The sequence below is a fragment of the Boleophthalmus pectinirostris genome, unplaced genomic scaffold (assembly GCF_026225935.1).
Source record: "Boleophthalmus pectinirostris isolate CB_2022bp ecotype Guang Dong unplaced genomic scaffold, ASM2622593v1 HiC_scaffold_3, whole genome shotgun sequence".
Classification (NCBI taxonomy): Eukaryota; Metazoa; Chordata; class Actinopteri; order Gobiiformes; family Gobiidae; genus Boleophthalmus; species Boleophthalmus pectinirostris.
In genome coordinates, this window is record NW_026571299.1 from 34,122,457 (window position 1) to 34,260,412 (window position 137,956).

At 38.7% G+C, this 137,956-nt stretch overlaps 15 protein-coding genes across 27 annotated transcripts in view; 8 read left to right on the forward strand and 7 right to left on the reverse strand.

Annotated features, from left to right (window-relative positions):
- The window catches only part of LOC110168590 (uncharacterized), a 32,527-nt gene extending 13,707 nt beyond the window's left edge, over window positions 1-18,820 (forward strand). For 3 of the 7 annotated variants that reach the window (XM_055160207.1, XM_020934039.2, XM_055160209.1), the window contains 14 exons: window positions 428-516; window positions 722-1,532; window positions 1,602-1,723; window positions 2,228-2,332; window positions 2,454-2,511; window positions 2,775-2,936; window positions 3,032-3,160; window positions 3,236-3,301; window positions 3,379-3,518; window positions 3,587-3,709; window positions 4,418-4,475; window positions 4,546-4,620; window positions 5,186-5,242; window positions 16,625-18,820. In XM_055160207.1, coding sequence (XP_055016182.1) covers window positions 428-516; window positions 722-1,532; window positions 1,602-1,723; window positions 2,228-2,332; window positions 2,454-2,511; window positions 2,775-2,936; window positions 3,032-3,160; window positions 3,236-3,301; window positions 3,379-3,518; window positions 3,587-3,709; window positions 4,418-4,475; window positions 4,546-4,620; window positions 5,186-5,242; window positions 16,625-18,666 — 4,037 coding nt within the window. In that variant the 3' untranslated portion in view covers window positions 18,667-18,820. Of the gene's footprint in view, window positions 1-427; window positions 517-721; window positions 1,533-1,601; window positions 1,724-2,227; window positions 2,333-2,453; window positions 2,512-2,774; window positions 2,937-3,031; window positions 3,161-3,235; window positions 3,302-3,378; window positions 3,519-3,586; window positions 3,710-4,417; window positions 4,476-4,545; window positions 4,621-5,180; window positions 5,243-5,395; window positions 5,857-16,624 lie in introns of those variants that run through there. The other 4 variants (XM_055160211.1, XM_055160210.1, XM_055160212.1 and 1 more) reach the window with 4 other exon arrangements.
- Window positions 18,821-23,937: 5,117 nt separating this feature from the next.
- Window positions 23,938-24,909, forward strand: LOC110168609 (ubiquinol-cytochrome-c reductase complex assembly factor 2). The gene is made up of 4 exons (XM_020934070.2): window positions 23,938-24,136; window positions 24,404-24,478; window positions 24,563-24,629; window positions 24,748-24,909. Exons 1-4 carry the CDS (start codon window positions 23,999-24,001, stop codon window positions 24,855-24,857), a joined length of 390 nt encoding a protein of 129 aa, XP_020789729.1. The 5' UTR covers window positions 23,938-23,998; the 3' UTR covers window positions 24,858-24,909.
- On the reverse strand, window positions 24,659-29,076 carry LOC110168608 (translocator protein-like). Of its 3 annotated transcripts, none has more exons than XM_020934067.2 (4): window positions 28,892-29,076; window positions 25,539-25,720; window positions 25,320-25,458; window positions 24,659-25,228 (listed from the first exon to the last, which is right to left on the reverse strand). In XM_020934067.2, the coding sequence occupies exons 2-4, from the start codon at window positions 25,715-25,717 to the stop codon at window positions 25,049-25,051; spliced, it is 498 nt and encodes a 165-aa protein (XP_020789726.2). In that variant the 5' UTR covers window positions 25,718-25,720; window positions 28,892-29,076; the 3' UTR covers window positions 24,659-25,048. The 3 variants fall into 3 exon arrangements, with proteins under 3 accessions (XP_020789726.2, XP_020789725.2, XP_020789727.2); XM_020934066.2 differs by lacking the exon at window positions 28,892-29,076 and adding an exon at window positions 27,924-28,107; XM_020934068.2 differs by lacking the exon at window positions 28,892-29,076 and adding an exon at window positions 26,754-26,866.
- Window positions 29,077-29,134: 58 nt separating this feature from the next.
- On the forward strand, window positions 29,135-35,424 carry frs3 (fibroblast growth factor receptor substrate 3). The gene is made up of 7 exons (XM_020934052.2): window positions 29,135-29,265; window positions 30,075-30,195; window positions 30,766-30,854; window positions 30,925-31,111; window positions 31,639-31,800; window positions 32,165-32,283; window positions 32,360-35,424. Exons 3-7 carry the CDS (start codon window positions 30,789-30,791, stop codon window positions 33,620-33,622), a joined length of 1,797 nt encoding a protein of 598 aa, XP_020789711.1. The 5' UTR covers window positions 29,135-29,265; window positions 30,075-30,195; window positions 30,766-30,788; the 3' UTR covers window positions 33,623-35,424.
- Window positions 35,425-40,324: 4,900 nt separating this feature from the next.
- On the forward strand, window positions 40,325-53,232 carry slc6a11a (solute carrier family 6 member 11a). The gene is made up of 15 exons (XM_055160213.1): window positions 40,325-40,630; window positions 40,846-41,024; window positions 41,894-42,028; window positions 43,642-43,782; window positions 44,136-44,223; window positions 44,823-44,955; window positions 45,894-46,028; window positions 46,258-46,361; window positions 46,445-46,569; window positions 47,318-47,430; window positions 47,500-47,641; window positions 48,143-48,241; window positions 50,584-50,684; window positions 50,834-51,004; window positions 52,400-53,232. Exons 1-15 carry the CDS (start codon window positions 40,623-40,625, stop codon window positions 52,538-52,540), a joined length of 1,815 nt encoding a protein of 604 aa, XP_055016188.1. The 5' UTR covers window positions 40,325-40,622; the 3' UTR covers window positions 52,541-53,232.
- Window positions 53,233-60,143: 6,911 nt separating this feature from the next.
- On the reverse strand, window positions 60,144-66,097 carry ppil1 (peptidylprolyl isomerase (cyclophilin)-like 1). Of its 3 annotated transcripts, none has more exons than XM_055160214.1 (6): window positions 65,878-66,097; window positions 65,561-65,715; window positions 65,412-65,480; window positions 65,116-65,324; window positions 60,679-60,716; window positions 60,144-60,248 (listed from the first exon to the last, which is right to left on the reverse strand). In XM_055160214.1, the coding sequence occupies exons 1-6, from the start codon at window positions 65,931-65,933 to the stop codon at window positions 60,212-60,214; spliced, it is 564 nt and encodes a 187-aa protein (XP_055016189.1). In that variant the 5' UTR covers window positions 65,934-66,097; the 3' UTR covers window positions 60,144-60,211. The 3 variants fall into 3 exon arrangements, with proteins under 3 accessions (XP_055016189.1, XP_020789775.2, XP_055016190.1); XM_055160215.1 differs by lacking the exon at window positions 60,144-60,248 and adding an exon at window positions 60,343-60,380; XM_020934116.2 differs by lacking the exons at window positions 60,144-60,248; window positions 60,679-60,716 and adding an exon at window positions 60,336-60,380.
- On the forward strand, window positions 66,061-72,316 carry eno1b (enolase 1b, (alpha)). The gene is made up of 14 exons (XM_020934088.2): window positions 66,061-66,182; window positions 67,873-67,940; window positions 68,068-68,224; window positions 68,356-68,449; window positions 68,565-68,660; window positions 68,963-69,021; window positions 69,109-69,178; window positions 69,364-69,497; window positions 69,576-69,798; window positions 70,253-70,450; window positions 70,676-70,877; window positions 71,803-71,911; window positions 72,017-72,075; window positions 72,163-72,316. Exons 4-14 carry the CDS (start codon window positions 68,365-68,367, stop codon window positions 72,227-72,229), a joined length of 1,302 nt encoding a protein of 433 aa, XP_020789747.1. The 5' UTR covers window positions 66,061-66,182; window positions 67,873-67,940; window positions 68,068-68,224; window positions 68,356-68,364; the 3' UTR covers window positions 72,230-72,316.
- Window positions 72,317-73,224: 908 nt separating this feature from the next.
- On the forward strand, window positions 73,225-80,229 carry rereb (arginine-glutamic acid dipeptide (RE) repeats b). Of its 2 annotated transcripts, none has more exons than XM_055160542.1 (17): window positions 73,225-73,424; window positions 74,293-74,341; window positions 74,465-74,589; window positions 74,708-74,807; window positions 74,914-75,012; window positions 75,084-75,164; window positions 75,253-75,406; window positions 75,498-75,584; window positions 75,664-75,857; window positions 75,996-76,130; window positions 76,303-76,413; window positions 76,527-77,599; window positions 77,741-77,939; window positions 78,016-78,706; window positions 78,792-78,932; window positions 79,012-79,186; window positions 79,266-80,229. In XM_055160542.1, the coding sequence occupies exons 1-17, from the start codon at window positions 73,399-73,401 to the stop codon at window positions 79,297-79,299; spliced, it is 3,474 nt and encodes a 1,157-aa protein (XP_055016517.1). In that variant the 5' UTR covers window positions 73,225-73,398; the 3' UTR covers window positions 79,300-80,229. The 2 variants fall into 2 exon arrangements, with proteins under 2 accessions (XP_055016517.1, XP_020789733.1); XM_020934074.2 differs by having other exon boundaries at window positions 73,227-73,424; window positions 75,993-76,130.
- A 139-nt stretch (window positions 80,230-80,368) lies between these two features.
- perm1 (PPARGC1 and ESRR induced regulator, muscle 1) lies at window positions 80,369-85,187 on the reverse strand. Of its 2 annotated transcripts, XM_020934169.2 has the most exons (5): window positions 85,102-85,187; window positions 81,626-84,268; window positions 81,305-81,514; window positions 80,863-80,979; window positions 80,369-80,783 (listed from the first exon to the last, which is right to left on the reverse strand). In XM_020934169.2, the coding sequence occupies exons 2-5, from the start codon at window positions 84,237-84,239 to the stop codon at window positions 80,698-80,700; spliced, it is 3,027 nt and encodes a 1,008-aa protein (XP_020789828.2). In that variant the 5' UTR covers window positions 84,240-84,268; window positions 85,102-85,187; the 3' UTR covers window positions 80,369-80,697. The 2 variants fall into 2 exon arrangements, with proteins under 2 accessions (XP_020789828.2, XP_020789827.2); XM_020934168.2 differs by having other exon boundaries at window positions 81,305-84,268.
- A 308-nt stretch (window positions 85,188-85,495) lies between these two features.
- Window positions 85,496-89,115, reverse strand: cunh1orf159 (chromosome unknown C1orf159 homolog). The gene is made up of 9 exons (XM_020934159.2): window positions 88,930-89,115; window positions 88,254-88,334; window positions 88,089-88,176; window positions 87,846-87,941; window positions 87,721-87,777; window positions 87,485-87,619; window positions 87,352-87,377; window positions 87,236-87,260; window positions 85,496-86,981 (listed from the first exon to the last, which is right to left on the reverse strand). The coding sequence occupies exons 2-9, from the start codon at window positions 88,323-88,325 to the stop codon at window positions 86,887-86,889; spliced, it is 594 nt and encodes a 197-aa protein (XP_020789818.1). The 5' UTR covers window positions 88,326-88,334; window positions 88,930-89,115; the 3' UTR covers window positions 85,496-86,886.
- Window positions 89,116-92,029: 2,914 nt separating this feature from the next.
- Window positions 92,030-94,835, reverse strand: kbtbd12 (kelch repeat and BTB (POZ) domain containing 12). The gene is given in 7 exon segments (XM_020934174.2): window positions 92,030-92,647; window positions 92,716-92,913; window positions 92,993-93,143; window positions 93,209-93,479; window positions 93,543-94,303; window positions 94,305-94,656; window positions 94,761-94,835. Coding segments are annotated over 6 exon segments (1,863 nt in total). The 5' UTR covers window positions 94,617-94,656; window positions 94,761-94,835; the 3' UTR covers window positions 92,030-92,477.
- A 1,672-nt stretch (window positions 94,836-96,507) lies between these two features.
- Window positions 96,508-100,845, forward strand: slc26a6l (solute carrier family 26 member 6, like). The gene is made up of 19 exons (XM_020934255.2): window positions 96,508-96,659; window positions 96,731-96,870; window positions 97,018-97,128; window positions 97,294-97,469; window positions 97,531-97,695; window positions 97,780-97,932; window positions 98,183-98,265; window positions 98,365-98,512; window positions 98,603-98,716; window positions 98,810-98,887; window positions 98,963-99,058; window positions 99,131-99,237; window positions 99,326-99,395; window positions 99,471-99,563; window positions 99,631-99,741; window positions 99,933-100,370; window positions 100,449-100,503; window positions 100,580-100,725; window positions 100,809-100,845. Exons 1-19 carry the CDS (start codon window positions 96,508-96,510, stop codon window positions 100,833-100,835), a joined length of 2,463 nt encoding a protein of 820 aa, XP_020789914.2. The 3' UTR covers window positions 100,836-100,845.
- A 571-nt stretch (window positions 100,846-101,416) lies between these two features.
- Window positions 101,417-104,052, reverse strand: p4htmb (prolyl 4-hydroxylase, transmembrane b). Its single transcript, XM_020934256.1, has 9 exons — window positions 103,723-104,052; window positions 103,529-103,610; window positions 102,964-103,154; window positions 102,782-102,878; window positions 102,514-102,676; window positions 102,255-102,440; window positions 102,005-102,095; window positions 101,713-101,836; window positions 101,417-101,634 (listed from the first exon to the last, which is right to left on the reverse strand). Exons 1-9 carry the CDS (start codon window positions 104,050-104,052, stop codon window positions 101,417-101,419), a joined length of 1,482 nt encoding a protein of 493 aa, XP_020789915.1.
- A 5,555-nt stretch (window positions 104,053-109,607) lies between these two features.
- LOC110168659 (myosin heavy chain, fast skeletal muscle-like) lies at window positions 109,608-118,898 on the reverse strand. The gene is made up of 40 exons (XM_020934132.2): window positions 118,823-118,898; window positions 118,502-118,717; window positions 118,261-118,404; window positions 118,026-118,182; window positions 117,917-117,944; window positions 117,723-117,834; window positions 117,550-117,642; window positions 117,405-117,468; window positions 117,226-117,324; window positions 117,045-117,148; window positions 116,825-116,963; window positions 116,637-116,755; window positions 116,390-116,539; window positions 116,136-116,306; window positions 115,747-116,053; window positions 115,576-115,643; window positions 115,410-115,497; window positions 115,218-115,335; window positions 115,006-115,129; window positions 114,796-114,932; window positions 114,439-114,694; window positions 114,092-114,334; window positions 113,831-114,007; window positions 113,598-113,743; window positions 113,408-113,498; window positions 112,946-113,335; window positions 112,711-112,837; window positions 112,496-112,614; window positions 112,227-112,423; window positions 111,969-112,152; window positions 111,733-111,898; window positions 111,506-111,630; window positions 111,117-111,425; window positions 110,842-111,045; window positions 110,646-110,771; window positions 110,407-110,577; window positions 110,221-110,325; window positions 110,029-110,124; window positions 109,815-109,946; window positions 109,608-109,728 (listed from the first exon to the last, which is right to left on the reverse strand). The coding sequence occupies exons 2-40, from the start codon at window positions 118,703-118,705 to the stop codon at window positions 109,708-109,710; spliced, it is 5,811 nt and encodes a 1,936-aa protein (XP_020789791.2). The 5' UTR covers window positions 118,706-118,717; window positions 118,823-118,898; the 3' UTR covers window positions 109,608-109,707.
- A 3,754-nt stretch (window positions 118,899-122,652) lies between these two features.
- Window positions 122,653-134,526, forward strand: LOC110168581 (myosin heavy chain, fast skeletal muscle-like). Its single transcript, XM_055160168.1, has 41 exons — window positions 122,653-122,672; window positions 122,798-122,831; window positions 122,933-123,159; window positions 123,231-123,374; window positions 123,453-123,609; window positions 123,692-123,719; window positions 123,802-123,913; window positions 123,994-124,086; window positions 124,168-124,231; window positions 124,312-124,410; window positions 124,487-124,590; window positions 124,665-124,803; window positions 124,883-125,001; window positions 125,094-125,243; window positions 125,327-125,497; window positions 125,573-125,879; window positions 126,008-126,078; window positions 126,150-126,237; window positions 126,312-126,429; window positions 126,508-126,631; window positions 126,724-126,860; window positions 126,949-127,204; window positions 128,005-128,247; window positions 128,359-128,535; window positions 128,621-128,766; window positions 128,866-128,956; window positions 129,029-129,418; window positions 129,496-129,622; window positions 129,696-129,814; window positions 129,891-130,087; window positions 130,162-130,345; window positions 130,416-130,581; window positions 130,682-130,806; window positions 130,885-131,193; window positions 131,265-131,468; window positions 132,772-132,897; window positions 132,982-133,152; window positions 133,238-133,342; window positions 134,070-134,165; window positions 134,243-134,374; window positions 134,469-134,526. The coding sequence occupies exons 3-41, from the start codon at window positions 122,956-122,958 to the stop codon at window positions 134,487-134,489; spliced, it is 5,814 nt and encodes a 1,937-aa protein (XP_055016143.1). The 5' UTR covers window positions 122,653-122,672; window positions 122,798-122,831; window positions 122,933-122,955; the 3' UTR covers window positions 134,490-134,526.
- The last annotated feature ends 3,430 nt before the right edge of the window (window positions 134,527-137,956 follow it).

Here is a 137,956-nt window from a genome sequence, read left to right on the forward strand (position 1 = left end):
TACAGTATTGAGAAGATGTCAGATTATGTATGTGAAATTAAGACTCCCAGTTTCTAGCATAACTCTTGTCAAAATGGCTGAATGGAAGGACAGGTTTTTAAGATGACTCTAAAAATGTTATGTTGTGCTGAGTGTCTTTGGAAGAGTGCATTTCAAGGCAATTTGCTGGCTGGATTTTCTTTGAAAAGCCTTGATGCTGTTTTCAGCATTCCACACTCAAATTAGCACTTGTTTCTATTCAGCATGATGTTGCATAGACACAAGTGCTAATTTGAGTATGGAATGCTGAAATCAGTACCAATTTAATAAATGGGAAATTAAGTTTTAAATTATTATTATTAATTAATATTCATTATTTTTTAGGCAAACACTGAGTAATCTTTTTGCTGCCTTATCTACACTTAAACATGGTACTCTTATTTTGTAGCCGTAAGGAATCTGGCTATGCAAGAAAATAAAAAGAACATCACTTTTGTTGACACTACTACTGCAAATTCTCAAGCGCCACCCCAGCTGGTGAGTAAAGCTTAAAAGTCTAAAATGACAAAACTGACACAAAGAAGAACAATCACTGATATAGTAAACTTCTTTAGCCACTGTTCAGTCCTGTTATAGACATGATTTAGTGTTTTCACCTGGCATGGTCTTATATTAGATGTGACAGTTAAAAAAAGCAGTAAAGAAGCTTTTTTTTTTCATATATAATGTACCCTCTTTATAGGATGGAAAGATTGAAATCCTCCCGGAGTCTACTCCCTCAAACACCAGCCTCTCATCTAAAACTGAAACTAACACCACATTTAAAAAAGACAAGTCTGCAAGTGCTACTGCCACAGTGTGCCAGTGTTTGACCAGTACAGCAACTACTCCGTCTCCAACCATTTCCTCTAGTCTTTTAACAACCAGATGTGTAATTCCCATAGTTGAATGTAAAAGTGTGACTTCTGGTAAAGACAACAGTGATAAACTTGAATCAGTCATGTCTGCCAGTCCCACAACTAGTGATACATCCAAACCAAACTCCAAATCTATTTGTAAATTCATCACCAGCATATCTGTCAACCGAAACATGTCGACACCAGCAATGACCCACCTGAAACCATATGACACTGATGATGTGAGCCCAAATACTCAAACCGTTACCTCATCGATAGTAGAGGACTCCACAAAAGTAACATATTGTCTGCCTATTTCTGATGCTGCAAAAGAAGCTCAAGAGCTACAAGTTGAATCGATTCCATCCGACGCCGTGCACAAATGTGAAGCAGACTCTATGGCCAGTGAACCAGTCTTTCAAGTTGCTCTATCAGACAACAATCTTTTATCAACAGCTTATAAATCCACACCCAAAATATTGGAAGGCCACACCAAATCTACAGTAAACCAATTAAAGTTGAATACAAATGCAATGAGTATTCAAAACAATGGTCCATTACAAAAAATTAACTCGTTCACACCTACTACACCCAACTGTGACCTACAGACAACAGAGGCATCTGAAAAAAAAACTACAGCAGATTGTCCTAAAGTTGGTAAGTGTTCTGTTTTATGAATACAAAAATAGTTGTTTACTGGTTGTCTCACATGTTAATCTTTTCCAGGGTTGGACCTCATGCTTAAAGTGATATGTAATGAGAGCATGCACACCTATTGTTTTGCATGTTCAGTGATTCTGGAAAAATCTGACCATCTGACCAGTTTGACCCATCAAAAAAATTATGTGGTTAGTATTAATTATTTCTGTCCATAGCCAGGATAAGCTTTGGATAAATATTAGCAGTTAGTTGGTTCTAGAAATTGGTAAGATCAGTATGAGAGTAATTTGCACAACAAAACAGTCAAATATGAATTAGACAATAAAAATACTTTTTTTGTTTTTATTATTATTATTAATTTCCTTTTAAACACAAACTGCATGAGGTAAAAAAAGTTCCAAATGTGCTATGTAACTAATAAATAGCTTTGTAAAAATACAAGTTTAATATTCTGAGAGGTTTTTGGCCAATATTGCCAAGCAAATTTTATTACACCAATTTATAAACCAAAATGGGACATCATCTGACTCGTCAATATCTGATCTGAACTTTCAATATCAGCAAAAATACCCAATACCAGTATCGTATCGGTGTATCCCTAAATAAAAATAAAGATATCTGCGGAGTTATTTAACAGTGACATTGTAGTGTAGTTATTGGAGAAATTGACTAGCTTTTTTATACTATTTTAGAAAGCAAAGTATCCATCGTGGAGTGGCAAGCCAAATGAGGCCAAGCTCAGTGATATGGTAGCACAACTTGCTGATTATGAGAAAGTTCAAAAAATCAGTTGCAAGGTAAGATTTGCTTTAATGTTTGTTTACTTATTGTGCTCATTCTAGTACGTATATTGTTTTCAACTGTTTTAAGTGGTTTACCACACAGACGGTAATCAAATAATGTTGTTTTTCATTTCAGGAAATTCACGTGTCTCTGGATGTGTACAAAGAGCTCAAGAGTCTTCCAGATGTCAAAGGTAAAATAATCTTATCTGGAGAATGGGGAGGGCAAAGAAACATAGTCTTAAAATAATATAAAGAGGTTCTTAAGCCAGTCTTTGTAAATTCATTCCCCGTTTACTTTGTAGAGAACAATCTTACAGTTCATATTTGTGTGACAAGCATTCCACAAATGATTTAATCTGTTTTGGTGTTGCTTTATTATTAATTAAAACTTTGGATCCTTCAGTACTTCTGTCTATTTTTAGCAGGTGACTATAGTCTTCTATTCTCCTTACAGCAATAGAGAAAGTAAAAGGTTTGATCAGAAAGAAAAGGCCAAAGAAATCAGTTCAACAACTACTATCTGCTGCAACAAGTGATGTGTCTTCCAGTCCATATGACATTCACTTGAGTCCCAATGTTTCAATCAGCCCATGTGATGTCATGAGCCCTGACCTTGGTAAATTTGTTTTGTAGTATCACTTGTATTTCAGAATGACAATGAAGTTCATCTAAAGAGGTAATGTTAATTGTATACAAATGCACTCTCAACAGGAAAGGAAGATAGTCAAACCAAACAGCAGGCAAAGAGTATTGCTGAGCCCATTAAAAAATTACCTATGTCATCTCCAAGCCCCACAGTCCAGAAACCAATGTCTAAAGTAGCTCCAAGGATTATAAAAGGTTAGCAACAAATATACATAACATTTTCAAATGTTACATAAATGTTGTTCTGTTGTTAATGTAAATATTGTATAGGCTCAACAACAGATGACCTTAGCACCTTGTCCCATATTCTAAAGGTAATAAACAGGACAGTTATTGGTGAGTAACCATATTACCTTTCAAATGTTTTTATTTTTGAAGTAGCACAGAAGAGTTAATATTATTTTCACTGTCAGGTCTTAGTTTTGTGTGGGAATGCAGAGTTGTACCACCCAAGCTTCCAACTTTTTACCTTTGTGAAAGCTGCCATCTGACCATCTCTGTCAATGAGATTTGTGAGCACATGATAAGCGCTGAGCACAAATTGAAGTACTTGGTGAGTAGAAGTAAATGCACTTTTTATTACTGTTTCAAGACGTATTAAAGCATTTTTGTTTTCATCAGATGAGACAGTATCCAAGGTTTCTGTACTGGATAAAGGAGGAGCTCCTTCCAGAGATGATAGATGAGCTAATAAATGACATTGCAGGCTGGGTTTGGTGCCGGGAAGAATTCATGGATGCCCAGGTTCATGTTTGTTTTATTTTATTATTAAAAAGTAATAATACATGTAGGGGTGGGATGAGATAGAATTTTCACAAGACAAGACAAGACACAAGGTAGGGTCCACGAGATCGAGTCGAGATGAGCTTTTGAACCAATTTACAATAATACAATAATTGGATCAACTCACAATTTTGGTCTCATGATTTTAATTGGTTTGATTTCTTTATATATTGTGAATTGGTTTTATGTGTTGATAGTTATAAAAAAAAAAAAAAAAAAAACTAAATTAAGTCACTTTCATCATATGCTTGTTGCATGCCCCCCCCACGGCTCTATGTACACATGGTGCAGGGGGACACAGAATAGACAGACAGAGGAGGAGCACTTTTCTCTCTTCTTTCTCATTTTAAACTAAGTGATTATAGATGAAGAAGGCCTAAATATCTTTTTGTGGAGTGTTAAAAACACTGCATGTCCCATGCTGCGAATTAGGCGTGCATATATTTGATTATATTAGACAGAGTTTCTCTGTTTGAATATTCGAGCTACATGTCTCTATGTGGAGGAATCTTTTAGCTACAGCTGCTCAAAGATACGCAACTATCCAGAGCTTAAAGGAGGTGCGTAACCTTTCATGCCCATGCCAAATATAGACTTTTCATCTCGCGAGCTCCCGTCCCATCCCCAAATACTTGTGTAATTAATGTGTCTTTTTGTTTTGACTGATAGATTGTACTTTTGAGTGAAGAGTGCTCTGAGTGGGTACGAACAGCACCAATTGCTGAAGGTAGATGTAATGTACTACTTTTTCAACAGGTGAAGACTGAAATTGACTATGTTTTTGCATTTTTATCCAGCATTGAATGTGGTGCACAGGATAAAGCAAGAAAAGAAAACAACCACTCTTCCACTCATTGCGACATCACAACACAGTGAGTCCCTCTGATTTGTCTAGCTTTATGCCATTTTTTGATTATTGCTGTATTTGTATTAATTAGTTTCTGCAATCGGAAATGTGCATATGAACAGTTGAATCAAGAGAGCATCATAGGACTGTGACGCAGGTTGACTGTGTGCGGGTTGGGGTTCAGTGGGTAAGGTTTAAAAAAATACAAAGACATGAAGTGGTGGTCCACAGTTTACTTTTTTGGTTCAATTATTACAAAACATGCAAGAGCAAACAAGTGCAGGCTGCAAAATGGAGGCAGGCAGCAGTTTCCTCTCCAGCAACAGAACACAGAATGATGTATGGAGGTGCCTTTTATCTTGTCTGACTAATTGGGCAAAACTACATTGGCTAAAACAGTGACAAAATTAACATTTAAAATACTGACCAAACACTCCATAAAACTGACCCAATACCAAATAACTATTAAAACCCCAACTATACACATAAAAACCCTAAAACCATACACCAATTAAACTTTAAAACCCATAAACAAATAAAACACCTAACCTACTACTCCTGTACAATATATTACACTTGATCCAGCCCAGAAGTGGGAGCTCGTTTCCAGAGGGACTCTTTTAGGACCTGGACAGAAGAAAAATTAGGTAAGTTGAAAGCAAACCACACCATCCACTAAAACACAATAAAATACACTGACGCATCAACAGTTAAAAAAAAAATTCAAATATATTACATTGCAACATATATATTGCACAAATTAAAAGGTAATTGCTTAATTATGTCTCCATTTCCTCCAGAGACCAGCAGCTGTCAATTAAAGTGCCACTGTGCCTCAGAATTAAAAGCAGTAGAAGGAAAGACAATAAATACATTTTATAACCAGTTGTGTGCAATGTATTTTGTAATATGTGCAAATGTGTTTAAAGTGCTGTGTGCTATCAAAAGTGCAGTGTTTTAGTGTCTTAGTGAAGAGTGAAGGTGCTGAGTGTTCTTATAGGTAACAAACCAGCCTGTTACAAGGACACAACAAACGTTGGATACATCATATAATCTTTAAACAAGTTAATTATCATACCTGTATATCACTCTGATCTACAATCCATGGTGGTGGTTATGAAAAAAAAATATGATCAGTAACTACATAAGAGAAAGTCGATGAGGTGTTCATATAATTAAAGTTCATTTTGCAATCATGTCCCTTCACAAAATAGCAGAAAAGAAATATGTGCTGCTTAATTGCTCCAAAAGATATATTTAAACAAATTAGATGGAAAAAAAAGGGTAACACTTTATAATAAGGTGCCATAATAAACGACAAACTAATTATTAACTAACCCTTTGTTAGATATTTTAGTAACAATTAATAAATATTATTTGGCACAAATTAATATTTTTTTCATCATTAACTAAACATTAGTTGTTTGCATAAAATCTGTGTATTAATGTTTTAACAAATATAAAACAATCTAATTAATATATTACTATATGTTATCTAAATGTCTTTTCTGCACTAATTAATAGTTATTTTTACATCATTTAAATGTTAAATGTTTATTTACAAACTACATATTAATATAATAATAATAAAATGATTGTCGGCAATATTCGGCACGTTTTCGCTGAAAAAACTCAAGCGGCTTATCAGAGTGATTGGGGTGTAATGTATTTAAGTGACGCCTTAATTTATTGGGCTTCATGCTGTCCGCTGCCAACATTTTTAGACACAGTAAGCACACGGGTCTTTCCTCGTCTCCCACCGTAGTCACAGTGAAGCCAAGCGCTACATACGCTTTGTCATATTTCCTCGTCTTAGCTTTCGGGAGATTTTCGTTTGTCTCTTTATCTCCGTCTCTCTCCGTCTGTCTTCTCATCCCTGTTAAATATTTTTCATGGTGTCACTTGAGGGTCTGCTACACTTCGTGTCTACACTTCATACTCAAACTCTGTGCTGTGTGCAAAGCGCGCATGCTCAGTGCAAACAAAACTCCTTCACCACCGAGCGAATGCTCCCTGCGCACACTCTGCCAATGAGAGCGCCACTGCCCCCTAATGTAGTGGAAGTGCAATTGCACTTTATTCTAGGACAGTAAAAAAAAATCAAAATAAAATAAAAAAGCATGTTCCCCGAGGTCAAACGCGCCCCCCTTGACGGAGCCTCGCGCCCCCCCAGGGGGGCCCGCCCCACTATTTGAGAAGCACTGTATTAAACTGTGCTCCTACCTATCTCAATATGAACCACTCCTCATAGGATCCTTACAATAAAGGAAAAAAGGCTGAGCTTAATTAATATAGTAGTATTATATAGCTATGTGGGGCACCTTATAATAGTTGGAACAGTAATTATTAACTATTTACCAATATTTCTTATAACACTTGTTAACGATAGCTAATATTTTACAGTGGGTCTCTCACACTGGAAATGAATGATCTTAGCACACACTGTTGGAAAGGAGGATGACAATACATTATTTATAAAGTTAAAGGACTCGAGAACACTGATGGTTAACCTCATCATAAAAGATGATCAAACTAGGACACAACAGAATGTATAAAATTGCATAGCAAATAAAAAAAAAAAAGTATACCAAGTATTTTTAAAGTGTCAGTATTAGACTCAATGAAGACCAGTACTTGTTTGAGTCTACATAACTAACAGAGCACACCATTTCCAATGTCTTTCTCCTATGAAAGACAAGGTATACTTAAATTTTGATCCCCTCAGAACCCCACTGTGCTTAAGTTATATATGTGCAGAAAACTGTAAACATACAGTCAAGCCCAAAATTATTCATACCACTGACAAATTTACTTTTATTTTTCCTGATTGGAAATGACACAGGCATCTCCCAGAAGATTATAAGACAATGTACAAGAGGCATCATTGTGGAAAAAAATATTTCTCAGCTTTTATTTACATTTGAACGAAAAGTGGCATGTCCAATTATTCATACCATGCTATTGATTATTCTTGATAATCAATAGAAAAGCCTTTATTGGCTATTACAGCAATCAAACGCTTCCTATAATTGCTGACCAGTTTTTGCATGTCTCCACTGATATTTTTGCCCAGTTATCTTTAGCGGTGAGCTCCAATGCTTTCAGATTGGAGGGACTCCTTGCCATCACCCTGATCTTTAGCTCCCTCCACAGATTCTTGATCTATTGTACTTTGTTCATGGTGCTGTTTACTGTGATTAGACTCCCTGGCCCATTGGCTGAAAAAAGCATTAGGTTCACACCACCATGTTTGACAGTGGGGATGGTGTTTTTAGGGTTGAAGGCTTTTTTTTTTTTACGCCAAATCATCTATACATCATTGTGGCCAAACAATTCAATTTTGGTTTCGTCTGACCATAAAACAAAAGACCAAAAGTTTTCTTCTACGTCCGTGGAACCCAGCAGTATGTAGTGTCTGTTGGATTGTCTGGCTTGAGATGTTGTCACCAGCAGAGTCCAGATTCACCTGGATGGCCTTGGTGGTGATCTGTGGATTCTTTTACACCTCTCTCTCTATCTTCCTGGACAGCAAAGGTGTCACATCTTGTGAGATTTTCCACACTGTGGAACGTCTTGTATTTTTTAATAATTCTTTGCACTATCGCCACTGGAACTTAAACATTTAGATATGGCCTTATAGCCCATTCCTGACTTGTGAGCGGCCACAATACGCAGCCATAGATCCTCAGAGAGCTCCTTTGTCTTAGCCACGACTGTTCACACACCAGCTGCAAAGACCTGCTGTTTTTCACCTGTTCAGTTGCTTAAAACAGCTCTTCCCAATGAATCAAGGTAATCAGGAAGTTTTAGAACAGCTTGTGCTGTTTGGAATGGTATAGAACTTCAGATTTTTCCATAGACTCTGACAGTTTACAAAGAGTATGAATAATTTTGGACATGCTGCTTTTTGTTCAAATGTAAATAAAAGCTGAGAAATATTTTTTCCACAATGATGCCTCTTGTAGTATGTTAGATAGATAAGGTAGATAGGTAGATTGGTAGATAGATATGGTAGATAGATAGCTAGATAGATAGGTAGGTGGATGGGTAGATGGATAGATATGGATTGATGGATTGATAGATTGATAGATGGATATGATAGGTAGATATTGTAGATATGGTACATAGATATATTATATATATAGTTACCCCTCTGGCACTGAAAGAAAAATCGACAGTCATCACTAATATAACTTGAAACTGATAGAAGCAATAATAAATAAAAATTTACTGAAAATTGTCCAATGAAAATCAAATATTGCTTTTCACCTGTGGTTAAACAGAATCATTAAAAAAACGAAATAATGAAACTGGCCTGTACAAAAATGATGGTACCCTTAACGTACTGTCTAACCTGATTCATCAGCCGGTTTCACTTCGCGGAAACCGTCTGACCTCACAGCATTAGAATTTGTTCGGTCGACAGTAGGTGGGTACTACTTTTTTATTTAACCAATCGCTGCTACTTGGTCGTGATGTATGAAATGCACCGCTGACGGCTAACTGGTATATTAAGCTTTTCCCAAATCCCATAGGAAGAAGGGCAATAACGTCATTCCCCTTGATAAATTCACCAAACATTCTCTTTGTTTTGGCTTTAAATCCTCAATCTCGGGAATCGTTGCCAACACATGTATGGCTCTTCGCTGATTGTCTGGTGCCCGGACTCGCATTTCTGGGGTTCTTGCAAACTGTCAAGTGTTATTTTGATTCCTGACCTAGTTGCTGGAGAGAAATTTAGTGGAGGCATTAGGTGGCGCAAGCCTGGCTAGGCACCACCCTCCCTAGTGGTTGAAATGTGTCTGTAATATGGTCAATACAAATGTTATCCCTTAAAAAAATGTATTAATATTTTAAATATGTCAATAAAACAAAAGGATTGTATGAAATAAATATGAATCCTAGTCTGAACCAAGTCTAAACCAGGACTGAACCAGGAATAAACCAGGTCTAAAACAGGATTGAACCAGGACTGAACCTGGACTAATCTAATCTAATGGACTTGAGAGAGAGAGGGAGAACCCTGAGCCCGGGGAACAGGGTGTCTGCAAAACACGATTGAGTGATGGCAGCACTTTAGCCACGTGAAGTGCAGAACTCTGCACTCTGGTCCTTTCTCCTGCGGTCACCAAAACGTCTACACGGGTGCACGTCTGGTCCCATCCAGACACTCAGTCCTGGTTCAGTTGTGATTTAGTCCTGTTTTAATCTTATTAGTTCAGTCTCGTTTTAGTCCTAGTTCAGTACTGGTTTAGACCTGGTTTAGTCCTGTTTTAATTTAAGGACACATGTTATTACACATTGGTAAGTTACTAGTTTGTTTTTTTTTTTGTTTGTGTGTATTTTTCTGAACATACCGGTATGCTAGGTCATATCTGTGTTCGAACGTACCTTCCTTCAGTTTAGAAACATGGGAGTCATCACCGCTATCAAGGTTGGTGTCAGATGTTTGAGCGGAGGGTAGCGTTTTGTCCTTCGCTGCTGTATTGATCCTTCTTAGAATATTTCCAGAACTGTTGCCTGCTAACATTTTGAGGAGGTTGCCAGTGTTAATGTTAAACAGTTAGCCTATTATTTATGAACTGATAGGTCTTATTCGTATTCGAACTTACTGTTTTTAGAGATGTTGGGGGTGTGTCTGGAGCACAGTCTATGGTCTGGAGTCATCACTGCTATCAAGGTTGATGGCAGATGTTTGAGCAGAGGCAGAGGGGAGCATTGTCATCCTTCGCTGCTGTTTTGTTCTTTCCAGATCTGTTGCCTGCCGACATATTTTACGTATGCTTTGAAATAAACTCATAATAATCAAGACCGGATCAATCTGAACTTCAGCCAGGTGTCTGCTTGTTGAGTAGCTGTGAAGTGACTTCCAAGAGGAAGTGTCCGATGTATGCAGACCACTGTGATTGTCGCTGTTATTTAATCTGCACACTGTTGTTTCTGTATGTCTGCGAGAACCTCAGTAAAGGACAAGGAACGTTACTCCCGCATTTGAGTATTATTTTATTAGGAAGTTTGCAGGGATATAGCAAGTGGCGACGAGGTTGATTTATAAGTACTAACTTATCTCACGCTTGCACTTGGACTGAGTTTTGAATGTAACGGTTGAGGTTTTTTTTAAAAGGGGAGAGGATGTCAAGCTATGTCTAATCTGGAAGAGGAACTGATTAAACAACCGACACCAACCATGGCTGGAATTATAGGCAATATTGGCTCTTTTGATGAGAATGTTGTACAAAGGAGCTCATACGCGGAACGTTTTGACTACTTTATCCAAGCAAACAGCATTGTTGATGGCAAAATAGTACCCACTTTCCTGTGATGGGACCTAAAACTTTCAACCTGTTACGTGATTTGCTACAACCCACAATGCGTGGGGAAAAGACTTACACTGAGAAAATCAGCGTTTTGTCACAGCATTACTCACGGAAGCCATTATTAATCGCAGAGAGGTTCTGATTCCATAAATGTGATCAAGAAGAAGGAGAGTCGGTCCTTTTGTTTGTTGCCGCGCTAAGAAAATTGGCAGAACACTGCGAATTCGGGACCATTCTATATGACACGCTAAGAGACAGGCCAGTGTGCAGTCTTAAAGATGAAGCAGCACAGAGGAAATTACTTTAAAGGAAATCCAGTAAATATGCAGATTGATACTGGATCCAAAGCTTTCAGCCTCTCGGAAAAAGGTGTATGAGAACCACCTACGACACTTACCCCTGAAACCCTCAGACACCAGATTTAGCACTTACCTCAGAGAACCAGTGCCCATGGCTGGCATGACTGATGTAACTGTTGAAAGCAACAATCAAGTGAGAACACTTCCCATCTATGTGGCTAAAGGAAATTGTCCTGCTCTCCTTGGCCAAGTCTGGTTAGAGAATTTGAAACTAAATTGGCAGACTGTGAAGATGCTCTCACCCACCTCCATAGAGTTAACAGCTGTTTTGCAAAAACATTGCAACATTTTCACAAATGTACTAGGCCTTATGAAAGATATCATTGCCAGGCTAAGCCTTAAACCAGATGCAAGGCCAAAGTTCTTGAAAGCTAGACCTGTGCCATACGCCATACTCTCAAAAGTGGATGCAGAACTGGACTCTCAGGTCACAAGTGGCGTGCTTGAACCTGTAGCTATTAGTGAGTGGGCAACGCCTATTGTTCCCATGTAAAAGAAAAATGGAAGCATTCAAATCTGTGGACATTTCAAGGTGATGCTGAATCCTGTACTAGCCCCTGAACAATATCCTCTTCCTCACATTGATTTTGTTTGCAGGACTCAGTCATGGACAAAAGTTTAGCAAAACATATCTGAATCAGGCCTACTTACAGATGGGTGTTGAGGAAGAGTCAAGAGAGCCCCTCACCATAACAACACAAAAGGGTCTGTTCAGATACTGTCGACTTCCTTTGGAATCACTTCAACCCCTGCCCATTTTCAGCGAGCCATGGATCAGATCCTCAGTGGTCTCCCTGGACATCCTGTGCACTGGAGCGACCGATGAGGAACATCTGCGTAATCTGGATGCAGTCCTTCAAAGACTACAAGACTATGGGCTTAGCGCGAGTTTTTCAAGCCATCTGTTGAATATCTGGGATATGTCATCAACGCAAATGGATTGCATATTGTCCCCTCCAAGAGTCGTGCCATTGCAGACGCTCCACCACCACACAGGGTGAGTCAATTGCGTTCTTTTCTTGGCTTACTCAACTACTATGGCCGGTTTATACCCAATTTAGTATCTATACTGACACCATTACACAGTCTGCTCTGTAACGGAAAAGCCTGGAACTGGAATGAAGCCTGTCAAGAGGCTTTTCAACAGGCTAAAGACACTCTGTTGAAGTCTGGAGTGCTGACACACTAAGACCCCTATATTCCCATACAACTAGTGTGTGATGCTTCTCCCTATGGAGTGGGAGTTGTTATTTCCCACATATTGCTAAGCAGGGAAGAAAAGCCTATAGCATTTGCATGGCGAACACTGAATAAAGCAGAGTCCAATTATGCACAGATAGAGTGGGAAGCACTGAGCATTGTATTTGGAGTTCGTTGTTTTCACCAGTATGGACGGTGGTTCACCCTTCTTACTGATCATAGACCTCTCACCACACTCAAGCATACCGTCACTGGCAGTGAGCCACATGCAGAGGTGGGCTGTGCTGTTACCAGCCCATTCATATGACATCAAATATCGCAAGGCAGACCATCAAAATGCAGACAGTTTGTCATGGCTTCCTCTGCCCGTTACCAAAACAGACAAGCAGCGCAGACATTTTCTACTTCAGCCAAGTAGAGGGCGTGCCTGTCACAGCAGCCCAGGTGAAGAGGGCAACTCATTCTGATTCTGTGCTGGCAGGAGTCATGGATATGGTGATGAAGGGCCATTTCATAAGCAGTGCCCCGAGTTTTCAACCTTACATGTCAAGGAGAATGGAATTGTTAATACAGTCAGGGTGTTTGCTGTGGGGGAGGAGGGTAGTCATCCCACCAACGTTGCGCAAGTCTGTTCTGCAACAACTCCATGTGAGCCATAGTGGAACTGTGCACATGAAAGAATTGGCAAGGAGTTATTTTTGGTAGCCGGGAGTGGACCGAGAGATTTAGAATGTGACCAAGTGCTGCCACACGTGTCAGAGGGTTCAGAACATTCCCCAGCTTGCTCCCCTAACCCCTTGGGAGTTCCCAGAAGAACCATGGCAATGAGTTCATGTAGATTTCACAGGACCAATAGAAGGGCAGATGCTACTGGTGGTTGTGGATGCCCACACCAAATGGTCTGAGGTGGCAATTGAAATCCACCACTACAATCAAAACTATCGAAAAAATAGGGGAAAGTTCAGCTGTTTCGGGTGTCCCACACAATTAGTCTCCGACAATGGTCCTCAGCTGGTGTCAGAAGGAATGACCACTTTCTTGCAAGTGAACGGTGTACAGCACATCAAATCAGCACCTTTCCACCCAGCTACTAACGGGTTAGCCAAAAGGATTGTCCAAACCCTGAAACATGCACTGAACAACTCTCAAGGTCACAGAACGTTTCATCAGCGGTTGCACAGATTTTTGTTAACTTATAGTAATACTCCCCATGTTACCACCAAGGTCTCTCCAGCATCCCTGATGTTCAAGAGAGACCTGTTAAAACCCACCGCAGTGAAAGACACCATCCATCATCAGAAAGAAAAACTGATTCAGCAACATAAACAACATGCCAAAGGAAGGAACTTCTCTCCTGGTGACCACGTGTTGGCTAGGAATTACAGTGCTGGCCCACAGTGGGTGCAGGCGACCATCATGGCACAGACTGACCCTGTCTTGTATACAATTCAGACGGCCGATGGTCGCACATGGAGGAGACATGTCAACCGTCCTGCCTTCTGGGGACAGCAGTGGGGATTTACTGGAAGACTACACCAGTGACACCATTGCAGCACCTGGAGGTAATCCTGTTCATGAGGTACTTGTTCCTGATCCTCCGCCAGAGATGATTGTGTTTGTCCCATCCCCTGCAGCACTGTCAGCGTTCCCCAAAGACAGTTTGGCAGGCCCTTTCAGCGAGCGTCCATACCCAGAAAGGGAGCAGCGGCCCCCAAAACGTATGGACTTATGAATGCATTAATATAGACTAAAGGCTGTATCAAGTGGTGGAGTTTCTTGAGCGCATCACATGTGCATATTAAATACTGAAATTATATATTTGTTTGAATATTACACAATGAGTTAATGTTTAACCACTGAAATCTTATATATGTTTAAAGGTTCTACTGTGTGAAACATATGCTTTTAAGGTACTCTCTTTGCAGAGATGAAGGTTGTGTACCTTTTAAGGAAATTCTTTGCAGAGCAGCTGCAGTGGAGTCATCTTGGCTGGCGCCAAGCCAAAATAGACTTGGCTGTAATTTAAACATGGCTGTCATCTCCTCACAGTGAAGGAATGTGGAGATGATTCAGGGAGGATCCAAGGTGTGAACCTGCTCAACATATTATTTGCATAGTCATACTGTTGTTTTATGTGTCTGGGTTGAGGGAAACACAGGCGTTCAGATCACCTAATGTAAGTCCTGTGTAGATGTAGGCTATCAGGGGCAGCGATTTGGCCCAGAGCTCTGTATTAGAATTGTATTGGAAGGGGAATAAATTCAATGTGATTTTAATTGATTCCAGTCATTATTTGTGATAGAACACGCCTAACACACTCAAGCAACTGGGGAAGAATAAACCCCATGGGTGTTGTCATGGGATGGGGTAGTTTACCCTTATCTTATAGGTTCATCTGTGTTTTGTTCAGTGTTTTTTTTTTTTTTTTTTTTAAAAGGCTCCTGTTTGTGGATGGGAATTGTTTACATACCTGCATATACTGCCCCAGTTACAATTGAATGTATAGTTTTGTTTAATATGCCATTTGAATTATGGGGGCAAGTGTTGTAAGGGGGTAGGAGATGTTGTTTGTCCCTCCTGCTTACCATAGATGATGATCTGTGCATGATGGGTAATCTGCACACTGTTGTTTATGTCTGCGAGAACCTCAGTAAAGGACATGTTTGAACGTTACTTCTGCATTTGAGTATTGTTTTATTAGGAAGTGTTATGTCCCCTATACCCAACAGGGGGCACAACGATTATAAAACATCATTGAGGCAAAGTAGGTTTGGCAATTTTTTAATTTTCGAGCCAAACATTCACCAGTATGTATACAGACAAACAAACAAAAGGTTGGAGGGAGGAGGCATGTGCCAGTTGTGCCAAATAAACAAGCCAAAAAATATAATAAAACAGGCCCTAACTGAAAACAAAATTTAAGAAATCAAAAAGCCTAGCCTATCTGATCTAAAAAAAAAAAAAAAAGGAAAAAAAAAAGAGAGACTTGGTTACCTCAAAACAATAAAGGTGGCAACAACTGATAAACTAGTGAAAACTATGTGGTGCAAGGTGTATAGGTATCCCCAACTTACCTTACCAACCTCCCAACCAAACAATACCTGGCTAGCAGAGGTAGAAGTATTACACGCACACAGAGAGAGAACAGCAGCACACAGCTCCTTTTAAATGGTCTCCAACCTGATTGGCTGCTAGCTGGCCAATCAGCTCTAGCCAGGTCCTGCCCACAGCACCTGAACAGACAGGGCAGAGGAGACAGCAGTACACACACACACACACAAATGCTTGCATGTAACAGGAAGTTACAGGATATAACACACACACACAAAAAAACATTCCTGCATAAATATTGGTTGTTTATAGTTCAAACATTTTAAGAATTACATAATGCCTAGTTAAAAATAATCAAATATTTATTCCGCCTGTGTTAATTAAAAAATAAAATAAAATAATATATATATATATATTTATTTATTTATTTATTTATTTTTAAATCTAGGTCTCAACCTATAACCCAAAGGAAGAATTGGTGGGTTAGAGTCATTACGTAATGTCACTGGGTCCATAACAGCGCTCTCAGTCAAGCATACAGCAGGGTCTGAAGACAGGCTGTGTACACATTGACGGGCTTAGCTAGGAAATTTAGTATGCTTACTAAGGGATGCCGATCAACTAAAAACGATTTACTTTGAACCCCCTCTGTCTTTCAGTTTATTTAGTATACCATTTTATACATCCTGTTGTATTCTAGTTTGATCATTTTTTTATCAGTTTAACCAGCATACTTCTTTGACTTTATAAATAAAATATTTTCATCTATTTACATACATTTAGTTAATTATTAATAAATAGTAATATGATATTAGTTAGCTATATAGAGATTTTCTATTTGTTAAAACATTAATACACAGATTTCATGCAAACAACTAGAGTTTAGTTAATGATGAAAAAGCTATTAACTTGTGCCAAATAGTTATTTTGGTAACCATGAATAAATATTAACAAAGGGTTAGGTAATGATTAGTTTGCTGTTTATTATGGCACCTTATTATAAAGTGTTACCAAAAATGTTTTTAGAATCATCAGACAGGTGTTCAAATGTGTATGGTCATTACAGTGTTATTTTTTAAATTTTGTTTTACTGTTTTTGTAGATCTGGAAAATCAAATGGAAATGTCTTTATCAGACGAAGATGGTAGAACAACAGACTCGGATTACACATCACATTATATAGATGAAAACCTCAGTGTAAAGTGTCCCAGTCCTGCAGAGTCCAGCACCATGCCTTCTCCATCTATTACTGAGCTGCTCTTTTCTCCAGTTCAAAATCCTGCATCAGTGTGCCGAAATGTTTTTAACCAAAAACTGTCAGCATCACCAAAAGATGAGTACCAAGAGCTTTTTGAACCTGCAAGTGGAACTAGTTCAAATAATCCCACAGCTTTAAGTCAAGTCATCACAGAAACCTTAATCAAAATCAGTAATTTGTTAGTCTCTCAACCTCCTTCAATAAATCCCCCAGAACAACCAGAATGTATCACCTCGTCATCCTGTTCTGTCAATCAAAATATGTCCACATCAAAAAAGAAGAACGAAGAGCATTGTGAGCCAGAAAATAAATATATGTCTAGTCCATTAAGTCATGATTCAGCAGTTGGGTCTCCTATTGGCACAGGGACAGCGTCTTTAAAAAAACCCAAAAATGTTAAACATGAAACTGACATGCAAGAACATATGGCAAAGGAAAGTGCACCTCAGTATAGCAGTGATTCAACAGGAGAGCCCACTTCTTTTGTAGCAGCTTTTGCGACCAACGGAAGTAACACAAAAAGCCCAGAACTTGATTCTAACATCCAAAATGAAGTAGACATGTTTCAGATGTTAATAAATTTAATCAAACAAAATAAACCCGTAGCAAATCTAGAGATGTCAGCAGAGTCATTAGAAAGCAATGTTAAAAAGTGCGAAGCACCACGATCCACAAGATGGGATGTAGGGCCTCCATCTGATACTGGTACTGACATGGTTTCTAAAGAGGACACTATATTGAATGAAGGCATTGCAGGTACATTTAAACTTCCATTACATGGGGTCAGTTTAGCAAATGGGAGAGAAGCATCAAAACAGGATACAGAAAAACCTGCCATGTCATGGGATCTATGCAAAGAAGTTCTTAAAATGACAAGCAGCTTTGAAATGACAGTTGTACAGAAATCACAAGGGCATGTTCAAACACAAGATAAACTAGAGGAGAGACAGGTGAAAACAGAAGACACTGAGATGCATGAAGTCAAGAAGACTGAGGCGTCAGACCATCAAATTTCACTAAACAAGGATAAACAGCCAAAGGATTTCAACACTGGTGCTGAACACTCAAAAATCCAGAAGAGTCAAGTTCAGACCTCACAGCTGCCCCAGGATCAGGTTCAAAATGAGCCATCAAACACTAAGGTGGTTCAAATCCAACAGACCCATGTTCAGGTTCAACAAAGCCAAGTGTTGCATCTTCAGAGACCAACAGAAGTGGACTCATCGGAACATACCACAGAGCAGAGCCAAGACCAGAGTCAGCAGCTGCCCATTTACTCCGTTGTCTCTCGCAGACCACAAAACACTATGTATGCTCCAAGAGAGAATGATTACAGGCAAACTAGAAGTGTTATGAATGCAAACGTTCAAGTCAGTCAAGGGCCCTTAAATGCAGCAGCAGCAGACACAGTCAGCTCATGTCCTAGTAACACTATGCTGGCCACAGGAGGGTACGGCCATTTTGTCCAGACAGGTTACCCAGCTAATATGTACAACCATTCAGACATTCCTATGCAGAATTTTTATTATTCATCCAGGTTTGCCCATCCAAATCAAGTTTACCATCTGCTGCAAACACAATATTACACATCTATGCAGCCATTTACTCAAAATGTTCAAAGTCCAGGGAATTGGAGCTGGTTCAATCCTAATACACTGTCTCAGCCTGGGGCACAGACCTATGCTGCATGGTCTAATGGAGAGGTGGCAGGGCCAAGTAATGTGGCATATTCAAATGCAGTTCTGTTCAACACAGCCTATCATCAAAGTTATATAAATAACTATAACAATGTGCCGGAGTACAACAGAGAGTTGCAAAATCACATTCATACACAATCATCTTTTTCTGGTTCAGAGACCTCTCACTTCTTCCCCCAGAGGAAGTAGACGTTGGTGGAATTTGAAATGTACATTTTCTATGTAATTATCTTATGTGGTTTATTTACTTTTTGTGTAAATGTGTTTAACTGTATAATCACGAAGGCATTGCCATTTTATGACATATTGTGTTTTATTGTATTAAATTTTTTTGAGTATGTGACTGTAGTGAAATTCATGCACTTATAAACTTCTTGACATCTTACTTTAAATAGCAACAGTAAGGCCTATGCCCGAACTCCAACCACAGCAATTAGGATCTCTACCTAGGTGTACATCTAAGCAGTCTCTAGCCTGAATATGTATGTATAATATTTAAAAGGAGCTTTATCTCGGTGTACTTGCCTAGCACACAACCAACCAAATCTTTAATATTTTATAAATATTTTTTATCCTATGCCTTTTTTCAATTCAACCTTTACTTCTGTATCTCTCAATGCTAGGGGTTTGAGAGACTATTAAAAGGAAACCTACATTCTTATTCTTTAAAAAAAAAAAAACTGAAAAAGCACAGTGTTATTTAATTGAAGAAATACAGAGAAATAATACTGATGAAAATATCTGATGAACTTTCCACCACAGTGAAATAATTATTTCCTATAGATATCCTAATGAGATTACACTATTGTAATGGATGAATGTCTTGATACTGTGATGTATTAATTAGGGATGGGCATGATTAATCGATAATTGATCATTAAGAATTTCATCGATTACGTTAATTTTAATCGACAAACCGAATGTAGGTTGCTGTGCGTAGCGTGACCAAACGGGTCTGTACATGTGTCTCTCTGCACTCAGAAGGAGCGAGACACAAACAGTCGGTCAGTCTGCAGCGTACCGAAGCACAAATGTGTATTTAACAATGACTTGTACAAGAAATTCCACGCTTTCCGTTGTGTTCGGGACAAGTGTGAGTCCATGTGCACACTGTACAAAGCAGCACATATGTGGTCTGCGGTGTCCAGTGGGAAAAAGCTTTACCAGGTGAGAGTCGCGCAATGTCGATGACGAGTCCCCACCTCCCTCCCCCCCGTACGGTGTCCTGGTTTTGACAAACGCAAATATGGTCACACTAACCTGTATTCCACTGAATCATGTCTTTTAATCCGACAGAAATTGACCGCATCAGCGACACAAGAGCTGTAGTTTTATCTTCGCTGAGTTTATGCAAATTAGCGATGTGGTTTTAAGTTTCGTTTCTGTGAAAGTTGAGCAAAACTGAATTAAACACATTATAATGTCAAACGGGCTGATGTGGCTCTAGAGCAGTTACGGTTTATATGTCGTAAAGTTGAATTTATTTATGCAGATTAGTAGTGCAGATAGTAATAACGATGATCATTTTAATATAAAAACGTTAATGATTAATCGATAATCGATCGTTAATTCTTCCGACGATCGATTAAGAAAATTTCATCGAATGCCCATCCCTAGTATTAATGTTACGGCATCCGTAGCAACGACGTCACTTCATATGTACGTAAGGTGAACGGGAGTTGTTGTACCTGGTTCCTGACATGTTACTGATTAAGAGACTGGCACTGAAGCTTGTTATAAAATGATCGGTGGTCAAGCCTCCTGAATGAATATAACGTTGTGTCAGAAGATAACATGAAAAAAGAAAATGCTGCTAGATCCATGTGCTAGATCCAAATCAAGGATTTTGGCAGCTCAAACTTGAAGAAGAAATTTCCAAGCTCTGTACTTTCAATATCGGTTCTTGCATTTACCCCATTAGCATCAGATGTGTTCCAAAGAGCCATAGCACAAATGACTGAGGATTTGGATGGTGTTTTCAACATGACCGATGACTTGTTGGTGTGGGGCTACTCCAAAAAAGAGCATGATCATACACTGTGAAAACTGCTGGACAGAGCAAGAGAATATAACTTGAAACTCAACAAAAACAAGTGTTTACTAAGGACAAATGAGATCAAGTACAATGGACAAACACTCAGATAATGGCTTGAAACCAGATGAAGAAAAAGTGAGAGCGTGACACAGCTACCTCCAGGACAAACAAGAAGTGTCAAGATTCATGGGTATGAGTCAGTTTTGCCAAGTTTATATCAAACCTGTCACACATCAGTGCACCTCTGAGAAAGCTCCTTGAAGGAAATGTAGAGTGGCACTGGAAGTAACAACAGCAAAAAGGTTTTGAACTATTTGAAGAGCTTGTCACCATCGCACCACTACTCAAATACTATGATATCAATATACCAGTCACTCAGTGGATGCGAGTTCAGAGGTAATAGGAGCAGTCCTTCTGAAGGGTGGACAACCTGTAACATACAGGTCAAGAGCACTCGCGGACTATCAGCAAACGTACAAATTGAAAAAGAGCTCCTTGCCATTGTTTACGGCCCTGAAAATTTCATAAATATAACAGATAGGTGTTTTTCAAGATTTCAAAATCACCCAATCAACCCTATTCTGAATGAATTTTGTAATGTATTCAAATTGAATGACATATATCACACTCTAAACCCAGATACCCAAGTCTTTACTTGGTTCAAACCAGATGGTACAAATAGTCTAAATCTTGATTAGATCTTTGGTTGTTATCGGAATTTATAACCAATTTGGAAATTAATTCTACGATCTCCACAGCACCACTCATTCATCATTGTACGTGATGTATACTCCCTTTAGAGGAGCCTCACCATCAATTAAAATTGAGGGAGTAGAAAAAGCCTTACGCTGTAGATAAAATCCTACAGGCACTTTTGGGATGATTTAAAAGATGTAATTTTCAATATTTATTTATTTATTTATTGTCTTTTTTTAAAGCATTCGATATAATTAAACGAATGTATGTTTTAATTTAGAAAGATATTAATAGTACAGTTCTACTACCACAAGGTATTTTCGCCAGATTTTCAGTACAAAAAGGAATTAAAAAGGACTGCCCCTTATCACCGCTTTGATTCATTGCTAAAGCAGAGATGCTGTCTATTCTTACCTGATTTTGAAAAACTATAAATTTTAGGGAAACAATGAACTATTAGATAACTGGCTGATGACAGCCATATTTATGAAAAATAATGAACAACTCTCTAAAATTCACAATATGGTAGATTTTGTTCTTCAAAATGTCTGCGCTAAATCTCAATAAGTGCAAACTATTTCCAATTTGTGACTCAAACCTGTCAGCCATTCATAACATTCCTACTCCCATTCATCAAGTGTAAAGTATCTAGATGTGCACATAACTAAGAATGTGGACCAACTCACTAAACTTAACATTGAAGATAACCTTGAGAAATCTAAAACAGTCCTTAATTCATTTCTTTCATGGTTTGCACATTCCTTACAAAAACATAGTGCATTTCCTAGTTTATTTAGCCATCACTATCAATATCTAATAGTTCTAAAGTTATAAACCAAAAAAAAATTGATTACATTTGGAAAGGAAAATCACATTACATTACAAAAAGTATGATGATACAGAAATGTAGACTTTGAATGCATTAATGGCACAATAAAAACTCATTGTTTGAAGCAAAACAGTCAAAGGATTTCTGGTTTTATATTCCCAATGAAATCTTTACAAAACTATGTGGCATTGAATTTCTGCTGTGAATATGACCTAAAAAAAAAAAAATGTCTTCCTTTCACCAACCTATTATATTGGAGAATTATTTACAAACACAGTTTAAGTCCCCACAAAGCCCCAATTTGGAACTGCTGATATGTATTACATAAACACAAATCTATACATTTACAAAACTGGCTAGAAAGGGGTGCATGGTCTGTAATACACTTGTTAGATCATACTGGAATCTTTTTGAGAACTTTAGCTCCAAATTCAAGATAACTGAAGAAAATCAATGCAATATGGTGATTAAAGCTGTGATAGTAGAGGCTTCTAACTTGAGTTAAAATGACGTGCATCGTACTCTCTCATCACTTCTGGTGAATAGTGAAAATCTACTTAACTCTAAAATTAACAATCGTACTATTTGTTAACTATTTAACCAAGAACAATTTCCATTTGTATATTCTCCGAAACTCTACAACAACTCTACATTTTTTCTCCAAAAAGATGCTGAAAAATAAAACTTCCCATTGCACCAAAAGCAAAAGAGCTTAATTATACAGTTCTTAACAGTTAAGTATATCTCTCTGCTGATTTTCTGTGTAAACTTTTGGCATTTAAGACCAGCAACTGTTCCTTTTGTAATGAGTATGCTGAATGTATGTATAATAATGCCTTTTGGGATGATTTACATCACTGATTGTACCAGTTCCAGATTTAGGATTACAAAATGTCTTATATGGTATGAATGTAAGTAATTGTATATATGATATGTCTATTAACTCTGTTTTAATAGTAGGAAAGTTTTTTTATACACTAAAATAGATATTTAAAAAGTAAACCAAATTTCCATAAAGAACTTGAAGAAAAGTACTGCAATTTTATTTTTTTTTTATGTTTGAAGAACTAAATGGAAAACCTCTAGCTGTGCTCATCACAAAGCTGAAACTCTACTCCTGTCTGCTTTTAATTAATTATTAATAATATTTGACTATTTGTTTAATCATTTTATTGACTCTTTTCCTGTATAATATTTACAATATTACTCATGATTTAATCTATTTAGAAAGCTTCTGTAGGGGTAGACCTATACATTATTTTGACCAGTGCTTCTCTTATTTTATTGCCCATGCAATATTTTTGACACAGTGTAAAGGTTAAATTCCAGTTTATTTGGTCGAAATCCACATTCCATCTGTATTTAGCAACAATGAGGGCTTTGTTTTGGGAGATTTTTCTTGTGTATTTGTTATCAAAATTTTTATTCCTCCAATTCACTTCCTCAATCAAAAGGCGAAGGTCAAGGACACTGCTGTTGGAAAAACTAGGTAATGAGGTAAGTAAGCAAGAGGGTATGGCTTGACAGATAGTAATATATACTTTCTCTGTTATTTCAGTAATACTATATTTTTGTAAAATAAATAAATAAAATAAAACTCTGGGTAGATCAGCAGATTTTGTTGTTATACTATTTCCAACTGTTCTGTAAGAATAAGCTTTTACGTTTTAGTTTTATTGGTTATTCCAAAGAAGACACTTATGTGGAGAAAAAATATATTTTGACATCAAGCCATGATAACAATAACAGGATAGAAGTAAATATGGAATGTGAAAGTCGCAATTTAGCAGAAATTAGATTTTTTTTTTTCAAATATAACTGTCCCCTTTTTAATACAGTTTAGGATACTGACTGAGGTCTCAAGGAAAAAAATATGAGAGGGGAACGATTTAAAGGTTGCACAGGTACGGTGGTCAGCAGGGCTCATAATTAAATTGTTTTGCTTCTCACCCGTGTCGAAAATGTCAGCGACGCGATATCGTCGTTTTCTTAAATTATGTGAAGAATGGCCAAGAGATGAGAGCAAAAAGGCACGGGATCTGGGAACGTTTTTAAGACAGAGAGTAGCGGCGACTTTTCGAGAGGGGGAGAATACGCAGGTAGTGGATTTAAGATGAAAACGTAGTGAAAAACAAACCGGGCTAAGCTAATTCTCAGTGTGCCCTTGCTGGCTTTGTAGAAAATGTCTCGTTTATTAATTTCATAATGCTTCTTTTTAAATTAATATAATTCAATTTCTTTTTATGAGCTACATTTTGGTCATAAAAAGAAAGAAGCAGTCATATCTGTCAAATTAATTACAGAAATAAATATATGTATTTTCCTTGTAATTTCTTTCTGTTCTTCTTATTTTTATTTTTTTCTAGATTTCCGACCCAGAAAAATGTGACCAAATGTATGAAAGTTTGGCACGGATAAACGGCAATGTGTACAGACAAAGAGTGAGTTGTACACCATTATTGATTGCAGGGTATATATTGAAATAGAATAAAAATTTACATAATTTATTACGTCTTTCTTTTCAGTTCCCACGAGTAAGAGACACAAGTTTTACAGGTGTAACAGTGGAAGAATGTAGAGTTCTTCTTTCTGGTATGTACAGGAGGTAGCCACAATACAGATGTCTTGTAGGCACTTTATTATAGATTTAGACAAACTTTATGTTCCACAAAGGAAATTGTTTAATTATGAAGTATGTTTTCATTTACAGGAAGCATGCAACAGATGGATGAAGAAAAAAAGGGTTTGTGGAAGACATTAATGCAGAGATTTTCATCTAAACCACCAGAAGACATCCAAGAAAAAAAACAAGAAAAATAAATTGTTCAGTTATAATTACTATATGGAAATAAATCTGCTATATGGAATCTGATATGGATACCTTGTATAGTAAGGTCTGCACATAAATGCACATTTTAATCAATTTACATAACACATATTTCCTTACAAAATTCTATATTGTACAAAACAAAAATAATTTACATTAGCAAAATCAATAGAAAAAACATTCTTTATTCTTCCTTTTTTCCTTCCTCGGGATTGTCTCTCCAGATACAGTAGTTGAGGGAGGTGGCGAGACACAGCCAGGACAGATAGGGAGCCAGGAGCAGAGTGGCAGTTTTACTTATAGGATACCATGACCACATAGTGGCTGCCACAGTGCCAGTGAGCAGCACAATCTCCACTAAGGCCTAAACGGTGAAATGTAATTACAGTATTATCAAAATGCAAATATAGCTCTTCACAATTGTCATATCTTGTTAAAATTGTTGGTAAATGTACCCATTTAAGCTTGTGAGCACCAAAAAAGATACAAGGCCATGCCACGTTCAGTGTCAGTTGAAGGCCATACAGTCCCAGTGGAACCAGCGCTTCTTCAGTAAATCCATCAAGTTCTTTCCAAATTAGGTAGGAGCCATACCTGCAACATTTGCAAAAAGAACAAGTACATTAATGCAGGATAAAACTTAACATTGCATACTCAAAGCTCCTGGGACATACCCCATGCCAGTGTACAAACAGGTCCATACTATTGGAAATGCAGCATTTGGTGGCCTCCATGAGGGTTTTTTCAATGTTGGATACCAGTTGTTCACCTCTTTGCGTGTAATAAAGCGTGCAGTGAGTCCTCCCAGGATTGGGAAAGTGGTCATTCCGATCACAGGTTTCCACATAGCCATGGCCTGAGATAACAGAAAGACAAATTAAATGGTTTTCAGTAGAGCCCAACCGATATGGATTTTGCTGTGGCCGATATGAAACCAATATAATGGAAGTTGGAGCTGCCGATAGCCGATATAATCACCGATATATTTAGTGATGTAAAAATTCACTGTAAATGTTGAATTGTTTAAAAAACTTAGGTTTGGCTCTGGTGGATTTTAAATTGGGTTTATTTGGGCAACATTTATTGTTATTCTGCCTCTTTACATCATATTTATAGACAGTAGGTTGACTTAATGGCATTTTTGCATCACATTCTAGACACTCGTGATGGGTATTCCAGTTCTTTTTAGAGAACCGGCTCTTTTGGCTCGGCTCACTAAAAGCTGCTGGTTCTTTTGGCTCCCAAGCGGCTCTTCAGATTGTTTTGTTGCAAGCAGGACTAAAGCACGTCTAAAGCAGGACTGAATCAGGATTGAACCAGGTCTAAACCAGGACTGAAAAAGGACTAAATCGGGACTTATTTATTTTATGCTAAACTACAGTCAAATATGCTCGGTTTTTTTTTTTTTTTTTTTGTTTGTTTGTTTTTTAATCCTACATACACGAAAATTTCTCAAAGTTTCGTTTTTAGCCGCTGCCGCTGTCAAACCACGAATCTGCACGCGGCGTGAAGAGAAAAAAAGTGAGAGAAAGAGAAAACACGGCTCCCAATAAGGATCAGGCTCCCGTCGTTCCCTTTAAAGAGCCGGTTCTAAGAGTCATTTCGTTCGCGACGGACCCATAACTAGTAAAGAAAGTAGCTCTATTAGCCTTTAGCCGTAAATACGTGCGCGCCGCGGTAATTAATTATATGCGCAAATGTCACAATTCACACGTCTATTCACAGCTCATTTACATATCAGTGCAGGTCCAGTAGCAAATATACGGCCAATATAGTCACTTTAGAACAGACCAATAGAAAACAGTCTGTTTATGTGCGGGAGCTACAGCAGCTAACCCATAACAAATGACAAAAACTAGCTTCAGAGTCGACATATTTCCAACACTCACCGCTCATACAGGCTCCTCCTCACATCACAAATCTGCACTAATAAATGTCCTTTTAATCCAGACTCAAACCGATTGTCCGTAAAAAGAATATAATCTCAGTGTTTGGATCTGTGTCTGCGGGTGTAAACAAACACACGTGAGTGACGCGACTCTGTGGTGTGTTCAGGGACAGTATGGACACACACACACAGACAAATGACTCCGTAGATAAATACTGATGTGGAGCCACATATTAGGACATTTATCCGTCTGTAAATTGGATTAAATGAACAGAATGTAGAGAGTCTAAGCTTTATAACGAGGTATAACATGCCCACGTGAAATATCGGCCCCTATCAGCAATCATATCGGCCGATAGCCGATATGCCCAAAGTTGCCCATATCAGCCGATAATATCGGCCAACCGATATATCGGTCGGGCTCTAGTTTTCAGTAGCAGTAGTCAAATTAAAAAAATAGTTATTATTCTTTTCATTAATAATTAACTTGCAATGTAAACATTAATACTGAACTAAATACTACAATTACATATTTACAAAAATGCATATTAATAGTTTTTATGTTTTTCAAATTATTACTTAATTTGGTGGGATAATACCTACTGAAACATCAAATATACAGTAATTTGAGTTCTAAAATGGAATAGCTATGTCATCAACATGGAAAATACCATATAAAATGCAGGGGCAATTTAGGCACAAGCAAGGCACTTTTCTGACTGTTTAAACTTTCATATACATTTATCATTTATTTGTGTAATCATAACTATTGCACAATTTAGACATGTTTTATTTAGTGTTTACAGTATGGTAACAGCATGGAATTATGTCAGCTCCTGTTCAAATAGGAATTAAAACATCACCAAAATAAAATGATAATAATAAAGACTAGGCACAATTTCAGTATAATCTTAAATATAATTATATTAATTTTGTTTTAGTGAAATTTGTTGCCTAACGTCATATGCACTTTAAATCATGCACTACATGGTGGGCATATAAAGGGCATAAAAAGATAATAATAATAAAAAAATCTTGCACTCAAGCTAAAATATCTTCTGAATATCTTCATAGTTGTTTCCAATTTTAAGAATTAAGTAAACAAAACAGGATTTTGGGTGTGGGCTACCATTCGTGGGTTATTTAAGGTAGCCCAGCCCTAACTACTTACCCTAGCTTCTCAGTAGCTTTTCAATAAACTTGATGATTGAGCTCCGTGGCGCACTGATTAGAACAGCCCTCTCATGCTCTCATAAGGTATAACGTGACACTAAGCTCTTCTCGTAGACTCAAATACATTTGACAGACAACTGAACTCAATTCCGCTGCATGTAAGAGCCCAATTTATGCAAGAGGGTCAGCCCAACCCCATCCATGCTATGATCCATGCCCAACCCATAGATCCAAACACGCTGCGTTACACACAACTACGCGCTGTGATTGGTCGACATATTGTCGACGTCACGTTTTTGTATTAACTAGTGTTCATTACGTTTATTTATAAGTGTATTTACGCACAACTTGTTTTTGAGGCAAGTTGGTACAAAGACCCCTCGCAGTTTTCTTCATACTAATGCCACTGTTTCTTTTTTCTTTTTTTGTTACAACATACAGCTGTGAACGTGACCCGAACGTCATGACAGCTCAGATCAGAAATCTTATCAGAAAGAGACTTCAACACACACCACTTTGAGTATACACGACGTGAAATCCTTTTTAACGTTGCGTATGTGTTTACTTCAGTATATAAAAAAATAAATATATAATGTAAATATGTATTAGGCGATAACATTTGGTGAGCAATCTATTTCTGAAATTTAATGAGGGATTTCTTTCAGCCTAATACTTGCCTGCCTTGAATCAATCCCACCATTTCATTCCTTTTAATTAACCTTTAAAGGTAATAACAAATTACAGATGGATGGCCACTGCCTTCGTTTTTAAATTAACTAAAATGAGAGGGAAATCAATTAAGATAATTCTCCTTTTTGGAGTAAACTAGAAACAAGAATCTGTTTACAAAATAAAACTATTCCAGTAGAAACATTTCTGCTACCTATTTTGTTAATAGACAGTTGTGATAAGCCCCAAAAAACACTACATCTGACTAAAAATGAGTTTATCTGTTCATCCACTCACAAAAATGGACTGTCCAGATGTGTTATACCAGTGTTGTGCCACTGTATTATTAGAGTCTGCGGCTACTCCTCCCTCTGGACAGCACCTTTCTGGTCCTCCAGTCTGTACCTTCTTGTCGTTCCCCTCAGCTCGTTGTCTACTGTGAACTTTCACCCCAGCTGCATAGGAAATGTCATACAGACAGAGGCCCGTGCTGCAGCAGGGGGCGTAATAGCAGGAAAAATAACAACATTTTACTGCTCTCGCTGCATCTTTTTTCCTTCTGTCTGTCGCTCAAGTGCCACATCCCACTACCAGCAGCAGCTGCCGCCGAATCCTGGTCGCTGTGTCAATGCTCCTTTCGCATTAGGGCCAATAAAAGCCGTGCCTGACATGTGAGTAGCGAACCATCGCTGTCGTTATCCACTTGTTCGTTCACAGTTATGTGCTCACGCTATTGTATCCACACCGCGCCGAGCAGAGCCCTTTTTGAGGCTGTGGTTAGACGCTAGAGAGCGCCTCCGATGCGCTCTGAACTATGGGGAAGTGTGCGCGGGCATGGAGCAAACAAACCCTTGCTCACGGTGCAGCGTCGGCTTGGCTAATTGAGCAAAAGGCTGTGATTTTTTTTGCTGTTAAAAGCTAAATTGACGTACTGTCTCTCACTGAAATAGCAGGGCTTTAAAATGTTAGCTAACGCTGTAGCCGCACACATTTTTGACCTGAAGTAGCGGAGTGCTGGTGCTGAGTGCTGCTGGCATCAGTCAGGCCCGGGTCGAGCGCTCACATTGCGGCGGCTTCATCTGTTTACAAGCGGGCGAAGCGGCCAGCAACGCCAAATGTATCCATTGGCCCTCAAGAGCCAAGATCAGTGTATCAAATGGATACCATGTTACAGATGTGCAACAGCCTTATTCATGTAAGGCCTTCTGTCGAAACTGAATTAAAGTTTAGAGAGAACAAGTTAGAGAATGTACTAATAATCATCATAATCATGCATTTATGTATTTATTTAAAAAATAATAATGAACATGTTTGTTAGGCTATAGTTTAATAAGCATTAGGGCTATTAATTGCTGTTTCAATCATACATTTTCTTTAGATCTTTTGTGTGTGTACCTACTGTGTGTGCAAATTTCTAATTGTGGTTCATCATCAAATGTAAATGTGCTGTATCTGAGACATTTGTCTTTTTTCTTTTGAGGGGGAGGACTGTTTGGTCTTCCTCAAAGATGGCAGTCACTGAGATGTACCGTGGGACCACAGTGCCCAGTCAAAGATCCAGGGTTTGAACCAAAAACATTTTTACTGATGGCCTAGACTGAGTAAGTTTTTTTGTTTTTGCATTTCTAGGTTATTTCATGTCTTAGAACAAAACATTTACAAAACATTATTATTCAGTATATAGGATGGTATTTGAAATAGTGGTACTATTACATAGCCTATAATATATAGGCTATGTAATATTTGGTAAATTGTTTAATTATCACTATTAGAAATTCCAGGTGCCAGAGTGGGGCACCAGTGGCAGAATTTGGCTGTGTGTCCTTAGGGAAGACACGTCACCCACATTGCTTAGTATGAATGTGGTATGTATTTGAGTGTGGTAGTTGGAGGGGCTGATGGCCCAGATTTGCAGCCTCACTTATGTCAGTCTGCCCCAGTAGTGGCTACAATAGTAGCTTACCACCACTGAGTATGGAGTGGGTGAATAATGCGGGAAATTGTAAAGCAACTTGGAGCATCTGGAAAATTGCTATTTAATAATGCATCCTTATTATTATTACAATTTTAATTGTATTCATCATGAAGGGCATAGACCACTGTTCTTGATTTTAAATCTGTTTCAAAATGAGACTTATCAGAAATAATCATTGCATCTTTACTGTGTTTAGGTTTCAGCTGGCCTGCTGTAGCTATGGGGAGCTGCTGGAGCTGTCTGTACAGGGACCCCATCCGAGACAACCATCTCACCAAATTCAAGGCAGGACAATTTTGTTATCAGACCATTTGTCCTCTGGTTTTATTTTAACTCATTCAGATCTGTTTTTTAGGTTACCAATGTTGATGATGAGGGGAATGAGTTGGGCTCTGGGATCATGGAGCTCACCCAGACTGAGCTCATCCTTCACACTCGCAAACGTGATGCCATTCGGTGGCCATATCTGTGCCTGCGCCGCTACGGCTACGACTCCAACCTGTTCTCCTTTGAGAGTGGGCGGCGCTGTCAGACTGGACAGGGTAGCCCAAGAACTCTCTTTTATTCATCATTATTATTATAATAAGCAAGGAATTGTTATAATTATGACAACACTAAATACATGCTAGGGAATTTTGGTATTCTGTATGTATGTATGATGAAAATCAATTTGTATACAAAGATCTATTTAACAAGACTGCATTTTGGGAATCACCAAAAAATATAGAAATAATAAAACAGCTCTGCAGCTGTAATCTATTGTGGTATTGAAATCTTACTGAATGTTTTCCTTAGTATTGTAGTAATTTATTAATCTAAAGTCTGACATTTTAGTATCATGGCAACAGTAACCTACATAAACCATGATGCTTTATGCAATTCTGAAAAAAGGCTCCTTGATAGAAGCTGAAACTTCTTAATCTGAAAACCTAGTTACTAATGTTACTAACTATATGTATATCATTATAATATAATTTACTTATTATACTCAAAACACAGTGTACCATAGTGTCATAATTAGATATTTTTACATATCTGATATTAACTTGTATCTTTTTTCTTTGGTTAGGAATATTTGCTTTCAAGTGTTCTCGTGCTGAAGAGATCTTCAACCTGCTGCAGGAGCTGATGCAGTGTAACAGCATCAATGTGGTGGAGGAGTCCATGATAATGGGCCGCGGTGGTCACACTCCAGAGATGGAAATGTCTCGCACCCCACAGACACCTAACAGTGAGTCAGGCACCCATGGGCCCAAAACAGTCCTGCTCGACAACTCTCCATTTGGTATTAACAGTAGATCAGGAATTCAACAAAACAGCATCTAATCTGTGGATTATTTTAAGACTCAGGTTAAGTGAGAGGCACAGAGGTGACAAAACACCCGCAAATTTTGCAGACACATTAATCATGAGGCGGGTTTCTATAATTAGTCTTATTACCTCTAAAGCAGGTTAGTGCAAATTTTAAAAAGACGGTCCCCCTGTCATTATTTGCTACCTAAATTAATATGGAAGTCATTGAGTTATATTTGACAAAGTCTAAACATTTTTTGTCATTTAACTTCTCTAATCACTTATTCAAATGTGTTCTGCAGCTCCAGGATTTCCTGGCCAGGTATTTCCAAATGGTTACCCAGGTTACCCTCTCAGAGGCGACTCCCAACCTTCTATTACAGAGGAGCACGGTCACAGCCTGATGGGTTTGGAGGATCAGGTCAGCTGTTTCTCTGAGTATTAATAATCAAGCTAGCTAAGTTTCTCATATTCTGATGTGTTTTTCTACCTTGCAGAGTCACACCTATGTAAATACTGTTACTATGGAAGGGGATATCTCTATGCGTCACTGTGTGCACTCCCTACCTGAAGTTCGCCCCAGCACGTTTTCTGAAACAGCTCGAGGAGGCCAGGGCTCTGCTCAGTCCAACCTGCGCTGCTGCTCCATAGAGGAGCATAAAGACCCTCAGGTATTCATACAGCCATCTTCGCAGGAGGTGAAGTTCAGGCTGGGCCCTACTCCGGCACAACGCCATCTAATGGAGAGGGAGAGAGAAAGAGAACGGCTCAACCCTCACAGTCTGCAGCCAGTAGAGGGTGCCACAGGGTCAGAGACAGAAGGAGACGAGCCCTCTATGCACTTGTGCAACTCTCACTCTTACCATCATTTCCATCACCATGCGCTTCGCCACCAAACTCATGAGCTCTCGGACAGCAGCGAGCTGACCTACGAAAACATCAATGGGCTGCGCCGTAAGCAGCGTCTCAGCCCCAGCAGCGTATCCCAGTCTGTGGGCTCGAGCAGCAGCAGCAGCACCACTGGGGACAGTCATTCTCACTCTCTGCTGCATTCTCACGGGCCAGCCTCCTTGCCTGTTCAGGGCTACCCTTGTGACCGGGGCATGAGCCACCGCAGGACTGCTCTGCTCAACTATGAGAACCTGCCCTCACTGCCCCCTGTGTGGGAGTATAGCGCCCTGCAGCGAGATGAAGAGCAGGAAGATGAGGAGGATGAGCAAGATGAGGATGAGTATGATGAAGAGGAGGAGGACTTTGACGAATATGAGTTCTCTGAAGGGCCCGGGACACCTAACGGGTACCACCAAGACAGCAGGGGCATCCACAGAGATGCTCTGCAGAACTATGTGAACACTGAGCAAGTGCAGCCGCCACGGCTACGACATCCCTGCCCCCCTCCGCCACGCTCCTGTCAGCCCGACAGAGGCAGCAGAATATTTAACTTTGATTTCCGTAGAAGGTCAAGGTCCGGAGCAGGGGGCTGCGAGCATGGCCACATGCCCACACGGCAGCTGAACTATATTCAGGTGGACCTGGAGGGAGAGCCCTGCCCCACAGCACTCAGTGGGGGGGCCCAGCCTCAGCACCAGCGCCTACCATCCAAAAAGTGTGGCTCGCAGCAGGCACCAAGACGGAGTGAGTGCTATGCTGTTATAGATCTGAAGAAAACCGCAGCCATGTCCAACCTACAGAAAGCGCTGCCCCGGGATGACGGCACTTCCAGAAAGACTCGCCACAACAGCACAGATCTGCCTCTGTAGACAGTGTATAGACTCAGTGGAGAGTGAAGACAGCTGAAGGCTTATCCTTATTTAGCACACTGGACCCTTCACTGTCATCCACCATTGTACCAACGGGCTGACAATACTCTGCAGGTACTACTGAAAAACTCCAACTGGGCACACAAAAGGAATATGGGAAATTTGCCATTAGAACGATGCATTATTTACAAATGTGGTGTGGAATAAGTCAACATCTTCACTCACTACACCACTTCCTCACTCCTCTGTTTGCAGCACTGATTACATGCATTTTTCTTTTACTTCACCAGCATCCAGGAGTTTTAACACATGACCCTCAGTCAACGGTCATAATTATTGGTTTTAAAAAAGGCAAATTGCCCCTCTGAAATATTGGCCAATGTTCATACCTCATCAAAAGCACCTAAAATCTATTGGCCAGCAAACAGGAGGCTATTGTGTTACTGTATACTTGTGGAGCATTTTGCACACTAAACAATAAGACTTTATTTTATCACATAGATGATACACAGATTTTATCTAGTAATTAATTGCAGACATTTTACTAAAACTACAGGAAAAGTAGCACATGTGGAAGAAACATCCACTCACAGCAAACAGAAACGTAGTGTACTGTAACTTTTCAGATACTATATAGGTAGGAGATCCTCCTGGTTTACATTTGTCACAGTTGCACTTTTGACCACTGAAAAACTCAACTCCCATTCCACTTAAGCCACAGGTAGGACTGTGTTTTACCAATAACAGGGGCCAAATCTTAGCTCAGCATTATATTGTATACTGAACGTAATTGAGGACACCTCAAAATGGTGGAATTCAGCTATTCTCTTATTATACCAGTTATTAAATATTGAGGCCTTCAAGTTATTTATTTTATTTATTTATTTATTTAATAAGTTATTTATTCATTCATAATTGTTTGTCATGTTTTCCATTTTATGACCATAATTTGTTTTGGAAATCCAGTCGATAATATGGAGACCAAAGTTCCACCTCAAATTATGACTGGAAATTGTACTTTTACTTTAAAACTGTGCTTAATTTTTTTGAAAAAAGAAAAGACTGTATTTATATTTTAAGTGCCAAAATTTAATTGCAAACTGTAATGAGTAAAAGCTATTGTGCCAGTAGGATTTATAAGAAAAAAAAAGTTTTAAAAAAGAAAAAAAAAAAATGGATAAAAAGGCAACACCAACTTTTGATGGAAACTTAAGCATCTTTTTAATGCACATTCCACCTCATTTACTTGGACAATTGTTCAGAAGCGAGTGTGTGAAAAGATTGTGGGGGTTTTATTGCTGCTAGGTGTAAATACAGACCCGTATACTCCAGCTACGTGTCAAAAATGAAATCTTAAGTGTTTAAAAGCTATGCGATGTCAGACCTTTCACCACGCTCTTAGCTGTTAGCTAATAGAAGTAGCATAGTTGTGTTCTCTGAGCAGTGCAAACGAGTGAGACGTTTGGATAGTATTTTGTCAGCTTTTTCAGCTGTTTTTTTTTTTATATAGGTTATGTGTAATTGTTGGGATTGGGACACAGATTATCAAATACCAATGGGAAAAATGTGCACTGTGTGTAATACAACATGTTGACTGGAATGTTATCTTAAAATCTGTGGTATTAAGGTATATGCCTATGGGATGAAACTATACACTAATAAGCTCCTATTTATGGTACCTTCTCTAGACACCTATACCATGCTGTAAGTATTGTTAACATGGCGGCGGCATAGTAAAGATTTCAAGTTACACATCAGTGACTACGTATTAAAATGCATGACAGATGTTTTATACAGACAAATTGAGTTGGGAGATTTTTGTCTTTAAATTATTTTGGATTTTGTTCTGTATTGGTCGCATACTTGCAAACTTGTGTTTCCACAGCTGTGAGGGAGATAAATTATCAATCATATCTTCCTTTGCCTAGGCAGTATAAGTGCACATATAAAAACTGATTTTGTTAAGACATCAAGCAAGTGTAAAACCTCAAAAGTTTAGAATACTGATGTTTGCCATGTTGTACAGACACGAAATGCAGTCAACAAGTTGTATATGTCCCACTTTTACACAAAACCTACAAAAAACATTACTCAGACACTGTGTTTGCAAGGATTTTTGCCATGTCATAAATATCTAAAGGGATGTTTACATTTTTTTGCAATAATAATTTAGTTTTGTCCACAGAAGTCATGCAGTGTTAAATAATTGTATTCTAGTCTTTTGAGCTGTTGGTTTCTGTCTTCAACCTCTTATGTTAAAGGTACAGTGTTTAATTTTGTTCTCTTAAAGTAGCATTTTAGCTCTTACAAATTGAGACTGGCTGCTTTTATGTGATTTTGCTCAGATTCATTACCAGTGCCATTTTGTATTTACTTTTCATTACATTGGCCATTTTTTCTTACAGACATAAGAGTAATGTTCAGTGTAATACTTTTAAATACAGAAATGTGTTCAGTGTTATAACGAGATCTAATAAGGTATAATACTATTATATTTTAATCCAATTTTTTTCTTCATCTCATGTACAAGTGTCATAAGAGCAGATCAGGCATAACTTTATGACCATAGGTGAAAATCATGTAAATGTTAATAAATTCTAATGACACTCTACAGGGTTTTGCACAAACAATTCGGCCCTGGGACAAACCATGTTGGCAGGCCTGCACTACATATATTACTCTTTATATGAAAAATGCACATTACACTTAATTAAGTAAAGAAAAAAGAAGGTACAATTATACAGTAGTATAAGATGAACTAAAATATAGTAAATATGAAATATATCTAAGCCATATGTAAGAGGTGGTAAGGTTAAAGAACTTTTATTACAGTGTTTTCTGATCTGTTATGTTTCCTCATCAAAAATATACTTGTTCTGTTTCGTTCACACACATTTACCTCACAAATCCTGCATATTTCTTCATAGTTCTTCTCGTATGATGCCATATCAGGCATAATACAGGAAAAACTCCACTTTGTTTTTGAGCTCCATACACCTTCACTAGAATCATAAGGATGATTTCAGCCCTGGAATTGCTGATCTCTACTGACTTAAAGGTAAAAGGAGCTGCTAACTTGAAAACTACAGCTTCATGACATTCTGAGGTTTGGAGATGTAAACAGACTAATAAACTAGCATTTTGCAAACTTGTGAATGAAACAAAGTACAAACTCAGGGTATGTTTTTGATGAGGTGACAACATGAAAACATGTCTTAAAGCTCACAGGAATCCATTCTGTGTAATATAGGACCTTTAAGATAAGCAGGACAATGTTGAAATTGTGATTTCACTTGACATGTAGTATGGTAGGAATGGGGTTCACTGTGGGAGCAACATTCAAGTATCAAGGATTTTAAGGAAACTGGACCTCACAACAAAAATGAGAAGGGACATACTCAAGGTACTTCACGTAATAAATTCAAATTCTAATTTTGAAAATGGCCAATAACTGATTACGCTAGCTCTGATGAAAGTGTATGTTGTGTGTTACACAGTCTTAGTAAGGTTGTATATAAAGCAGGTGATGGTCATAATGATATGCCTGATAGGGTTGTGTTGAGTTTAGCCCAAGTGCAGCTCTTCCGTGTAGCCTTGGTTTGCACATATTGTTGTCGTGTTGTTAATCAGCAGCGACTTCAGGCGACAAGTCCAGATAACACCGCCTGTCTATCGGGTTCCTCAAACTGGATTTATTGTCATGGAAAAGGTTGTGCAATGAAATAAGGGCTTGCTATGTCATTTCTGCACAAATGCTTATATACATATATATATGTATATGTATATATATATATATATATATATATATTTTTTTTTTGTTTTGTTCATTTCTCACTGTGCCTTTCATATGCAAGTAGGGACATCCTCACTCAAGATAAGTATTTTGTTAAGCTTTTGCTGTCACACTAGAGCTCATATACTTGAAGTGGAAAAAGTGCCAACTCCTGATTGGTCGTGATGTCTGAATCAATTAAAACAAATTGATTGTGTGGTGTGGTACAGCTTAGAGCTGTGCCGCTCTGGCCCACGGCCCAAAAACGCCGAACAGGCCGGTTATTTGTTATTTAAATAATTTCCCTTGTGGATCAATAACATTTGTCTAAGTCTAAGGATAATGATAATAATAATCATGTTAAAAATAATAATATGTCAATAATTTATGAGGCTAAATTATGTGTAGGTTTGTTTTGTAGCAATGTGAAAGCTGAGCATTTCTCTCATTGTGAATGTGCAAATAATAAAATCTCTTTCTGGATTTTATGATTTTATTTAAACGACATGGTTCACCGCCATCCTCATCACACCATCAATCATATTTAATTGTAAAAGTTCCTGTTAATAATGAGAAACTGTATCTATTCTGTGTATTTTTTTATTGTTTTTGTCTTGTACAAGGAGGTCGTCACTCAAGGAAGTGGCGAATGTGTACACGGGTTTGAGCTGTACAATTTTGTGACAGAATTGTGTATTATTGACATAATACAGTTTGCATTAGCATAACTTTGTGATTTAATATTTTAACAATGAATGAAAGGCTTTGAATTTACTACTTTAAAAAATGAATGAAAGACATGAGTGCCAAATCTGCTCGAGCATGACAAAATACTGGGACATTGAGGACTCACTCTGTAGCTTGAATGCATAGGCCAGTGTTGTTGGGAAACCCACGCTAAATATTTTTTCTGAAAGACAAATTTCCTTTATGTTTATCTAATTTAAACTTTCTTTGAATATTTGTTGTATGTTTCTGTGTTATCACTTGCAGCGCAGTGGTAGTGTTTCATACTGCCATTATAGAAAAATGAACAGTTAAAAGAAGCATTATTTTGAGGTTCTTCTTTAAGCCATTTGACGCGGAGTAGAACATTTTTTGTGCTCCTCCTTCATGTTGAAATCAGAAATGAGCCTGACATTCAGTGACTTTTAACAGAAGTTTTATCAAATATAGAGTGTCAATTTGTCCCAAATGTAAAAGTAAATGTAAGTCAAATATTAAAATTAATCTATGAAATATGCTATTGTCTTGGTATTATTATTTTTTGTTATTATTTTTCAAAAACAATTTTATGTGTTCTATCAAAGACCACTCTAGCACACAAATGTGGGGGTTTCTAACAGTATAGTTAGAATCAACACATAGTAGACTATATGTTTGCCATTCCTGTTTTGCAATTATAATAGTTGTCATTCAGTGGGTCACGTAGCTTTTAAGGTTTAGACTTAGAGAGGTATACGCACTGTCTACTCATGACTTATTCTGGTTTCACTCCAAGTGTCTTTCTGTTTTGGACCCTGTTTGTTCTTTGGTCCAGCCCTAAAGGTGTTTAACTAGAAAAATGCATATTATATGACAGGGCATAAAAAAAGAACCATTGATTTTTCTAATTTTGTTCAGGGCTATATGTGTGCAGCTTTTTTTGGTGTGAGCCAGTTACTTTTGAAGTAATGTAAACATTTGAACGGATAACATATGCTCTCCTTACTCTCTGCTCTGGCTTCTTGAAGGTATAGTAAAGTCACTGGACACCGGTGCAGAGGAGGGGTCTCTGTAAACTCCTGAAATGTGACACTGTGGCAACTGTGTGGTGGACAAATGCTCTGTCAAAGGTGGAACATTATTCATACACAGGTAGCAAGGTAGTCTGTTTAAATTATTTATATTTAGCTGTTTGAGTGTAAGGTTTAGGCTACTTCAATGATGTAATTTCCTCAATTAAACAGGACTGAGCGCCATCAGGCTTTCAGTGGGCTGATATACATTTTGTGAACACCCTATGCAAACACCCTTGTCTGACTCAGGCTGAGCGCTTTGAATAAAATTACACTGTAAAATCAGTGCAGTCAGGGCATGTAAAAAGAGGTAGATTTTAGATGCCATTTTCTTTTAGATTTTAGATGCTCTTTTTATTTTCTTTTTTAAATAAGTAAATAATTAATTTTGTGTAACTGGTGATGCCACTGGTCTGTAAGCCCACTGTAAGTGTCACTTGAGTGCTTGGTTTCAGTCCACCACAAATGTACTGTTGGCTGAAACATGATAATGTGGATTTTCTAGTTTCTTTTGAAGACCAAAAAACTACTACTAAAACTGTTATATAATTTTTGGTGATATTTGATCCAGAGAGAGACAGAGAGAGAGAAGAGAGAGAGATGGATATTTGTATCACACATACCACACACAACTATTGGTCATTCAAAACCCGTTATATTAAGGAACCATTCAGCATTTTCACACACATTCAATAGATATTTGTGGCAAAGTGGGTCAAAGTCTGACCTGCGGGTCAATGGGAATGCTCAACTAACAAAGGTCAGCTCTAAGGAATTTCAATCCAAGGACATTTGGTGATAAGTGAAAGGTTCACAGCTTCACCCATTAAATAAAATCTTTACAATGGCTTTTATCTGCCTTTGTGCCACTGTTACATTTAATGACCAGAGAAAGTTAATTTTTTGCCAAAGATTAAACATTCATTGCTGGGAATATTGCAAATTATACATTGTGTATTATTCATACTATTTCCAAAGTTATACATAGAAATAAGGAAGTAACCAAAGCGATAATACAAGTCTACCAATATGACTGAAAGACACTGTGACCAATAGACAGCCATTACAGTCATTTACCATGATTTATGAGCCAAGGGGGTCAATTCCCAACTGACTGTTAGCTGTTTACAGTGTTAGACAGAGCAGAGACGGCTCAGCTGATTTGGTTTAGTTGTTAGCAACATGTGCTAAGCCCAATGACTGGGGCTGCTCCTGTGTCAGTGGAAAAGTACAGCAGGGGAAGTGGTGGTGGCCGGGTGGTGGTGTATCCTAGGTTCACTGTCAAATAGGCACCACTCTGACATGAGGCAACAGGGAGCACATGCAACTGATAGTAATGAGGTCCTAGACAAAAAAGGCAAACTGGGGATACAGTTTGTAGGGTCTCCTGAGGGGAATACTAAGCAGTTTGCTGTTGCTCTTGGCAACTCTTGGGGGCGGGAGCATCAGGATGGAGGGGTAAGTTTTGCATGTGTTTTTCTATCTTTGATTTATACTGAGAGTCAGCCTATATTTCCATTGTCTTTGACTGAATTCATATGGAAAATTTCTTATTGAGACCATCTTTTACTCAAACATGTTTACAACATATTTTCCATTTTCTGGTCCAGTGAACTATTTTTCTTGTTAGTATGTGAAGAACTTTCTCTCTCACGTTTTATGACAATGTGCAGGAGAGGAAGCAGCCCTGGTCGAGCTAGCCAGGACAAGAGTCTGGTGAAGAAAACACAGGAACTGCTTGACCGTGGGCAGTGGGCGAACAAGATTGAATTCCTTTTGGCTGTGGCAGGAACACTAGTAGGACTTGGAAATCTGTGGAGGTTCCCCTATTTGTGCTACAAGAATGGGGGAGGTAAGGGATACTATAAGGGCTTCGTGTTAAATGTAAAGTTGTTTAAAGAGAACAGTGCATGTTTTTCAAAAGTGCAATGCATTTGTTGTTTCAAGGCCAATTATTGTTAGCTAAGACTATTTTGGCTAATCCAGATTTATTCAGGAAAGGCCATTAACTAGCCATGGACAAAATTATACATTTTGGAGAATATAACCAAATTACTGCTGATATCAGGGAGTGCTTCAAAGGAGTAAACATCAACAATATATTCCAATGTGTGAAATATAAGAATGAATCATTTATATTAGTTGGTCTATTTTTATTTGTGTAATAGAGCTATATAGTAGCTTTTTAGATTTTGTTATATGACCAGCATACCTTTATTCCATCTTTCTCATCAGTTGCTTATGCATTGTTTTTGTTATGCATTTAAGAAGATTTCTTTTTTAACCAATTAATTTTTAATGTCATTTATACGTGCAATGTAATAAGTCAGGTCTGTGTGTCGTCTGCACTGTACAATGTTTTGACTCAAGGTGTCAGGTTGTTGGACCAGTTCCTCTGATCTGTTACACCCAGATATATTATTAAAGTCCATGTGGGTTTCTGGACACTGTTATTTACACCACCAACAAAAACTATAATTTTATACTTTTTTAGATTTGTGCACACTAAATCGGCCATGATTTACTTCAGGCTAAAGTGTATACAATATTTCCCATTCTGATTTAGCACAAAGTTAGCCTTGGTCTGGTGCTGTTGGTCCATGGAAATCAATTATTCTATGATGTGATACTTAGTTTGAAAAATTTAGAAACCACCAAATCAATATGATTCATTATATTTGTCAGTAAATTTATCCTTTTTATACTTCATGTGTGTCCTAGGTGCATTCTTGGTGCCTTATGTTCTATTCCTGCTGTCATGTGGGATCCCACAGTTTCTCATGGAGACCGCTATGGGTCAGTACACATCACAGGGGTGCATCACCTGCTGGAGACACTTCTGCCCCCTGTTTGAAGGTAGGCCATTTAAAGATACACTATGTAATTTTTCTGGTGGGGAATTTGTCATCTGCTTGTCTCAAGATGTTTGGTGTTCAGGTTGACATCAGTGCACATTAAGAAAACACATAATCATACATTTACTCAGAGTTTGAATGTAATAAGTGCATTAAAATATAAAAACAGAAGAAAAAAGTGCATGATGTGTTTATAAGGATAGCTGCTGAAGGAACAAAGCTGTTCCTATAATGCTTTGTACTGCAGCTTTGCTCTCAGTGTCACTGTGTTATCCCCATTTACATAGAGATATTTAATTCCACATTGTGAACCAAGACAAAGCATTAACATCTCTGTGGGGGTAAGCAGGTAGCAGACCCTCCACCAGAAAAGTTACAGAGTGCACCTTTAAGTTCTACACACATATTTACTTACTTACTGTGCCTCTGTTGGCACATAAGGCAAAGAGTCTCCTTCTCCAGTGGATCCTGTCCTTGACACTGGTCTGGTACAGCTGTTCCATTGTCATCCCTCAGGAAAAAACCTCATTAGCCAAATAAATATTTATGTTTTGGTCCGTCTTCTTTTGCGCTGATAGTTTTGCACTGTTTTTTTCTGTCCAGTATTAAATATTTTGTATTTATATTCAGTCAGTGTCTATTTCTATTTAACGCCTTATGGTTTGCATGCATTTATTTTATCATAGTTTATGTTATAACTTATTATTCACGGTTTCATGTTGCTCTGTAATAGTTTGTAAATTTTGTTCACTGACAATGGCATGAAACTTACTTTGATTTTCTTTGTGACATATTGGATCATGTGAACCCTATAATAAGATCAAGTTTAGCCACTTTTTAATAGACAAGACAAGCCTTTTTTATCTATTGAGAAAATAGTTCATGGCAATTAAATTAACATCGGACGCATCACCGTTGCATGTGAAGGTCTCACACTGATTCAAAGAGATCTTGCTCTCTTAATCCACACCTGTCAAAACAACACAAACCAATGGGCCACAAGTGAACTGCCCAAAGGCTCAGAACCCATGACCAACTCAATGGGCCTTTTCAAATGAAAACAAGTCTCACTGTGAAAGGATCTCTGTAAATAATACCACTAGTGTTGTTAGCTGGATCTTGCTTTTCTAGTTTCACCACACAACAATGTCCAGCCAAGAAAAAATTTGAGTAGTGAATATGAATATGGGCAATGCAGTGACAAAGAGATTAACTCCAAGATCAGGCAGATTTACCAATCTCTGCTGTTAGTTCTTTCTTCGCTCTTGTTTGTTCCACTGTCCAAAGAGATGTCCATGTAAGATGGATTGGTGACTCTAAATTGCCCCCTGGGAATGAATGGAAAGTAATGATTATTTTTCTAGATATGCCCTTCTCATGGGTTTTTGCTTCCAGTTAAATGCAACATTTTGACTTCCAATTCAAAAGATATAATACAATGTCCTTAATTTTTCATAATCCTGAAACCAAAAGATAGTGTACGCCCTGAAACTGACAATTAAAAATGTTTCCCAAACAATTCAGCCATATAGTTCTAGCCACTTCCAGCCTATATAACAAATGCACTGTCTTAATATTATTTTTTGACCTAACAATCATTACACTGTTTTGCAGGAATTGGTTATGCAACTCAAGTGGTGATAGCCTATGCTGCGGTCTCATACATTGTGATCCAGGCATGGGCCTTCTTCTACCTCTTCCACTCCTTCAGCGCAGAGGTGCCCTGGGCCAGCTGCAGAAATGAATGGAACACAGGTAAGCAGCAAAATTTACATATTAGGCTCCAACAGGAGATCATGTTAATTCTGAGAAACAGACCTACAGGAAGTCTAAAAAAACCCCACATTGTGAATAATTTAAATACAGTGAAATTAAATTTAAATTTAAAACCCAAATGATGTCCTGATTTTAAAATGTACAATTTACAACTGAACTAGATTAGAAAACTATGACCTAATTTTACAAAATCAGTGCAGAATTTATATTGTATCATTTCATGCCAACACTGATAAAACCTTCTTTCAAGATTCACCTTGGCCAATCATAAAATAGTACTAAATGTACTACAACATTTTATTATCATTCATTGATACTATCACTTTCAACAGAAAACTGTGTAGAATTTGACAAGACTAATTCCTCTTCCAACTGGACAGCTTCCCCAAATGCAACAACACCAGCGACTGAGTTTTGGGAGTGAGTAATCTGTGAAACCTATATGACCACACATGACACTTCACCTTTGACCTTTGTATTTATAGACAGAAAGACTCACAAAAGCTTGGCTCAGTTTCAGTATTAGCATTACTACATTAATACTACATTATCTTTCTTTCTGTCTTATTGATATGTCTAACAATCAAACAGGTACAGTTGTGAACCTAGATAATTATAAGCTTAGTAGTCTGATATTAAGTTACTACGATTTACAGTGTACGATTTCATCCAGCCATTTCTCAAGTGCTAACATCTGTTAAAATGTCATCACCACCCTCTCTTGCATTGGCCCTTATAATATGGCATTCTTATTAACACCTAAGAAGAGAAAGAGAATTTATTTTGCACTATTTTAATTAAGTTTAAAATTATAATAGTAATATACAATGTTTTATGGTAATGCCTAAGTGGTAAACACTTGTAGTATAAGGCATATTTCCCAGTATTGTGCGAACATGTGCAAATGGTACGCACTAATGTATGTAGAATTTTCAAAAAGGTCTATAATGTTTTTAGAAGATTTGCAAGTTCACAAAATATCAACAAATCCAACTAGTTCCTGCTGCATACTGTTTCAGACGGCGAGTGCTGGGGATTTCTGACAGCATTGAGCACATTGGGAGCCTGCGATGGGAGCTCGCCCTGTGTCTTTTACTGGCCTGGATCATTTGTTACTTCTGTGTTTGGAAAGGAGTCAGATCCACAGGAAAGGTAAAACAACTGTGTTCTAAAAATCATAAACATTTTTTTTTTACTAATTGATCTGTTAATGTGACACTTCTTGATTGGTCTATTCATCCATATTCAATATTCAATTAGAATTAGCATTTTTGACCATCAAACTTACAAGGGACTGTGCAAATACAGACATGTCATAAGAGCTGATCATTTAAGGGGAAAATGTTATAACCAACATCAAATATTAATTAGTCAACTATGTAAGAGCCATATAACAACTACTGAAACATAGGGATAAATATAGTTCAGAGTTCGGAGTAGAGTCTTTCACTGGTGTCAGTACAAAATAATCTCAACAGCAATGCCAAAAAATATTCTTGACACATTTTTGATGATTAATTTTATCTCATGGGGGCTATTTCTGTCTCTAAGCGACGGCGTTGCGTTGAATACTGCAACCTACCCTCCACCAAAGTCTTATATTTCTTGTTATCTAAGATAATGCATTTTACTTGGTATTTATTATTATTCATGTACTGTGAATGCCCAGATTCACCTATTAGTACACAATAGCTTTTGCAGCCTTTTAGTTTTTAATCATAATAGACTGTATTTTATTTTACTATTTTTTTTTTGTTTAAATGTAGATTTTTTTAAATATTAGATCTATTTTCATTTGAATCTAGATTTTTTTATATACTTCTTGGCATTTTCTGTTGAAATACTGCTATTGTGAAACAAATAATGGTTCTCTTGTTTTATCAAGAATAAAGGCATTAGTAGACGATTTTATGTGATTTTATGAAAATATATTTTAAGTTTTATTCTAAATAATATAAAATTATAGAATAAAATGATAATCTGCTATTTTCAACATCAGGGTCTACTGTTAGTTGTAGCCAAAACATAAGTAAAAAAATAAACAAATAAATAACCCCCAATTCATAAAATGCACTCTACTGTGATGACAGGTGGTTTACTTCACTGCCACTTTCCCATACGTCATGCTGGTGGTCCTCTTGGTCCGTGGGCTCACTTTACCTGGAGCTATGAATGGTTTAGCTTTCTACTTGTATCCTGATCCCTCACGATTGGCTGACCCTCAAGTAAGTAAAAAAAAACTGAGATGAAAATTTATACATTATTATTTGAGTAAAATATTTCTTAATTTAGCTCACATTTAGTTCAAGTCTGACAGGGGTAAAAGGGTGGGTGAGATTATATTTTTTAAGTGATTTTTTCACATATCAAATCGTAACAAAATAAAACTTTATAAATATTTAACAAACTAAAAGAAAAATGGCTCTGTCAGCAATCATACTTTTATTATTTTAGGTGTGGATGGATGCAGGTGCGCAAGTTCTGTTTTCTTTTGGGATTTGTCAAGGAACACTGACAGCCCTAGGCAGCTACAACCAATATAACAATAATGTCTACAAGTAAGTTGGTAATTAAAGTTAATTATTAATTAATTTGAAAAAATAAATACAAGTCTGACATTTGTTTGTTTTTTTTCTGTCAGGGACACATTTGTTCTATGTTTGGTAAATGGAGGGTCAAGTTTCGTAGCAGGATTTGCTATCTTTTCTGTTTTGGGTTTTATGTCTTATGAGCAAGGCCTTCCCATATCTCAAGTGGCTGCATCAGGTAAAAATATCACTATTTTATGTATATAGTTTGAGCTGCAAACCAAACTCATAACCATCAAACATAAACAAAGTTTGTTTTGTATTCATTGCTCTTGTTCGGCAATATGAATTCACACTGATATCTGCATAAAAGCAATGTACCTTTTTTCCTACTTGTGACTTGCAACCTGTCAATGATTTCTATTACATGCATCTAGGCCTATTCTCTCTAGTAAAGTTAAAGGTGTACTTTGTAACTTTTCTGTGGTGCGTACGCCTCCAGCTTGTTCCTATGGAGATTTTATTGCTTTGCCTGGAATGTGACCCAAATCTGACCACTTGGCCTGGTGGTGCCACCTGTTGTCTCCATGGTGACAAGCAGGTGGTGCAGTACCCTCCACCAAGTTACGCAGTGCTTCTTTTACTAAAACACATTTAATAGTGTGTGCAATATAGACAAAAATGTATATGGAATTTATTGGGGGCATCTGGATAACAATAATCAGATCATTTTTTTTGCAACCTGAAATCTGCTAAACTGTGCCTGTCACTGTTTTGGCTTTCGGGTTCTGAGTATTGCACAAAAGGGACAAAGAATCCTTTAACTTTACAATGCCTTTTTTATACATTGGAAGTGTATCTCATTTTTATCAGCTCTTGTTCAGCTTTGTGACTCTATTCTAATTTTGATACAAGTACATTATTATCTCATTTAAAAACATATCACTCATCCAGTTACCTCCATAAACCTGAACAAACCTTTGCAGGCCCTGGTTTGGCGTTCATTGCTTACCCACGGGCTGTGGCCATGATGCCCCTGCCTCAGCTATGGGCCATATGCTTCTTCATCATGGTGATCCTCCTTGGAGCGGACACACAGGTAAGACAGCAGCATTAACTGTGTGTAGGTGTTGCTGTTTTTGTGGTTGTGCTCACCAGACCCTGTCAGTTTGTGAGTCTAGAGTGTCTGATGACTTCAGTGACAGACATGTTCCCCACTGTTTTTCGAAGAGCGTACAGACGAGAGCTACTGCTGCTGTGCCTCTGCACTGTCTGCTTCTTCCTGGGACTTCTCCTGGTCACAGAGGCAAGTACATTCAAGTAAACATATGAACATTTTTATTAACAATATTGCATGATTTGAATACACAAAAGTTCTCAAAACGTGGCTCAAAAACAGGAAGTAGAATAGCATACAAGTGTTATTTCTAATAAAGCTGGGCAATATGGCAAAAGGATTTTTCCTTCTATTTTGATCACAATTTTAGAAACTATTTATTTTTTCTCATTAAAAACATAACATTAAGATTAAATTACTTTTAATCTTAATTTTACGAACATAAAGAAGACTTTTTGTCTGTGCCAAAACAGAAGAAACAGTCAAATGTATTCCTTTGTATTCCCTAAACTCTATTTGTTTTAACTGACATGGGATTAGATGTTGGCCTCTCAGTTTAAATAACATAAATCAGATAATTTTCAAATTAAAATAACTGGGTTTTGATTAAAATGTGATTTATTGCCCAGTCCTACTTCATATAGTGGGTAAACATTTCCATTAATTGTCACTCCTTCTGCCTATTTCCAGGGAGGGTTGTATTTTCTTCAACTGTTTGACCATTATGTCTGTAGTGGGAACAACTTACTTCTTTTATCAGTTTGCCAGACGATTGCAATTGGATGGATTTACGGTAAGCATCATGGATTGCCATGTCACATGCAACCACTACATAGTTCAGGAACATACAACAGATTTTTGGGGGATTTATTTATTTGCTTATTTGCTATGGATACAACAGTGATTATCTTTATGTTTCACTGTGTATTTATTTTATCCATGACCTCAAATAGCTTTTAGTGTTGCCTTGTCTCTATACAATAGAAGATACTTGTTCAAATGTTAGTTTCAGTGTTAGTTTTAATATCATTTAGTATCTGGGTAGAAATACATATATACATACAAGAAATATGGAAATTAATATATACACTCTATGTGCACATTAAATACAGTGATATATCAGTGAACCTAAAAAAACATAATATTTGTATTTTTATTTATACGTTAACAGACGCCAATATTCCTCAACCAATTCCTCCCAACAGACCAGATAAAGATAACTATAGCCTCCTTGCTCATGGAGACATGCATTTGGACCCTCCACTAAAGTTACATAGTGTACCTTTAAATTATTTGTTTTTTGAGAAGAGATACTGTGCTCATATGGAAAGAATTATGTCAGTCAGTTGTTTTCCCCTTATAGAACTGAATAACATTACAGTTTAGGCCAGACAATATTTTCTAACAAATTGGCTACTTTGTATCAGAACAATTCTTTATAATGCTACCAATTCAGAACATGTGATAGACAAAAAAAAAATCATAATTTAGATTATTCAAACCTCTCTGTCAAAGCCTGATCTCATCAGATCTCAGAAACAAAGCAAAGCTAGACCGGGTTAGTATTTGGATGCTGGCAAAATCAGGTGTCACAGTGGGGTGCCAGTGGCAAGGCACTTCACCTTAAGCAAGGCACTTCACCCACATTGCCTAGTATGAAATTAGTGTGTGTGTGAGGTGGTGGAGGGACTAATGGCGCAGATTGGGAGCCTCACTTCTGTCAGTCTGTCTCAGGGCACCTATGGCTACAATAGCATCTTACCGCCACTGATGGATGGAGTGAATGAATAATGCACCAAATTGTAAAGTGACTTTGAGCATCTGGAAAAAGCTATATATAAGACTAATTAATGCATTATTATAGTTTACTCTCCAAAATGAAATCCACATCTCTTTTTAAATACTATTTGCATGCCAATTGTAGGAAAACAGACAGGGAAGAAATGTTCCCGTTCATGTCATTATCCATAATTGGTCAGACATAAAAGTGTTTAACTTTTGACTAAAGTACATTGGTTTGTTCCATAACATGCTTAGATGTCTTTTTCAAAGGGAATATTGAGACAGCATGTCAAAGACAAGTCCCTGCAATATCCATGTTTATGTAAAATTCTGGCCTGAGGAATGTAGCTGGAAAAAGTGTGACTCATCTAAGCATGTTTTTTTCCCTAATCTTTTATTATCCAATTTTGGGTCTGCACAGGAAAACTACAGTCATGTTTATAGCACCAGTAAAACCCCCGAGACATAGTTGAGGGAAACAATCTCATGTGAAGACTTTCTGTTACAATCACATTCTGCCTGGCAAAAAACAAAAGTTTATATAAATTATAAATCAAACAAAGATTGATCTGCCAGTTCTATGATCATTTTATGGTGCCCCCTTTAACAGAACAATGTCTAGCAATATCAATGTTTGACAAAGTTTACTTTGTTTTGTCTGAATACAACAACAAAAAAATCTTTAAAAAATTAACAGACCTGAGAAACTAATGGAAAAGTAGAGCTTTTTTTCTTAATTTTTAATTTCAAGGAATCTCAGACTAAAATTTGGCATCAACATAGACATGCTGTGTGCACAGTCACTTAAATCTCATACTTGGCTTGAGATCTAGAATAATTAATTCAAAACATGTCTGCTTGTCTAAATGCTTTTTGTAATATACTTTTGTAAGCATGAGTGTTGCACATATCTCAGATGAAAACATAACATGAATTGACATGTTGGCTTCCATAAAATGACTTTAATAGCTTAATTTTAATAGCCCACTCTAAACGTTTTATTTTCATCTAAAAGTGGGGCTTTAAGGGAAAAAGCTCTTCACTTTGAGAGTAGTCAGTGTCAGTCAAGATTAACATAGAAGTGCAGCTGGGAACAGTGGCCCAAGTGGAAGGATATAGGAGCCCTCTGGCCATGTGACTTTTTGGTTGCTCATAGCTTAATCATGTGAATTGGATGCAAACAACTTTGAAGGTGACAGGTGGAAATGCTTTAAACCCCTTGGCAGATTTTTTACATGTTCTGAGTAGCAGCTGTGGGGTCTTAACAAACAGGCATCTAAGAGGATTGGGAACAATGTTTGTGTATCCTACAGTGTGTAACAGTTACATTTTTTTTTTGCCTTGTTTTTCTAGGGGGTGATCGCTTGTATGATAACATTGAAGACATGATTGGTTTTCGTCCTGGACCACTAATGAAGATCTGCTGGCGTTATGTCACTCCAATTGTTTGTTTTGTAAGTGGTACCTATAGTTGTCAGTTGGTTTACCTGAATATATCACATTAGAATGTTTCCCACAGTAAGGCAGCTAGTGATTGCATTTACATGTGACAAAATAGCAAATTCAATGTTTTTAACAGTTTAAAATGTGTTTTTATTTGTAGGGAACATTTCTTTTCTCCATTGTGCGATACCAGCCACTAAAGTTCAACAAAACGTATGTGTACCCAACCTGGGCCTACGTTCTGGGCTGGTCTCTGGGCCTCTTCTGTGTCCTCTTGGTGCCTCTGTGGATTATCTACAAGCTAACTCAGATGAAGGGGACGGTTTCGCAGGTACATCTTTTTTGAGCAAAACATGCACAATAGGTAAAATCCTTCAACTACGGTAGTCCTGACCAAACATAGCACTGTTCCTGACAGGTTGCTTTAAAATATGTGTCAAATGCAGAGGACAAATTTCCCTGCAGGGACAGTAAGTGTAGCTCAGTGGCATAAACAAATTCTAGCATAACCAGATTCCAACATGACAGGCTGTAAATTAGTATTTAAGAGGTGAAAAAGACTGACACTAATAAGACCTAAAAATGCAACATGTCTCCATGACAGGTCCTCTACTGATCATGACAGTAGCTCTCAAAATTAGTAATTAGTTAGTTTTTATTTAATGAGACAGGGACAGTGCACAATATACATTAATCTTAACAGGAGAGATGCATTGTACTAGGTTGTAGCACCCATGCTAATTTCCACCTGTAATCCCTGAGCAGGTTAACTGATTGTATATTTAATTGACCCTAGCTATCAGCTGTTCTTCCTGGAGACCTATATTTTCAATTTAATCTATGTTTCTCATACAATTAATTTAGGTTTGCCATACACTTAAGCATGTACGTGACAAATAAACTCATGCTTGTTTTGGTCCACACCCAAAAATAAGATCACAAAAAATAATAATTAACATTTTTCCTTGCATTACTCCAATAAAAACAAATAAGAAAATGTAATTGCTATTAAATACAGTTAACTTTAGAAAGTGAAAATCTTGTGGTTAATCCATTAATAACCATTTGTATACTGCCAATTTTTATTTTGATCATATGCTTGCTGTCACAATACTAAAATTTTAAAGAGAAAGGCTTGATATTTAATACTGATCTTGATACCACAAAACACTTTAAGATAAAACATTATTCAAAAAATAATTGTGTAATATAATATAAATAATATAAACAAAGTTTTCAGTGGATAATCTCAAACAGAGGTGGGTAGTACAAATGGGTGGGTAAATCAAATTGTGCATTTCTGAGTAGTTTTCAAAGACTACACACATACTCCGCTAATATACTACAGTGTAACAGTTTAGGTTACGTTTCCCTCTGTGAAATTACGAGAGACAGAAGCTTTATGTTGACAATAGCATTATTTTTTACATCTGTGTTTCCTGCTCCTCTCTTTTAGATTTAATTTCCTTTTATCATTATTTATATATTTCCAAAAAATATAAATCATCCATTATGTCCGGACAGTTACTCTTACAATTACTGTTATTTGAGTAGTTTGCCCTCATAGTTTTTACTCTAACTTGAGTGAACTTATTCTGAATCAACTGTTCTCTCACTCGAGTCAATTTTTTGGTTACTCTACCCTCCTGTGATCACAGATATAAGAAGACATGAAGTTTTGCCTTCTATTTTCTATTGGTTTATTTATTTAAAACTATTCTCCCAGAATCTGAGGCAGCTTTGTCGACCTGAAGTGAAGACCCGGGGCAAGAATGGTCCTGAGCAGTGTCCTCTGAACCCAGACTCGAAAGCGCCCCCTGTGGATGTCAAGGGCAATGGCACAGTGGAGATGGAGCACCAAGTCTGATACTCTGCATCACGAGAACTATTTTTCTATTTTATAGTTTTCATTTGTTTGTGGTCATTTTGGAACTTTTGAATGTGACATTTATACTGTACTTTTTATTCATGTAAAGTAAAATATAGTTTTTTGGGGGACATGCCAACTTTTATGAAGTGACCACACAAACTATTTTAGAGCTATTTGGAACTTTTGAATAATGGCTTGAATAGGTGGATAATAATATAGCATTTGTATTTTGAAGGGTGTTGCAAACTGTAGATGTGAAGTTTCTTTTAGTAATATGAAGGTGATATCATGATTATATGAAGATATGTTTCTAGATGTTGTTAATGCTTATATATATATATATATATATATGTATTTATTTAATCAACATTTCTAGTGGACAACCATATTTTTCCAAAGTCTTCCTCTGTACAATGCCTTTATAAATGGTTTCTTGGCTCATGCTGCCAAATTCTAAAGAATAACCGATGATAGTTGCACTTTAAATATGTTGAAGTTCAGCATTCATGTTAACAAAACCACTAATAATGGTCTTCTTGCATCATTCCCATATCATTATGTAGCTTTGTAAACAGATGAGACAAAGCAATCAACCTTAACTCAATCATAACATTTTATGCAACTTGTTGATTTGGCACTTATTTAAACTTTAATGTAATTATTTCAATAAAATACTTTTGCTCTTGCAACACTGGTAAGTACTGATTAATGTAAATTCTACTTCAAATTGTATCTACTCTGTTCTATGTAGCTTTTATGGTGGGGTCCAGTACCAGCTTGTCTCTGTGGAGATGTCACATTTTGCCTGAAATGTTCATGAATCAAGAATACACACTTCAATAATTTATGGAGAGGGGAGTTCGGTGACTGGTGAATCGCCCAGAGTTTAGATAGACATGATTGACAGGTGGATCAGCTAATCAGGGACTGGTCCCTCTAGCAACACAAACATGGCTGCTTACATGGAAAATGGAAAGAAAAAAATACCACAAGGGACTGAAAAAATTGTGGATTTCTGCAGAAACAATGAGCAAAGCTCTAAACTTGAAACTCAAAATTTTATTTTGTTTGTGAATGGTTTTATTTGGTTTTGGCTTGAGATGCGGCTGAGGGTGTGGTGACCAGACTGATATCATATCCCACTGTATAAAAATATTGTTGTGGAAATGATTATTATTTTTATTGCAATAATCCATTTCTGAAGCCTTGTGAGTTATGAAATAGAAGCAGGTTTATTCTTTGTTGCAACAGACAGGGCCTGGGCAGCCCTGACCAGAGACCGTTAGTCTCCCCCTGGGTCCCAAGCAAGTCTTTCTGAGATGTGCCCTCTCTTCCTCCAGTGCCCCCAGAGCCTCTGAGTATGACAAAATGAATGACAAAATGACAGAATGACAAAACATCATTGCAAAGTGAATGGGTGTACCACATGGTGAGGTGTGACTAGGCAGCCCCTGATGACAATCATGAACTGGCTTGTCCTCAAGATTAACACGTGGACTTAAAACAATACAAGGTGTGGTACGTTTTAAGAAAGAGAAATCTGAAAGACAGCTGTTTGGTCTGAAAGTATCTATCTGTAAATGCTAATTGACATACCTGAAGAGATTAACAAACAAGATGAACAAAAGGGTGTTACATGAAAGGTTTTCTAGAAAGTCTACAAACCAAAATTATTCTTAAGATAAAATAAAACACAATATTTTATTTTCCATTTCATTATCATTCTGCTTGATCTGGTAGTATCATCTGCATGTCCCCAGGGAAATGTTAATACCATACAGTGGAACAATCCAGACTAAGCAAAAAAAAAAAAAAACAGGTGGTGGAGTCTAAATGACAATTAATGCCATTATAATGGATGTAGTTAGAAAATAGCAAATTGGGTTTTTCAGTACCATAATTTCCCCCTCAAACTATTCTATCTTTGTTCTTAACCCTGTAGTTTTGACCACTACAAGCATGTCCTGAAATGTGATTCTTATATTTTCTTGTCAAAACAAAAGCAACTGCAATACTTCAGTGTCACAATTAGATATGTTTCCCATTTTCAAACACTACTACATTTGCCACCTACTACTATCTCAACAGCTACTACTGCTACTGATAATATATATTTACAAAGGAACAGTAAAACTTATTCAGTTGATCACTGCATTTTCTTGAGCATAAACAATACACTCAATTACCAATAGGTGGCAATGACTTCCCACTCTAGAGCCACAAAACTACTAAAACATTATCACCCTTTAAGTAAGTAAACAAAGTTAACTGACAAGGTTCAGAGTTGCTTTTGCCTTGACTGACCTTTCCTGCTTGAATAGAGGTGGACAAACTGCGCCATGGGTTAACATAACAATAAGGTCCATTTCCCAGTGGAGCCAGACAGCAACAGGAGTGTGGAAAAACACCAGTATCACACCATTCACCCTACACACTGGTGCTACTGTGCAGGCTACTATTTGTAGCACCGGGAGCACTCAAGACAGGTACTTTCTGATGATACAGTAGGCTTACATTATAGTTGTTCTCACATTTAAATATGGCAAAATAAAAATAAAAATCAAGGTAAGTTTTTGAAATGGCAGTAGAAATAATTGAAGACCTTAAGAGAGAATAGTAGCAGCAGTAGTTGTGTAGTGGTCGTAAAGTGCAGTTAAAATATTTCCAGTGCTTTGATACTCGTAATGTACCCATAATTGTTCTGCAGATATTTAACACATAAGGTTATATGTAGTACAGAGGAAAATTATTGCACATTTTCTGTCTACAAAAGTGTCTTGTTTGTTGCCAAATACTTCTTGATTGTGGCAGTAGTGTGATCTCAGTAATTAAATAGCCACCTCATCAGATTAGGTGTTTCTTTTCTTTGAGTCTTTGGGTGTCTTTTTAAATAAAGTCTCAGTGGCCAGATTCGTAACAGCAGGTTGTGCAATCTGTTATGCAGCCGTTGTGAAACAAAATTAAATTTGACTTTTGCTTTAGGTGCTTTATGGCGACCTACCGTTCAACCTGTCACTTTGACACCTTCTTGGTGTTCATAAAGACTAATTATAGAGCATAATGAAAAACGTACATTCCTGTCTTGGTCGCTGTTAAAAGATTTGTATATATTTCAAAGACACCACTCCTATTACTCATTCATCCTTTGAATTCACTACTCTTATTAGCAATTATTACTCACAAAGAAATTAAAGTTGTTTGCCTTATTATTTCCTGAGTAAAAGTCCAGTAAAAACTGCTTTTACCAAACCTTCTATTACAACTAATAAGGTTGCAGTGAAAGCAGACAGATATTTAGTAACTGTATGTAGTAGTATACTTCAAATGCTATGTAATAGGTCATTAGTCCTGAAACTAACAACACACCAAGACCACTGCCAGTATATGTATGAGTGCAACTATTAGTAACACTACAAAAACCTACTACACACATCGCACCAGTTATCACATTGCTACAAATATACTAAAGTTTTGATTCTAAAATGCATTGAAGGCAGTTAAGTTAAGTTAAGGCAGTTAAGTTAAGTTGACTTCAAGATATCTGGTTACTTCACACCTTTACACTTTGTGGTGTCAAATCACTTCTGATTAAAGTTTAATATCTTCTACAATTTCAAAAACAGCTGAAATAGTGAAATAAAACAGACTTACTTACTTACGTACACTGTGTTCTGTGACACATTTCGTTACACCAGTATTTTAGTGACTGACATGTTCAAAGGTGTGAAGACAGTTTTTCCTCTGGTCATAGTCATTAAAGCACTAAAAGAAACGTTTAAATTAAAATTTGTTTTACTGGATCATTCTCCCCCCTTTGCTCATGAGGGACCATAACTCCATCTTCTCTAGGTCCCCCTTGTGGACAAAATACCTCGCCTGACAAGTTTGGTAAGCCCTATATAAAACACGCCAGTGGATGCCCCTCCTTACTCTTTAGTTGTAAAACTCCACAAGCATCAATGCAAGTTTGGCACTGCTGCATAGAACTCACATCAATACCATGGCAAGTAACCTACTACCTACAAAGCAGTCCCCAGAGGAGCGAGGCAAGTGGGCCAACAAGACTGAGTTTATCCTGTCTGTGGCTGGAGCTGTGATCGGACTGGGAAATGTGTGGAGGTTCCCCTATCTCTGCTACAAGAATGGAGGAGGTGAGAGTCTATACAAGTTACAATAGGAACTCGGTGTGTGTCAAGTGTTATGGTTGAGATGAAAATTGCAGAGATGGCCTGAACAAAATGCAGGATAAAGGTTTTGCTGTCTCTATTATTTTGAACTTGTGAAGGAGATAAACGCTAACTAAGATGAACTGTTAACTTCCATAAAAAATAAGTTAAGAAAACATAAAATACAAAGGTAGTTAAGTAATTAATTGCCTTTTTTAACATTATTTAAACAGTTAATTAAATATTTAAATATTAACTATTTCTTCTTCATTTTGTTTATGTAAAAGAGATAATTAAATGTGTATAACATAATTTGTCTTATCCACATATCTCCATGAATATACGTCAAAGTGATGTAGTAAACAAAGTAAACATGTTTAACTGTGTGTAGTCCTGAGAGCTGATGTGGATGGCTCTAACAGGAATCCATCAGATATCCAAATAATCTACTTTGTCCCTTTGTCCAAAAAGCCCCTCCACATTCTTCTCTAAATCCTTAAAGTTTCTGTTGATAGAGCACTTTGTGAAAGTTAACTCAGCATGGGACAATACAGAGTTGTTAGGTAAAAATACTTACATATAATAACCCCTGACTTTGGAGTTTTGTAAGCTTCCAGTTAGATGTTACACAAAGAGGGGGGCGGGGACAAGGTTTAATAAAAGACTTTTTTTGATGCACATTTTTACCTTGCACGTGCGTAATCCAACACCAAAATTTCAAGCAGTACGTTCCCTGTCTAGTTAAATTTAATCGGATAAACCACTTATTTCAAATATATAAAACTCATTAGGTAATTGAGTCAAGTTTGTGCAGGAAGTACATATCATAACATTTTACTGGAAAGATTTGGCAATTTGATTTTAAACTGGAATAAACATTTCCTTTTGCGGCACTGGTTGTTTGGGCATTTCCCCAATATGTTTAGAAAAGTGTTCTTGTTTAGATTTATGCAGTTTTCTACATGCCACTGTCAGTCTGACATTTGTCTGATGCATGTGCAGTATCTTTTTGTTTTATGTATGTGCAGCAAAGGTCCTTGTACTCACTGAGAAATCACAATACAATCAATCCACATATTTCTTTCCTTCCACCACATGGTGAACACAAGAATAAAATGCAGTGTACTTATATTTAATGTTATATCAAATTCCATATCTGAATATACTCACTGTATTGTGGCTTTCTCACAATCAAAAAGTGATACATGTATTCAGCTGGTAAACTGATCATTCAGATCACACAAATGAAAATAATGATAGTGAAAGGCTGTCTGTCAGCATATGTCATTGATTAAACCCTGAAATTACGGGTTAATGCTGCCTTGAGATTAAAACAGCAGGGACAGGCTCTGGCCACCCAAAACTTAATGGGATGGTGGCAAAGGATTATGTATTCCGTAATTTAATAGTAAGAATTGTAATTTTGAAGGTGTGTACTTCTGTGATTTTCCTATTAGCATTAGAGCCCGACCGATATATCGGTTGGCCGATATTATCGGCTGATATGGGCACCTGGAGGCTGATAGGGGCCGATATTTCACGTGGGCATGTGATACATCGTTAAAAATCTTAGACTCTCTACATTCTGTTCATTTAATCCAATTTACAGACAGATAAATGTCCTAATATGTGGCTCCGCATCAGTATTTATCTACGGAGTCATTTGTCTGTGTGTGTCCATACTGTCCCTGAACACACCACAGAGTCACGTCATTCACGTGCGTTTGTTTACACCCGCAGTGCGCAACACTGACATTATATTCTTTTTACGGACAATCGGTTTGAGTCTGGATTAAAAGGACATTTATTAGTGCATACTTGTGATGTGAGGAGGAGCCTGTATGAGCGGTGAGTGTTGGAAATATGTCGACTTTGAAGCTAGTTTTGGTCATTTGTTATGGGTTAGCTGCTGTAGCTTTGGCACATAAACAGGCTGTTTTCTATTGGCATATTGTAAAGTGACTGTATTGGCCATATATTTGTTACTGGACCTGCATTGACATGTAAATGAGCTGTGAATAGACGTGTGAATTATGACATTTGCGCATATAATTAATTACCGCGGCGCGCACGTATTTACGGCAAAAGGCTAATAGCGCTACTTTCTTTACTAGTTATGGGTCCGTCGCGAACGAAATGACTCTTAGAACCGGCTCTTTAAAGGGAACGACGGGAGCCTGATCCTTATTGGGAGCCGTGTTTTCTCTTTCTCTCACTTTTTTTCTCTTCACGCCGCGTGCAGATTCGTGGTTTGACAGCGGCAGCGGCTAAAAACGAAACTTTGAGAAATTTGCGTGTACGTAGGATTGAAAAAAAGGAGCATATTTGGCTGTAGTTAAGCATAAAATAAATAAGTCCCGGTTTAGTCCTTTTTCAGTCCTGGTTTAGACCTGGTTCAGTCCTGATTCAGTCCTGCTTTAGACGTGCTTTAGTCCTGCTTGCAACAAAACAATCTGAAGAGCCGCTTGGGAGCCAAAAGAACCAGCAGCTTTTAGTGAGCCGAGCCAAAAGAGCCGGTTCTCTAAAAAGAACTGGAATACCCATCACGAGTGTCTAGAATGTGATGCAAAAATGCCATTAAACCAACCTACTGTCTGTAAATATGATGTAAAGAGGCAGAATAACAATAAATGTTGCCTAAATAAATACAATTTAAAATCCACCAGAGCCAAACCTAAGTTTTTTAAACAATTCAACATTTACAGTGAATTTTTACATCACTAAATATATCGGCGATTATATCGGCTATCGGCAGCTCCAACTCCCATTATATTGGTTTCATATCGGCCACAGCAAAATCCATATCGGTCGGGCTCTAATTAGCGTGCATCACTTTACTGTAACTTCTCTCTCATTTGGAGTGTGTTTTTTGATTCAATGTTCAGAAATGGCATAAATTGCTGAAAAAAAGAAAAAGAAAAAAAGAAGACCAAATGGTTTCAATTTCAGTGTGAGGATTTACAAAGCAATATCAAACTTAATAATGTCTTGCCTCACAGAGAGGATGACTTTAATCTCAGGGTGAACCGCCAACAGTTCTCCCTGGGATGTGTGTTTGTGATCCGTTGGCTTTTCTTTTCTGAGTCCCTCAGCATTCTTACCCCATGCAAGGTGAATTTAGAGATTCAATTTGTTCATAGTGATGACAATCACTGGATTTAATTTACACTTTTCTGTTTCTGTCCGTTCTTTTAAAAAATGAATTTAATTTTATAAGGATTTTATAAGGATTGTTTATGTTTTTATTCACTTATTTTGTTTGTAATGTGATTTTAATATGTCTATCTTGTTCTGTAAAGCATGTTGAATTACTTTGTGTATGAATTGTAATCTACATATAACATTTTTGGATAGGTCCAGCCCCCATCTGAATACTTAACTGTATTTACTAAGCAACAACTTTGTATATTACAGGTGCGTTCTTTATTCCATACCTTCTATTCCTGGTTACGTGTGGTATTCCTCTGTTCGTCCTAGAGACTGCACTGGGTCAGTACACAAGTCAGGGAGGCATCATGTGCTGGAGAAAGATCTGCCCCCTATTCGAAGGTAACAGAAAAAAATACTGTGTGAAAGAAGGTAAATTATACCAATTTGAGTGTCTATCATGGCTCCTGTCAATGGGTGGGTTACATTAGGCATCAAGAGACCATTTTGTCCTCAAATCTGATCTGTTAAACACAGGAAAAAACATAATTTAGGGTCATAACATATTTTCTAAAAAAAAGTATTTGAATTGAATGCATAATAGATAGAGTAAATAGTGTAACCCGAATCTAAATATCTGCTTTGGATGAACTTATAATAAGAAAATGGGAATTATACCATCATAAAATTATGATTTCAAGCAGACTCCCTCAATATTAATTACATGTCTTTTTTGTCACAGGTATGGGATATGCAAGCACAATGATCATATTCTATGGATGCATCAGCTACATAGTCATCTTGGCCTGGGCCTTTTTGTACCTTTTCTCCTCCTTTTCGAGAGAGCTGCCATGGGCCGTCTGCAACAACACGTGGAATACAAGTAAATACTTTTGAACCCAATTACATATCATCACTGTGCAGACTGTTGTCCTATTGTATACATGTTTTTGTGGATGTTTCAGATGCCTGTGTAGTGTTAAATGACTACAATAGCACAGGCAACAGAACCTCCTCATCCTCTGTCATAGAGTTTTGGCAGTAAGTCAGATTCTTACTTTTCTGTTGTTATTTACGGGTTTTGGGGATAGAGCAGACAGAGGGGAAACAGAGGAGGGAAATATATAAAGCTGACAGCCTTGACTCAGATCTGAACCTAAGTCAAATGCTATCAGGGAGTCTCTACTCCACATTGCACAATTCGTCATGGAAGGTTAATATGCACATACATTGCATACCTAGACCTAAAAGAGATCTTCCTTCATGATTTAATGACATGATTCTCAAAATGTTTATCTGATGCAAGACATGTCAGTGGTTCACATAAATCACCTGGTGACATCTTGTGGTATGGTAACTTACACTGGGGATAGCAATGCATTTTTCACATATAAAAAATGTCAGCACTTCTTCTGGTGTTACTGTACTGCTGTAATGGATATCTGGATACCATCACTAATGATATAATGTAGCCTTTAGCCTTTCAGGATAAAGGGTCTAATTTTTGAAGTAGTAATATTGGTGTCCATTTCACACAATGGCTGTTGTAGAAGGCGTGTGCTTAATATTTCATCTGGGATTGAGGACATGGGGAACATCCAGTGGGAGCTCTGCCTTTGTCTTCTGCTGGCCTGGACAATCTGCTACTTCTGCGTGTGGAAAGGAGTGCGCTCCACTGGAAAGGTATGAACAACTCAACAATTGTCTGTGCATACTCCAAGATATAATTACTGGGCAATTTATAAAAGACAAAATGTGAATCACTGCCAGTACGAAAAGGACTATGTGTGAGTGAATAGTGAACCAGCCTGTTTGCAAAAGGATGTGTTCTCTTGAAGCCTCAAGCAGGCATTCAGTCTGGGTCAAATTTGTCCTTGTTCACTTTCCGGAGCTGTATTAGTTTTAAAATTTCAGCAGTGACTGTGAGGTGAACCATTAATGTCGCTGTGGCCCACGTGAGGTGAACCATCACCTGTCACATCTGCATATAATAATATAGAATATTGAGATTACCCTGACACTAGTCTGGTTGTAAAGGTCTATCTAAATCATACGATGCAACATTACTCTGGGTGGCTGACACTTGTTGTCCAGTTTTTTTACTACTTATTACAATTGGCCTATGCATGACTTGTAAATCTTGCCAAATGTACTATACAATTGTTGTTGTTGTACATGCATGTTTTAAATTTTCTCATTTCAAAATGGAAATCGAGACTCAGATATTAACTTCTACAGGCAGGCAGGTAGTCGCTCCTGTGCCTGGGGCACTTAAGGGCATGTGTGATTCTTTTTTCATTAGTGCAAAACATGGCCACATGCCAAGACAGTCCTGCATGCTTGAGCAGGATCTGTGAGTGTGAACTCAAGTAGAGTTACTATATAAAATGTGTTTTTGTTTAGGCCACCTACTTCACAGCCACCTTTCCTTTCGTCATGTTGTTTGTGCTGTTCATCAGAGGCATGACCCTTCCTGGAGCTCTGCATGGGATCAAGTACTACCTGTATCCTAATCCCACCCGGCTCGCTGACCCACAGGTCTGAATTAATTTGATAAATAAGAATTATTATAAGAACTACCATAGGATCTATTGCTTGTGCTGAGCAGGTTTGGATGGACGCTGGGACCCAAATCTTTTATTCCTATGCCATCTCTCTGGGAATACTTACCACACTAGGGAGTTATAACAAGTACAACAACAACTGCTACAGGTGAGGACTTTGCTGACAGAAAAAAGGACTTAACCAAGTGAAGAAAGGGTTGGGGAGGTTTTAGATCCCTCTCTGTTCAAGAGGATTATATAGATGTGTGAATACTTTAATTAAAATTTTAAGTAATTTTGTACAAAGCTTTTTAAAATAATCACTTTGTACATATGCATATAAATATGTCTTAGAGAGTACTTCTTTTTTATATTTAAACTATATTGCAAAAAAAAATCACGAGGGCTTTAATTTATTTTATTCTAGTGTGTGTGTGTGTGTATATATATATATATATATATAATTTTTTATAATAAAGCTTTTCTTGTGCGCTGCATGTGTCTGTAACAAATCAGAATTTCCTCTTGTAATATAGTAATAATACTATAATAATAGTAAAGCATTCTCATCTCTGATTATAATTTCTTCCTAATTTCCAGAGATTCCTTTTACCTTTGTCTACTAAATAGTGGAACCAGCTTTGTTTCTGGATTTGCCATCTTCTCTGTCCTGGGATATATGTCACAGAAACAGGGAATTGATATTGCATCAGTGGCAGAGTCAGGTATGGATAATACATATAATAATATATATATATATATATATATATATATATATATATATATATATATATATATATATATATATATATATATATATATACATATATATATATATATATATATATACATACATACATATATATACATATATACACATATATATATATATATATATATATACATACACACACACACACATATACATACTATTGTGTAGCTTGTGATATTACGTGATTAATACTGGTGCCTGTGTGCAGGCCCTGGTCTTGTGTTTATTGTCTATCCCCAAGCGGTGACTCTCCTACCTTTGCCTCAGGTCTGGGCTGTCTGCTTCTTCACAATGATTATCTTATTAGGCATCGATGGACAGGTACAATTTAAAACTCTTAACTGTTTTTATTTGTATTGTTTGTGTGATCATATTGTCTTTTTACAGTTTGTTGGAATGGAAAGTATTGTGACATCTTTAACGGATGTATTCCCATCCCAGATCAGAAAGGGCTATCGCAGGGAGCTTCTACTGTTTCTGATTTGTGTTTTTTCTTTTCTTATTGACTTGCCACTAGTCTCGCGGGTAAGCTCTTCACTAAACTCACCACTGAATAACCAGTCACACAAATCAATGGCTGATCTAGATGTAACTATCACTACTTTCAGGGAGGAGCATACCTTTTGCAGATCTTTGATCACTATGTGTGCAGTGGGCCAACGTTACTTTTGATGGCAATCTTACAATCAATTGTTATTGGTTGGATTTATGGTAAGCTACATCTAATAAAGTCTATATTGCAGAAGGATGTGTTATAATTAAATTCAAGCCTTCCTGGCATTATCTGTACTTCTTATTACTTTTAACCTTTTTACTCTTGTTGTAGGAGCTCAACGTTTCTCAGATAATATTGCAGACATGATAGGATACAAACCCTTATCCCTGATTAAGTACTGCTGGTTGTATGCAACACCTGCCATATGCAGTGTATGTATTTATAAAACTATATATACTATATATTTTACTGTGTGTTTACTTTCAGTATGTTGTTTCAGGGGACTTTCATCTTTTTGTTGTTGAGATACAGCCCCTTGAGGTTCAATAATTCTTATGTGTATCCCGGGTGGGCTTATGGCATTGGTTGGTTTCTTGCTACCTCCTCTCTGGCTATGATCCCAATAATCATGGTTTGCAAACTTTCCAATGGAAAAGGGACTCTCTGGCAGGTCAGTAAAAGTACATCATTATACTTGTCTGCACACAGAACTCTATACACTACCATGACAGTACAACTACATTGCATCTCATTACACTGTACTCGTCAACAGCCACAGGGTTTTTTTGTAAAGTATTAATCAGGCAATAACCATAAATTTTATCTTATTTGTATTTTCCCTTCTAGCGGATCAAAAATATCTCACAGCCAGCAAATGACCTTCCAATGACGGCAAAAGAAATGATACGTCTCAATCCATGTGAGAAACATGATACTGCATTTTAATATTTGTAAAATACAGTATTTGTATTTTGTAGAAGAGAAATTAACTAAAAACTTGAATTTTATATTTGAGCAAAAGAATTCTAAGGCTGTTATAAGCATAAAGTTTACTATGGAAAAGTTTAGAAAATCGCTTAATAAGCAAAACTTACCATTTAACAGAATGTATTTTATACATTGCTTGCAATTGTCTTTTTTTTTTTTAGTTCTGTGGTGAGACATATTTATATCTTTTTTATTAATTCATTACACCAGCTAACAGTCAAATTGGTGTATGTTTTCTATTTGACCTTTTATTAGTTTTTAAGCTGTAACTTGTATCTAAATATAAAAGTTCATTTATCGTGTAAAAGAAGAACATTTTGTACCAAGAGACTGTTCCTTGCTTTGATATGTCAATAAAAATTGTAACCTATACATTTTCATCTATGGTTCACACAAAAGCAATGAAATACTAAATTCATTTATTTATAAAAAATATAAAAAGAACAGGTTTAAGAGGATACATTAGCTCTAAGTATTTGGATGTCATCCACCGGTCTGTCTTGACTGTTGGTCTCCACCATCCCCACGCGGTTCAAGACTCCGATCCCTTGACATATTCGACCAAAAATTGTGTGCTTCCCATCAAGCCACTGAGTTGGGGCCAAAGTGAGAAAAAACTGACTACCATTAGTGTGTGGTCCTGCATTAGCCATGGCCAGGATACCAGCACCTACAGAACATAACCACAAATTATTAGATTACACTTAACATTTGGTTTAGTGTTTATTATTGTAATTAAGAATAAAACATCACTTGCCAGTAAATTTGAGCTCTGGATGCAATTCATCTTCAAACTGTTTACCAAATATAGAAGCACCTCCTCGACCTAAAAGCACATCAGTTACTTGCATTCATGGTACATGAAGGTATTAACAGCAAAAAAATGAACTATATAACAAATTTTACCTGTTCCCGTTGGGTCTCCGCCTTGCACCATGAAGTCTTTGATTATTCTGTGAAATTTGGTGCCATTATAGTAGCCTCTCCTGGCCAGTTCAGCAAAGTTCTTGCAGGTGTTCGGGGCATGATCCCAATACAACTCCACTGTCAGGGTTCCCATACTGAAAAAGATTTTGTTGTTGCATGAAGCTAAAACTGCCTACCACAAACCTATTCAAAATCATGGTATAATTGTGTTGTGATTGTAAACAATATCGATTGTTGTCATGATCTGTGTATGCTAAAAACTGATGCTAGCTAGGGGTGAAACACGTTGTACTTACGTGGTCTCCAAAGCCACAGTTGCCGGCTGCCAAGAATCTGGAGGAATACCCGACATGATTTCCAATTTGATTAAGTCTTAAGTAAATTGATTTTGACAAAAATGCGCAAATTGTTTCAATATAACGAGAGTATTTTCATGTATCTGTGTATTTCAAAAACATGAACGAACTACTTCTTCCATGAGTCAGGCTACTACTTCCGTTGGACAGATGCTACACTGCCCCTAGCGGACAAACCAGACTCAAAGCACAAAAACATTGATTTCCAACCCAAGTCAAAGGCCTCATCAAATAGAAGAGTTTTAGTGAGTATCTGTAATCAGTTAGGTGATATTGTTTATTGCATTTACGCCCTACAATGGCGAGGAAAAAATTCAGTTTGTCGACTGGACAAAAGTTAGTTAGGTTGAAGACGTTTCGCAGCGCATCCAATCTGCTTCTTCAGTTCTGGTCAGAATGCTGGTGGATACTTCCTTATATCTGTAGGGTGGAGCTAACTACACTGAAACTAACACACCTACTTGTTTACAGTTTCTGTTTGTTAGTTAGGCCTATTGACCTGTACAGGGTGTGGGGTATAATTAGCATAACAATTCAGGGCCATAATGGGGCTTCCACACCTCTGGATCTGACCTGGCTAGACCTATTGTTCTCTTGTTTGTTTTGATTTAGATTTGAGGATGGAGTTGTAAACAGGAGACAGATTGTGTCTGAGGCCTGCATTTCTGTTTAGAGAAGGATTCTGATTCTTAACAAAAATGGCTTCTTTCACTCCCCTCTCAAACCAATTCTTTTCTCTGGCTAAAATCTGTACCTCGCTGTCCTCAAATGAGTGGCCCGTGGCTTTCAAGTGGAGAGGTACAGCAGACTGAGGTCCACTGTTGCTCTCTCGTCTGTGTTCTCTTGTGAAGTGTTAGTTTCAGTGTATTTAGCTCCACCCTACAGATATAAGGAAGTGTCCACCAGCATTCTGACCAGAACTGAAGAAGCAGCTTGGATGAGCTGCGGAACTTCTTCAACCTAACTAACTTTTGTCCAGTCGACAAACTGAATTTTCTCCTCGCCATGGATTCTACCTGGACGACTGAGGGATTCTTCACACACGCCCTACAATGTTCAGATGTATTCTTTTAAAAACTTTCATTTTCAGCGTTTCATTTTTTCCAGTTCATTCATTCATTATTTATTTTATATACCACATTCATTACTGTGCGCTTGTTTGTTTGTTTGTTTGTTTGAAAAGGACAGATAGAGATAGGGTGACCAGACATCCCAATTTACCCAGGACAGTCACAATTTTGAGCCCTGTGTCCCCTGTCCCCGCAGATTTTTCCCAAACCACTGATTTGTCCCAATTTTATACAAGAAATGTCCCAGGTGTCCCTATTTTTTTATTTTTATTTTTTTAATTTATTTTCTATTACCAATTTGATACCTGCCAACAGTAAAAAGAGGCATTTGTTTGGGTAAAATTCAGAAAAGCGGCTTAAAAATGACCAAAGCACAAAGAAAATGTGACTGTATTGACTCATATGTTAGTCATGAATGTGTCGAGTACTCGTTTCACAACCTCAAACCGGGGGTGTCCCAGTTTTTGATTTTGAAATCTTTAGACTTTTTGATTCTGATCATCTTAATTACACAGTAAATATAGCACAACCAGAGATAGCTACAGGCTTTCATTTGTAGTCCATGGGCAGCCCAAAGTAAAAGCAGGTTATTGTGCACATGCTTTATAAACTGGCCCATGCAACGTTTAAAATACAGCTAAAAACAAACAAACGACAACAACAACCGATCACCAGCAGAGGGAGCACCTTATCAGCCGTCCAAATACATACATTGAAAAATTGAAGTATTTACCTTTTACATGATTCCTAGATGTTTCTAGATCATTAATGACACAACGTTCAATGTCGAAATTAAATCAAACGAACAGAGCACAGCTGTTTTCATTCGGTTTTACAATAATTTTGTTTTTGCTATATCCTACAGGGGGCGTCAACGTGCATTTCAGACAATAATTTTGCATGCTAGCTGATAAAACTTTCACCCAGAAACTGGTAAGTCTATTTATAAATTCTTCATCGTTTTAGTAGCATTATCATGAAAACAACGCACACAAATGTTTTAAATAGTTTTACCCCTGCTAGTGAATTTGTCTCTGCAAATTTAACCCTGCTTTGACAGATGCAACAATTTCTACTTCCTCTGGCCTTGAGATTAATCAGATGAGGAGGCCTAATCCAATTGAGCTGCAGCAAGTCTGTTAACAGCACTCTAAGCTTGCAGCTAGGTCAGGATATTTTTGTGTTAAAGCTTTCACGGAGGAAGAGCATTGAGCCAGGTAAGATGTCATGTTAGCAATATGAATAAAAGGTTGTATTTGTATGTTAAATTATGTTGTGGGAGTGGTCAATTTAAGTTTGTGGGAATGGTCATTTTCAGTATAATAATAAATGCATTTTTTTTTTCAAGGTCAAAACCATGTCCATTCTAGGGATTCATGCCCGGGAGATCTTTGATTCTCGAGGAAATCCCACCGTTGAGGTTGATCTTTACACTGAAAGAGGTATGTCTTAAGTAGAAATGTAGATGATCTGTGCCTCATGCATTATGGCAGGGAACATTTTGTATTTCAATAATATAATCTTTTAATTAACATGCTGGGTAAATGTTGTTTCCAGGCCTGTATAGGGCTGCTGTACCAAGTGGTGCTTCAACAGGTATTTACGAAGCTTTGGAGCTCAGGGATAATGACAAGTCTCGCTATCTTGGAAAAGGTTTGTCTAACTTTCATAATAACATGATTATAGTGGAGTTCTCTTTCTCAGAGTTTTTGCAGATTTCATGGCATTTTAAATTATGAAAATGAACTTCCACCAGCACTATGAAACTTTATGTAACAAAGAAATTGTATTAATGGAGCATCACATGTCTTGCTGTTGGTATTTTGATTTGGTCACGTTAAACTACACATGCTTTTTTCAGTAACACTAATCAGTTTGCACTTGTAGGGATGAAACGTGTAACATAAAGCATGGCATTTTCTAACCCTAATATCTTTTAAACCTTTTAAAAACAGGAGTCTCCCAAGCTGTACATAACATCAATTCAATAATTGCACCCCATCTTGTGGGTCAAGTAAGAAGCTCTTGTATATTTACACATTTATATTTAGTTTAATTTTACATGTGATCCCAATGTTTAAAGTTTAATCTTTGTATTTAGAATGTTTCTGTGGTAGATCAAGAGACTATTGACCAGATGATGATTGCCTTGGATGGCACTGAGAACAAAGGTAAACAATCTCAACTAGTACATTTATTATTACTACTTTAAATACTTTAAGTTCTGTTTGTTAAGTACTCCTACATTACTCACAAGTACATTACTCCTGCTTCTATTACCACCCCTGCTAATATTGCTACTACTACTTCTACTACTTCACCTGTGACCATTTAAATCTTCCTTTTTGGAATACAGCCAAGTTGGGTGCCAATGCAATTCTAGGCGTATCATTAGCTGTCTGCAAGGCTGGTGCTGCAGAGAAAGGTGTCCCTCTCTATCGCCACATCGCTGACCTGGCAAGAAACCCACAAGTTATTTTGCCTGTGCCTGTATGTTATATTTAAAACATAACCATATCTTAATTTACAATTTTCTACCTTATACTATACATTTCATATATTATCCAGGCTTTCAATGTGATCAATGGTGGATCACATGCAGGCAACAAATTAGCTATGCAGGAATTTATGATTCTGCCAATCGGAGCGACAACATTCAAAGACGCTATGCGCATTGGAGCTGAAGTCTACCATAATCTCAAAAATGTCATCAAGAAAAAGTATGGTCAGGATGCTACCAATGTGGGGGATGAAGGTGGCTTTGCTCCGAACATTCTGGAAAACAAAGAAGGTACAGAATATGTAACTGTTTTCATTTAATACAGAGTAATGTGCAAAGTCAACATTATTAATTGTGAATATGCAACAGATTAAGTTTTAAATAAAGTTGTGTTTTTATTACTTTGGAACTAAGGTACTAGGATTGTGTTAATTGAAACACGTGGCATAGAGAGGCGTTTAGAGGAGGTTGTTTTTGGTCTCAAATAAAGAAAAATGTAAGCAGTGAATATAATTACACTTCATGGACATTCATTTTAGTTATTTTCAATAACTACTTAGGTACTAACTTCATGCTTCCAAGACGTTTTGTAATTTAGTATTTTATCCTTCATAAATATACTGTACAATGTCTTCCTTTTTAAGGATTGTGATCACAGTATAATCTTTCTTTAAAAGCATTATTCTGCTGGTAAGTTGTTTAATTGGAGCTTTATTAACTTTCTATTCACATGTTGGACTTATAGCTTTGGAGTTGCTGAAGGAAGCGATTGCCAAGGCAGGATACACAAACGAGGTGGTGATCGGCATGGATGTGGCTGCCTCTGAGTTTTACAGGAACGGAAAATACGACCTAGACTTTAAATCTCCGGATGATCCAAGCCGCTATATCACTCCTGATGAGCTCTCTGACCTCTACAAGAGCTTTGTGAAAGATTACCCAGGCACGTTTGCTATAGTTTAATTATTACTATGCATTAAGATAATTAATTATAATTAATTACACAACCTTCTATTTTTAAGTAATAATAGCCATCCTTCCTAAATTTTTGGCTATCTACTTATAAGCATAAGGAAAACTAATATCAAAATATAGGTGCCACAATGTACATGTTCTACATAAAGATAACCTTGTCATTGTTGTAACTGTCTTTTATTGCTGTTTTTAGTGGTTTCCATTGAGGATCCCTTTGATCAAGATGACTGGCCTGCATGGTCTTACTTCACTGAGAGCACTGACATACAGGTGGTGGGGGATGACCTCACTGTGACAAACCCCTCTCGCATCTGTAAGGCAGTCGAGGAGAGGGCCTGCAACTGTCTCCTGCTAAAAGTCAACCAAATCGGCACTGTCACTGAGTCTATGAGGGCGTAAGTCAATAGTACACAACGCACACTTTTAGGAAAAAAAGTTTTGTTATCAGCCTAGTGTTCTCAAAATCGTGTACCAATTGTTAGTGAGTTTTTATTTTATTTTTATTTTTTATTATTTAATAGGGACAGTGCATATTAATGAACATCTACAACATTGCAGTGTAAATATGCCAGATTATAGCAAGACTGCTAATTTCCATCTGTAGTCCCTAGGCAGGTAACACCACAAATTTAAACAAAGCAAAAACAAGTAACAAATCTATACTAAAAGTGTCCACAAGACTTTCTTATCTTATCTTTTAGACTTTCTTATCTTATATTCTTTCTTATTTTACTTGCATGTGTTGTAGTGGTGGGAGAGTTTTGGAAATATACAAAATTTTAATATTAATCAATAATCAGTAGGGGCTATGTTATAGAATAAATTGTAGTAGCTCAAGAGTTGAAGAGACATGGTGTTGGAGTTCTAATGCAGGAGAAGTTTATTTACCATCATAATGGGGCCTAGGACCCAGAGACAAGAATCCTCAGTAATTTATGATAGTGTTGTCCATTCCAGTTTAGTATAGTCCAGTCTGGCTATACTTTTGTTGGGGGGGTATTATACTTCTGATGAAGCAGGCTAGAATTTCTCTAACAGGCTAATTAAAAATGCAGTGTTATCAGTGTTAACATGATATTTTTATAGGTTTGTGATTTTACAGTCCATCCTGGCCTATTTGTGCAATATTTTGATCCTTAGTAGGCACATTGTAGCATTTTGTATTGATTGCTGTAATCTAATTTGCATATCATCATGATAATGAAAAAAAATCAACACTTTAAATTTTTAAAATCACCCACCCCTAATATGGTGATGATAAATCTGATAAATTTGCATTATTTGTTCAGTAAAACTTTCTTCTCATTGGTGTTTTCACAGATGCAGGATGGCCCAGGAGAGTGGCTGGGGGGTTATGGTTAGCCATCGCTCTGGAGAAACTGAGGACACCTTCATTGCAGATTTAGTGGTTGGATTATGCACAGGACAGGTGAAGCCATTCTCACTTATAATAAATGCGATTTGAATACAATAAATAACATATTAGCCTAGATATTTGACTTTATAAACTATTAATGTACTGGGATCATTTTAGATCAAGACTGGTGCTCCGTGTCGCTCAGAGCGTTTGGCAAAATATAACCAGATTCTCAGGTAAGTATTCATTGTCAGTGTATTCATTGTCAGTGTAAAGGCCTATAAATAAAGCATGCTCTAAAAATGTACAAATTATATTTACAGGATTGAAGAGGAGTTGGGAGATAGGGCACGCTTTGCTGGAAAGAACTTCAGAAAACCACTGATGTAACTAAACAAATAAGTAGACCAACAACTAAAATTGTGCTGAAATTTGAAACACAGAATACTAGTGTATGTCATCTTAGTAAAATTTAGCTGTACAGTAATATGACTATTTTATGCATATATGAATAAATGAAATACATAATACATTTTGATGGAGCACTTAATAGAATATATAGAATGTATCTTATCATCACTACACATTAATTAGCCATAATAAAACATGAACAAAGAGTTTATTAATAATGATTTAGGCTTAATACACAATTTCATTATGAATTTGATTATGTTTTAACTTTGTTAAGGTGAAGTTATGATGATTATTAAGAGATAAATATGTTTAAATTAAACTAGATGTAATGCATTATGTATTTAAGTTATAGCCTTTACAAAATAAATTACAAATAAAGTCTTTAGGGTTTTGGGTTTTTGAATATGATTTAGGCTATACTAATGATTAGATGTGATTCAAAATTTAATAGCCTACATTATGCACGACTATCATTTCCTATCTTTGGACAATTAGAACAACATTTTGTAACACCATTGTGAATAGAAAGCAGGTGCAGAATATTTGCCCTTTTAATTTTATTCTTTTCATATTTTAAGGTATTATGTATTTTTATTATAGCACATTTAAAATAAATACAAGCACATTAGTTTTTGAATGCGATTTCGATAATCCGTAGATACTGCTAATTCTGTTATATGTTATATTTATGTTATATTTTAGTTAGGGATTATCCTTTCCTACCTTATAAAATCTACATTAAGCACACTATAATAACATTGTCACTGCGCAGGACATTTGCCCTAATAATTTTGTGCAATTAAGTCAAAACTGCAGCATTTTCCTTTGGTTGGTCAGAAAATGCTGCTTAATGGTGTATGTGGCGTTCACTACGCGGTGGTTCATCCATGGATGCCTGTGTAGCAGCTGATGAGCAGAGCCATTGCCTGCTGATCCGCGGCACATGCTCAGTAATGTACACCAGACAACTTTGAAGGCTGGCTGTGGCTGCCGCTGAGGTCACTGCGCTGGGAAAATAGACTGACTGCCTCCACTACACCGCCTCCATTTTGAATAGCCATGTAATAGGGGATTCGCATAGTTTGTGTGCGTATCGCCCACTGCGCTGCGTAGTGTCAACAAGCCACATCCAAACATCCCTCGACATGGACGACCTGTTCAGTCCGCGGAGGTAACTTAATCAACTCATTACACGCTATTATCGCTAAATGTTGTGTATTTTGCATGTTTTATGGTTTGTCACGGTACTTTGGAGATGCGTTTATGTGGAATACTCGGCGTGTCAGTGGTCACGAAGTTGGTGTCTGGCTAACACGCTAGCCAAATAAAATCGCTGCGTTATGTTACTGTCTCGTTAGCAGCTAGCTGATCTTCCTTGGTTGGATAGTGTAATGTTATTGTCCACTTTGCCTTTTCTTTGCATAAATAATTCGAGGTAATGTCGTGTAGTAAACTGTGCGTCACTGGATTATTGCATACGCGCTGGAGAAGACTGAGTATTGGATCGCCTTTGGGCTTGACCTGTATATTTACATGGTCGTCTATATGCAGCTAGCAAGGTTAGGTCAGCGACATGTTGTGAAAGCTACCACCGATGAATTTAAGGCCTTTTGCACATTTTAGGTAACGGCTTCGTTCCGAACGCCAACCTGTTAATACGAAGCCGCACACACTGTTCTTGTAATGGTGACCGTAAAAATTAGCAGCTCAAGTGTGATTGATTGACAGTCATTTGCGGTAGCCAGCGTCGGGTTTCATTCATGTAATATAAGGAAACGTCGCAGGTCACGGCAGAGATTGGCTCTCAGTGATTGTGGAGGCGGGATGTTCTCGCTGAAGCCACTGTACTGGAGGAGGGCTGTGTGCTGATATATACAGTGTGTGCAGCGCGGTCATATATTGATTTAACGCCTGGGCACATTATCCAATAATAAACAGTAAACATGTACTAGATTTGCTCGGGGCGACAGATAAATCAGTGAATAGCATTGTTGACACTACATTTTAATATTAAATTCAAATGTTATTTCCCATTGTAGGAGCCTGAACAGCACACAAGGCGAAATAAGAGTGGGGCCCAGTCATCAGGTAAATGAACAAATAGTCATAATTACAAATATTTGTTTTTCATTTGCCCTAAGTAATATGCATGAGAGCTTTTAAATTTGCTATTGGAAATTATTATTTTTATACTGAAACATTAATTTACAGGCCAAGCTCCCAGAGTTACAACCGCGACCTCAGTCTTGTTTACAGGCACAGACTGAGAATGAGGAACTCATGTGGACACCAGGGGTCAATGACTGTGACCTCCTCATGTATCTCCGAGCAGCCAGGTGAGACCTTTATTGGAGAAGATGTCAACTATATTGTCTATTACGTTTTACGGTAGGATACATTTCACATGATTAGTTAGTCATGTCCATGTAAAAATGTATTTTCCACACATAACAGGAGCATGGCAGCATTTGCAGGAATGTGTGATGGTGGATCCACTGAGGATGGATGCTTAGCAGCCTCTCGTGATGATACCACACTCAATGCACTTAACATGGTAAGGCATTTATAATATATTTTCATTATTTCCATGTTAAAAACAACATTAAACATCACTTAACATTAAATAATATTACTTTAAAATCTATCTGATTCTATTGTAGCTCCATGCAAGCCATTATGATGCTGCAAAGGCTCTCCAACGCCTTGTTAAAAAGCCACTGCCAAAGCTTATTGAAAAGTGCTGGTCAGAGGATGATGTGGTAGGTTACTGTAAATGCATCCCCACAAAAATATATTTGTTTATGGTAATCTAATGTACCCTTTTTTACAGAAACGTTTCATTAAAGGCCTCAGGCAGTATGGGAAAAATTTCTTTCGCATTCGGAAGGACTTTCTACCCTGCAAGAAAACTGTAGATTTAGTTTTATCTTAATGCAGAAAATATATATTTGTGTTGCTTTTTTCAAGTCATTAATGAAGTATTATGTTGTTACAAACAGGGCGAGTTGATCACGTTTTACTACCACTGGAAGAAGACTCCTGAGGCTGCTGGAACCAGAGCCTATCGACAGCAGAGGCGCCAGCCATCTGCACGCAAAGCCAAGACACGCTCTGCTGCAGCTTCTTCAAACGCACCATCACAAAATTATTCAAGTTAGTCTTATTGTTCACTTGTTTCTTTTTGTGCATGAATGAGTCCAAGTCAATGCTTTGATGTTTTTTAAATAAATGTATTTCTTTGTAGATGAAGCAAGTTCAGCCAGTGAGGATGACCTTGATAGTGAGGACAGTGAGCAAGATGTGAAGAGCTGTAGCCATTGTGGTACAACTAGTATGTTCACACCTCTATCACTCAAGATTTATAACTTTCCCTTAATGCTCCATAATAACAATAAATAATCTTTTATTAGACTCAAAGGATTGGCACCAAGGGGGCAAGAACAATCCTGTGTTGTGCACACGCTGTCGCACATACGAGAACAAACATGGCTGCCTTCCACCAGCTCAAAAATCGGGCGGCTCCTTGTACATGTTCAAACCTGTGAAGGAGGAAGAGGAGGTGAACAGCAAGCATGGCATGAGGACACGGCGGAGTAGAGCACCTGTAAGCCCAAGGCTTCGGCTTTCAGACATTTTTATTGCATGTAATAAATATAATCAGGAAGTATCAGACACCAGCCAAATTAATGTGTGTGAAAATGGTTTAAATTGTATTTTTTTATTGTAAACAATTTTACAGCAGTTATCATCTTTACGAAGTGGCCACAGGAGAATCACTGGCTCCCCCAATAATGATGATCGTAACAGTCATTCTGGGTGTGCTACAAGAGCATCTGCTGCTGACAATAAAAACGACTCAGCAAAGAGGGCAAACAAGGTAAAGACTACCTCATATAACTTGCAATGTTATTTTGTGCACATTAAGCCAAAACTAAGAAATATCTATTATTTTGTTACAAAACAGAAACTGTAATAGAATGTTTAAGTTTGTAAATATTGCTTGTATGCAATATGAAATATAAAATAAAATGTTTTATTTATTTATGGAGAAAATAAAAGAGGAGGTTGTGCCACCAAAATCAACTAAAAGAGTTCGGGAGAGCCCAGCGATTGAAACTGACGAGTCAGAAAAAATCACAGCTAAAAGGCCAAAGACTCAGGTAGAGAATTAAGATTATTTAATGCAAATATTTTAGCAAATATTTAACACAGAAATTAATTACATACTTAAATATACCCATACTATTTATTGAGTTGTTATTTTTTCCCACAGGATCCTCAGGGCTCCCGGTCAGAGGGAGAGGCTGAGATTGAAGAGGAAAGCTCGTCAGAAAGCCGCAGTGCTCAAGATGATGGCAGCAGTGACACCAAAGATATTGATCAGGACAACCGCAGCTCATCTCCCAGCATTCCCAGCCCTCAACAGGGCAACGAGAGCGACTCTGACTCCTCTGCACAGCCCCACGGCGCTCAATCAGAGCCAGCTGCAGCTTCTTCAGCAAGTGATGCATCAGCTTCACACACTGTTCCATGTCAGGGGCCTACTGTCATTCCTCCACCTCCTCAGAGGACCCCCTCTGCTGGCTCTGCCAACAGCCCTCCACCTCCATCCACGGAATCACTTCAGACCAGCACCAGTCAGACAACCACTGCCTCTAACAGCCACACACAGCCTGCTCCACCCTCTACAACTGGTCCTCCAGGGCAGGACGCTCCCCTCTCTGCACCATTCCAGGTCCCGTCTGCAGTAAACGGTGGGAGCCCACAACCCCTGCCTTCACAGCCATCCCAGAGAGCACCAATCTTCTCTAGAGACCCTCAGCTTCAGCAGAGTCCTTTACTGGGACCACAGATCAAACCACCTCCCACAACCCCCATCCCTCCTTCACACAAACAAATGCCACATCCGCCTGCTGCCCCATACCCACAGATGCCTGCCAACCTGCCTCCTCCTCCTGCCCTGAAGCCACTCAACGCTCTGCCTAACCAGCACCCCCCTGGGGCAGCCCCTCCTCCTCTGCAGATGATGCCACAGCCTGTGCCCACCCAGCTGCCAGTCATCTCTCAGGTGCAGAACCTTTCTGCCAAAGGCATGAGTGTTCCTCATCTACCTTCTGCACCCAGCACCATCACATCTGTTACTGCATCTGCAATCAGCCCCATCCAGAGCCTTCAGTCGTCAATTCCTCCTCTGCGACCCTCGGGTCCCACAGGCTCACAGGTTCAGGTAAAAGAGGAGCCATTGGATGAGATGGAGGAGCCAGAGAGCCCGCCTCCTCCCCCCAGGAGTCCCTCTCCACAACCAACTGTGGTTAACATGGCCAGCCATGCCAGCCAGTCTGCTAGGTATGACACTGCACAGTCAAGAAATGTAATGAAAATATATTACTTTTCACTTAAAATTCCATAATTGTTGGGTAACCTCATCATCTGTCTATGCAAAAGTGATATGTAAAAAAAAACATTGTCTGAATTATGCTTTTCTAGGTTTATTAAACACCTGGATCGTGGGTATAACTCCTGTGCAAGAACAGACCTCTTCTTCACTCCACTGTCATCCTCAAAGTTGGCCAAGAAGAGAGAAGAGGCGGTGGAGAGGTCCAGAAGAGAGGCAGAGCTCAGTGCTCGACAAGAACGCGAACGGGAGAAGGACAGAGAGAGGGAAAGGGAGGTAGATAGGAGCGTGGTGAGTGGTCTTCAGTGTATTTTAAATGACTAAGATGAATTGCATAATAACTACAACATTTGTATACTTTCTGCAGAAAGCCTCTAGTTCCTCCCTTGAAAGTCGAATGAGTGAAGCTCAGATGACAGCCCATGGGCGGCCCTCCTTTGAGCAGCCTCCCACCACTGTTGCTGCTGTTCCTCCATACATAGGCCCCGATACCCCCGCTCTGCGCACACTGAGTGAATACGCTCGGCCTCACGTTATGTCTCCCACCAACAGAAACCATCCTTTCTATGTGTCCCTGAGCCCTGGAGACCCCCTGCTGGCCTACCACATGTCCGGCCTATACAGTACTGATCCTAGCCTCCGGGAGCGTGAGCTTAGAAACCTGAGAGAGAGAGAGCTGCGGGAGAGGATGAAGCCTGGATATGAAGTCAAGGCCCCAGAATTGGAGACATTGCACCCCTCCGCTAACCCCATGGAACACTTTGTTAGACACGGCGCTCTGGCTCTCCCTCATATTCCCGGGCCTCCTCATCCCTTTGCACCGTTTCATCCTGGGCTTCTGGAGCGTGAGAGGATGGCACTAGCGGGACCACAACTGCGGCCAGAGCTGAGTTACGCTGAGCGGCTGACTGCAGAGCGCCTTCATGCTGAGAGGATGGCCTCGGTGGCCACAGACCCAGCTGCCAGGCTACAAATGCTCAATGTGACGCCACATCACCATCAGCACTCACACATTCACTCTCACCTCCATCTGCACCAGCAGGACCCTCTCGGCCAAGGTCTGCCTCCACTAAAGAACAGTGTATGGTGAACGCTGTTATAAATCAGCTGTCAAGCTGAATGTTGCTTTGTCATCGTTTTTAGGTTCCAGTCCCCATCCTCTGGTGGATCCTATGGCACCTGGGCCACGTTTGGCCAGATTTCCTTTCCCTGGAGGACCAATCCCAAACCCACTGCTCAGTGATCTGCCTCATGATCATGAGATGCTGAGGCACCCGTTGTTTGGTGAGCGTTATTGCTTAATGACTCTTGTGTATGTATTCTGCTGTACTTCCAGTTTTGTGTAATAAATGTCTGTCTTCAGGACCTGCATATCCAAGAGAGCTGCAGGGTCCGATCCCTCAGATGTCTGCTGCCCACCAGCTCCAGGCCATGCATGCCCAGTCTGCAGAGCTGCAGAGGATGGCTATGGAGCAGCAGTGGCTACATGGGCATCACCTTCACGGAGGGCCTATACCCAGTCAGGAAGATTATTACAGGTAAGGTATCAGCTTAAAATTTCAAATACTGAACAATATATGTCACATAGTAACATATATTCTCTATTCTTTTATTAAGTCGGCTGAAGAAAGAAGGTGACAAGCCATCGTAACTATTAGTTGGTGCATGCTAATAAGCCTATACTAGTACCCTAAGGAATACTGTGTACCCAATAAGAGTGTAAGAGAATAATGGATGTTTGTTAATATCTGCTTTTAATATATTTTAGAAGAAAAATCCTAGTGTATTGTTATGTGCATTCCTCGTATAGCACTTAATGGGACTGTCAAAGTCTGTCAGAGATTTTCATATCTACTCTTTCTACTAGTTTTATCAAATCATTGACATATTTAATGCTGAAAAGTGACAGTTATTTCCACGAACTGTTTCACAGTTTCTAACTAAGTGAAGAATAATGATATTTAGTAAAGGATATGAAAACAGTACATCTTTGGGGGTTAACTTTAGATATCTATGGTTTTAAATTTGTTTCAACTGTATCAATGGCATTTAAAATCAGTGTTTGGATGATTGTAATGGACCTAGCATGATTCAGTCTGTTTCCACTAATCTAGAGTAGCAAGTTGCATTGTTGTTTAGAAAGCATAGTCTAAGTTGGTTTACTCTAAATCTGCTAAATATTTGTGTAAATCCTGAAGTTTTATATCTATCTTTTCACACTTAAACTGAAGCTTTTATCCTTTGTTTCTGAGAGTGTAAATATTACATGTTCACAATATTAGATGAATGAGTTCTATTGATATAGCAGTAGAAGTGAACTGCCGCCCCCTTAATTTAGCACGAGATCATTAACTATAAGCTATTACATGAAGTATTATAAGCTGACGCAATAATTCATTTGTCAGAGGAAAATCATGTTGACGCCAATACTAGAATTGACTAAAAGGTTTAATAAAAAAATGAACTCCTGCCATTTTAATTGAATTTGAACAACTGCTAAGACATTTAATATTTATGGGACATAATATAAAATTGTATCCATTACATATTTATTTCAATAAATTACTCTTTTGGCATAAAACCTTTTTTATTTCTGATTTTAAAAATCTACACCATTCTCATTTATCAGAATTTGTTTATTAAATATTTACATGATGAAAAGTGAAATGAAAGAACTTATTTTTCAACCTATTTGTTTCCATACAAGTAAATCCCTCATACAGGCACGTGCTCTGGCATACAGCTCAACCTGCAATAACCTCAACAAAAATGTTAAGCACTCAAATACCTCTCATATGTATATTTAAGCTACCACACAACTCATAACCCTCACTGTCACATCTAATAACCACATTATCTTAACTACAACTTTCCAATACCAGCTTTACATGATAGTACCCTGTTCTTCTATCTTCTTGCTCCAGACATAAGGCAGTGAATGTATCTAGCCTTGAGATTAGCACACATCTATATCTAGATCTATGTGTTGAGGCATAGTGTATCTGGACCCAAACTTGGTTACAACACTAAGTATATGCTTATTTTATCGTCAGTCTTCTTGTGGTGAAGTTTTTCTCTTCATAAATTGTCTCAGATATTGGATTGCTGACAGTGCACTCACATTGGCCAGGAGGGCTGCAGAGAATCAACATAAAATTATTTTTTCATATAATTCATTTCTGAAAACTTAAGGCATAGTGGCTTGGTTTCTTACCTGCTTTCCAGGCATCAGCTGCTTCAGGGTCAGAGGACCTCAGAACCCATGAAGCAAATGCAATGCAGACTAAACACATATCTGACTGCTTTATTGTGGAAAATATACTTTGAGAATCTGAAATAGAAATGAAACAATAAAACATGCTAGTTATAAAATGTCTGGGGAGATTTAAGCTATTAACCTTTACTTTTTTTTTAACATTAAATTAGTTAGCCACCATAAAACACTGCATTACATTGACCAAATGAAAGAATCAATAATTAATTTTAGTAGTTATAATTGGGGCATTTTATGTTTCTTGTCTGTTCAGCTAACTTTTTGGGGATGTTCTGGATCTGGTATGTTACTTTTTTCAGTTATAAAGCAAATGTATAGTTATAAGATAAACAAGGATTTGCTAATTGTACCAATTTATAGTCTGAAATTAATTATAACTTACCACATGGCATTTGGTTCTTCTCCATAGAAATCTGCCCAAATGCTGCTTCTTTAAACATTTTGGGTGTCATGGAGAGGACACTTCCTTCACCGACCACAGTAACATTTGAATCAATCGCGCAAACTGGCTTTTTCTCAGCCTCAGATCTCCATACATCAGAACCTTTGTCAAGAAAACAAATCTTCTTGACTGAGTACAAACTTGACAGATCTTGGGAGAAGCAGTAGGATCGGTCAGTATGCTTACAGTCCATTCCCTGTAAAATAGACTGAGAGACTATTTGTATAGGAGACACATCCTTCATTGTTGTGTAGTTTGTACCTGAGAAAATACAGCCAGGTTTGGGAAATGTCAGCTCCCTTACAGTCGGACGTGAGCAGGAGAAAATTGGGATTGGCTCCTCAATACAGGGTATGATTGGAAGGTTGTTAGTGGCTGTACAAAATGTATATTCATTCACAGGTGATGCATAGTTTCCCTGCAGCCCATAGACACTGACTGACATTACTTCACACTTTGCTTTGTTATCATCAAACAGGTATTCATATACTTTAGGGAAAGATATTTGATATTGTTCATCTGTGAGGCACATGACTGGAGTGACTACTTCAAAGCCATCACTCATTTTCAGCGGCTTCTCCAAAGACTTGCAGCTGCTCATATCCAGAAATGCTTGTGATGATAAACCTTCCATTGACTTGGGTGCATGAATGTCATACATACTCTTATTTTTTCTCATCTGTTGCGGCATAGCAAGGTCATAGGAATTAAACGTGGAATCACAAGACCACTTTTCCATGGAACAGTCTTCAGAGGGCACAGGTGTACCCATTTCATCTGATTCTTCACTTGTACAAACATAATCTGTGCATTCACTTTGGTAACTTTTGCCATGTTGGTCAGGACTTGAGTTTCTACTTGAATTGATAAACTGCCAGTATTCCTCTTCAAAATCAGAGGTAGAGAAATCCCAACTTGAACGGTCAGGTTTGGACTCGAGATTTGTGCAATAGTCAGAATCAGCTGTATCCAATGTGTCCAAAATAGTGGTTTCAGGTAGGCTTACTGCATTGACAGTACTTATATTATCTCTACTTATAGTATTTTTGTCATTTGTTATAATTGCTTCCTCAATTGGCAACATGCACCTTCCCGTTCTGATGTGCAAGATGTCATTGATCGTCAATTTTTCCATTTCATCCCAGAAAGCAGAGATGGCATATACAGGCTGAGAGCTCCCAGTGGCTTTTGCATACGCCTCAGGACTTTCCATAGTAACAAGTTGAGGTGAACATTCAAGTTGGTTTTCTAAAGAGGTTGATGGATTGTCTGCAGATGCAGGTGTATCCACAGACATGCAGAGCTCAGTGCTGTCAGCGCCAGTGCTGCATGTGGAGTTGTCATTTGGAGGGTTGTCAACACTGTAGTTGGCAAGTGGAAAAATCTGTGATGTTTCTGTGACTGACTGGCTGCCATCTTGTTTTAAACATCCATTTGTGAAGTGCATTCCTCTGCCTACTGAACTGTAATCATTAATACTTATGGATAGATTACAAGGTGAATTTGGCATATAGAGATATCTAGGGTCCTCCACAGACTCTGCAGCAGAATGGTAAGTTTCTGAATCATAACTAGAACTGGAGAAGGACTCGTAATCTGCAAATTCATCTGATTCGGCACTATTTGTATGACATGTAATTGAATTATAGGTACATTTACCAGAATCTGTACCTACTTCAACTCCATTTCCAATGATCAAATTAAGACTGTCCTCTTTACAAGATTCTCCAAAACATGTGAGTGACCCTGAGTCAGAATTTCTGGTTTGGTTTATTGCATCACAATTGTTGGAAGCATCTATTTTGGTATCTTTTATTAAAATATTTTGCATTTTGCCCTCATTACTAGAATCTTCAATTTCTGCATTAACTTTCATCTGAAATCTTTCTTCTTGAATATACTTGGAGCCAGAGATTTGTTTGGTTAAGTCAAACTCAACACAAGTGCTATTTTTTACCTTTGTCAAATTACTGATGTCTAAAGGGTCTATACAAGACTTGTGAAGGCACGTCAAATCCATTGCAACTTGAGTTTGAGAGCTCTCACTACTTACATTTCGGTCTTTCTCTTGAATGAACACGGAGTCTGACTTTTTGACGCATTCTATTATTTCATTACAAGTGTCACATTTGCTCTCTCTTGGATCACTGGCAATGGAAACTTCAATGCATATCATTTCAGTTTTTTGTTGTATTTGGGCACTTTTACAGCATATTTTCTGAGTCAATATAGTGTCAATGGATTTAATTTGGTTTATGTCACATTTGGCATTTATTGGTTCACTGGTATTTCCTATATCCAAATGGTCCGAGCTATATTTATGAGATGCAGTACTGACGACTGCTTCCAAGCTCTTAGTATTTGTATCTGAGAACTTCTGTTGAGGTAATTTGACTTGATCACAATAATTAACTTTATCATTATGTATACAGTCCACTTTACAGATTTTGTTCTGTTTCCTTTTCTTTTTAACCACAGGGACAGTAGCAGATACCAGTTTTTGAGATGGTTTGTCACTGACACTCACAAACAAATGCTCTTTCTCTGCCCAGGTAATACAGTCAAGTGCATCCTTCAAAACAGGCTCTGGTTCAGACTTTAGGTCACTTTCTGCTTTACTGTCTACACCAGAAGAACACTGAACAAATGCATCTCCCTTTTCTTCAACTACAAGTTCCTTACTGTCTTCTCCAGTTTGGTGCTCTTTTATGGGTGTGTAGGTTTGTGTGGTAAAGTCTGTATCATCTGCATCACTAAGACCAGAGCTGTCAGGACAAGCCAGGGAAGCTTGCAGTAGACAGCACTCTTCACTCTCCTCACAGAAGCTGAACCAGTCATTGTCGGAAATGTGCATGCTATGATCCAAGTCATCCATAGTGATCACTCACTCGTCTATCATCTTATCTGTAAATTTAAACACAATTTCTGATTAGGTGACATGTTTAAAAAGACACTTACACTTTGTGAATTAATGGCTAAAGGATAAAAATGATATAAATATGAAAATATTTGATTATAAAATTATATAAATATGAAAATATGATAAGAGAAAAATTTTTTGCAAACTTCATCAAGAAAATTTTGAACTTGAATTCACCCTGAAATTATTCAATTTCTATTAAATAAAATACACCTTTTAATCTTAACAGCAATCTGTAGTAGAGCCTACTAGTCACAAGCTTCATAAAACCTGCCACAGTGAGATTTGCCATGGTCCTTACTCATAGAGATTAGTTATGATTAAATTGAAAACAACACTGAGTGACTTGACACAAACACACAACACAGAATGAACTTGACCTGTCATAGAACTCAACTGTGGTATGCCGCTCTCGTGAACATTTATTCACAAGGCTCTTATATGACTGAATCTGTTGCAACTTAAAGGCAGATTTCTAGAATTTCTAGCAGAAGTTTGGTGCCATCCTTTCATATAATACGTATCTTTTACAGTTTGTCTTTAAATTATACTATTTTCTGCTAAGGAGAAATCATGCATCAAAACCGTTTACTTTTAATCACTCCCTGCTGGACTCATCCTTATATCCCATATCCTATATATCCGTTCCTATTTTCTTCTACCGTTCTACTTTTCAGATGTTACTTGGGATTGTTTGAACAACAAATAATGGTACAATAGTTTGTTATCTGCATGGCATTTATCTACATTTCTAATCATCCATCACTTTAAGTGTTTTAACATTAAAAGTGTTTAAGTTTGTGATTAATCAACATACCTGTGACACAAGGACAAAATGTCCACCCTGAAGGCTGTTGTGTGTCCACTGTAGCGACATGCTCCGATGTGTTGTCAAAGTCAGAGTGGAGCCTTTCTCAGCTGATATAAATAGAGCTGCTGGGTCACATGCCAACATCCGTCCCTCATCAGAGGAGGTGTGACATTTCAGACCAACAAAATACAAGCAAAGATCAATGAAGAATGGATTTTTGAAGCAAGACGGTAAGTAATAGATTATATAACTTTTACACAGGTTTAAACATGACTATTACATAACAGTTTCAGCAGTATTAATGAGCAGCACATCATGTATTCTAATGTCTGTAATTTAAAGATTTCAACTCCAATATAATCACCATCAAACATAATGTGTAAAGTGAGCACAAACCATACGCTTTATAGAAAAGAGCTTTATTTTTTATAAACAATACTTACATCTACAATAAATTCACAAATATAAAAAATAAATGAAAAATATACAATGGATCACAGCGCTTACTTGATTTGGAAATTGGCTTTTAGTGTTGTGATGAAGTATAGCCTTTACATTTTACAGAAGGCCACTGGAGTAGATCCAAATGGATAATGTATTTTAGTATTACTGCTTGTAATGGCACACATCTATAGGCAAAATTTGAGTTAGCAAAAACTAGTCAAGTAATAGTCAGTGCAACTATAATTGTCGCCATTTAAATATAATTCTTAATTACACTTAATGGCAACATTTTAGGCAAAGTGCACAAGTAACTAGGGTAAAGTGCACTGTTTTGTAACGGTCTGGATAAAATGGAAAATTCTCATTCTTTTTTGATTATAAAAATTGAAATTTATCATAAATGTCTACATAGAGTCTATATGGAGTTGAGTATTTTAACAAACAAATTGAAGATGATTTAAGATGATAAATTATTAATTATTCTTAGCAGTATTTTATTAGATACCAAACACAACTTGACAGAAACCACCATAAACATCAAAATTAAACTAAAACTAAATAAATACATCAGTAATAATAAAACTATCTGAAGTTGGATAAAATTGCAAAATAAATTTCCACCATCTTTGTTGATGTAGCAAAGTATCTGCTCATGGAATGATTCTTATAGCTGTGACATTGTTACACTTATAAAAAACATTCACTTATCCAATGTGTCCAAGAGACACAAAATAAATAAAACACAGCTGCAATTATAACAATGAAAAACAACCAATATCTACATCTCAAATCTACCCTAAGCATTCTTTTGTCCTGTATAAATACTCAGTGCATGGTTACAAATAGGAAATAAATATTACATATCCTGCATATTAAAACATCCAGAAATCTGACAGTATTTCTCTCAAAATTTACTCTTGTTGGTCTTCAGATTACATCAACCCATTTGTTTTCAAAATATGTTTATAGATTCCACTCTCACCAACTACTGTACTGTCTAACCCTTATTACAACTAAAAAAGTACCACTTACAAAAAAGAAAAAGTAAAAACAGAATTATGTGAAAAGTCTAAACTTAGAAGCACTGACCCATTTACGTCAAAGCAATATGTATTGCACACTTGATTTTGGTTTTATAAAGTTAATGAAAAACATTTGGTAAATTATTCACTGAAGCCGATCTCATTTGTTGTCTATAGTTATACTATTAACAGTCAATGTGAAATCGCAGCTACACTAAATTTGGCAACTTTACTTTATAACAAGTTATACTGTTTGAATGACTGCACATCATACCTCTGGAATTATTCATTCATCTTTCCTGAGGTCTCCAGCTCCCTCTACAGGTTAGGCTTGTGTAGTGGCCGCTGTGGAAATGGAGGCACTGTTCAGAGTAGATGCTGCTGATGGTCGCTCTCTCCTGACATATCTGGTCTTTCTCGCTAAAAATAAATAAAATAAAAGTTCAATAACAGCACAGCGGAGACATGAGACAAATTATAACATTAAAGATTTGAGCTTTAGAGGGCTGAACAACTTCCACAACTCATTATAGATACTAATAACTATGCAATTGTTTTCACTATTTGCTTTTAGTTACAGTATTTATATTTTTGGTATCAATATATAGCACACTTCAAAATGTATTACTATGACAGTCCTAGCTGGTAAGCCAATTATAGTTTTAAGAACATACCTGATGTGGAAGGTATCATGACTGCCTAAAACACAAAATGCAAAAATAAAATGTGAACTAAGAATTTTCAAGCTCTACCTTAGTAAAAATAGATAAACATGGTAAAATGTACTTACAGTCTCACTTGGCTGGAATATAAAAGCTATAAAAACAGAAGGAATAACAACAACATTACAAACTGGATTAAATTAATTTGTGTTTTTAATAACTGAGATCTCTCTCTCTCTCAAAGTGTATTTTAAATCATACCTTTGTTGCGGCGGTAGAAAATGCTTGGGAGTCGATTTGAACGTTTGAGGTAGAAAAAGGAGGCAACTGACAGAATGAGGAACAAGCTGATTAACAATGTTCCAAGAAGAAGAGAAGCCGCTACACCTGGTCCCCCTGTTTGCACCAACAGCATTAAGAAAGGTAAACTGGGATTAACCACATACATGCCGTTGTAGTAGTAGTCAGACACTTATTTATGAATAGAATTAATTTACCAATTTTAGGAATGACTGTAGTGACTGTGGTGTGATTCTTTCTTTCCACTGTGTAGTCTGCGAAAAGATGACAAATCATGAACGCACTTCATCAGAAAAAAATATTCAATGTTTTGTGTCTTTACTGTAAGTGCAGGCTGTTATGTTTTCCAACTCCACAACCGCAGAGTCACAGAATATGCAAACAGTATTGCTGTTCTCCAGGACCCGCAGAAAGCATCCTAATGAAGAATTAACAACAAACCAAGAAAGGTGATTTTTAATGGATTGCATTGATTCACCTGTAAGGTAAAATAAATATCATGCCACCAAACAGTACATCTAAAAAGAAGAAAGTTGTGTGCAAGTAATATTGATGTATGAGTTACCTGGTTCACAGTGAGTATCATTTGAACAAGTGCTGTTGAGTCTCTGATGCTTGTCACTGCAACACTCCAGTGAATTCTGGTGTAAAGCCTTAAACAGGTAATTTACAAAGTAAATAATTGACAGGAAAACACATACACAATCAGATGCTTTTTTAACTACCCCACCTTAGTTACAGGTGTTTCAGGTCGAATGAGAATAACTGTTGCAGCCAAGACCAACAGAAATGACAAAGCCATGCTTTCACCCTAGGAGATAGTAAAAAGTAAAAAAAAAAAAGTAGCATTACACTGGCAAAAGACAGCGTCACAGCATCCCCTAACAGCAATCAATGTAAGATACATGACTGACTGGTTCGACAGGTTGGTTGTGCTCTATAGAGCTACAGTCTACAAACTTTGTGAGTAAGTAGTTAAGTCAGCAAGTTTACCTTTAGTCGTTTTGTCCACAGTAGTCTCTATTAAGATGGACTGCATTATATGCACCCTTCACATCATCAACAATGTGGTGTAGTTGACAACCTTATTTGTAGATAACCAATTAAACATTTTAACTAATCTGTCATCTCGAGCTTTTAACCATCGTAACACAAACGTTTAAGCAATACAAGAAATAATAATAATAATAATGATAATAATAATAATAATAAATAAGCCTATGGTTGTCACAGATAGTGTTTATCTTTGTGCACCTGCCGCTTGGATCGCATTAGAGATATATAGCTAGATAGCTATTCGGGAATGTCTTATTAATTGGATTATACGAAAACTGTTACGTGTTCTATTTTAAGCTATAAGGATGTGTTGACAGCAGCACGCTAATGAAACGCAAACCACAACTTACCAGCCAAACAGTAGCTAGGTTTTCACCCGTCCAGACTCCAGAGTGATACCTGAATAGGTCAGCCAGAGTCGGATACCAATTTACATTCACCAGACTATCATTTGTGTTTAGAATGAAAGAAAACCCCGAAATCACAGATTTTACGTAGCTGAGAACAACCACCTGCTTTCGTTTGGCGTTTGTACTTCCGGGTTTACACTTCATATTAAAAGACGGACGGAAGAAATGTCTATTTATTTTTTATTAAAAAAAATAAATAATAATAATAATAATGATTATATATATATATATATATATATATATATATATATATATATATATATATATATATATATATATATATAGATATAGATAGATAGATAGATAGATAGATATAGATAGATTAGATTGTTTATTTCACCACACATAATATTCTAATTATTCAAAACGCCAGCAAAGCAGCCTCAAGCACCAAGTTGCAGTGGCGGGAAATTGTGAACTTTAACAGGCGCATTTAAAATCATCTTGGCCTTTAAAAACTGTAAGTTTGTTTACACTTTACAGCTTACAATGGTTGATTTAACCCTGTATCTTTGATTGAAATGACAAGGCAATTTAGTGGTACAAACAACAAACTATTTCTTGCCATCTTGAAAATTTTGCTTTAGCTAGTAGTTGAGATATGTTAGCAAAATGTCATCAAACATTACGTTCTGTGTACAAATATTCTATTGAAAAAATTTATGTTCTACAACAAATAGTTGTGAAGATTGAAGAGACTCAGATAGAAAGAGAACAGTATTGGCAGGTAACTGAATCAATAAAATTGATAATGAATCTATTCACTGTGCACTGTATTTGTTCACTGACAATGTCTTTTGGTTATACTTTATCTTCTGTATACATAATTTATCAAATGTGTGTTTCAGAGAGAGAGAAAATGAATCACATGAGGAATTTGACAGAGATGATGACTGTCCCAACTGGAAACAGGTGCATACATTAAGATAGACTTTATGTCACAGAAACTGTTAAAAAAGGAAGTCCTTTCTAGATTTGCAAAGCTTATGTGCATAGTGGCTGCACAAATTTAAACTTTTTGTTTAATAGGACCATTAACGCCATTGGACACTCTGTAACAGATTCACAGTTTTTCCTTGGGTCTCAGTTTTGGCCTGAAAATTCTGCATCTCAGTCACTCAGTTTGTCTTCCTGGAACTCGACACAATCTCAGGAGGTAAGCACAAAGTTGCATTAATGCAACTAATTAACCTTAATTGTATTTTAGATGCTAACTACGGTACTCAAAGCAGCTTATTCCTCTAACATTTCAGTCTGATCAATGCATTTACTAGTCTTCTATTTGTCCCCCTCTGCGCATAACCTATGTAAACACGTTTTTATATTGTTTGGACAAATACACTTCTATACACATTTTTGCCTTGTTAAAGAAAACAGATTTACTCCATAACAGTAGATTATGGCATGCGATGCCATCCCATTACTCTTCAGTATGGAGATGGTATTGCACATATATGCCATAGACAGGCCTTATCATTTAAAATGGCATGAGCACAATTAGGTTACTCAACTGATTTTTTTTTATCAGGAAAGTGATCCAACCCTGCTACGTGCTTATCAAAGTAAACCTCTTCTGTTTGGTGAAACTAAAGATAAAAGCAAACTTTTTAGCCTCCTGGACAAATTTGAACAAGACAAGAAGAACAGTAAGGAAAATTCTAACAGGTACTTACTGTTTCTGTAGATTCATATCTGAAACTTTAAGCAGATTAAGTCTTGGTAACTGAAATAAGTTAAATGCATGCTTCTTTTTAGTGAAGCTTTAGCCAGTGAGTGTGTACATATTCGAGAAACTCTTAACAAAGTAAGTGTTAAAAAAAAGTGTAAAATCTTTTTAAATCTATTGTCAGATATTTATGTATGTACAATATTTTCAGATTCAAGACCTTGCTACTGCTACAGAGAAAAATATTGCAGTCTTTGAAAAGACTGAAAATGTTGTTTCAACATGTAAGTTGATTGCCATATTTACCCTCTAGATGGCAATGTTGTACAAAAAGCAAATGTTGGTCTGGGGCTGTTGATAAAAACTATGTAACCTTTTCAGTGAAGAATAACCTATCAAGCCTCCAAAATGACATTACCCTGCAGCTTCAGACATTACTGAACAGAGTAAATTCTCTACAAGAGACAGTGACAGGATTAGAAAGCAAGATGGAAAAGGTCTGTATATAACTAGGGCAGAGACATATATATATATATATATATATATATATATATATATATATATATATATATATATATATATATATATATATATATATAGATAGATAGATAGATAGATAGATAGATAGATAGATATAGATAGATATAGATATATAGATAGATATATAGATATAGATAATTGTAATTATTGGTTTGTAATTCCATGTTTTCTATGTTTAGACCACCACAGATATTAGCTGCTCTGTGCTAAGCTTAATGACCAACGTGGATGGCCTAAAAAAGGACAAAAAAACAGAACAAGATATGCTTGAAAAGGCCCTTAAGCTTCTGAGTGTTTTAGTGTCCAAGGATTCACCCAAACACAGCCCAGTGACAGTAATGGACAGCTTCATTCAGACGTCACCAAGCCTCACGCACTCTTTAACTGGAAGTTTGCAGGAAAACCAGCTCAAGCAACGACAGCCTGATACAGTGTGTAAAGCAGATGCACGTAAGGAGAACAGAGGATGTGTGGGAAAGAGGAAACCCAAAAGACTCTCTGTAAGACATAAAAGGCGCCCTCTAGTGATAGCTCAGAACCACAAGCCTGAGGTGCTTCAAGAAAACAGCCCCTCCCTCCTGAATGGTAACAAGTTGTCTCTCTCTGAGTGTCACAACAAAAATGGGAGCAAGAGTTTCATCACTCCCCTGAGCTGCTGGTCCCAGGACAGCAACAGCTCAGCCTGCCTGAATGGGATCGACCCCATCCTGGACAGGGCAGAGGCCTCAGCACAGCCTGGAGGCCTGTGGCAGTTGTTTGAATTGGACTTTTAATGGATGAATATAGACACCATAATCAAAGTTATGTTTTTTATTCTTTATTATATTTAGTTGTTATTATTTATTATATTATTTGAGTAGGATTTAATGTTTAGGTGAAAGAAAATTTTGTAAAATAATCCATTGTAAATAGCCTTTCCTAGACAGTGATCTGATTTACTGGAAATATGAATTACTTTATTTGTATTCATTTATAACATTTCTGGGGTACAATTAAAAGGTATATACAATCCAATAAAAAAAAGTTAAAATATTATAGATTACTTTATCCATGTATGCAGGTTTGTCTAAATGTGTAATAAAATAAGGTCATGATCTTCTAAGAGCTAGTATGGTGTATATTTATCACTGTACAAACTCATATTAAACCTGTATATTTACATCTCACTTTAAAGTGTATTGCAGATCATTTTTTGCACATAACCCTGATTACATGCCCATGAGCGTCGGACTTGCTTTTAGCTTCAAACTCTGCCACTACACTCTGAAATGTGACTAAAGAGTCATTGTTTAATTAGGTCTGCTGGTGGGGACATGAGGCCTCTTGGGTTGAGCTTTGCTACGAGGCACACGTCATAGTTGTCGTGCATTAGAGTGTGGCGAGCCACCACTGTCCAGCGCTGATCCTTCGGATCTAACTCCAGAATGTCCTTTGTTATGTTATCATGACGATCTAAATGGAGATAATGACATGGGAATTATTAAACACATAATACATGTTATACATTAACTGGTTATTACCTGCTCCTCTGTAATATCCACAGATAAAAATTTTGCCTCCCACCACTCCTGCATTTGAAGCATTGGTGCGCAGTGAAAGTTGGGGACATGGAAGTTGAGGTCCCTCTTTCCAGAAGTCTCCATCTGGATTATATATCTCCACAGCATCAAGGCAGTGACGAGACTGACCTCGGTCTAGACCTTCACACCCTATGCCTCCTGTAGATACAAAAGAATAGGTAAAGCAATACAACTTCAAAGAATTTTATTTACCACTTATCTATTTCTAGTGTCTTACCCATCACATATATTTCCCCATTGAGTACCACAGCAGCACAGCGATACTTTGAGTACTTCATAGGAGCTAGTTCAGTCCATCTGTTTGTGTTTGGGTCATATTCCAGGAGGCGGTTACTGAGGCGGTCAGGCTCATCATCCAGACGATATGACTGGACAGTAAAATGAAAGTAAAGCATGGGCATTATGTATCAAAATAATATTTTATATTTAAAACCTGTGGAGTTCGGCCACCCATGACATAAAGACGATCATTCATTTTGACCACACTGTGATAGGCCAAAGGAAAGGGCAAAGGAGCTGCACTGCGCCAAGGGCCTCCCTGCAGGGACCAGCGCTGCACACAGTTAGTGATAAGATACTGGTTCTTCAACTTCATTAATCCACCCACTAGATACAGAGTGTCCCCTAGCGAAGCTAAACCATAGGAATCACGGTACTCTGCAGATGTCATCTGCTCCCAGCTTCCTTGCGCCTCAACTTTGTATCTAAAAGAATACATTATCAGTAGCTGTAACATTATGTAATTTGCAAATATTTGAGGCACATACCTGAAAATGTCAACATTTATGTCTTTTTTCCGGGCCATCTTGCGGGCATTTGCTTCTCCTGACACAATAATGATATTTTGTTCTGTCACAACCCCAGCACCAACGTGTCCCAGAGCATCTCCATAGCTAGGTGAGGTCATATAATAAATTCGACCTGTAGATGGAGCAAAGCAAAAACTGCGCTCGCAGTAGTTGCCATATCTTGACCTTATCCCATCACTGTCATTTCCCACACAAAGCAGCAGGTCTGTGGTCTCCATGCCATACCTCAACTTCATTTTTCGTGGTGCAGCACATGGATGCATTTCTCCGACATCCAAAGCCATATTCAACATCTCTAGACATTCAGCATCAGCCAGCAGAGCTGTGTTGCTTCTCATACTTTCTCTTAAATAATCTGCATTTATGAGAGGCAGTCGCACTTTCCTCAGCAGCTCTGGAAGGTGTCGAGCACGTAACTCCTCATCCAGCAGACTCCCATGGTTCACCCAGCGAAGGACAACATCTAAGATAGTTTCTTCTCTGGAAACATTGAGATCATCTGATGAGATGAGTTTGACGAGCTGATGGGCCTCCAGCTCAACGACCTCGTCATTTTGACATACTTCAACAAAGTGTTGCTTCAGGTAATGATATGCGTGGTCAGCCAGTTCCTCTGCACCAAGGTCACGAGCAAAGTAATACACACCAAGGCAGTTGGACGCGTCCATGTTCTCTGTCATGTGCTGCCTACAGCGATTAAAAACATCATCCATCTGTAACAAAAAAGGAGGCGACAGCAATGCCTTGTACATTGTCGTTAGTGAGAGGCAGATCAGCACAGTACATGTAGTTTAGGAGAAGAGCCAGGCTATCTGCTGGCGTGTCCCTCAGGAAGATCTCTCTGTTGTGGCACTCTCGAAGGCCACATGTAAACATGACACGAAAGTATGGGCTGAATGCTGAAAGCACAACCCTGTGGCAAGGGAAGCTGATGCCTTCAGCCACCAACACAACATCTGTCAGATGTTCAGTCTCCCGCATCCTCTTCAGCTGGTCCATCAGCACCACGCCATGCTTGAATGTGAGATCCATAGTGCTCACAGCTTAAGAATCAGAACTGAAGCAATGTCCGCTATGGGAATGGGGGAGGGGGGAGGGTTATAAAAAAAAAACACTGAGTTAGCACAGCAAAGTTTGACAACAATATTTCTAAATATGAGCCTTGAAAAAACGAACCTTTTTCAAATTTTTGTTTTGCAAAAAGATGTTTGTTGAAACAAAGACAAAGTAAATAGAAAAAAGTAATTTCTCGTATTACACGTATTAATTTAAAACATTTCACATTTAAACCTTACCAACCTTTAGTGTGAAGATTTAACTTTAATCCACAGTATTTAGATCTTCAGATGAGAAAAAACATTTGGGTATTCATCGGCTTTTTCTTGTTTTTGTTGCTGCGTGCTGTACTCCTTAGTTAAGTTACTGAGCAAATGCTGTAGCCAAAGATATGTGCCCCCTCTGCCTCTGTGCCCTCTGAGCTACAGTCCAAAAATAGACAGTGTTTTGGCAGAGACTCTTTTGGGGTCACAAGGATTCAAGAGAAATGTTGCCTTATAAACAAATAATAATAATTTGTTTAAAATCAGATCAAATAAGGTTTTCCTATTATTTTCACCTGCTATGACTTTTGGTGTCTTGTTGTACTAGTGGTCAGCCATGTGCAGGAGGCAATGGTATGGATGCAACAGCTCCCTGCTCAGAGTCAGATTTCATCAGCTCGGTTTTAAAGTGACCAAGTACCTAGTGGCTATATTCAACATTAGTGCTCTCTGAATTAGTGACGTGACATTTGTGAACTAGCTGGCTCTCTTGAACAGTTCCTTAGCATGACCTGTTGGAATCAGATATAATTTTGAAAAGAGCCCGAACTTTTTTCTGATTTGTATGCAATTTTACACTAATAATAATAAAAATAACAACAACAACAACAACAATAATAACAATAATGCATCAGTCTGATATCGTGCTTTTCTGGGCACTCAAAGAAGCTTTACAGAGCATTATTCATTCAATCCACACTCAGTGGTGGTAAGCTACTATTGTAGCCACAGCTGCCCTGGGGCAGACTGATGTAATTGAGGCTGCCAATCTGTGCCATTGGCCCCTCCAACCACCACCATCACACTTGCACACACTGATTAATTAGCACAGAAGCAGAGTAGGCAACCGAATTGAAAACTTTGTGCACATTTTGATTATGCGTAGTTTCAAAAGGTAAACGCATTGTCACGCTCAGTTTGATTTATTTTAAACAAGTCTTAGCCTTGATCATTTCTCTCTTGTGATTAGTTTGTTATTAAAATGAGTTCTCACATCAGCTTTTGTATGTAATTAACTGTAAAAATAGCCAATCTGTTGAACAGCTCTTTGACATGAACAGATTCAAAAGATTCAGATCGCATAAAAGAGCTGAAAGTCACATCACTACTCTGAATTAATATTGGCCATGCTGTTATTTCAAGATCAAGTATTCTAGATATGTAGTATTTTAGATATAGTAAAACCTCTTCATTTGAAAATATAGCACCTTTCAAGATACACTGCATTGTTTATTCACTCCCTGATGGTAAGCTATAGCCACAGCAGCCTTTGAGTACAGTGATGGAAGACAGGCTGCCAATTTGCGCCACTGACTCCTCTGACCTCCTTGGTCCAAGCGGGAACTGATCTTCCGACTTTCTGTTTGGGGGACCACTGCTCTAATCATTGAGCGAGTACTACTTTCCATTACTGAGCAAAGTCAAAGAATGTTTCATGGTTCATTAGTTTTGGTGGGCAATGGAACAGCAAAAGCAGGGGAAATGATCCTTTTCCCTCTAAAGGAATTTCTCCCGTCAGTCTCTTTTTCTAACACTTCCTAACAAAGTTAATCATTAAAGATATGGCGGTATATATGTCGCCATGCAAAAACTACTAGCCCATAATGGGATTTCACATCATGGATTCACATAAGTTTGGTAAATACAGAGTTGAAAGACAGGTGTTGAATGAGGAAAGACTAGAGGAGGTTGCATACAGAAAAAGCTACTATGAAACTCATCCTCCATTTAGCAATAAACTGAAAGATTCTTTACGGTAAGATGACCTAATTTTTTAAAATTTTGTCTCCTGTTTTTATTTTAAATATTTTAATGTGATATTTTCAGATGTTCACTCCCAAGATTAAAGAGATGGGCCCTGAGCAAGTTCCCTGTGTTATATTGGCTACCCAAGTACTCACTGTGGGACTATGGTATGCCAGATCTAATCTCTGGCATCAGTGTTGGTATCATGCACTTGCCGCAAGGTATGCCTTTTTTTTTTTCCTTTTTTTTTTTTTTTTTTTTTTTGAGTAATATAATTTTAGTGTCTTTTAACAGTTTGAATGTTATCTGTACAACAGAAATATAATTTTGGCTATTGAAATAAATTAACTTTCTATGACATCCTGTAGGTATGGCTTATGCCTTGTTAGCCTCCTTGCCTCCTGTTTTTGGTCTCTACAGTTCACTCTATCCACCACTGATCTACTTATTTTTTGGAACATCACGCCATATTTCCATAGGTAACTGACAATAACCACATTGTTGGGGGTTGATGTTATGTTTATATAAGTATAGCCTATAACCATCAGACTACCACGAAACTGTATAACTGTTACTCATTATAGACATGTTCAAAATACGATCAAATTATGATTAAATTGCTACACATATCACATTTTTAACAGGAACATTCACTGTGCTGAGTATAATGGTTGGAAGTGTAACAGAAACACTTGCTCCAGACACTGCATTTTTGATAAATAATGGGACAAATATCACAACAGAAGTCAATATCACAGCCCGAGACTTGTATCGTGTTCAAGTGGCAGCTGCTACCACAGTCCTTGGCGGACTCATTCAGGTCTGTATAAGAATGTTGATTCCTCAGGCATATGTAATGGATACTACCTGCGTATTTGTAGATGATGCTTGGGATGGTAAAGTTTGGCTTTGTTGGAACTTATCTGGCTGAACCACTGGTGCGGGCCTATACAACTGCTGCTGCAGTTCATGCTGTGATTGGGCAAATAAAATACATCTTTGGAATATCACCAACACGATTCAGTGGGCCACTGTCACTTGTATATGTGAGTAATATAGAATATAATTTAGCCCTGTTTGTTTTTCTATAATGTAAATTAATTATGGTAAAATACTTCTTTTTTTTTCAGACATTTGGTCATATATGCGCCCTGCTCCCTGAGACTCATTTGCCAACCCTAGTGGTCAGTGCTGTGTCTATAGTGTGTCTTGTTGTAGCGAAGGAGCTCAATGCCTTCCTTCGCCCGAAGCTGCCAGTGCCGATTCCAGTGGAGCTTATTATGGTCAGTTCACACAGAGACACATTTTTATTTAACTTTTTTTTAATGTTACTGCAGTACTTCTTCTGTACAACATGCTGACATTGGGACCAAAAATGCATGAACACAGTGGAAACAGACCGCTGACTCAGCATTAGTGCAGTGCTTCTCACAGCAACATTTTGTGATTAATAATTACATCCATATTACTCATTTAAACAACTAAGTCATTACTTACTGATTAACTACTAACAAGGTCAGTGTTCTTTTTTAGATTGTGAGTGCAACAGTGATATCTTCCTATTCACATCTGAGCAGCAACTACACAATTTCAGTTGTTGGAGAAATACCGAGTGGGTGAGAACATCTTTTTTTACAAATACAAAAGTTACCAAAAAATATACACTTTTGTTGTGCTGAATGTGTGATTAACTGTGTCATATATTTTTGTTTTAGTCTTAGTCCTCCATGTGTACCAGATGTGAACCTGTTTAGACAGGTCATTGGTGATGCATTTGCATTAGCCATTGTTGGTTATGCCATTTCAATTTCACTTGGAAAAACATTTGCACTGAAACATGGATACAAGGTGGATAGCAATCAGGTAAACTTAAATGAGCATATTTAACTTGTGATGTTATTTTTTATTTTTATTTTTTATTTACTAGCTTTATAAATGTTTTCCTTGTTATAGGAGCTGCTGGCACTAGGACTGTGTAATATGGTTGGAGGTTTTTTTGAGTGCTTTGCTGTTTGTCCGTCTATGTCCAGAAGTCTTATACAGGAAAGCACTGGTGGAAAAACACAGGTATAAATGCCAATCACAGTGTCACCTTGCAACATATCAATCAATCTGTTTTTTTTTTTGTGTGTGTGTGTGTGTGTGTGTGTGATTTTGAAGATTGCTAGTTTGGCTTCAGCTGTGATTGTATTGGTTACTATAATGAAGCTTGGTCCTTTGTTCCAGGAACTCCCAAAGGTAATCGACTGAATGACATTTCTTTGATTATGTCTTTGTTTGTTCATACAATCATGAAAAATGTGCCTGTTGTAGGCAGTCCTTGCATCTATTGTGCTCGTTAATCTCAAGAGTATGTTCAAACAGTTGTTTGACATTGTGATTCTGTGGAAAAGAAGCAAAATTGACCTGGTGAATAGAAAATACATTAACACATGTACAAAACTGCAGAATGTGAACTCACACATTACTCCTTTTGTCTAGTTGATATGGTTGGTCACTTTGATATCAACTCTGCTCCTTAACCTGGACATGGGCCTTGCAGCATCTATTGCATTTGCTCTTCTTAGCATCATTGTCAGAACTCAAATGTAAGCATATATTACAGCCTAGTATTATCAGCAACAGTAGTATTGCAATATTGTTTTAAAATGTGCTTTTCATTTTTCCTTTACTAAGGCCAACATATTCTGTTTTGGGAAACATTCGGGGTACTGATGTGTATGTGGATATAGAAACCCATAAACAGGTAAGATGCTGTGCATCCATTAATATAACACAATTTCTGCACTGTTTCTTTAAAAAGTATAACATTTATTTTTAGGCAAGAGAGATCCCTGGTATTACAATATTCCACTCATCTGCTACTGTCTATTTTGCTAATGCTGATTTATACCTTGAAGCTCTGAAAGACAAGGTTTGTTCAGAAATTTCAGATTTTTTGTTAAAGTAAAGTTTTTAGAAAGACGTGTGTATTATACTAGAGTGGACTTGACATCAGTAAAATGATCATCTATAAGAGGAGACAGGAGGCTAAACAAAGGCGCAGAGAAAGGAGGGCAGAAAGACGAGCGAAACGGCAAGCCAAAAAAGAGGTAGAGACATGTATAATTTACCATTTCATTTTCTTAAATGTGCCTTGAACTTAACCTCCATGGTTTTTTTTTTGTTCTATATAATGTTTATAATTGTACTTTTTGCATGCATAGTAATAGTCAGCTACTGCACTGTATAAAGCCAAACAGAGCATTTAATCTCTGAATCATCTCCTTCACTGATTACTCAGAAGAGACAAGCCCAGAGGGCATCTGAGCAGCTGGCTGGTGCCCCTGTGTTTTCTGTGGAGGAAGAGGCTGGACAATGGATGGACATGGGCTTGGAAAACATTAGTGTAGGAGACAATGAAGAACAGAAGATTACAAAAAGAGAAAATGGCACTGTGTTTGTAATGCCAACCACTCCAAGGACTCCAGACGGTCAGTGCAGATGGGAGTACCTAAAGGGAGAAGCGGATCCAGAAAACATAAGCTTAAGCTGGCTATCTGAGCTGCCAGATGGGGACACCACAACCCTGGGATCCAGCAGTGAGGACACACTGAGTCAGGACCTGGAGAGGGTGTCACTGGGGTCTCTGGGAAAGTGGACATGGGATATCCACTCCATTATTTTAGACCTGTCCACAGCTAACTTCATTGATACAGTGGCTATGAAAACAATTCAAAATGTAAGTGTTTCATTTTAGAGAGATGACAGCAAATTTTGTATGCTGTATGTATGTACACTCATTTAACTTTCCAAAAAGATTTTTCAAGATTTTAGCGAGATTGATGTGGATATCTACTTGGCTGGGTGTCAGAGTAAGTATCAACTATTTTGTGTTGTGTTATTCCAGCAATATACCCAATTCTTGGTGTAAAAATATTTTGCATCTAGCTTCTGTGGTGGAACAGTTGGAAAGAGGGTGCTTTTTCTCTGAATCCATAACAAAGAAGCACCTGTTTGCCACTGTTCATGATGCTGTACTTTTCTGTCTGAATCATCGCGGAGCAAGAACTTTCACTAGATACGAGCCATCTTTGGTGTGTAACTGAAGATAACGATTTTAATGACAGAAATATTCTCCTTCCTGGCTATACAAACTGAATGTTTTGTTTTATTTCAGGACATCTGCATCAGCACAAAGCTTTAAGCTGTTTGACAAGGAAATGCGAAAAATAATAGCTTTTTTTTTTTTTTCTAAAAAACGCTACACTGTTATGACCAATATATATATTATTTTACCTATTGTAAGAAAGTAACAAACCAGTATATACAACTTAATAATTTATCTTTTATTGGTATTTTTTTTTCTTTCAAAAATGAACATCATGATTGTATAAAAACTATACTTTAATGAAAAGACTTTTCTGCTTTATTATATATGATGACCAGCTTCCAGAAAAAAAAAAAGTTTCCCTCAAATGTAAAGATGAAAGACAATTGTAAGACAAGGCAACATGCATAGTCTATTTTAGAAAATGTTGCAATCATTTCTCAGTGCAAAGGTGCATGCAGGTTTCTCTGTGTCTCAAGTTCAAAAGTATTTAGTGCATCATTCCAAACTAATAAAATATAATTCCTCTCCTGACATACATTAATAAATAATACAAAGTACTTGCATAAACCTACTGTGATTCCTTTCCCTGAATTGTCTCTATATACTACCAGTTACTAATAACTGACAGTTAGCAATGTCATTGTGCACAGGAAAGTTGCAGTCTTTTATGTAGGCTACAAGTCTTGGTGGATATCAGAAATAGGAGTGTCAGAAGATACAACTGAACTGTCGTCATCACTGTGCTTCTGGTGCTGTGAGACCAGCTGCTGATACCGAGCCTGGCGCTGGTAATCTGGATCAATGTTGATCCATTTATTGGCAACCCACTTAGTGCCATGGGTGACCACACAGCCGCCATGGAGAGCATATTCATCCTGCTCCCCTACCCAGCCTGCAGGCACACATGGCATGATTCAATGATGTGTAAATAATTTTGAGTTATTGTAATGAGACCTATATCCAACCCTACCTTTTCCATCTGAGAGATAGTTGTACCAGAAAACAGCTGTCCCTTTTGTTGGCTTCACTCTTAGGTTACTCTTATCACAGTTCTTCCTGGTGTCCAGAAGATCTATATCATTCTGTATTAATGACTGAAACACAAAACAAGTATGCAATGTAGTTATTGATTTATGAACTTGCATGTACTGACAAACAGGTGAGTTATGACAGATAAGTGATCATGACATGCACAGTATGTACACACTGCTTTAGCTGGGAACTAGGAACAATCAGTCATCTCTTGCCCCACAATTACGCACCACTTCATCATAGGTCCTGTTGTCTGCCACAGGGAATGCGGTCTCCCCACCCCCTTCAACAGAGTTCAAGTAGAAGAGAACTGTGATGTACCTAAGTGTGCAACACAGATTTAAAGATTGACACACACATGTATGAGGCAAGCACACATACACACATGAAAACATGAATGTACATCTGATGAAAACAGTATTTCAACTGCAAACACTGTTAACTAGCACTTCAGATTTTTTCTGACTACTGTGGTCTTACCGGCATGATGTTTCAAAAGGAGTGGAGGTGTTTGCTGCTAGTCTGGTGTGCGTACAGGCTGTTTCAGGGTAGACTGGTCCACTGTCATGATGGGCGTGATAATGTCCGCCCTCTTCATAACGAACCACTTGTAAAGGCTCACTCAGGTCCACTAAGGCAGGTGGGAGCCGTGTTAGTTTGATTACTCTGTATAAAAACAAATATGGTCATTTGTATTATGGAGAAACTTGGTACTGTAGATTACCTGAATGTTTCTGACCTCTCTTTGATATCTTGAAGGACCTTGTGTGCTCCTTCGCCCTGGTAAAGCCATGTATGCCGGCTATTTCTCACAAGCTGACTTTTCTTGACCCCTTGTTGCTGCAGGAAGCGCTGGAAGGCATCACTACTCAGTAGTCTAAATTCCTCTATACTCAGCAAACCTAACACAACACACACAAAATATTACACTTATTCATTTTAATAAATAACGCATTTGTCACCCATTTAAAAAAAAACAAGTTATTAAGAGATTAATGAGATCATACCATCACCATTCTTGTCAACTTCTAGACCTGCATATATTTCCCTCAAAGTATCTGGTGTTAACCAAATACCATCCCTCACTCGGGAGTGTGTCAATATCTGTGACACACACACACACAAAAAGAAATAAATTAAATGAGTTTGAAAAAAAACTCCTGCTGACTACAGTCTAACATGTAAACACCTCAGTATGCTGCAACTGTCCATCCTGATTTATGTCCAGAAGGTTGAAGATCTCCTCTGGGCTAAGGTTTAGTTCCTTTACCAGTTCTTCATGGTCTCCTTGAACCATAAGCTGGCTTTCCATTAAACCTTTCAGTTGAGCCAGCTGCATTACAACTTGGCATTCATCCTCAGATAAAAAGTCTGAGATTTCTGTAGAGTTTAGATAAGAACACATTTTAGGCATGTAAAAAAATATTTAAAATATAAAATCAGTTTTAAAAAGTATTCATCTTAAAACGCATTTTACACAAACCTAGATCAAATGACAAACTTTTTGAAAACTCCTGGATGATTAAAGGGTATAGAGATAGAAAGTTAATACTAAACACTCTCCATTAAACCATCCTGTGGAATGTTCAAGACAAATTAAGAAGGAGAGGTCTGCCCCCCACCAGGCAGTTACAGGTTAGCTCTGTGAAAAGGCAAGGCCACTCTAAGTGTGGATTCGCGGCCTGGCCTTAAAGATAATGCTGATTCACATGTTGTACATATATAGGCTATATTTAATGTTCTGTGCATCTCACCAAATAGAAGAGGCTTCATACTAAGTGTCCGCATGAGATGATCTTGTCCACGTGTCAATGACACCTTCTGGACATGTCCAACCTAAAAACGTGTCAGAATTATCAGTGAAAGCTGAAGAAAAATAGTTCTAGTATAGCTTCAAAACTGTGTATTAAATCAACGCAACGATATCGATTTTTAAATCATTACTCACCCTTATACCCTCGATTCTTGGAAGTGAAAAATCACGTTGGTATTCAACTTTTGATGGCGTCTCTCTTGAGTTAATGCGCGAGTGGTCAGTGTCATGAGTGTCACGACTTTGGTTATCTTCTTCTTGTCCGCTGCTGTAGTGCACGTAGAATAACAGTGCTATTACATTAATTATGTATACGTGAAAAAACACCATTACAACCACAAAATAGGACCGAGAGCAAATGCTAGTTTTGTTGCACAGGCGCTCGGTCTGCGGGTTGAGTGGCAAGGTCGCGCTCCCCGATGTACCCGGTCCATCACCATCCTGGCTGCTCTGGGTGCCAGTCATTTTATTAGACAGTGTTGCAACGCAACTACAACTTCCCAGTTATAGAAGTCCATTCGATCATAAATCGATGGTATATCTCATCAAAGCACGTAGGGATCTACGCTGGCGTAGGGATCCTCTATATCCCGCAGTAAACGATGCTGCTCTGCTGCTGTCGTGCTGCGCATCCAATTTGCTCGCGCACACCGTGCACACAGACGTTGTACAGTGCATGTCAGGGCTTCGTGCAGAAACCACTGCACAGTGACTGCCGATGCTGTTGACTTTGCAGCATTCAGCCGAGGAGCAAAGCGCACTGCGCACCATGAAACTCATGTCACTTACACCTAAAAAATAGTCTGACCAAAGTGACGGACATGGTACAGTCAAATTCAAAAAACAGTTTTACAAAGATACAATATTCGTTTGGGTATTTTTTTAACAAACGCAAGAACAGCATATTACTACACCCAGTGCACTGCTGCCCTCCAGTGACCAAAAAATGTAATACCAATGAAGAGATGAAGGAAAAGGGGGAAAAAAGAGGAAGACAGACTCGTCGCATCCATTATTATAAGCAACGATTAGGATTCAGACAGTTGTTACCAGGGGATGAACATATGAACATGGCTTGAATATATATATATATATATATATATATATATATATATATATATATATATATATATATATATATATATATATATATGGTTTTAGTTCTGGTTTAGTCCTGGTTTAGACCTGGTTTTAGTTCTGGTTTTAGTTCTACTTGAACCGTCACCTTATCGTGGTGGAGGGGTTTGAGTGCCCGAATGATCCCAGGAGCTATGTTGTCGGGGGCTTCATGCCCCTATTAGGGTCTCCCAAGGCAAACAGGTCCGGGGGGACGGGTCAGACGAAGAACGGTTCAGAAGCCCCACATGATGAGCAACACACAGAGGCCAGTTACGTCGCCCGGATTGGCGTACCGGGGCCTCACCCTGGAGCCAGGCCTGGGGTGGGTGCTCGTCAGCGAGCGCCTGGTGGGCCTTCCCCCACGGGGCCCGGCCGGGCTTAACCCGAAGGAGCGACGTGGGGCCGCCCTTCCGTGGGCCCACCACCTGCGGGAGGAGCCATATGGGGCCGGTGCAGAGAGATCTGGGCGGCAGTCGACGGCGGGGGCCTCGGCGACCGGATCTCCGGACATGGAGACTAGCTCTGGGGACATGGAATGTCACCTCGCTGGGGGGGAAGGAGCCTGAGCTTGTGCGGGAGGTTGAGCGTTACCGATTAGATATAGTCGGCCTCACCTCCACACACAGTTTGGGCTCTGGAACCCAACTCCTTGACTCTGGACTCTCCATTTCTCTGGCGTTGGCCGCGGGGAGCGGCGGCGAGCTGGTCTGGGCCTGCTCATTGCCCCACAGCTCAGTCGCTGTGTGTTGGAGTTCACCCCGGTGAACGAGAGGGTCGCGTCCCTGCGCCTTCGGGTCGGGGACAGGTCTCTCACTGTGGTGTCGGCCTACGGGCCGAACAGCAGTGCTGAGTACCCGGCCTTCTTGGAGTCCCTGGCAGAGGGAGCTGAGCCGAATGAGCTCGATTTACCGGTCAGTCTTCGTTCCTACTCTCACCTATGGTCATGAGCTCTGGGTAGTGACCGAAAGGACGAGATCGCGGATACAAGCGTTTGAAATGAGTTTCCTCCGCAGGGTGGCTGGACGCTCCCTTAGAGATAGGGTGAGGAGCTCAGTCACACGGGAGGAGCTCGGAGTAGAGCCGCTGCTCCTGCACATCGAGAGGAGCCAGTTGAGGTGGCTCGGGCATCTGTTTCGGATGCCTCCTGGGCGCCTCCCTCGGGAGGTGTTCCGGGCATGTCCCACCGGGAGGAGGCCCCGGGGAAGACCCAAGACACGCTGGAGGGACTATGTCTCTCGGCTGGCCTGGGAACGCCTCGGGGTCCCCCCGGAGGAGCTGGAGGACGTGTCTGGGGTGGAGGAAGTCTGGGAGTCCCTGCTTAGACTGCTGCCCCCGCGACCCGGCCCCGGATAAGCGGACGAAAATGGATGGATGGATAAAATTGTATAGGTATTAAATTGAACCGTCACCTTATCGTGGTGGAGGGGTTTGAGTGCCCGAATGATCCCGGGAGCTATGTTGTCGGGGGCTTCATGCCCCTGGTAGGGTCACCCAAGGCAAACAGGTCCAGGGGGACGGGTCAGACGAAGAACGGTTCAGAAGCCCCTATGATGAGTGTACGAGCAAGGCCAGTTACGTCGCCCGGATTGGCGTCACCGGGGCCTCACCCTGGAGCCAGGCCTGGGGTGGGTGCTCGCCAGCGAGCACCTGGTGGCCGAGCCTCCCCCCACGGGGCTCGGCCGGGCTCAGCCCGAAGGAGCGACGTGGGGCCGTCCTCACGTGGGCCCACCACCCGCAGGAGGATCCATATGGGGCCGGTGCAGAGAGATCTGGGCAGCAGTCGACGGCGGGGGCCTCGGCGACCAGATCTCCGGACATGGAGACTAGCTCTGGGGACATGGAATGTCACCTCGCTGGGGGGGAAGGAGCCTGAGCTTGTGCGGGAGGTTGAGCGTTACCGACTAGATATAGTCGGCCTCACCTCCACGCACAGTTTGGGCTCTGGAACCCAACTCCTTGAGAGGGGCTGGACTCTCCATTTCTCTGGCGTTGGCCGCGGGGAGCGGCGGCGAGGCTGGTGTGGGCCTGCTCATTGCCCCACAGCTCAGTCGCTGTGTGTTGGAGTTCACCCCGGTGAACGAGAGGGTCGCGTCCCTGCGCCTTCGGGTCGGGGACAGGTCTCTCACTGTGGTGTCGGCCTACGGGCCGAACAGCAGTGCAGAGTACCCGGCCTTCTTGGAGTCCTTGGGAGGGGTACTAGACAGTGCACCGACCGGGGACTCCGTTGTTCTCCTGGGGGACTTCAACGCCCACGTGGGCAACGACAGTGACACTTGGAGAGGGGTGATTGGGAGGAACGGCCTCCCCGATCTGAACCCGAGTGGTGTTTTGTTATTGGACTTCTGTGCTAGTCACAGTTTGTCCATAACGAACACCATGTTCGAGCACAAGGGTGTCCATAAGTGCACGTGGCACCAGGACACCCTAGGCCGGAGGTCGATGATCGACTTTGTCGTCGTGTCATCTGATCTCCGGCCGCGTGTCTTGGACACTCGGGTGAAGAGAGGGGCTGAGCTGTCAACTGATCACCACCTGGTCGTGAGTTGGGTTCGCTGGCGGAGGAGGAAGCCGGAAAGACCTGGCAGGCCCAAGCGTGTAGTGAGGGTCTGTTTGGGAACGTCTGGCGGAGCCCTCTGTCAGAGGGACCTTCAACTCGCACCTCCGGGAGGACTTCTCCCGGATTCCGGGGGAGGCTGGAGATATGGAGTCCGAGTGGGCTTCATTCTCGGCCTCTATTGTCCAATGCAGCTGCTCGGAGCTGTGGGCGTAAGGTCTGTGGTGCCTGTCGCGGCGGCAACCCCAGAACCCGGTGGTGGACACCGGAAGTAAGGGATGCTGTCAAGCTGAAGAAGGAGTCCTATCGGGCCTTGCTGGCTCGGGGGACTCCTGAGGCAGCTGACAGGTACCGGCGGGCCAAGCGTGCTGCAGCCCGTGTGGTCGCGGAGGCAAAAACTCGGAGCTGGGAGGAGTTCGGGGAGGCCATGGAGAAGGACTATCGGACGGCCTCAAAGAGATTCTGGCAAACCGTCCGGCGCCTCAGGAGGGGAAAGCAGTTCTTCACCAACACTGTTTACAGTGCGGGGGGAGAGCTGTTGACCTCGACTGGGGACGTTGTCCGGCGGTGGAAGGAATACTTTGAGGATCTCCTCAATCCCACCGTCACGTCCTCCGAGGAGGAGGCCGAGGCTGGGGACTCGGAGGCGGACTCATCCATCACCCTGGCCGAAGTCACTGAGGTGGTTGGCAAGCTCCTTGGTGGCAAGGCTCCGGGGTTGGATGAGATCCGTCCTGAGTACCTGAAGTCTCTGGATGTTGTGGGGCTGTCTTGGCTGACACGCCTCTTCAACATCGCGTGGCGGTCGGGGACAGTACCTCTGGACTGGCAAACCGGGGTGGTGGTCCCTCTGTATAAGAAGGGGGACCGGAGGGTGTGTTCCAACTATAGGGGGATCACACTTCTCAGCCTTCCCGGTAAGGTCTATGCCAGGGTACTGGAGAGGAGAATCCGGCCGATAGTCGAACCTCGGATTCAGGAGGAGCAGTGTGGTTTTCGTCCTGGCCGTGGAACACTGGACCAGCTCTACACTCTCCATAGGGTGCTCGAGGGTTCATGGGAGTTTGCCCAACCAGTCCACATGTGTTTTGTGGATCTGGAGAAGGCATTCGACCGTGTCCCTCGTGGTGTCCTGTGGGGGGTGCTCTGGGAGTATGGGGTCCGGGGCCCTTTGCTAAGGGCTGTCCGGTCCCTGTATGACCGGAGCAGGAGCTGTGTTCGCATTGCCGGCAGTAAGTCAGACCTGTTCCCGGTGCATGTTGGACTCCGCCAGGGCTGCCCTTTGTCACCGGTTCTGTTCATTGTATTTATGGACAGAATTTCTAGGCGCAGTCAGGGGCCGGAGGGGGTCCGGTTTGGGGACCACAGGATTTCATCTCTGCTGTTTTGCGGACGATGTTGTCCTGTTGGCTTCATCGAACCAGGACCTGCAATGTGCACTGGGGCGGTTTGCAGCCGAGTGTGAAGCGGCTGGGATGAAGATCAGCTCTTCCAAGTCCGAGGCCATGGTTCTCGACCGGAAAAAGGTGGCTTGCCCTCTCCGGGTGGGTGGGGAGTCTTTGCCTCAAGTGGAGGAGTTCAAGTATCTCGGGGTCTTGTTCACGAGTGAGGGAAGGACGGAACGTGAGATTGACAGGCGGATCGGTGCAGCTTCGGCAGTGATGCGGTCGCTGTATCGGACCGATGTGGTGAAGAGGGAGCTGAGTCGAAAGGCGAAGCTCTCGATTTACCGGTCAGTCTTCGTTCCTACTCTCACCTATGGTCATGAGCTCTGGGTAGTGACCGAAAGGACGAGATCGCGGATACAAGCGCTCGAAATGAGTTTCCTCCGCAGGGTGGCTGGGCGCTCCCTTAGAGATAGGGTGAGGAGTTCAGTCACACGGGAGGAGCTCGGAGTAGAGCCGCTGCTCCTCCACGTCGAGAGGAGCCAGTTGAGGTGGCTCGGGCATCTGTTCCGGATGCCTCCTGGGCGCCTCCCTCGGGAGGTGTTCCGGGCATGTCCCACCGGGAGGAGGCCCCGGGGAAGACCCAGGACACGCTGGAGGGACTATGTCTCTCGGCTGGCCTGGGAACGCCTCGGGGTCCCCCCGGAGGAGCTGGAGGACGTGTCTGGGGTGAAGGAAGTCTGGGAGTCCCTGCTTAGGCTGCTCCCCCCGCGACCCGGCCCCGGATAAGCGGACGAAAATGGATGGATGGATGGATTAAATTGTAATAATGTGTAAGAATGGCCAATACAAAATATTCATCTTTGAAAATATATGTTAAATTTTATTCAGTTTCATCACCAAAAAATCATCCAATTATATCCAACATCAAGTGTAATGAAAAGAATTAGGGACACATAAAATTATGCTTTAAATGTGTTTTATTTAACCAGTAGTTTACCAGATAACAAGATAAGCATATTGTATGAACATCTTGTCACTGTAATATTTATATCAGGTTATTCATTCTTCTGCTTCTTTGGTCTGAAAACAGGAAGGAAAGTTGGACTAAGAAACAATTAAACATAAATGAAAAATAAAATGTTAATGTTCTTGGTTGTTTTAGTTACCTTGACAATTTCACGGCTTCTGACCCGCAACTTGTTAACCTGGGATTCTGCAATGTCTGCTCGCTCCTGAGCCTCTTCCAATTCATGCTGCACTTTCCTGTATCTGCCCAAGTGAGTGTTGGCCTGCTCCTCCTGCCATGATTCAGAGTTTAGTCAAACATGGCTACATTATCGATTTTACTAGGAATGAATAAAGGGGATCAAGTTCACTCACTGCTTCTTCAGATTGTCTCTTATATGCTTTTACTTTCAGCTGAAGCTTGTCTACCAAATCTTGAAGTCTGATAATGTTCTTCTTATCTTCCTCAGTCTACATTTATGAGGAAAAATGTCAGAGATTATCTGTTTTTAAACTAATTTCCAGTTTAACCCCATGCAAATGAAAACATTAATGTCATTAACTTACCTGGTAGGAAAGCTCTTTAACTCTTCTTTCAAATTTCCGCACTCCTTTTATGGCTTCAGCACTGCGCCTTTGCTCTGCATCAACTTCGCTCTCTAATTCTCTGACCTTTAAAAAAATAATAATAATAAATCATTTTTTGTTTTTTATATAATTAAGTGCTTTGGGGATTTAGTATTTTTCTCTTACCCTAGCCTCCAGTTTCTGGAGCTGCTTCTTGCCACCCTTCATGGCCAGGTTCTCAGCCTCATCCAGACGGTGCTGCAGGTCCTTCACAGTCACTTCCAGATTCTTCTTCATCCTCTCCAGATGAGCACTGGTGTCCTGCTCCTTCTTCAGCTCCTCTGCCATCATGGCAGCCTGCAATTCAGCAGTCATTAACATGGTTTCACTAAGGTGAGTCTTTATAAAGATTTTTTTACACTCACATCGGTGATGGCTTTTTTGGCCTTGTCCTCGGCATTTCTAGATTCCTGGACTGCATCTTCTACTTCTCCTTGAATCTGGATTAGATCTGCCTCCAACTTCTTCTTTGTGTTGATGAGACTGGTGTTCTAAAGAGCAAATAGTTTACATTTATACTTGACTCCTTATTTATAGGACGAGATCTATACTTTTTTTAACCTGAGAATGGAGAAGCCCCACACGCTCACTGATGTCCACCAGTTCTTGTTCAGCTACTTTGCGGCTTCTCTCAGTCTGCTCCAGAGCAGCTCTCAGTTCCTCAATCTCTGCCAACATCAGGTTGTTTCTGCGCTCCACCATGGCCACTTGCTCCCTCATTTCATCTTGACCCCTGAGAGCCTCATCAAGGTGCAGTTGTGCATCCTGTGAAAGACATAGTAAGTGTATATAGTCCAGTATGACTCTATTCATTTGAACAGATCTAGCACAAGCACCTTGAGCTGGCCCTGCACATTCCTCAGTTGTTTCTGGGCTTCAGCAGCCTGGCGATTGGCATGGCTCAGCTGAATCTCCATTTCATTGAGGTCTCCCTCCATCTTCTTCTTGATTCTCAAGGCATCGTTTCTGCTCCTGACCTCAGCGTCCAAAGTGCTCTGCATGGTCTCAATGACTCTCTGGCTGTTCCTTTTGATCTGCTCAATCTCTTCATCCTTCTCTGCCAGTTTCCTGTCGATCTCACCCTTGACCTGAGTCAATTCAAGCTGGACACGGAGGATCTTGGACTCCTCATGCTCCAAAGTGGCCTGTGCATAATGCAGGTAAGGGGTTATTGTTATATATGAACTAACATAGATACTGTATTTAGATGTCTGCATAATCATACCTCAGCTTCTTCGAGTGAAGTTTGTAATTCAGACTTCTCTGTTTCTACAACCTTTTTCCCCTTTTCCAGTTCATGAATGGTTTTTCCACTTTCACCTATCTGCTCAGTGAGGTCTGAAATTTCCTCTGCAATGAAAAGGTTAAGTTAATACAATACTTATTTACTACACTAATAAATAAAACAAAAAGCTAAATAAACCAAAATAAAATAGGAAAACATTTGCATACGTTGTAGGTTTTTGTTCTCTCTCTTCAAAGTCTCCAGTTGGTCTAGAGCCTCCTCATAGGAGTTCTTTAACTTAAACATCTCAGTGCTAAGAGTGCGAGCTTCTTTCTGAGCTCCCTCCAGTTCAGCCTGGCTCTCCTCATACTTTTGTTTCCACTCAGCGAGAACCTAAACACATTCACAAATCTGTGTGAGACATTTAAAAGTGCCCCGGTCAATACATCAGTAGAAACTCAACCTTGTCAAAGTTTCTTTGCTTTTTGTCGAGATTAGCAGCGAGAGCATTAGCTCTTTCCACATCAATCATCAAGTCCTCCACTTCACCCTGAAGCCTCTGTTTGGTCTTTTCCAGAGAAGCACATTTTGCATTCACAGCCTCAATTGATTCTTCTGCATCTTGGAGACGTTGGGCCAGCTTTTTCCTTTAAAGAAGTGAATGTAAACATTTAGATGAAGAAGATTCAATTCTAGTGGCTGAAAAACCTCATTAACTCACTTGGCCTCCTCCAGCTCCTCAGTGCGCTGAATGGCATCAGTCTCATATTTGGTTCTCCACTGAGCCACCTCACTGTTAGCCTTGGACAATGCACGCTGCAGCTCAGCTTTGGCCTCCTGCTCCTCCTCATACTGCTCTCTGAGCAGTTCACAGTCATGACGAGATGATTGGAGTCCATGAGCCAGGGCATTTTTGGCCTATAATGTAATCCTAATTAAATTACAAATGAATCTTTTCAATACTGCTTTTTGTCATTGCAGTTACTGCACCTTAACTTCTTCCTCAATATGTCTCTTCAGCTCCTCAATCTGCTGAGTGTAAGCCTGTTTGCTTCTGGTCAGCTGTGATATCAGGGCATCTTTTTCTTCCAGCTGGCGACTAATTTCACCTGTAGAAAAACAAAAGTTGTCCTGTATTACTTAACACAGTGTCTGTTCATTTGAATATACTGCAAAACGACTGCCTTTGAAATAACAAAAAATACCATGTTCAGTCTGCAGTCTGGCTTTATGAACTCCTATGTCATTTAGTTGTCGTACATTTTCATCATTTTTGGATTTCATCTCACTGAGCTGATCCTCAAGACTGCGACACATTTTCTCAAGATTAGTCTGAAATTAAGTAATAGTAATTATTAGTATTATTACTAGCATTACTATACAAATGGTTGTAAGAAGTAGTATGTAAATGAATAGTATGAATGAATAGTAAATGAATACTTTGGCTTTTGCAACAGCCTCCATGTTGCTAGTGAGGTCATCAATCTCCATCTTATATTCACTCTTCTCCTTCTCCAGTTTCTGCTTGACCCTCTGGAGGTTGTCGATCTGCTCTCCCAGTTCGGCCACACTATCAGCCTGCTTTTTGCGCAGTGCAGCAGCAGTGGCCTCATGCTGCAAAGTGGACTCTTCCAGATCTCTCCTCAACTTTTGAAACTCAGCTTCGCGTTTCTTGTTCATCTCAATTTGAACTGCAGTTGCTCCACCAGCTTCCTCCAGTCTCTCACTGATCTCCTCCAGTTCCCTGGAGAGGTCTGAGCGTTGTTTCTCAACTTTGGCCCGAGCCGCACGCTCAGCCTCGATTTCCTCCTCCAGCTCCTCAATACGAGCCTGATGGGACACAAACATCCCAGCATAACTTATGAAATATGTGGGATGGTCTCACTTTCATAGGACACTCACCTGTAGTTCTTTGATTTTCTTTTGAAGCTGGACTCCAATTGCTTGTTCATCTTCAATTTTACTCAGAAGCTGGCTCATCTCAAAGTCCCTCCTTGAAATCGATGTTTAACATCTCAGAATTACTTGCATCCAACTATGATAACACTTAATTTTAATACTTAATTAAGTTGATATATTTGTGAAATCTTACTTCTTAATTTTCTCCTCAGACTGTTGCTTGTCATTCTCAAGATCCATAATAGTTTCCTGGGCCAGTTTGAGATCTCCTTCAAGTTTTCTCTTGCTTCTTTCAAGATCCATGCGGAGCTTCTTTTCTTGCTCCAGAGAACCTTCAAGCTATCTCAAGAAAAATAAATGTAATTTCTTCTCATATGAAGACAATGAAATGTACAATATAATTGTAACATTATTGCCTTGACATACATCATCAACTTGCTGCTCCAGCTTGGTCTTGGCCTTGGTCAGTGTGTTGACTTTGTCTTCCTCTGCCTGAAGGTCATCAAGGGTCTGCTGATGGGCCTCTTGAAGAGCCTTCTTCTCCTTGGACAGCTTGGTAATGGTTTCATCCTGAGAAGCCATTTCCTCCACAAGATTTTTAACCTTAAATGATATTGAAATAGGCATTGTAATTGATGTCTACATCACTGGTACTTTTTTTTTTAAGTAAACTTGTTAATGTAGAACCTTGTTTTCCGTAGCATGTTTCTCCTTCTCCACTTTAGCCAACGTGAGCTCCAAGTCATCAATGTCCTTTTTCAACTCAGAGCACTCGTCCTCCAGCTTCCTCTTTTTTGCTGTTAGCTCAGCGTTGCATTCCTCCTCATCCTCCAGTCTCTCAGCCGTCTCTTTGACTTTGGCCTCAAGCTGGATTTTGGATTTGATCAACTGCTCACATCTTTCCTCTGCATCTGCAAGGTTTTCTCCTTCCTAATTTTTTATTTTTTATTTTTTGGAAGGGAAAGGGAGGAAGGGTAAGTAATACTATTGATGACAAATAAAAATGCACATATACATATATATTGTATACTTACAGACTGAATTTGTATTTGCAAGTCATTCTTCTCTTGAAGCAGAGTGACCATTTTCTCTTCCAGCTCTTTCTTTTTTGCCAAAGCCTTAGCAAGCTCCTCCTTAGTTTTCTCAAAATGTTCCTTCATTTGGGCCATTTCCTTTTCAGTTTCTGCACTCTTCAGAAGAGGCTTGATCTTGAAGTACAGCTTCATCCATGGCCATGTTTTGACATTCATGAATGAACGGATGTTGTACTGGATGGAGAAAATGGCTTCCCTAAAGCATTGTAAACTCCTTGTTAATCTCAGTTTAAATATATATATATATATATATATATATATATATATATATATATATAAAATATTAATAATCCCTACCTGCGCTCCATCATTTTAACAAACTCTCTCCTCATAAGGAAGCCTCTACATAAAGCCTGAGTCATAGTCACCAAAATAGCAAGTTTTTCATCTCGCATTTCTTCCAGTAATCCTAGCAATCCAGCTTTGAAGAACACCTGCACAAATGTGTGTTAACTGAATATTTAAAAATTCCTGCATTGATTTCTATATTCATTGTTTATTTTTTACCTTTGTATGACCAAATTTGTACTGAGTGTGGTCAACATCAATAGAGCCCAGGAGTTTCTCTGAGGCCTTTTTGTTGTCAATAAACTGTCCTTCTGGGATGACACTGGCATTCAATACTTTGTATCTAAAACATAAAATGAAGTTTTGATTATCATATGATCTGATCTCACTAAATCAATAAATAAAAATAATTAAAAAAAAAGGTTGATTACCGCTGCTTGAAGTCTCCATAGAGGATTCTGCTGGGGAAGCCCTTTCTACAGATGCGGATTCCCTCCAACACTCCATTACACCTCAACTGGTGGATGACCAGGAAGTTCTCCATCAGACCTAAAACAACAATATATGTGATTATCATACAAGAAAACTATTGCAACGTTGGCCTTTTACTCAATAATTATTACCTGGAGTCTTTGACTCATTGGGAATCAAACAACGCACAAAATGTGGATGAGTGCTTCTTAAGTTGGTCATCAACTTGCCCAAGTTTTCCTGCAATTATAGCAGAGTTATTATTTCTTCACACACCAAAATACAGTACATTTAAGTACCTTTAAATTAAAATCTTACCCGGAACAGAGCTGACACTGTCTGAAACGAACCACCCTTTTTCTTGCCACCTTTTCCACCTCCCTCAGCTGTAATATAAATGTGGAAAAAATGACATTGTGCACTTTTTGCTTTGTTATGTACTCATCATCAGGTTATCTTTTATACATCCAGACACATAATATTGTTTACCATCAGCTGCGGCATGAGATGCATACAGGTGAGACAGCAGTTTGACTGAGGACTTCTGATAGAGTTGAACCACTGAGTCATTCAGAGGATCTTTGTTCTTATCCAGCCAGCCATTGACATTGTAGTCAACAGTGCCAGCATAGTGCACCAGAGAGAAATGGGCTTCAGCTTTGCCTTTGGTAGCCTTAGGCTTTTGGAAAGGGGCACTTTTACCAAGATGCTGGTCGTACAGTTTGTTTTTGAAGGTAATGTCTGTTGCCTTTGGAAACATACACTCCTCCTCAAGGATGGAAAAGATGCCCATTGGCTGTCAACACAAAATATGTCTTATAATATGTCATGTTCTACAGTATACTTTTATTATTAATTATAGAATATTTCATCTGTACCTTCTCAATAAGCTCAATGCAGGCAGCCAAGTCCATACCAAAATCAATGAACTCCCATTCAATGCCCTCTTTCTTGTACTCCTCTTGCTCCAGGACGAACATGTGGTGGTTGAAAAACTGTTGCAGTTTTTCATTCGTGAAGTTGATGCACAGCTGTTCTAAGCTGTTGAACTTTGGAACAAATAAAAAAATTGTGATTTGACTTAATTTGACAGCACTGTTTTTGTAATAGCCATGCTCAATACTGTGCTTACATCAAAAATTTCAAAGCCAGCAATATCCAAGACTCCAATGAAAAAGCTCCTGGGCTGCTTCGTATCCAGCATTTCATTGATGCGGACAACCATCCATAAGAACATTTTCTCATAGACGGACTTGCACAGAGCCATTACAGAGTTGTTGACCTTCATGATATACATACAATAAATGTTTGAATTTCGTTCTGTATCTATTCATACTAGTTTGACAGCAGACATTTCCTTGTCTATTTTTGTTACATACCTGTGGCACAGTTTGACCTTTTGTCACAAACTCATTACCAACTTTTACTCTGGGATAGCAGACAGCCTTCAGCAAATCAGATGAGTTAAGACCCATGAGGTAGCCAATTTTATCAGCCACTAAAAGGATAAACATTTAAGTTATGTCTACTTTGCTTTATACAAAAATATTCTTTAATGACCAATTACCTTCTGTGCCATCAGGCTCAGCCTGTTCCTCGCGCTGCTTTTGCTTGAACTTCATGTTGCCATGATGCATCACAGCACCAGTCAGTTTGTACATGCTAGCCTTCTCTTCAGCAGTGAAGCCAAGGATGTCAATAGCAGTCTTGAAAGAAAGATCAGAAAAAAAAGTAAATAAAAAATATGAACATCACAAAATCATCTATCATCAAAAATGTGTCCTTACATCAGTAGCGATGAATTCTTCAACATCATTGATACTCTTGACAGTGATTTCTCCATGGCTGACCATGGGATAGTCATAAGGGTTGGTAGTGATCAGAAGAGCCTCTGTAAGAAGCAAAAATAACAAACAATTGATAACAAGAAAGATAATGTACAAATACAAATTCTAAAATCCCACTCACCAATAAGCTCAGGCTTGTGTCCTGTGGTCAGTTGGTAGAAGATGTGGTAGCTCCTCTCAGCAGACAACTGGAAAGTCACTCGAGATTTCTCCAGCAGATCTGTGAAACACAGCAGTGAGTGACAGCATGTGTCAGACTGGGTGATATAAAACTCTTAAATGTGCAATACTGAGTCTTACATGTTTCAATATCAGCTGAGGCCAACTTTCCTGTTGTCCCAAAATGAATTCTGATGAATTTACCCTATTGCATAAAATACAAAATTGATACAAATTAAAAACATATGTTTTGTATGATGATGCATAAAGTAGAAATCTTCCTTACAAAACGAGATGAGTTGTCATTCCTCACAGTCTTGGCATTACCATAAGCCTCCAGCAGTGGGTTTGCTGCAATGATTTGATCCTCCAGCGACCCCTGCAAATAATGTCATATTTAGAAACACTTCAACTGTGTTGATATTAAATTACTGAACTAATTTACTTCAGACTACACACCTGCATCTTGCCTGGAACCGGCTCTGACTTCTTTCCTCCAGCCACTGCAATTGTCGCAAAGTACTGGATGACACGTTTGGTATTGACAGTCTTTCCAGCTCCGGATTCTCCGCTACAGAAAATAATTGTCATTTACTGTCATTATGTAATAATTTTAACTTGTTATTTACACAGCACTAAATATGAAAACTCACGTAATCAGGATGGACTGGTTTTCCCTGTCTGTAAGAAATCAACATGCATTTCTAATCAATGGGATGTTGAAATAACCTGTAAATACAGTCTTCACACTAGAGATAATACCTTGGAGCATGAACTGATAGGCATTGTCAGAGATGGAGAAGATGTGGGGTGGAGCCTCCACTCTCTTCTTGCCCCTGTATCCTGCCACAACCACTGCGTCATACACTGGGAGCCACTTGTAGGGGTTCACAGTCACACAGAACAGCCCAGAGTAGGTCTGTCAGGACCAACAGCAAAAGACAGAGATAAGAAAAGCACAAGTTTCCGATTTATGAGTTGAGGTCTTCACACTCACGTAGATCATCCATGCTGCATAACGCTCTTTGAGGTTATACAGCACAGAAGGCTCGCTCAGGTGGGTCATCATAGCCATGTCCTCAATCTTATCGAACTTTGGAGGGTTCATGGGGAAGATTTCATCCTCCTTTACAGTCAGAGTCTGCAACAATCATGAAGTATTTTCCATGTGTTCTTTGTATGTGTTTCTCAAAAAGAACATCAGATTATTGTTTAGCTTGAGTAGTTTAATATCTCACCTTCCCACAGAGTGTCTCCACAGTGGCTTTTCCTCCCTCCCTCTTGACCAGTTTCCCCTTCAGATACATCTCTTTGGGCTCAGTCACAAAGAAGGAAGTTTTAGCATCAAATGGGGTGTTCTGAGCCTCAATCCTCTCTCGCTCTGGCTTGCGGAGGTATATGGCCGCTGGGCCAAAACATTCCATATCTGGGTCCCCACTCATGGTGGCGTTTTTCTGTTTAAAAAAAAAAAAAAAAAAAAAAAAAAAACTCAACTGTTAGATCAAAACATATCCTTCACTTCCTCTGGAATAGTTTGAAATTACCTGTAGGACACTTACTGAGCTGTAGATTTCCTGGCAGCCTTCAGTTCACTGAAACAGATAAAAGTTAAATTGTTTGAAATGAATGGTCTATATGCTGTATTGGTGTTTTGCAGAGAAACGTACCTTTGCAGGGAATTGTCCTTGGTTAAGGTTAGGCTGCTGTCTTTTTATACAAGGAGGAGAGCCTATCACATTTGCAGCAGCTCGATTTGGGCATTATCTGGCATTGTGCCTTACCTCTCAAGCTGTCACTCACAAGATGTCTTCTGTGCCAGACCACATAAAGCCTTAATTTTCTAACAAATAAATGTTTAGATTTTTAATATTGCAGGTTTTCGTGTAAAGAGCAGTTTTATTGTTGTATTGTTTATTGTTGTGTTTACATAATATAGGTGACAGCACGTCCTTGAATATATCTAGTGCAGATGTGTGCTTTTGGTTACTTGGGCTTTGCACTGTGGTTAAGAGCAATCCAAAGGTGTGACTAATGATCTACTTTATGCTCCTGGCTCAACCCTTCCCCTCACAATACTTTAGAGAAGTTTTAGAAAGTCACTGATATACAGTTTCAGAGTCTTTACAAGTCAGAAATTGTTAAAAATGAAATGCATGCCAAAGAGCTTTGAAGAAAAGAAAGGATTGCCAGGGGATTATTCCCCACAACAGTGCCAACAGCTGCTTTTATTCTTGCACTTAAGGGATACACATGAGGGACTGAGACAATCCCTAAATCTAGGTGCACTGAGTGGCAGATGCCAGTTCAGCTTCCTTTAAAATAAGTATTTGGTGTTTTTTCAATTAGTGGAAAAAAATAAAAAATCATATGGCCACAAATATGCAGTTCAAACATTTTGAGAATGTATGGGTGACAGGAAATGTAAGATAAGAAATGTTTCTATTGGAAAAATGGGACAAGGAAATTCTACAGGGATTACATTTAAGATATAATGAGCTGTCTTCAATAAACGTGTTATATGATCACTGCTCAGTCATATTAGGACAAAACTCAAATATAGCTACAGCCTTGTGTTGATGGTCAAGCCACAAGGCAAATGCCAGATGCTCAAGAGGCTTATTGTGTTTTTATGGTCTTTGATCTCCCTCTGTCACTTTCTTCATTTGTCAAGCAGCAACAACTGCTTGAAGATACCAAACCAAGGTGATTGTTAAGTAACATTCCAGTCTTGTAAATGGCTGCTAAAAGCCTGGACATACAAGTAGTGACATCCATTGTAAGTACATTTATTCATATTAACTGTTGTTGACTAATTTTGTTATAATACTATACTATAATACTGCTTGTGGTCTGAACTAAAAATACTAATACTAATTTGTGTTAATATGCATTTTAGCTATATAGTTAATATTTAGTGAAAGTTTGTCAAATATGTGTAGCTCTAACATATGGAATTGCTTAATAAAAAAAATCTGCTTTTATGGTGGTTCTTCATGTGTCTGCCAGCTAAATGGTCTTGTAAATTTTTAAAATTAGTTCTTAGTAGATGGTGACCTGCATGGCATGACCTTATACATCCATAAACTCACAGGATTAGGTTGTGAGGTGAGAGAGTGTGAGGCAACTTTGGAATTCAGTATAGCTCAAGATTAGCCATAACATGCACCACTCTTCTCTTGCAATGAATCCATATGACCCCCGGACCCTAGCCAATGTAGCTCTTAAATTTTTCTTATTTTATTCAGTCCCTAATCTTTGTTGCACTCCTGTGCATGTTTCAGTGTCTTCTCCCGTTACCAAATATCTCTCATTTCTAATTATGATTATGATTATGATGGTGATAATGATGATTATTATTATTATTATTATTATTAGTAGTAGTAGTAGTAGTATTAGTATTAGTAGTATTAGTATTAGTATTATTATTAGTATTATTTATCTGTGTAACAATGTATTGTTTATATTTTACTACTTCACTCACTTACTTACTTCACTGGTATTTTTGAAAGTGACACTAAAGATTTATGCCAATCAAAGCCTGTATGGCTGGTTTAAGAATACAGCTGTCACTTCCAAGGAGCGCTAAAGACCTTCTTGAGTGTGTATGTAAACAATAAGGAGGTCACTGACATCTTATAAACACCAGAGGGACCCTCAAGTTGTGAAGGCGCCAACAGGCAACAGGGGTTACCAGTCCCTTCTCATCTTCTTTGGTTTCCCGAATTACATCTCATCACTAAAATGACACTATGCAAGACTGAAATCAGATAGACATTATTTTGTTTATCAATGCCCCTTCATATTCTGATAAAACCCATATGCTCTGTAGTTTTGCCAATTACATCTGTTTATTATATTTTTTCCCAAAAGTGTAACCACTCTGCGCTTAACCTTTTGTTTGGATACATTTATTAGGTATTAGTAGAATGTATTTAACAGTCACATTTACTGTCCTGTCCTGTGCCACTTAATCCATTTCACTGTTTATAATAACCTGTTCTGTCAACTCAGCATTCTGTCTGTTAACACAATTTAATTTATTGACCATCATTGTAAAAGCAGTATGTAAAACACTCTCCTTGTTATTCTAACTTAACAGCTCTCCATGTCAAATATTAAATGATATCTGCTACATATTGTTATTTAATGTACCTTGTTTACACTTGTTCATCACAACTGCAACACAGCTACAAGACACCCTAACCCTTCTTTTCTCTAATCACTTCAGAAATCCTCCACATACAACAGTAATTAGATTCACTGGCTCTCTCTCACATACCAGAACACTACACTCTATAATGCCTGCACTGTGCTCATAAATGTCAAATACATTTATGCCTTTCAAATATTTTTGCAATGCATTTCAATACAATTACCCATCATTTCAATTTATTTAATTACTTTCAACACAAAATACACAGGATAGGATATAAATATCCTATCCTGTCTATTTTTGGTCTTTAAAAGCCAAAATATGTTTGGTCTATAAAAGCCAAGACAAGACTTTATTATTTTTTTCTAAACTAAACCTACCTACATTATAAAAGGGTTTCTTGTAAGTTTCCAACTTTTTTTGAACGACCACCATGGAATTCCATGAAAAAATATTAAGCCACCAAACAAAACCCAGTAAATAAATAAATAATGTAAGCACCTACTTAGGTATACTTTCAGTCTTTATTTAAAAGTACAAACCAGAAAACCAGCCCACTGTTCAACAAGTTGTATTAGTAAGGACCTAAGTCCATTGTAATATGATTCCCAAATAGGTCTGGCCTTAATTAACAGAAGCGTTCTATGAATTTGTCAACAATTACAAAAGCAACAGGCTTGGGAATTCAAAAGCTCATGGCTATATTTGCTTTAGGCCCTAATATGCCGATAGTAAAAGGCCAGACATATTAAATATCCCCCTTTATCGCCACTTAATCATACCACAAGAGAATAGTTTCGCAGCATGTTTGGTTTCAACTTTCTTTAGGAGTGAAGGCGTAGTGCCCCATAATGGAGTTTTAAAATAACCACTCTTGGCTATGTGTAAACTTGATCATGACTAATATTTTGTTGCTACAAAGAGATGCTTTTTATCAAAGAAAGCATTTTTAACAAATGAAACATATTTATTATGCGATCCACCTTTAAATACATTAAATGGTGAAGGTAGTAGTTAGCCAGCAGATTGATATTTTGCGGTGTCGTATTTCATCTAATGATTGTTTAATGATAATAGAGGATATCATGACACCAGTTGTGTGGATGAGGCCCACATGCCACCTGACACCGTTTGTCTAAAGGAGTCCGATGCCCTAAACAGGAGGGCTTGTTATGAGTGGTGGGCTGAATCTTTACTATAAAAGAACCCCTGCTATGCTGCCAACAAAGTATTGAACTGACACGCTGCCAACAAAGGTGAGTTTCAAATAGAGATTTTTTTTTTTCTTATTTATTGAAAGTTAATGATAAGACCATTATGTCATTTAACGTAAACATTTGAATTGTTTTAGGAATCTAATTTTCCTATTTTCTTGTTTCAGTTGTGCAGCTACTATTTGGCTTTGCACGGAGTAGGTAATGATTACAGTGCATTAGTTTGAAACTGCTAATTCATTGATAATTAATTTATGTATGTTAAATACTTTTATGCTATATTGTACTACATGCGCTCACAGGATTCCTACACTAAAGGGCCATCATGAGTGGAGACCCAGAAATGGAGTGCTTTGGCCCTGCAGCCATATACCTCCGCAAACCAGAACGAGAGCGGATTGAGGCTCAGAACACCCCATTTGATGCAAAGACAGCTTACTTTGTGACAGAGCCAGCAGAGATGTATCTTAAGGGAAAGCTTATGAAGAGGGAGGGTGGTAAAGCTACTGTTGAAATTCAGGGTGGAAAGGTCAGATGATTTTGAATAATAATGCAATTTAGTCTTAATGCAAATGTAAATTGTATTTGGGTTTTTTGTAGACTCTGACTGTAAAGGAGGATGAAATCTTCCCCATGAACCCTCCAAAGTTCGATAAGATTGAGGACATGGCTATGATGACCCACCTGAGCGAGCCTGCTGTGCTGTATAACCTCAAAGAGCGTTATGCAGCATGGATGATCTACGTGAGTGTGAAGACCTCAGTTCATAAATTGGAAACTTGTGCTTTTCTTATCTCTGTCTTTTGCTGTTGGTCCTGACAGACCTACTCTGGGCTGTTCTGTGTGACTGTGAACCCCTACAAGTGGCTCCCAGTGTATGACGCAGTGGTTGTGGCAGGATACAGGGGCAAGAAGAGAGTAGAGGCTCCACCCCACATCTTCTCTATCTCTGACAATGCCTATCAGTTCATGCTCCAAGGTATTATCTCTAGTGTGAAGACTGTATTTATAGGTTATTTCAACAGCCCCATTGATTAGAAATGCATGTTGATTTCTTACAGACAGGGAAAACCAGTCCATCCTGATTACGTGAGTTTTCATATTTAGTGCTGTGTAAATAATGAGATAAAATTATTACATAATGACAGTAAATGACAATTATTTTCTGTAGCGGAGAATCCGGAGCTGGAAAGACTGTCAATACCAAACGTGTCATCCAGTACTTTGCGACAATTGCAGTGGCTGGAGGAAAGAAGTCAGAGCCGGTTCCAGGCAAGATGCAGGTGTGTAGTCTGAAGTAAATTAGTTCAGTAATTTAATATCAACACAGTTGAAGTGTTTCTAAATGTGACATTATTTGCAGGGGTCGCTGGAGGATCAAATCATTGCAGCAAACCCACTGCTGGAGGCTTATGGTAATGCCAAGACTGTGAGGAATGACAACTCATCTCGTTTTGTAAGGAAGATTTCTACTTTATGCATCATCATACAAAACATATGTTTTCAATTTGTATCAATTTTGTATTTTATGCAATAGGGTAAATTCATCAGAATTCATTTTGGGACAACAGGAAAGTTGGCCTCAGCTGATATTGAAACATGTAAGACTCAGTATTGTACATTTAAGAGTTTTATATCACCCAGTCTGACACATGCTGTCACTCACTGCTGTGTTTCACAGATCTGCTGGAGAAATCTCGAGTGACTTTCCAGTTGTCTGCTGAGAGGAGCTACCACATCTTCTACCAACTGACCACAGGACACAAGCCTGAGCTTCTAGGTATGAAATTGGCACAATAAACCAAATCTGTCATCAATACATCACTTTTTTTATTTTAATTTCAAATTATTTCCAGAGGCTCTTCTGATCACCACCAACCCTTATGACTATCCCATGATCAGTCAGGGAGAAATCACTGTCAAGAGTATCAATGACGTTGAAGAATTCATTGCTACTGATGTGAGAAAATGCACAGAAATGTGTTTATATCCCTACTTGGATGTGAAGCATATTAAGATGTTATTTTTGGGCAGACTGCCATTGATATTCTGGGATTCAATGCTGAAGAAAAAATAGGCATCTACAAACTGACTGGTGCTGTGATGCATCATGGGAACATGAAGTTCAAGCAGAAGCAGCGCGAGGAACAGGCTGAGCCTGATGGCACAGAAGGTAATAATAAGATATGGAACTCAGATGTATTTTTGTTTTGTCTGATTTTTTTGTTGTTGTTTCTTTCACACATAATCAGTGGCTGATAAAATAGCTTACCTTATGGGCCTTAACTCTGCTGACATGCTCAAGGCGTTGTGTTACCCTAGAGTCAAGGTTGGCAATGAAATGGTAGTTAAGGGCCAGACAGTTCCACAGGTAACTTTGCTGTAATATATATATTTTTTTATATTATATAATTTATTATGATAATATTACATATTGAGGGTGAATATTTAACATATTTTTAGGTCAACAATGCTGTGATGGCTCTGTGCAAGTCCGTCTATGAGAAAATGTTCTTATGGATGGTTGTCCGCATCAATGAAATGCTGGATACGAAGCAGCCCAGGAGCTTTTTCATTGGAGTCTTGGATATTGCTGGCTTTGAAATTTTTGATGTAAGCACAGTATTGAGCATGGCTATTACAAAAACAGTGCTGTCAAATTAAGTCAAATCACAATCTTTTTATTTGTTCCAAAGTTCAACAGCTTAGAACAGCTGTGCATCAACTTCACGAATGAAAAACTGCAACAGTTTTTCAACCACCACATGTTTGTCCTGGAGCAAGAGGAGTACAAGAAAGAGGGCATTGAATGGGAGTTCATTGACTTTGGTATGGACTTGGCTGCCTGCATTGAGCTTATTGAGAAGGTATTTCATTAAATAAAATATAATAGATATTATTTGTATACTTCTACATAATTACATTATCACTTTCATTGACAGCCAATGGGCATCTTTTCCATCCTTGAGGAAGAGTGCATGTTCCCAAAGGCATCAGACATTACCTTCAAAAACAAACTGTACGACCAGCATCTTGGTAAAAGTGCCCCTTTCCAAAAACCAAAGCCTGGAAAAGGAAAAGCTGAGGCCCATTTCTCTCTGGTGCACTATGCTGGCACTGTTGACTACAATGTGGCGGGCTGGTTGGATAAGAACAAAGATCCTCTGAATGACTCAGTGGTTCAACTCTATCAGAAGTCCTCAGTCAAACTGTTGGCTCTCCTTTATGCATCTCATGCCTCAGCTGATGGTAATCTTCACTAAGTTTTTTGGATAAAAGTCATCATAATCATATTTTGTTGCATATTGTAACATAATGTGTGTTTATCATGAGGTCTATAAGTTCTCAATTGTACTTGCTCTTCATTATTGTCACAGCTGAGGGAGGTGGGAAAAAAGGTGGCAAGAAAAAAGGTGGTTCTTTTCAGACAGTATCAGCTCTGTTCAGGGTAATTAAAAATGTGTTTCTTATGTAATAGGGTAATATTTAGCCAATAGTAATTATCATGGAATCTTTCAGGAAAATCTGGGGAAGCTGATGACCAACTTAAGAAGCACTCATCCACATTTTGTGCGTTGTTTGATTCCCAATGAGTCAAAGACTCCAGGTAATAATTATTGAGTAAAAGGCCAACGTTGCAATAGTTTTCTTGTATGATAATCACATATATTGTTGTTTTAGGTCTGATGGAGAACTTCCTGGTCATCCACCAGTTGAGGTGTAATGGAGTGTTGGAGGGAATCCGCATCTGTAGAAAGGGCTTCCCCAGCAGAATCCTCTATGGAGACTTCAAGCAGCGGTAATCAACCTTTTTAATAATTTACTGATTTACTGATAAATCAGATGATAATCAGAACTTGTCCATTTTATACTTTAGATACAAAGTATTGAATGCCAGTGTCATCCCAGAAGGACAGTTTATTGACAACAAAAAGGCCTCAGAGAAACTCCTGGGCTCTATTGATGTTGACCATTCTCAGTACAGATTTGGACACACCAAAGTATTGTTTCTTATAACTGTCATATATATATGAGTGTGTGTTTTATTGTTTATATATGGTGTGTGTTTTATTATATTTTCTTCATTCTATAGGTGTTCTTCAAAGCTGGTCTGTTGGGTACACTGGAGGAGATGAGAGATGAGAAGTTGGTTGAGCTGGTTACAATGACTCAGGCTCTGTGCAGAGGTTACGTAATGAGAAAGGAGTTTGTCAAGATGATGCAGAGGAGGTACAGATGTTTTTACATAGTGTGCTATACCTGACAATTAAACAAAGCACTTTAGGTTATCAATACTCAATCTATCCCTTGATTTTAGGGAAGCCATTTACTCCATCCAGTACAACATCCGCTCATTCATGAACGTTAAAACATGGCCATGGATGAAGCTGTATTTCAAGATCAAGCCTCTTCTGAAGAGTGCAGAAACTGAAAAAGAAATGGCTCAAATGAAAGAGGACTTTGAAAAAACTAAAGAGGAGCTTGCAAAAGCTCTGGCCAAGAAGAAAGAGCTGGAAGAGAAAATGGTTACTCTGCTCCAAGAGAAGAATGACTTGGCATTGCAAGTGCAGTCTGTAAGTAAAATTTTAACACTTTTATTCAACTATAATAAAGAATAAAACTTTGCAATGTAGTCTACATTGCTTTGGCACATCACAGAGGAAAAAGTCTGCTTGGCCATGTCTTTTCACTATTCTAATCATTGTAGGATTGACCAATTGATCGATGTACTTCTAAGATATGTTTTTTCATTAACAGTATCATAGCAAATCTAATCTATGATACTGTTTCTGAATACAAAAATAAATAAATATACAAATCCCCTGAATGGTCCTCAGGTCAGTAGGGAATCCCCGTCAACTGTGAGACCTTATCCCAATGAGGTGACTCCCTGAACACATTTAGAATATTGCCATTTGCCAGTTCTATCCAGCCTCTATCAAAAAACAAAAATCAATGGCCTGTAGCATTGGTGTCTGTAGTGATGAAGGCATTTAAGTGCCTGGACCAGTTTCACCACAAGTTCAGCATTCACCCCTAGACTCTTTGTAGGCTCTTTAGACAATGCAGCAAACATGCCTCTCATCCTGTGGCATCTAAACTTCCTGGGACCTACGCCAAGATGCTTTTTGTAGTCTTCAATTCTGCGTTCATCCTCCCTGCTCTGCTCCAGAACAAGATCTCAGCTCTCAGTTATATTGCTATCCATGCCTATTCTATTTTATAATATGATTTCTTGGAATATGTTTGTGGTGCCTAATTAACAAAGGGTATTCCTAGTTTGTTATTTTTATTCAATGACAATGGCAATAAAGGCTTTTGTATTACTACTCTTAGGAATGATCAGTTGTTATTTTATTTGTTGATCTTTCAGGAAGGTGAAAACCTTTCAGATGCAGAGGAAAGATGTGAGCAGTTGATCAAAGCTAAAATCCAGCTTGAGGCCAAAGTCAAAGAGACGGCTGAGAGACTGGAGGATGAGGAGGAAATCAACGCTGAGCTAACAGCAAAAAAGAGGAAGCTGGAGGACGAGTGCTCTGAGTTGAAAAAAGACATTGATGACTTGGAGCTCACGTTGGCTAAAGTGGAAAAGGAGAAACATGCTACAGAGAACAAGGTAACAAGTTATAACAAAAATGCAACCAGCAACCATCTGTGTGTGTCAAACATTGCAATACTTGGGTATTTGTGTGTGCATATTGTGTGTTACACTGTCATTGATGTTTAGGTAAAAAACCTCACAGAGGAGATGACTTCCCTTGATGAAGCCATTGTCAAGCTGACCAAGGAGAAGAAGGCCCTCCAAGAGGCCCATCAGCAGACCCTTGATGACCTTCAGGCAGAGGAAGACAAAGTCAATTCTCTGACTAAGGCAAAAGCAAAGTTAGAGCAGCAAGTTGATGATGTAAGTAATTAAAATAGACAAATTTATTTTCATAAAATTAATAGTACAGTCCACAGTTCCTCTCAATTTATTTTTCTTGAGATAGCTTGAAGGTTCTCTGGAGCAAGAAAAGAAGCTCCGCATGGATCTTGAAAGAAGCAAGAGAAAACTTGAAGGAGATCTCAAACTGGCCCATGAAACTATTATGGATCTTGAGAATGACAAGCAACAGTCTGAGGAGAAAATTAAGAAGTAAGATTTCACAAATATATCAACTTAATTAAGTATTAAAATTAAGTGTTATCATAGTTGGATGCAAGTAATTCTGAGATGTTAAACATCGATTTCAAGGAGGGACTTTGAGATGAGCCAGCTTCTGAGTAAAATTGAAGATGAACAAGCAATTGGAGTCCAGCTTCAAAAGAAAATCAAAGAACTACAGGTGAGTGTCCTATGAAAGTGAGACCATCCCACATATTTCATAAGTTATGCTGGGATGTTTGTGTCCCATCAGGCTCGTATTGAGGAGCTGGAGGAGGAAATCGAGGCTGAGCGTGCGGCTCGGGCCAAAGTTGAGAAACAACGCTCAGACCTCTCCAGGGAACTGGAGGAGATCAGTGAGAAACTGGAGGAAGCTGGTGGAGCAACTGCAGTTCAAATTGAGATGAACAAGAAACGTGAAGCTGAGTTTCAAAAGTTGAGGAGAGATCTGGAAGAGTCCACTTTGCAGCATGAGGCCACTGCTGCTGCACTGCGCAAAAAGCAGGCTGATAGTGTGGCCGAACTGGGAGAGCAGATCGACAACCTCCAGAGGGTCAAGCAGAAACTGGAGAAGGAGAAGAGTGAATATAAGATGGAGATTGATGACCTCACTAGCAACATGGAGGCCCTTGCCAAATCTAAAGTAAATTTGATTGGAAAGATATGAAAAGGTTTAGTGGGCAAGTGTAGCTTTGTATCATACCCAAACTTTATTTCTAGGGAAATTTGGAGAAAATGTGCCGTTCTCTTGAAGATCAGCTTAGTGAAATCAAGTCTAAGAATGAGGAGCATGTTCGTCAGTTAAATGAAATGAATGTTCAAAGAGCGAGATTGATAACAGAAAATGGTATGTGTGACTAAATAGTTACATCTAACATGTAAAATGAACTGTTTTTCTTATGAGTTATCATGTTCATCAGGTGAGATTGGTCGTCATCTGGAAGAAAAGGAGTCCCTTGTTTCCCAGCTTACAAGAGGCAAACAGGCTTACATCCACCAAACTGAGGAGCTAAAAAGACACCTTGAAGAGGAAGTTAAAGTAGGACAGAATACATACAGCATACATTAAGTTTATATCACGTATTTGAAAACCCATGATTTGTGTTTTTATTTAGGCTAAAAATGCCCTGGCTCATGGCCTCCAATCAGCCCGTCATGACTGTGACCTGCTCAGAGAGCAGTATGAGGAGGAGCAGGAGGCCAAAGCTGAGCTGCAGCGTGCATTGTCCAAGGCTAACAGTGAGGTGGCTCAGTGGAGAACCAAATATGAGACTGATGCCATTCAGCGCACTGAGGAGCTGGAGGAGGCCAAGTGAGTTAATGAGGTTTTTCAGCCACTAGAATTGAATCTTCTTCATCTAAATGTTTACATTCACTTCTTTAAAGGAAAAAGCTGGCCCAACGTCTCCAAGATGCAGAAGAATCAATTGAGGCTGTGAATGCAAAATGTGCTTCTCTGGAAAAGACCAAACAGAGGCTTCAGGGTGAAGTGGAGGACTTGATGATTGATGTGGAAAGAGCTAATGCTCTCGCTGCTAACCTCGACAAAAAGCAAAGAAACTTTGACAAGGTTGAGTTTCTATTGATGTATTGACCTGGGCACTTTTAAATGTCTCACACAGATTTGTGAATGTGTTTAGGTTCTCGCTGAGTGGAAACAAAAGTATGAAGAGAGCCAGGCTGAACTGGAGGGAGCTCAGAAAGAAGCTCGTGCTTTAAACACAGAAATGTTCAAAATGAAAAACTCCTATGAGGAGGCTCTGGACCATTTGGAGACACTGAAGAGAGAGAACAAAAACCTGCAACGTAAGGCTATCACCATGCTGAAGCCGTTACAATTAGAATTTACAATTACAATTGAAATGCAAACTCAATGGAATATTATTTGCATGTATCTTATTTTTAGAGGAAATAACTGATTTGACTGAACACCTTGGCGAATCAGGAAAAACAATACATGAACTAGAAAAGTGTAAGAAGTCAGCAGAGAGTGAAAAAGCAGAAATCCAAACTGCCTTGGAGGAAGCAGAGGTAATTAATAAGTACATCAAATAGAGATGATCTGATATGGTAGGGTCTGTTCAATCTATGTTACATTTAACTTGGTAGGCCACTTTGGAGCATGAGGAGTCCAAGATCCTCCGTGTCCAGCTTGAATTGACTCAGGTCAAGGGTGAGATCGACAGGAAACTGGCAGAGAAGGATGAAGAGATTGAGCAGATCAAGAGAAACAGCCAGAGAGTCATTGAGACCATGCAGAGCACTTTGGACGCTGAGATCAGGAGCAGAAATGATGCCTTGAGAATCAAGAAGAAGATGGAGGGAGACCTCAATGAAATGGAGATTCAGCTGAGCCATGCCACTCGCCAGGCTGCTGAAGCCCAGAAACAACTGAGGAATGTGCAGGGCCAGCTCAAGGTGCTTGTGCTAGATCTGTTCAAATGAATAGAGTCATACTGGACTATATACACTTACTATGTCTTTCACAGGATGCACAACTGCACCTTGATGAGGCTCTCAGGGGTCAAGATGAAATGAGGGAGCAAGTGGCCATGGTGGAGCGCAGAAACAACCTGATGTTGGCAGAGATTGAGGAACTGAGAGCCGCTCTAGAGCAGACTGAGAGAAGCCGCAAAGTAGCTGAACAAGAACTGGTGGACGCCAGTGAGCGTGTGGGGCTTCTCCATTCTCAGGTAAAACAGCAGTATATATGCTGTTAATTGATTAATATAAGAATAATAGATATACCTATTTTAATCCATAAAATTATTTAACATCTTGTAATACAGGGGTTTTCAAATTGGGTGAATGTGAACCTCCCCTTAGAGTCCTCGCTCCTGCTCGCAAAGACTTGTAATTTTCATTCCCGCTCCCTCCCGCACATGCAATATTTTGTCCCGCTCCCGCCCGCAAATCCCGCAAGATGGGGACTTCACTTTCTTAAGCTCTATCAAACACGGAGACGCAGAAAGGAATTGTCTAAAATGTGCACAAGATTAGACCAGATCTTAGACCAAATTTAGGCTGCATTAAAATGTTTTTATTAATGATAGGCAATGATAGGCATATATTAATCATTTGTATATTTTACTTTACACCCATATTTAGTTTGCGGGACTGCAGATTATCATCCCACCCGCTCGCTACCGCATTGTACAGTCAAGCTCCCACCCGCGCCCGCTATGAACTTTAAAAATTTGTCCCGTGCCGCACTGTTTTGTCTCGGGACTGGCGGGAGGCCTACGGGAGAGCAGTGCTCTATGCCGAGACAGTGGAGCAGAGTGTCTTCAAAACACAATCTGGCGATGCCTGTGCTTAGTTGTGTGAGGCGCGAAACTCTGCGCTGGTCCTTTTCACCTGCAGTCGCCTGACAGTCTATAGCCCCATTTCAATTCTGGTTTAGACCTCCTGGTTCAGTCCTGGGATCAGTCCTGGTTTAGTCTGCCTGTGTCGCGCCCCCCAGCCTCACCTATTGAAAACTGCTGTTGTAATATATAAAGCAATGTAAAGTTTTTATTGGAAGATTATGACCATAAGATATTTTTATTCAGGTAACCAAAATATTGCTGCATAAAGGAGAGGATGCCCTTGTGGTGATACTTTACAGCCAATATGATCAAAATTCTCTGGTGTACTGTTAAACAAGTTCCCCTAGCATCGTAGTCACAAGCTAGTTAGCATTAGCAAACAGTTTTCAGTTAGTCACTCCCACCTTTTTCATTTAACATCAAGCACCCGAACAGGACCATAAACGCTTGTGATCACAGGCTTCCCAAAATGTGATGTTTTAATCCATTTTGTATTTGTTCTGTGCTAAATGTTAATGCTAATGCTAATGTGTGTATGTAATGTGGCCTTCCACTAAATTAAGTGTGAATGTGATATTGTGATGATGTTTTATAATGGTCAATATATCATTGATAATATGGATCAATATGTGTGTTGATGTATTGTTAAACCTCCATAGTACATGATATTATTTCTGTCTACCTTCAGAATACCAACCTTATCAACATAAAAAGGAAGCTTGATGCTGATCTTACCCAAATCCAAGGAGAAGTGGAAGATGCTATCCAGGAGGCAAGAAATGCTGAAGAAAAGGCCAAAAAGGCAATCACTGATGTACGTTTGTTGTATTTTATAGACTTTATTTTGAGGTTATTTTATTTTCTGACACAAAGTATTATTTTATGTTCTATTTAACAGGCTGCCATGATGGCAGAGGAGTTGAAGAAGGAGCAGGACACCAGTGCTCATCTGGAGAGGATGAAGAAGAACCTAGAGGTGACTGTGAAAGACCTGCAGCACCGTCTGGATGAGGCTGAGAACCTGGCCATGAAGGGTGGCAAGAAGCAGCTTCAGAAACTGGAGGCTAGGGTAAAGCTGAAGCATTAACAAACATGTATTTCAGAGATATATTTTATTTGATATATTTGTATATAAGTGAATACTTATTAATTAGGTACGGGAGTTGGAATCTGAGGTTGATGCTGAACAAAAACAAAGTGCTGAGGCTGTTAAAGGTGTTCGCAAATATGAACGTAGAGTGAAGGAACTCTCTTACCAGGTATATGCTACATTGCCTGAGCTGAAATAACTATACATTTCTCTTTTAAAACTAACATTGGTAAAGTGGTTGTGTAGTGTGCTTGAAACCTCTAGAGGGCATGATTCACCATCTTAAGATTTGCTTGACCTACTGAAACACATCTTGAAGAAGGTGGTTATAAATAGACATCAGCCCATGGTCATTATTAGCATGCTGTAACGGGTTATTTATGTTGAAGTTTAGCAGATTTTCACTTGCAAAGATAAAATGCAGAAAGAATTTTTCTATATAGACCTCACTTGTGCGTTTTATTTAAAGGTGCATAATGTAAATGGTCGAGGGTCTGTCACCTGGTTGTTTCTATGGATATGTCACTGATCTGGCTTTGCCTGGAATGTTCAACAGTATGACATTAAACAGCTCTAGCTCAATTACAGGTGGTCTTATAGTTCAGAAATACAGAGAAAACCAGCCATTCTGGCAGAGAGCTGGGTTGCCTTTCTACAGATCTGACCTGCAATTTGGTCTGGTTTAGTCTCAATGAAGATAGAAAAGTCACCAGACTATGAAAGATTCCAGATGAAGCAACAACATCTCCATGGAGAAAAGCATGTGATGGACCCTCCACCAGAAATGTTTCACAAGGCACCTTTAAACTTTGCATGTTTTTATTCGGATTAACAATTTCAAATGGAAAAGGTTAGGATCAATTTTAGTCTCATATAGCCCATACGATCGCCTTTAGACTGAAGAGGACAAGAAGAACATTGCTCGTCTTCAGGATCTGGTGGACAAACTGCAGCTCAAAGTGAAATCATACAAGCGGCAGTCGGAAGAGGCTGTGAGTGCAAAGATATGTGATACATTCAGATGCTGAGTGTGTGAGTAATAACACTTGTTTTCCTGTCCTGTCTGAAGGAGGAGCAGGCTAACACCCACCTGTCCAGATACAGAAAGGTCCAACATGAGCTGGAGGAGGCTCAGGAACGTGCTGATATTGCGGAGTCCCAGGTCAACAAGCTCAGAGCCAAGAGCCGCGACATTGTCAGGGTAATGAAGTGCAGTATATTATTGTACACTGTGCTACTATTGATGCAGTCTGAAGCAATGGCATATTCCAATTATATTGTATTTTATTTTAAAGGGAAAAGATGCTGAAGAGTGAGTTGAAAACACACAAGACACAAGAAGGAAAAAGTCATAAAATATGTGCTTTTGACATTGTGTGTAATAAACAATACATTTTTGCGTTTACATTACCAAACTTGTCTTTTTGTTTGATTGTTTTAGGGGTGTTAAACGTTAAGTAACTGTGAAAATTGAACTAGGCAACTTACTGTTCACAGTTGCTGGAAAGTCCTTAAGGTTACCATAACTGCAAATCTTAAGCTTGTGGCGATAATGTTACTGACAGTCTGGTACCCTTACAGCTTTTTATGTGTCTCCTAAGCATGTGCTGCCTTATGTCAACATGTAGTTATGATGAAAGTGGTGACATTGTTGCAACCAGCTACTGCTTCACTTATAATAGCTGAGTATGAGGTTGGGCTACATTTTCTTTCTTTATATAAAAAATAAGAACATCTAGGATTTATATATTAATTACCAAATTAATAATATAAATATCAAAATCTGACTTTCTTACACTGGTGTCTAGTGTCAGTATCTGTCCATCCCTAACTTGACCACATCATATTGAGTAAATATAAGTGACCTTTTAGTAGTCCAAGGCCACCAAGGAATAGTGTGTTTTATATCAAAGGGTGTTCCACAATAAGACTTGGAGGCAGCTGATGTCTGAGAGCATTGTGGAGGAGACTGCTATATTTGTATTTCTTCCTAATAAGCAGACCCAGGAGCACAAAGTATCAAGTGTCACATTTTTATTGAACATATAGACTTATGTGGCCGGGTGTGAAGTCCTCAGTATTCCACAGCTAATGCCCACTGTTCATCTTTGGCAGTTTGCTATCATCTTTCAACAAGGAAACTATGCAAACTACTAGACATCATATAACCCGATCCCTTTCTTACTGAGCAGAGGGAGCAAACAGTCAACTTGGGGAAGGTCAAGCCGCAAGTCAGGCCTTGTCTTCAGTTCATCTGTCAGGACACGCTTCATAACAAGGCCATTTAAAGAAAGGGTTTAAAAATATCAGCTGTGCCCTCGAGACAACGCAAATCTGGAGACACAAACTTAATCACCTGTTCACTGCAGAGTCCCTGTCAGACAGTGTGGCTGTGAGGGACAGTCCTGCAGTTTACAGTCTAAGTAACAAACTGTTTATGAAGCTCGATGTATATAAGGATTGCTAGGCTGAAGGCAAAAACATTCAGAACATTCCTGGCAGTTTGCTTGTCGACACAAAAGCAGCTGGCCTCCATATAAAACTGTCTGTACCTCCAAAACCTTTGACTTTCAGAGGCCAAAGGTGAAATGGATCTGTCTGAACCCAATTATTCTACAGTCTGGACTTTATTATTGTTCATTATTTCTATAAGAAGATAATTTGTTATGCCTGAGATAGACAGTGTTGAGAAGCAACTGAATACATGAATACTAATTTTGAGTAACTGTATTCCAGTATTGTTACTTTTTCATTTGGTAGTATTCAGGATACAGTTATTTTTTTCTTTTTTTTTTATCGAAGGAATACATTGCAGTATGGATCACACAATTTAGGCTTCAAACTGCATATAATTATTGAGAAAATAAAAAATACAGCTCTTTTGGTGAGTGCATGTCTGATTTGTCCTTCTCCAATTACCGACAGGAAATCTTTAACAAACGGCAAAACAATCATTAAGATGTTTTTAATCCTATGTGGCGTGTTTACAACTCTGCAGTATACATTACTTTAATTGGACCATGTATCAGAATATGGTACAAAATACATTTTAAGGCAGGTATTCGGTATTTTGTTGCTAAATACATTTCCAAAGTATTCTTTCCTTCACTGGAGATAGAGCATGTGCCATAGACTTTTAACTACTGTAAGACCAGTATAATAGGTAAAGGAATATCACTACAAAATAAAAGTACATATTTTAGTTCCAGTTTATTTTATACTGGTACAACTATTATTGTAATCCATAGTTTATAACATTCCTACTTTACTTTAACATCTAGATACATCAGTGCTTTGGGAAAAGATCTAACACTGTATTGAACAAAAGCAATATGAACAAAAAAACAATACAGTACAACAATACTCCATCTCCTCATTAATAAATAATTTGCATATTTAATACTGGAACCAATTTCTTTACAAATACACAAGGATGGATATGAATAGAAAATTTATTCAGTGCAGGTGACAATGTCCTCTCAATGAGCCCTTGGATTTTCACTTCCTCATGGCACACCAGAAAAATTTTTGCATTCTTATATTCTCAGAGGCAGAGCGAGTCCCTCAGATTAAGACCACTGTCACTCACACGAAACTTGACACGGACACGCTCCAGACATTTCCTGGTCCACTGACACAAGGGTCAGACATGGCAGCTACCATAGGCTTTTTCTTTCCTTAGTTATAGCCTGGGCACGCAAAATGTAAGACTTCAACTTTAACAGATTTGTCCATATTACTAATAAAAATATTATCACAGTTGGAACATGAAGCAGAGGCAAATTTGTCTACAGTCCTCTGTTTTAATGCAAAATCAAAACAGATTACAAAAATAGCATACTGTTTAAGGAACTGTGTGTCATATTTAGATTTTAAGTTCCTGCATTTAATCATTAATCAGTGTCTCTGCTGCTGCAATATATGCTGATCATGTACTGTGAATGAGAGAAAAAAAAACTTGTTTCCAAGTTGAATGCAGATTTAGGCACTGACAACCCAGACTGTGATTGAAACCTGTTCCCCCTACCCCTCCCCTTGCCTTTGTTCAGCCTCACCTGTGTACTCTGAATTTTTTCATTTCATGCCAAAGCTGTTACACCATCATGTAGTAACGTAGATAGCATCTAGTGGTGTTATGTGAGAATATAATAGGGACAGGTTGGCCAGTCTAATTACAAATTAATGTGTCTATGTAATTTCCTCAAGAACGAGTAATACCAACACATACATGCTGAGCATATACTTGTGAGGAAGCAAAAGGCATGTCCCTTTGAGGTAAATAATTCAATTTTAGATTTATGTCTTGGCTTGAAGTTAAGATATGGGTTACTTTAGGTTAAGGTCAGGGGTTGAACTGAGGTTAAGATCAGTCTAAGTGCAAAATGTAATGTATGTCATGTATGTCATGTTGGAAACCCAACATGTGTGAATGTGACTAGTGAGTAGAGTTTTGGGCACCTGGCAAGCATACTAAATAATAACATTTTTAAAAATCTGCTAATGTCAAGCATGATGACATTTAATTGAATCCTTAGTATACTTTTGTCTCTGAACCTCTCTACACCAATGTATATTAGTGAAATTGTTCTCATTGCTGTTATCCTGTCTCACTTTGGAACAAGACTAATTAAGTTTGTGATTTTACAAAATACAGACTTCCACAAATGTCTCTGCTATCATAAGGTATCATCTTTTTCACAGGGTCTTAGATTAGCAACAGTTCAGTCCAATTCTACTGCTTCGTAAAAGGAAAGACTTGCGAGCCTTCTGCAATAGAATACCA

Coding starts and splice junctions, on each gene's coding strand:
- frs3 (XM_020934052.2), top strand. CDS start 30,789: ATGGGGAGCTGCTGGAGCTGTCTGTACAGGGACCCCATCCGAGACAAC. Junction 30,855..30,924: donor ACCATCTCACCAAATTCAAG/GCAGGACAATTT, acceptor TCTGTTTTTTAG/GTTACCAATGTTGATGATGA. Junction 32,284..32,359: donor TGATGGGTTTGGAGGATCAG/GTCAGCTGTTTC, acceptor TCTACCTTGCAG/AGTCACACCTATGTAAATAC.
- LOC110168581 (XM_055160168.1), top strand. CDS start 122,956: ATGAGTGGAGACCCAGAAATGGAGTGCTTTGGCCCTGCAGCCATATAC. Junction 124,804..124,882: donor TGAGCCTGATGGCACAGAAG/GTAATAATAAGA, acceptor ACACATAATCAG/TGGCTGATAAAATAGCTTAC. Junction 126,632..126,723: donor ACAGATTTGGACACACCAAA/GTATTGTTTCTT, acceptor TTCATTCTATAG/GTGTTCTTCAAAGCTGGTCT.
- LOC110168609 (XM_020934070.2), top strand. CDS start 23,999: ATGTCAGCGACGCGATATCGTCGTTTTCTTAAATTATGTGAAGAATGG. Junction 24,137..24,403: donor GAGAGGGGGAGAATACGCAG/GTAGTGGATTTA, acceptor ATTTTTTTCTAG/ATTTCCGACCCAGAAAAATG. Junction 24,630..24,747: donor ATGTAGAGTTCTTCTTTCTG/GTATGTACAGGA, acceptor TTTCATTTACAG/GAAGCATGCAACAGATGGAT.
- eno1b (XM_020934088.2), top strand. CDS start 68,365: ATGTCCATTCTAGGGATTCATGCCCGGGAGATCTTTGATTCTCGAGGA. Junction 69,022..69,108: donor CACCCCATCTTGTGGGTCAA/GTAAGAAGCTCT, acceptor CTTTGTATTTAG/AATGTTTCTGTGGTAGATCA. Junction 69,179..69,363: donor GGATGGCACTGAGAACAAAG/GTAAACAATCTC, acceptor TTTGGAATACAG/CCAAGTTGGGTGCCAATGCA.
- slc26a6l (XM_020934255.2), top strand. CDS start 96,508: ATGGGATTTCACATCATGGATTCACATAAGTTTGGTAAATACAGAGTT. Junction 99,238..99,325: donor ATCATTGTCAGAACTCAAAT/GTAAGCATATAT, acceptor TCCTTTACTAAG/GCCAACATATTCTGTTTTGG. Junction 100,504..100,579: donor CTACTTGGCTGGGTGTCAGA/GTAAGTATCAAC, acceptor TTTTGCATCTAG/CTTCTGTGGTGGAACAGTTG.
- rereb (XM_020934074.2), top strand. CDS start 73,399: ATGGACGACCTGTTCAGTCCGCGGAG. Junction 75,858..75,992: donor CACGGCGGAGTAGAGCACCT/GTAAGCCCAAGG, acceptor ACAATTTTACAG/CAGTTATCATCTTTACGAAG. Junction 76,131..76,302: donor CAGCAAAGAGGGCAAACAAG/GTAAAGACTACC, acceptor TTATTTATGGAG/AAAATAAAAGAGGAGGTTGT.
- slc6a11a (XM_055160213.1), top strand. Junction 44,224..44,822: donor CCAGCGACTGAGTTTTGGGA/GTGAGTAATCTG, acceptor ATACTGTTTCAG/ACGGCGAGTGCTGGGGATTT. Junction 46,029..46,257: donor CACGATTGGCTGACCCTCAA/GTAAGTAAAAAA, acceptor TTATTATTTTAG/GTGTGGATGGATGCAGGTGC.
- ppil1 (XM_055160214.1), bottom strand. CDS start 65,933: ATGTCGGGTATTCCTCCAGATTCTTGGCAGCCGGCAACTGTGGCTTTG. Junction 65,716..65,877: donor ACTGTGGCTTTGGAGACCAC/GTAAGTACAACG, acceptor AATCTTTTTCAG/TATGGGAACCCTGACAGTGG. Junction 60,249..60,678: donor CTCGAAAAGGAGGAGAAAAG/GTACAAAAAGGC, acceptor ACCTTCGAATAG/GGGGCAGATCTTTCTCCAGC.
- perm1 (XM_020934168.2), bottom strand. CDS start 84,239: ATGGATGACTTGGATCATAGCATGCACATTTCCGACAATGACTGGTTC. Junction 80,980..81,304: donor GAAGAACCAAATGCCATGTG/GTAAGTTATAAT, acceptor TTTCTATTTCAG/ATTCTCAAAGTATATTTTCC. Junction 80,784..80,862: donor AGCTGATGCCTGGAAAGCAG/GTAAGAAACCAA, acceptor GATTCTCTGCAG/CCCTCCTGGCCAATGTGAGT.
- cunh1orf159 (XM_020934159.2), bottom strand. CDS start 88,325: ATGGCTTTGTCATTTCTGTTGGTCTTGGCTGCAACAGTTATTCTCATT. Junction 87,378..87,484: donor TTTCTACCGCCGCAACAAAG/GTATGATTTAAA, acceptor CTGTTTTTATAG/CTTTTATATTCCAGCCAAGT. Junction 87,261..87,351: donor TATTCCAGCCAAGTGAGACT/GTAAGTACATTT, acceptor TTTGTGTTTTAG/GCAGTCATGATACCTTCCAC.
- p4htmb (XM_020934256.1), bottom strand. CDS start 104,052: ATGACTGGCACCCAGAGCAGCCAGGATGGTGATGGACCGGGTACATCG. Junction 103,611..103,722: donor CAAGAATCGAGGGTATAAGG/GTGAGTAATGAT, acceptor ACACGTTTTTAG/GTTGGACATGTCCAGAAGGT. Junction 101,837..102,004: donor ACAGGACCTATGATGAAGTG/GTGCGTAATTGT, acceptor TTTGTGTTTCAG/TCATTAATACAGAATGATAT.
- LOC110168659 (XM_020934132.2), bottom strand. CDS start 118,705: ATGAGTGGGGACCCAGATATGGAATGTTTTGGCCCAGCGGCCATATAC. Junction 117,149..117,225: donor ACACAAGCCTGAGCTTATTG/GTGAGTGGGATT, acceptor TGCTTCTTACAG/AGGCTCTTCTGATCACTACC. Junction 115,130..115,217: donor TATGGAGACTTCAAGCAGCG/GTAATCAACCTT, acceptor TTTATGTTTTAG/ATACAAAGTATTGAATGCCA.
- LOC110168608 (XM_020934067.2), bottom strand. CDS start 25,717: ATGGCTATGTGGAAACCTGTGATCGGAATGACCACTTTCCCAATCCTG. Junction 25,459..25,538: donor TGTTTGTACACTGGCATGGG/GTATGTCCCAGG, acceptor CAAATGTTGCAG/GTATGGCTCCTACCTAATTT. Junction 25,229..25,319: donor GTGCTCACAAGCTTAAATGG/GTACATTTACCA, acceptor TTCACCGTTTAG/GCCTTAGTGGAGATTGTGCT.